Source organism: Triticum aestivum, chromosome 6A, assembly GCF_018294505.1.
Source record: "Triticum aestivum cultivar Chinese Spring chromosome 6A, IWGSC CS RefSeq v2.1, whole genome shotgun sequence".
Taxonomy (NCBI): domain Eukaryota; kingdom Viridiplantae; phylum Streptophyta; class Magnoliopsida; order Poales; family Poaceae; genus Triticum; species Triticum aestivum.
Window position 1 is genome coordinate 616,275,695 of NC_057809.1, and position 141,953 is coordinate 616,417,647.

The 141,953-nt window shown below is 45.8% G+C and overlaps 10 protein-coding genes, 1 long non-coding RNA gene, 1 other non-coding gene and 3 pseudogenes across 17 annotated transcripts; 6 read left to right on the plus strand and 9 right to left on the minus strand.

The window, feature by feature from the left end:
- LOC123129843 (L-type lectin-domain containing receptor kinase SIT2-like) overlaps positions 1-897 on the minus strand; it is a 1,915-nt pseudogene extending 1,018 nt beyond the window's left edge.
- Positions 898-14,608: 13,711 nt separating this feature from the next.
- Positions 14,609-17,328, minus strand: LOC123131427 (uncharacterized). Its single transcript, XR_006464170.1, has 3 exons — positions 16,331-17,328; positions 15,852-15,956; positions 14,609-15,114 (listed from the first exon to the last, which is right to left on the minus strand). It is a non-coding gene; the product is annotated as an uncharacterized lncRNA (long non-coding RNA).
- A 10,703-nt stretch (positions 17,329-28,031) lies between these two features.
- On the minus strand, positions 28,032-30,338 carry LOC123131428 (L-type lectin-domain containing receptor kinase SIT2-like). The gene has a single exon (XM_044551110.1). The coding sequence runs from the start codon at positions 30,205-30,207 to the stop codon at positions 28,189-28,191; it is 2,019 nt and encodes a 672-aa protein (XP_044407045.1). The 5' UTR covers positions 30,208-30,338; the 3' UTR covers positions 28,032-28,188.
- A 455-nt stretch (positions 30,339-30,793) lies between these two features.
- On the plus strand, positions 30,794-33,223 carry LOC123131429 (L-type lectin-domain containing receptor kinase IV.2-like; annotated as a pseudogene).
- Positions 33,224-34,124: 901 nt separating this feature from the next.
- On the minus strand, positions 34,125-36,879 carry LOC123131430 (arcelin-2). The gene is made up of 2 exons (XM_044551111.1): positions 36,455-36,879; positions 34,125-34,529 (listed from the first exon to the last, which is right to left on the minus strand). Exons 1-2 carry the CDS (start codon positions 36,840-36,842, stop codon positions 34,483-34,485), a joined length of 435 nt encoding a protein of 144 aa, XP_044407046.1. The 5' UTR covers positions 36,843-36,879; the 3' UTR covers positions 34,125-34,482.
- A 649-nt stretch (positions 36,880-37,528) lies between these two features.
- On the plus strand, positions 37,529-39,809 carry LOC123131431 (L-type lectin-domain containing receptor kinase SIT2-like). The gene has a single exon (XM_044551112.1). It carries the CDS (start codon positions 37,529-37,531, stop codon positions 39,506-39,508), a length of 1,980 nt encoding a protein of 659 aa, XP_044407047.1. The 3' UTR covers positions 39,509-39,809.
- Positions 39,810-41,245: 1,436 nt separating this feature from the next.
- Positions 41,246-43,588, minus strand: LOC123131432 (L-type lectin-domain containing receptor kinase SIT2-like; annotated as a pseudogene).
- Positions 43,589-44,228: 640 nt separating this feature from the next.
- LOC123129119 (L-type lectin-domain containing receptor kinase SIT2-like) lies at positions 44,229-46,518 on the plus strand. Its single transcript, XM_044549293.1, has one exon. It carries the CDS (start codon positions 44,238-44,240, stop codon positions 46,215-46,217), a length of 1,980 nt encoding a protein of 659 aa, XP_044405228.1. The 5' UTR covers positions 44,229-44,237; the 3' UTR covers positions 46,218-46,518.
- Positions 46,519-47,574: 1,056 nt separating this feature from the next.
- On the minus strand, positions 47,575-54,512 carry LOC123129118 (DEAD-box ATP-dependent RNA helicase 48). 4 transcript variants are annotated; one of them, XM_044549290.1, is made up of 14 exons: positions 54,308-54,512; positions 52,625-53,795; positions 52,114-52,220; positions 51,825-51,880; positions 51,504-51,728; positions 51,209-51,415; positions 50,988-51,074; positions 50,326-50,421; positions 50,013-50,228; positions 49,657-49,839; positions 49,067-49,563; positions 48,618-48,732; positions 48,369-48,503; positions 47,575-47,953 (listed from the first exon to the last, which is right to left on the minus strand). In XM_044549290.1, the coding sequence occupies exons 2-11, from the start codon at positions 53,746-53,748 to the stop codon at positions 49,333-49,335; spliced, it is 2,532 nt and encodes an 843-aa protein (XP_044405225.1). In that variant the 5' UTR covers positions 53,749-53,795; positions 54,308-54,512; the 3' UTR covers positions 47,575-47,953; positions 48,369-48,503; positions 48,618-48,732; positions 49,067-49,332. The 4 variants fall into 4 exon arrangements, with proteins under 4 accessions (XP_044405225.1, XP_044405226.1, XP_044405224.1 ...); XM_044549291.1 differs by having other exon boundaries at positions 48,941-49,563; XM_044549289.1 differs by having other exon boundaries at positions 48,618-49,563.
- On the plus strand, positions 54,319-57,674 carry LOC123129120 (methionine adenosyltransferase 2 subunit beta). Its single transcript, XM_044549294.1, has 6 exons — positions 54,319-54,815; positions 55,756-55,915; positions 56,238-56,425; positions 56,540-56,663; positions 56,878-57,008; positions 57,251-57,674. The coding sequence occupies exons 1-6, from the start codon at positions 54,597-54,599 to the stop codon at positions 57,380-57,382; spliced, it is 954 nt and encodes a 317-aa protein (XP_044405229.1). The 5' UTR covers positions 54,319-54,596; the 3' UTR covers positions 57,383-57,674.
- A 645-nt stretch (positions 57,675-58,319) lies between these two features.
- LOC123129121 (uncharacterized) lies at positions 58,320-65,691 on the plus strand. Of its 2 annotated transcripts, none has more exons than XM_044549295.1 (3): positions 58,320-58,394; positions 64,438-64,968; positions 65,236-65,691. In XM_044549295.1, the coding sequence occupies exons 1-3, from the start codon at positions 58,335-58,337 to the stop codon at positions 65,386-65,388; spliced, it is 744 nt and encodes a 247-aa protein (XP_044405230.1). In that variant the 5' UTR covers positions 58,320-58,334; the 3' UTR covers positions 65,389-65,691. The 2 variants fall into 2 exon arrangements, with proteins under 2 accessions (XP_044405230.1, XP_044405231.1); XM_044549296.1 differs by lacking the exon at positions 58,320-58,394 and adding an exon at positions 63,418-63,679.
- Positions 65,692-68,217: 2,526 nt separating this feature from the next.
- LOC123129122 (uncharacterized) lies at positions 68,218-73,778 on the plus strand. Of its 2 annotated transcripts, none has more exons than XM_044549297.1 (10): positions 68,218-68,501; positions 69,458-69,613; positions 69,716-69,782; positions 69,862-69,928; positions 70,049-70,179; positions 71,641-71,867; positions 71,981-72,014; positions 72,101-72,229; positions 73,041-73,215; positions 73,302-73,778. In XM_044549297.1, the coding sequence occupies exons 2-10, from the start codon at positions 69,584-69,586 to the stop codon at positions 73,357-73,359; spliced, it is 918 nt and encodes a 305-aa protein (XP_044405232.1). In that variant the 5' UTR covers positions 68,218-68,501; positions 69,458-69,583; the 3' UTR covers positions 73,360-73,778. The 2 variants fall into 2 exon arrangements, with proteins under 2 accessions (XP_044405232.1, XP_044405233.1); XM_044549298.1 differs by having other exon boundaries at positions 68,220-68,501; positions 71,984-72,014.
- Positions 73,779-77,376: 3,598 nt separating this feature from the next.
- Positions 77,377-78,091, minus strand: LOC123131433 (uncharacterized). The gene has a single exon (XM_044551113.1). The coding sequence runs from the start codon at positions 77,947-77,949 to the stop codon at positions 77,704-77,706; it is 246 nt and encodes an 81-aa protein (XP_044407048.1). The 5' UTR covers positions 77,950-78,091; the 3' UTR covers positions 77,377-77,703.
- An 833-nt stretch (positions 78,092-78,924) lies between these two features.
- Positions 78,925-82,370, minus strand: LOC123129123 (electron transfer flavoprotein subunit beta, mitochondrial). Its single transcript, XM_044549299.1, has 4 exons — positions 81,765-82,370; positions 81,080-81,160; positions 79,487-79,581; positions 78,925-79,287 (listed from the first exon to the last, which is right to left on the minus strand). The coding sequence occupies exons 1-4, from the start codon at positions 82,128-82,130 to the stop codon at positions 79,062-79,064; spliced, it is 768 nt and encodes a 255-aa protein (XP_044405234.1). The 5' UTR covers positions 82,131-82,370; the 3' UTR covers positions 78,925-79,061.
- A 47,623-nt stretch (positions 82,371-129,993) lies between these two features.
- TRNAW-CCA (transfer RNA tryptophan (anticodon CCA)) lies at positions 129,994-130,067 on the minus strand. The gene has a single exon. It is a non-coding gene; the product is annotated as a tRNA-Trp (tRNA).
- Between the last annotated feature and the right edge of the window lie 11,886 nt (positions 130,068-141,953).

The following is a 141,953-nucleotide window of genomic DNA, read 5'->3' on the forward strand; positions in this document are numbered from 1 at the left end:
TTTCGTGTAAGGGTTTTCTTCAACCATGACTTGACATCGTAGGAAAAAATAAGAACAAGAAGAACCAAGACAGTGGGAAGCAAAGTGACAATGGAAACTATGGGTAGGATGTGCTTTTTCTGATGCCGAGGATTTGGCAGGACTTGAGGGAGATCAAAGGGGTTTAGTGGTGGAGCTTGTCCATTTTTCATGAAACTCCATCCAATAACATATTGGCTGCAATTTGTTTGCCCATTTGCAGCAGAGAACCTAGCATATACATGCTTAGATTTTGGCAACAAAGGTGAGAGATTGATTGTTTACGATAACTGTGGCAGGCTCAGCGGTTTAGATCGTTTGTTCTGACCACCGAATTCTTCTAAGGTGACATTTAGCTTTTGCTCCGTTCCAGTATAGTGTATCCATACTTGCATCGGTTTGTCACTGCTAAGATGGTGCTTTGAAATATGTTGTTGGCCCTGTATGAGCCGGTGGTATGGTTAATGGAGACTATGCTTTTGACATCGATGTCCACATGGTCGTCGTAGATGTAATTGAGCTTGAATGTAAATAAGAATTGTTCACGTGAGTTAGAGCTGTTACCTCCTGCATCATCGAAACCCAGATGGCCCTGAACCAATGGGTTGTTGTGCAAATGTTGCAGCTCCATGGTGGAAGAGAGCATGAAGGCCATGCCTGGACTTCTCGAGTGGCTTTCAGTGTTGTCAGAGTTGATGGCAAACGTGAAGGTTGTCGACAAGGAAGTCCCGCCGCCACTGGGGTTGCTACTGAAATCGAGGGGCCCGTTGTAGCATCCCCTTCGGTCAGGGTGACGCAGCTGGTGAGCCTTATAGCACGGTCTACCATAGACGCTTGGCCACTCAGCTACAGATTTGCCTCGTGGGCGCCAACTGTCATAGTGTTCTCACGGGGGGAGTCGCGTCACGGTAGATGCCACGGGGTGGCTTGAGGTGAGGGCAAGGCTGCAGTGGAGATCCGGGACGGGATTGGGCAACAACACGCGGTGATTTACCCAAGTTCGGGGCCCTCGCATGGAGGTAAAACCCCTACTCCTGCATGTCTGGATATGCAGTGTATATGGATATACAGAGTTGCTCCTAGAGCTGTATTGGGAGGATACAGTAGGAGCTGAGTGCCCCTGACCATATGCCTAGTGTGTGTGTGTGTGTGTGTGTGAGCACGAGAGGGAATGAGAGAGATGAGTGAGCGTGGGTGCTCTTGGCTGTGAGAAAATGCCCCCCCCCCCCCCCCCCCCCCCCCGTCACCTTATAAGGCCTTGCTTGGCAGTAGGGGAAAATCTGGGATTACAAGGGATTATGCCCCGGGGATTTGGCGAAACCCCTGCTGTCACCCAATCCCCCTTTTTCCACCGCAAACCCCTTCCCCTCCCCAAACCCTTTCCCCACCCATCACCATTGGGTGTTTGGTACACATGGACAGATTTAGTTCAACTTTATTTCAACACAGCGCAAAATCTCATTACAAATTTACAAGGGCAAAACAAGTGACACGTAATAACACAATGACGTATAGTAAAACATTATCCCGCAATATCTAATAAAAATCCAGTCTTTACTGCAACAATGAACAAGCATACGGCCGTACATTGTATCAACTGCTACTACAAGCAATAAAAATGTATTTCTCATTGCTCAAAGGTCATGCGGTCCATCAATTACTACTAGAAGAAATAGAGATGCATACATGTATTTTTCGACAATTGAAAAACATACTTCTTGCCAGCAACCAGCATACAAATACATGGCTTGCACAAAACCATAACTTCATCAATTCCTCCCACAAACATATTACAAAGGCATCTTCTGACCTTGAGGGAGAAAAGGTAACATCAGTATACCAAGGATAAATTTAACTGGCGTAAGACATTCTTCATAGCAGTATATGACAAAAACACCCACATTGATATCTAGAACTAAGAATAAATTTACCTAACATAAGTAAGGTTTCAGATGGACCGACAACAACTGGTAAATGAGTGTGAATTCACATGCCCTGCATATGACTGTATCAGCAACATGTATAGCCCCCCCTTCTGGGAGAGACAGAGATCAAATAGCTTCATCTGTACAAATATTGTAACAAAGATGCAGGAAACATGTAGGTTCTTTTAACAACAGAAGTGTACATCCAGTACAAGGTGAAGTTATAATTCTTGAACACTACAACTGGCAAAGGGCACAACATGTACCAATTTATTACTCCCCCCGTCCCACAATATATGATCTTATTGAGTCCAATTTACTCACATATTGGATGTAATAACATCTTATATTATGGGATGGAGGGAGTAGTTAACATCTGAGAACTCCCCATGTTGGGAGTATTAAACCCTGTTGGTTTATTTTGCAGACCAAATAAACCATCCATGGAGCTTCGCAAGAAGTGTTCATCTGATGAAAGGGCAACTAGGCTAAGTAACAATATCATTTTTAGCACTAAGAAACTTGACAATGTCCAAACTAGAGTGTCAGCAAGGCAAGAATAATAATGGCTACCTGCAAACTGCTGAAGACATAGAGATAGCACTATATTATTTTGCCTTGTTAGCCTGCAAGGAATTATATTTCAAAACAACAATCATATGTTACATTCTTTGATGGGCAGGATTAGCAAATTAGGCCTTCAAAATATCATTTTATTCTAGTGAATGTGTAATCTTTTGATTTAATGGCTAACAACCTGGTATCCTTTTTTGGTCAACTCTATTTTTTTGGATTTATTTTCTGATTTTTTGAATTATATTGCAAAGTGGTAGCAGAAGGCTAGCACCTAAGAACCATTCAGTATTGTGTAAAAGAACCATTCACAGTTTCAAACAACACCTAGCATCGAGTTCATTGATTCATCGGCTGCAAGCAGCAAAGCGGTACCAAAAGGCAAGCACCTAAGAACCATAAATCGTAGGTTAAGGTGAGGAAATAATGATATCCATCGCGCGCGTCATCACTCATCGGACTGCACACATCAGTATCACCACGATCGAGATTCAATAAACCATTCACATTGGGTGCATGACCATAGAAGGTAGTATTCATGTAAATAGAATAACCATTATTCTTTGACTTAAATGAATAATCGTATTGCAACAAACGCGATCTAATCATGTTCATGCTCAACGCAGACACCAAACAACTTTTATCTAGGTTCAACACTAATCTCGAAGGTAGAGTGAGCGTGTGATGGTGATCACATCAACCTTGGAAACACTTCCAACACACATCATCACCTCGCCCTTAGCCAGTCTCTGTTTATTCCGCAGCTTTTGTTTCGAGTTACCAATATTAGCAACTAAACCGGCATCTAATACCCAGGTGCTACTAGGAGTACTAGTAAGGTACACATCAATAACATGTATATCAAATATACTTTTATTAAAGTTGCCAGCCTTCTTATCTATTGGGGTAGTTCCGCTACCAGTGACCGTTCCCCTTATAATAGAAGCACTTAGTCTCGGATTTGGGTTCAGCCTTGTGTTTCTTCACAGAAGCGGCAACTGGCTTGCCATTCATGAAGTTTCCCTTCTTACCCTTGCCCTTCTTGAAACCAGTGGTCTTGTTAACCATCAACACTTGATGCTCCTTCTTGACTTCTACTTTCGTGGCCTTAAGCATCGCGAACAGCTCTGGGATCATCTCCATCCCTTGCATGTTATAATTCATCAGGAAGCTCTAGTAGCTTGGTGATAGTAACCATAGAACTCTGTCAATCACTATCTTATCTGGAAGATTAATTCCCACTTGATTCAAGCGATTGTAGCACTCAGACATTCTGAGCACATGCTCACTGGCTGAGCTATTCTCCTCCATCTTGTAGGCAAAGAACTTGTCAGAGATCTCATACCTCTCAACATGGGCATGAGCCTGAAATACTAATTTCAGCTCTTGGAACATCTCATATCTTCCATGGCATTCAAAACGTCTTTGAAGCCCTGATTCTGAGCCGTAAAGCATGGCGTACTAAACTATGAAGTAGTCATCAGAACGTGTCTGCTAGATGTTCACAACATCCACGGACGACGCTAGAGGCGTTGGCACACCTAGAGGTGCATCAAGGACATAAGCCTTCTGTGCAGCAGTGAGGAAAATTCTCAAACTACGGCCCTATTCCGCATAATTGCTCACAATATCTTTCAACTTGGGATTTCTCTAGGAACGTATTAAAACAGGGAGCTACAGTGCGAGCTATTGATCTACAACATAAATTTGCAAAGGTAACTTAGACTATTGTTCATGATAAATGAGTTCAATTAATCATATTACCTAAGAACTCCCACTCAAATCAACATCCCTCCGATTGTCCGAGTGTAACACGATCCAAATTCACCAACCCAAGTCCGATCATCACGTGAGATGAGGTGGTTTCAATGGTGAACATCTCTATGTTGATCATATCTACTATATGACTCGTGTTTAGCCTTTCGGTCTTTCGTGTTCCGAGGTCATGTCTGTACATGATAGGCTCGTCAAGTTTAACCCAAGTGTTCCTCATGTGCAACACTGTCTTGCACCCGTTGTATGTGAACGTAGAGTCTATCACACCCGATCATCACGTGGTGCTTCGAAACGACGAACTTTCACAACGGTGCACACTTGGGGAGAACATAATTTTATCTTGAAATTTTAGTGAGGGATCACCTTATAATGCTACCATCTTCCTAAGCAAAATAAGATGCATAAAAGGATTAACATCACATGATATGGCCATCAAATTGTGCTTTTGATCTCCATCTCCAAAGCACCGGCATGATCTCCATCGTCACCGGCATGACACCATGATCTCCATCATCATGATATGGCCATCAAATTGTGCTTTTGATCTCCATCTCCAAAGCACCGGCATGATCTCCATCGTCACCGGCATGACACCATGATCTCCATCATCGTGTCACCATCGGGGTTGTCACGCCAACCATGCTTCTACTACTATTGCTACCGCTTAGCGATAAAGTAAAGCATTACATAGCGCTTAATGATTGACATGCATGTCATACAACAAATAAAGACAACCCTATGGCTCCTGTCGGTTGCCGTATGCATCGACATGCAGGACGATATAAACTATTACAAACATGATCATCTCATACATCAAATATATTTCATCATGTCTTTGGTCATATCGTATCACAACATACCCTACAAAAATAAGTTAGATGTCCTCTAATTGTTGTTGCATGTTTTACGTGGCTGCTATGGGTATCTAGCAAAAACGATTATTACCTACGCAAAGCCACAACAGTGTTATGCAAGTTGTTATTTAACCTTCTACAAGGACCGCCTTTGTCGAATCCGATTCAACTAAGGTGAGAGAGACAGACACCCGTCGGCCATCTTTATGCAACAAAGTCACATGTCTGTCAATGGAACCGGTCTCATGTACGTGGACATGTAAAGTTGGTCTGGGCCGCTTCATCCCACAATACCGTTGAATCAAGAAAAGACCAAGGAAGGAAGCAATCTGAATATCAACGCCCACAAACTCCTTTGGGTTCTACTCGTGATGTCATCTACGCATAGACCTAACTCATGATGCTGATGATTTGATTAGATATGGATATGTTTACTTAATGAAGCATAAGTTTGAAACGTTTGAAAAGTTCAAGTAATTTCAGAGTGAAGTTGAGAATCGTCGTAACAAGAAGATTAAATTCATGCGATCTGATCGAAGGGGAGAATGTCTGAGTTATGAGTTTGGCAGTCACTTAAGACAATATGGAATCGTTTCACAATTGACGCCACCTAGAACACCACAGCGTAATGGTGTGTCTGAATGTCTTAATCGTACCTTATTGGATATGGTGTGTTCTATGATGTCTCTTGCCGATCTACCATTATCGTTTTGGGGTTATGCGTTAGAGACAACTATATTCACTTTAAATAGGGAACCATCTAAATCCATAGAGACGACACCGTATGAACTGTGGTTTGGCAAGAAACCTAAGTTGTCGTTTCTTAAGGTTTGGGGCTGTGATGCTTATGTCAAAAGGCTTCAAGCCTTCAACCGGAAAAGATCGAACCGAAAGGGGACAAATGCGTCTTCATAGGATACCCAAAGGATATGGTTGGGTATACCTTCTATCTCAGACCTGAGGGAAAAGTGTTTGTCGCTAAGAACGGGTCCTTTCTCGAGAAAGAGTTTCTCTCGAAAGAATTGAGTGGGAGGAAGATAGAACTTCATGAGGTTGTTGAACCTTTACTTCAACCAGTGAGTAGTGCAGCGCGGAAAGATGTTTCTATGACACCTACGTCAGTTGAAGAGGAAGCTAATGATAGTGATCCTGAATTTTCAGATCAAGTTACTATCGAACCTGTAGGTCGACAAGGATACGTACTACTCCTGAGTGGTACGGTAATCCTGTCTTAGAGGTCATGTTGTTGGACAACGGTGAACCTACGAGCTATGGAGAAGCGATGGTGGGCGTGGATTCCAACAAATGGCTAGGAGCCATGAAATCCGAGATAGGATCCATGTATGAGAATTCACAATTCATCGGATCTCGACAAACACACTGCAAAAGAAGATTACATCGGATAGATCTCCAAGAACATCAAGGAGAACGTTGTATTGAGAATCAAAGAGAGAGAAGAAGCCATCTAGCTACTAGCTATGGACCCGTAGGTCTCAGGTAAACTACTCATGCTTCATCGAAAGGGCAATGGTGTTGATGTAGAAGCCCTCCGTGATCGAATCCCCCTCTGGCAGGATGTCGGAAAAGGCCCCGAGATGGGATCTCACAGGAATAGAAGGTTGCGGCAGTGGAGAAGTGTTTTTGTGGGTGCCTCTGGTGGTTCTGGAATATATGTAAATTTATAGGAGGAAGAGCTAGGTCAGGAGAGTCCCGAGAGGCCCACAAGGTAGGGGGGAACCCCCCTAGGGCGCGCCCTCCACCCTTGTCGCCGCCTCGTGGCTCTTCTGACTTGGACTCCAAGACCCCTGGGTGTCTTCTGGTCCAAGAAAAATCATCGTGAAGTTTTATTCCGTTTGGTATTCCTTTTCCGCGAGGCTCAAAAACAAGAAAAAACGGAAACTGACACTGGGCTCTAGGTTAATAGGTTAGTCCCAACAATAATATAAAATAGCATATTAATGCATATAAAACATCCAAACAGATAATATAATAGCATGGGACAATAAAAAAAATTATAGATACGTTGGAGAAGTATCACCTTCTAATTAATAGAGGTAGCAGGAGCCCAGAAATTGTGCAGCCTAAAAATGCTCAAGTTAACAAAAGACTACAAATGGCCGCAGGGACCAAGTGTGTGGTTGGAAACAAGAATCTTGGACTTCTTGTTGCGTCTTCGATGGGGTTGTGAACAGATTTTTCCAATCAATTGACAGTGAAACGCAGACTTCAGGTCGTCGCCTATACCAAGCCATGGGGGTGTGAACAGATATGTGTTCTATGTAGTGGTATGAATTTGCCAAGCACCCAGAGAATCACCTAAACTTACCAACATGACTTAACCACCATCATGTTTACTCTGTAGTACAGATTTTGTACTATATATACCCGACTACTTTAGTGTTTTCTTTACTCACTGCCCTACAGCTCAAGCTAGTTAATTTATCTCGTAGAATATTTCCTATCTCTTGGCGCCCCTACCTCCCTGTTCTCTTCTTCCTCTGTCTTGCCGACCACATCCACACCTCTAGTGTTATCGCTGATACCACTGAACTTGTCTATAATGGCTTTTCAACCGATGTGAAGCTTAATGGCACACCTTTGTGGATAAATAACCTGTTGAGTCTAACCAATGGCTCGGGTGGTACAAGCGGTCATGCTTTCTGCAGCTATCCTTAAGCTTTCAAGATAATCCTGTTGGCACTATCTTCTCCTTCTCAACTACGTTTGTGTTCGTCATGGGCTTTAAGTAGTATAAAGGTAACAGGTTGGCCTTCATGCTTTCATCCACCAGTGACCTACCTGATAATTCGCTAGACTAGTACCTTGGTCTCCCCTATTATAACTCAGATGACCATGTTTTATTTCCCATTGATGACAAGGATTGATGCCAACAACTTAGCCTCAGTTGAATCCCAAACTGCAGGGTTTTGTGATCATTTTGTTGAGTTCTAAACCATTGTACTCATAAGCGGAGTGATTAGTGTCGCGGGGCAAACGATAATAAACTTGATATTTATACTAATTTTTTATACTTATTTTCATTAAATTAAAATCTTAACTAGTAATTATTTTAATAAATTTGATAAGATATAATGAAATTACAATGTTGATAATTTCACTAAAAGTGTTGTGATATATACTTATCTAATGTCTATTGTTGTCATAACAACATGCACTTTTGATATGTCGCCCATTTAAAAGATATTGACACGAAACAACCTTGAATGTGAGAACATAAGAAAAGACAAAAGTCACATGCATTCACGGATTAATTTGTGACATTTGAGTGAACATGGTGTGTATATATGTGTGTATTCTTGTATATATTGGCTGAGATATCTTAAACACATAGTATAAGAAATATCTCTATAGTGGTATCATATGTAATATTGCAAAGTATGTAAGGTGTTTTACAAAGAGCTTTACACTGGATCATTGGCTTACTCACTAGTGCAAAAAAAAAGTCTAGGTATGGTGTCGCAAAAACTGCCTTGCTACCATTGATGACACCCAACGCCACCAAGATGACATCACTGTTAAAAAATAGTGGTGGTGTTAGAGCCCATATCGGCAATATCATGTATATCTATGGCGTTGGACCTGTCTACACGACAACAGTGTCATATGTATAGCTGGTGTTTAACATATTCCGACGCCACTAACAAGATGAAACTTTAGAGGCGTTGTCATCTGCATGCCATTACCTAGTTTGTAAGCAACGGAAAAATGTTGCCGCGACAGCCTTTTTTATTATCAATATATATAGAGGGACGTTTGCATACCACAATTAAGAAACTGGTAACATTAACTAAAAGACGTCGACGACAATTATGTAACGGAATACTTAATTAATATAGCTAGTCAAGTTTTGAAGTACTACGTTAAGACGGAACGATAATATAGCTAATCGAGTAGTTAATTAAGATAGCTAGTCAAGTTTTAAAGTATGTCAAGATGGAACGAGAATATAGCTAATCAAGTACTCTAGAGAACCACAACAGCATAGCTAGCTGCCACTCTCCTTTTACTATATGATCATAAAAAGAATCGTTTACATACTTCTTCATCGGATCCGCAAGAGACATTAGTAGAAAACAGGGATTTCGTTCTAGCCGGATCGGAGCAATAGTCCTGGTTGCGTTACGAACCGAGACTAATATGAGCATTAGAGTATCTCTAGCAGACCCTACATAAATGGTCAAACCCGCAAACTGACCGTTTTTTGCAGTTCCAGTCAAAAAAACAGGCCCGAACAGACCCTTTAAAATTGTCCGACCCTTAAAAAATTTTAAGGGGCCCTGTAAACGTGAAGCCGAAACCCTCGTATCTACAGTTTTGAAGGAAACTTTTGCAAAGTCCTGGATACCGGTCAAAGTTGGCCGTTGAGAAATCTCTGCTCCCGCCAATGCCATGAAGCTCGCCCGGCCCCCCGTTCGCCCGTCCGCCACCCGTCTGCCAAGCTGGCCCGGCCGGCCGTCCGTCCACGCCGGCCGTCCGTCCGCATGGTCCACCCCGGCCGCAGCGCCCGGCGGCGGAGGTGCTAGCTAGCTAGCTCGCTCCTGGATTGATTCGAGCTAGCTCTCGATCGATTCAAGCAGAGCTAATGGATGGATCCTGCGGCTCCATTTTTGACCGCTTCGTGTATTCATCGGTTTTGTGGAAGCAAGCTAGCTGACTATGGACACAGACGAGAGGAAGAAGAAGATCTGAGGAAAGAATATAAGCGAATATTCCGTTTTACAGTTTAAGTTTGAGGGGTTTGTTTTGCCGCAGCAAAAACCGACCCTTAAAACGCGTTTTCCACAAACTGCAAAAGCATTTTGCAGGTCGACGGGATGCGGGGTCTGCTAGAGATGCTCTTAGTCCCGATTCGAGCGGCTAGGACGCCGGACGGGGCTCGGCAGGCATCAGTCTCGGTTCGAATGGGACCTTTAGTCCCGGTTGCAGACACAAACTGGGACTAAAGGGGTTGCGGCAGGTGCGATGTCTCCAACCGGGACTAAAGGTCTTCAGTCCCGGTTTTAGACCCCAACCGGGACTAAAGCCGCAACCCTTACCAACCGGGACTAAAGATAAATTTCAACATGTTTTGCAAAAATGTGTTATGAAAAAGGAAAACGGCTATAATTTTTGCATATGATATCGAACTTTTTTAATATATCAAAATGTTTAGCACAAGAAGCCGGTTCCGGTGGTCGTAGGCCGTTTTGCAAATTTTTAGAACCCTCAAATTCCGAAAGGAAAATAATTATTCTCAAATTTAAGTTTTTCAAATTTTTGGTTAAACTATGGTCAAACTACTTATTCAATAAATATTAGTGTTACTAAATAATTATTTTTTTAGAATAATAGTTTCAAACTCAAATGGTGAAACGTGTGACATCATGCTCAAGTGCAACTCCTAAAATCAAATAACAGCAGTTGATGCAACTGGACAATGATACGTCTCTAACGTATCTATAATTTTTTATTGTTCCATGCTATTATATTATCTGTTTTGGATGTTTATGGGCTTTATTATACACTTTTATATTATTTTTGGGACTAACCTATTAACCCAGAGCCCAGTGCCAGTTTTTGTTTGTTTCCTTGTTTTAGAGTATCGCAGAAAAGGAAAATCAAACGGAGTCCAATTGACCGGAAACTTCACGGAACTTATTTTTGGACCAAAAGAAGCCCACGGAGTATCGGAGATGGACCAGGAGAGTCCCGGGCTGCCCACGAGGGTGAGGGGCGCGCCCCCTACCTCGTGGACAGCCCGGAGATCCACCGATGTACTGAGTTTCTACATATCAACCCCCTGTGGCCTTTTGCGGTAAGATATTAACTTGCTGCAGCTTTGCTTGATGCAGGTTTAAAACAAATGAGTGAAATAGAAGGGGAAGAATGGCGGAAGACAATGATTATTTCTCAGTTTTAATGATAACCCTAAACCCAGAGGTTTGCTGATAACTTTTCTTAACCTTTTCTCAATACATTTATGCATAATTTTATATATTGCATTGTAGCCTTTATGGCATGCATATGTGACTCCTTAATCCTTACTTGTCTTTACTAATAAAATCTGAATTTTATTAGTCGCATATACAAAACTAATGTCATGTGGGGCTTCCACTACCAGCATTGGGCCCCAAGTCATGGAGGGGACGACAGCATCAGAGGCTTCCAATTAAGGAGCAGAGCTCCCAATTTCCACGGGTTCGGTCTGAAATTCAAAACATACTAGATCGTCAATGGCGCGCATTGCCACGCCCGTCTATTTATAATGTTGGATGAAAGAGGTTTGCAATGTTTTGTCAAAACATCTAATTAGTTCTATTTTTTAATAATTACAAAACAGAGGACATAAATTCATGGCTTAGTTCTTTAATTTATTCACAGATTTATCTTCATGTTAGACAAAATGAGAGCACATTATTGAATTGCGATATGCAATTCAACTAGGTTGATAACTGGTTATGTAGGTGCTAGCACCTCATTGTTCTGGTTGAGTTCGTCATCAGACCCAATGTCGCAGTTGGGAACAGTCCTTGGAGGGATGTAATTGGTAGATTGTTCCATCTAAAGAAAAGATGAATATTCTTTGTGAGAAATAAAAGAAGGAATGCAAAATATATGAACAGGGTATGGAGTTAAGGTACGTAGTATGAGTTATTGATTGCATGATTCTCTGTTTGAGACGTTCAACGCTTAGTTATGTGATGTTGTGAACAGCCAAGTTAATGATTATTATATGGTTATTAATGGGTGGCCTACAAAAAGGTGTTTATGGCTTTTCAGTTATTATTCTTGATTACTTATTTGCAACTGATGAGTAAAAATTTCTTGTAAAATCCGCAATGAGCACTTATTTTGTGAAACGGAAAGGAATCGGAAAGTTGTGCGTGTTTAGGAGAATGAAAGAGTAAATTTCAGGTATATGAGGGCTAATATTTCTACTGGTACAGTGAATGGAAGAGCACTGCGCATGAAAACTTCAAGTCTTTCCCCTATAATTTGTTCAGCAACCATAGCAAAGATACAAACTCAACTTCACATGTTGTGACGGCACCAATAACACACACTTTGTATGAAAACTTCAAGTCTTTCCTCTATAATTTGTTCAGCAACCATAGCAAAGATACAAACTCAACTTCACATGTTGTGACGACACCAATAACACACACTTTGTACCTGGGAAAACAAACTGGTTATAGAATAAGAGGTTACAATGCAATTATACAATATAGTATACCTTGGTGTAGCTGCAGCTGTACAGTTGCATCTCTTATTGCTGCAAACAAATGCATTTGATGCCTGAATTGCTTTCTTACGGCATAACTGGCTAGAAAGGAACCACCAGTATTCTGATCCTAGTCTCATTATTGTGACAGTGCTTATCATATTCCTGCCCTATCAGAGATAGCCAAATGAAATTAACATTTGGTGTTTGGGAATGTAGTAGATGTTACGAAGCAAGTAAGATAAGTAAATGAGAAGATAACAAACAAGGAATTCGTTAGGATCAGTGGAATTCAAGAATGCCAGGTTACAGTTTCAGGTTCATTCCTATTATATGTTACACTGTATTGATCATTCTTTCCCTACATGATTCTAAGAGCAGGCATTTGTTCACCTAGACTGTATGTAAACTTACCAAGAATGTACGTATCAGTACAAGTAGATGTATATTTGCTGTTATGTGTACATGGTAGTTCGTTAAAAAGATTTATATCACCGAATTTATATAAACCCTGCACCAGATTTATATCCTTGCAATCTTTCTTATGGCATAGCTGTCAAGAAAGGAACCCTGCACCAGATTAATATCAAGGATGTATGTATCAGTAAAAGAAGTTTACCAGTCACACTGTTCTATCTTTTCCGAGATATCAGGGTTGAATATAAATCTTTGCAGCATTGCTGCAACTTATTGTTGAACGCCCTATATTATTTGAACGGTGTCAGAATTTTGTGTAATGTGAAACAGAGTTGTTTACACATGTTTACAGGTGGAAGCATACCTAGGTAGCTTTTCATGAGAGTACCAACCAAAAAGTATTATGATGGGCTGTCTCTGGCCACGGTCATACAGATCATCAGTCTGAAAGGGAGTTGCATGGTGGCCCCATAGTACAACATCCAAGTGCATGTATCATTGAATTAATAGGTAGGAGAGTGACTCAATATCTGTTGAGCTTACTCTTTTCAGAATCCTGGGCTCGAGCAGGCAGCCGAACCTTCAAGAGATTTGAGATCGCTGAAACTATCCCAATAACATTTGTACAGTAGAAAAACGAGCACTACATGGTCAGTGTAATTGCTTGGTGCAATAATGAATCATATTATACATCAATAGAAATACAGGGAAACCTACCCGACCATGATGCTGAAGCTGTTGTGCTGCTGGAGTATAGAGGATGAGCGAAGAGGGGCAGGGGAGAAAGCATATATAACTGAAGTGTGTAGTAGATGATACGTCGGACCCAGCATGAATGCCTGCTTAAAAACTAAAATATTAAGAACCACAGGCCGGGTGGAGCAGTTTCTAGGAGATAAGGCGCCATCACCACCCGCATCCGGCGCTTTCACGCGATCCCTCGCGAGCTGAGCGCGCGTAGGCTGCCCCGCTTCCGCTGGATCCACACGCGATGGGCGCACATAGGCTTGATCCTACCGCAGGTCGCCCGCGTGGCCCACTTCGCCTGAATCGAGCGGCCGCCACATCCTCTCTCTTCCGACGGCGCGACGCATCCTCTCAAGTCTCGACGACCCTGATTCTTTCCTGTGTTGAGGAACGGGAGCACTTGTATGAGTGGGCCTTCCCTTCCTTGGGCCGAGGCAAATTGGCCCAATTAACCACAGGTGTCCAAAATAGCTATCGGAGTAGCTGCCCATGCGACTTCAGGCTCAGTTCGCGCTAAACTTCATATCGACGGCCAGGGACGTTTAATAAACGAAATCAAACGGCCAGGAATGCCTAATTCGTGAGAGGGCGTTGCTGCGCCCATCAATTTTGACATTATAATATTAGTGATTGATGCAATTATATCTAAATGTACTAATTTAATCATCATATAATCACACATTATATTTAACATGCTCAAAGCTATGAATCATGTTGTTTGACCCGAAATTTAACTGACGGTGTGTGCGTTTGTGCCTGTTTATTTTTTTACGAGCATGTTAGTTATTGGTGGAACAAATATTTTAAGTTGATTATTATGCTCCTAGGAATGTATTAGATGTTAAGAAGGTTGGCAATAGTATGATTTTGTACAAGAATACTCCCTTCTTTTGGGTTTATTGGGCTCTCTTTACTTCATTGACAATATATTTGTATACTTTCAACCATTCCTGCATTAAGCATTTTCTAAAGATCAGACGTTACACTTATACTATTGTACAACACATCAAGATTCAGATCATAACATAATGAACCTACACTGATTTTAATTGAATAGAAAATGAGGAATACGAGCATCCATATTGTGCAAATTACATGTCGCTTAAATTTTAATTTTATCCAAACTGATTCAACTTACTGGAATCCAATAAGACATAGAACAATGGCACTAACATTTCATTTTCTATATAGAAACAATTCAACTTACTGGCACTAACCTTAGTAAAATTAACCGATCCATTCATACAATCAGTTTCCCCACGAAGGCAAAGTAATAATGTGTGCAACCCAAGAGGGGACTTAACACTATTTATCAAACAAAGCTTAGTGGAGTCAAACTCATCTCATAGCTCTAGCAGCATGCGTCATGCACAACCAAACTGCATCTTGCAGTCAAGTAGCTGCAGTAGCTTTTGGTTTCCCTGCTCGGACTTTAGCATCCACGCCAGGAAAATATACTTAACAGGTCAACAATTTTTGGGGTATACATCATGTTCATCCTACGCGGATGCGGTCATAGGTACTGCTCATTTGTTAGACTCAAGTCTGGTCAGCAACTGCCACATGTATTCCATTGTGTTCGCTGCAAAAATAGAAATAGCATGAATTCTTAAATGGCAAAATTGCAAGCTTTGCATTACCTGTAAAGTCGACTATCAAATAGAACAAGGACCAAGTACAAAGACAGAGATAATGTACAGGTTCAGCTTCTCAATCGAATTCACTCCATACAGAGAGATGTGCTCCTGTAGCTAACATTCATTCTACATAAGGCCCCATTTAGTATATCTGATCAAATGGCCAGAGCTAATAAACTCGACACCTACTCAAATTCTGCTCCACCACCTACTCAAATTCCACTCCACCTGCTCCCATTTATTCCTCTCCTCTGTCCATAATTACAATCTTCTCTCTTATGTTCCTGACATGAACAATATACTACATACATATTTGGTGTATCATAAAAATGGACTACATCTGCTTGTAGTCTCACATGTTTCATTTTTTTTTACAATATGCCGATGCAGCCCTACACGATAAATTGCATTCTTGTACTATTTCTCTATCCCCAACTTCTAACTCATCTTTGTTGTGTTCAGATAAATGATTTCATGACGACATCCTAATCTAGAGTACATATTTTGCTGTAATACGTAAAGCTGATAAGAATAGAGATTACCCTGAAACCAATTGATGTTTGACCTAAACTGAAGCAAAATCTTGAAAAAAGAAATCAAGCATCAACAACACAGTAGTAGTTGATCAAGAATTCTATTGACAAATAAAGTGTTCATTGTACCCTTATGTACAAGGTTTTACCTGATTGGTAGGTATTTTAGATGTCCCAATCTGACTGAGGGGTGGATTTCGGTCACTTAAGCTTTGTGCAATATCTCCTCACCAGCGTGAAACAACAGTCACCACCTGCACGGAATAGGAATGGAAAGATATTAACATGGGTGGAAGAAGGGATAGTACAGAAAAGGGGCAAAACAAAGACAGAGGCCGACCTAGCCGAGAACTGTGCTGCCAGGGTAAGACAGTGATTCAGTAGAAAAGGAGTAAGGACGGTCATTGAGAGGGACAAGCGAGGGAGCTTATATTATACTCCCTCCGTTCCTAAGTCTTTGGAGAAATTTCACTATGGGCCATATACGGAGCAAAATGAGTGAATCTATACTCTAAAATGCATCTAGATACATCTGTATGTGGTCTATAGTGAAATCTCTACAAAGACTTATATTTAGGAATGAAGGGAGTACATTACAACACAGGTTGGAAAATAGAAAGACACCCACCTTCACTAATCGCCGTCAACGACGGGCATACATCATCCACCATGAACGACTCTAGAAACTGAAGACTAATTGCCTTTCTTCAAATCCCAAAGGATCACACGCGTCAGATGGACCCCCTCGTAGACAGATCGCGTGCGTCGGTTGTATCCCAGGATCTGCGCGTCGCCTGCATCGCGCTCGGCTGGATCGAGCCAGTCAACCCCGTCGACCTTTCATATGGCAGCGATCGAACGCATTTTCTTCGGGAGGTTACCTGTCCAAAAGCCATTTCAGATGATGAACTGTTGAGAAAAAAACTTGACAGTACGAAGCTCCAGAATCTACTCAAATCAATCGACCAAGATCACCTGTACGACATGAGAGGATATGAGGATATTTTCTTTCAGAGGATATGAGGACAATGTAATTTTTTCATGCAATTTACAGGAAAGATACCTGAGCATGATGCTGAATAAGATGTTGATGCCGAGTGTAGAGGTGAAGCATTATATAGTAGCACTGACCATAGGAAATGATTGTAACATTACCAGGCATGAATAGGCCATGATTGCAAGATTCAAGAGAGAGCAGAGCCATTTCATGCAGACGAGGCATCTGCCATTATCGCCCTCGTCCCCAACTTTCTTTAGCCGCATCGTGTGCCTCGTCGCTTGAGCTCTCAACTGCATCGGCAGGACTCGGACCGCCTCTTCGCTTCAGCTCTGGACTGCAACGTCTGGACCCGGATCCTGCTCCTCCGGTCGATCTCAGCGCACAGATGTACTTGCCTCGGTCCATCACGCACCTCAGGTGGACCGAATCGACGGAAGCGGCGGCTCGTCTGTGCGGCTCAAATCCGGACCGGATGAATTGGATCTTTGAGCGCCTGGAATCCGGACTCGATGGATTCGACCGCGTCTCCATTCGGGACAGGCCGGATGAATTGCCTTTTCTCTGCTCCTACAACCCAGGGTGGATGGATTCGGTGCGGTCGCTCCCACTGCGCTGGAATCGAGACTTTTTTTCACACAACCGAATCGGGAGTGGAGGACGTGCTTGGAAGCCCAGTACTGGAGTTCTTTTGCGCTGGAATGGGCCTGGAAGGCGCAGTGCACCAGAGGACTTCGTTTCGGTCTCTGGAGCAGCAGCCCACAGGACAGCTGGGCCAGATTGAACAGAGTGCGGGTTAGATTGTGTTACCACGAGATCTGACGGCCAGAATCTCTTAGATCGCGAAATTGGACGGCCTAAAACTCAAATCGCTTACCTGAAAACTGCCTTTTGGGACCTGTTTGACATCTGTCAACAACAAGATGCTACTCTGGCCCAAGTGTGGGCTGAGGGTGAACTCAGGTTAACTTTCAGGAGATGTGTGAATGGGGAAACTTTGACCAGATGGGAGGATCTGGTGAATATTATGAAACAAGTGGTGCTGTCCAATATACCAAATCAACCTGTCTGGAGGCTGGACCCTTCTGGTAAATATTCAGTTAGGTCTTTTTATAAGCTAATCAATTTTGGAGGGATCGTTTCTGTGATCAAAGATGACATCTGGAAAATTAAAGTTCCACCTAATATCCATGTATTCCTTTGGCTAATATACTACAATAAGAGTTTAACTAGAGACAATTTGGCCAAACGCAGACATGTTGAAGATAAGACATGTGTTTTTTGTGATGAACTAGAAACTATTCAACACTTGTTTTTTGACTGCATTGTTGCTAGGCAGGTCTGGGCCTTTGTGGCTGAATCCTTTTCAATTGACATTCCTGTTTCTTTTACTGTGTTATCTTCCTTTTGGAAGAAACGAAAACATTGTAAAGCTTTGAATATAGTTACGGTTGCTACCTTGTGGAGCTTATGGCGCTTGCGCAATGACTTTGTTTTCCAGGGCGAAGATGGCGAAATATTCACTGTGTCTTGAATCTGCTGGGAGCTACGGTCAGGCAGTGGAAAATCTTATGCTCAGAAGCTCAGGGTGCTCTACTTCTTCGGTGCTTAAGGTTGCTGGACTACCGAAAGGGGGAGTTGCTTAGAATCGCCTGGAGATGAAGAAGGAATAAAGTAGGAGGGGAACTGGCTCCATAGCTAGGGCGTTTGCTTTTACCAGTTATGCATCTAGTCCCTGGACCTGGTTCTATTAAAACTCCTGATGTAATAGGGTAGATCGGCCTTGTTTGGGTTATGTCTGTGGCAGCTACCTTTTGGCTGTTGCCGAGTGTTGTTGAACAGTCCTGGCGGTTGTTGGTTTTGCCTTGGCTTTCAATAAAAGTTGGGGCGGGGGGAAACCCCTTTCATTTCAAAAAAAAACTCAAATCGCTGTGATGGCTGGGTTTAGGCTCATTTTTACTGTCCTTAATAACAACCTTATTACACAGCAACACACAGCTGCAGCCGGAAGCTTATCCAAACACTGCAGCTCCTACAACTGACAAGATTCTGAACATAGCGACTCAGTGCCACAGACAAAACTAGAGGATGTTATGGTAGCATGTTATTTCGCAGTTTACAGGAAATTGATAACACAACGTGCAGCCCCCCATGGGTTTGGTCTGAAATTCAAAACATACATCGACCTTATTACATTTCAGCAACACATAGCTGCAGCCAGAAACTTTCAGAATACTGCGGCTCCTATAGCTGACGAAGTTCTGAACATAGCAACTCAGCGTCACAAGTACACCACTCCTTATCCGTTTAGTCATCTTTATCTAAGTAGATGATTTACTTCGTAAAATTAAGTTCTGACAGAGTTGTTTCTAGTGAGAAAGTTTATGATCCATCTTCTGGATCATGTTGAGTCGTCCCATATGATTAGGACTAGAGTGTATTTGAAGGAAATATGCCCTAGAGGCAATAATAAAGTTATTATTTATTTCCTTATTTCATGATAAATGTTTATTATTAATGCTAGAATTGTATTAACCGGAAACATAATACATGTGTGAATACATAGACAAACAGAGTGTCACTAGTATGCCTCTACTAGACTAGCTCGTTAATCAAAGATGGTTATGTTTCCTAACCATGAACAAAGAGTTGTTATTTGATTAACGAGGTCACATCATTAGTTGAATGATCTGATTGACATGACCCATTCCATTAGCTTAGCACCCGATCGTTTAGTATGTTGCTATTGCTTTCTTCATGACTTATACATGTTCCTATAACTATAAGATTATGCAACTGCCGTTTACCGGAGGAACACTGTGGTACTACCAAACATCACAACGTAACTGGGTGATTATAAAGGAGTACTACAGGTGTCTCCAATGGTAGATGTTGGGTTGGCGTATTTCGAGATTAGGGTTTGTCACTCCGAGTGTCGGAGAGGTATCTCTGGGCCCTCTCGGTAATACACATCACATAAGCCTTGCAAGCATTATAACTAAGATGTTAGTTGTGAGATGATGTATTACGGAACGAGTAAAGAGACTTGCCAGTAACGAGATTGAACTAGGTATTGGATACCGACGATCGAATCTCGGGCAAGTAACATACCGATGACAAAGGGAACAACGTATGTTGTTATGCGGTCTGACTGATAAAGATCTTTGTAGAATATGTAGGAGCCAATATGGGCATCCAGGTCCCGCTATTGGTTATTGACCAGAGACGTGTCTCGGTCATGTCTACATTGTTCTCGAACCGTAGGGTCCGCACGCTTAACGTTACGATGACAGTTATTATGAGTTTATGCATTTTGATGTACCGAAGGTTGTTCGGAGTTCCGGATGTGATCACGGACATGACGAGGAGTCTCGAAATGGTCGAGACGTAAAGATTGATATATTGGAAGCCTATGTTTGGACATCGGAAGTGTTCCGGGTGAAATCGGGATTTTACCGGATTACCGGGAGGGTTACCGGAACCCCCCGGGAGCCAAATGGGCCAACATGGGCCTTAGTGGAAAGGTGAAAGGGCTGCCCCATGGGCTGCGCGCCTCCCCCCTTCCCCTAGTCCTATTAGGACTAGGGAAGGTGGCCGGCCAACCCCCCTCTCTTTCCCACTTGAGGAAACCTAGTTGGACTAGGATTGGAGGGGGGAGTCCTACTCCCGGTAGGAGTAGGACTCCTCCTGCGCCTCCCACCTTGGCCGGCCAGCCCCTCCCCTTGAAACCTTTATATACGGGGGCAGGGGGCACCTCTAGACACACAAGTTGATCCGTGAGATCGTTCCTTAGCCGTGTGCGGTGCCCCCTGCCACCAAATTCCACCTCGATCATACCGTTGTAGTGCTTAGGCGAAGCCCTGCGTCGGTAGTACATCAAGATCGTCACCACGCCGTCGTGCTGACGGAACTCTTCCTCGACGCTTTGCTGGATCGGAGCCCGAGGATCGTCATCGAGCTGAACGTGTGCTAAGAACTCGGAGGTGCCAGAGTAACGGTGCTTGGATCGGTCGGATCGGGAAGACGTACGACTACTTCCTCTACTTTGTGTGATCGCTTCCGTAGTCGGTCTGCGTTGGTACGTAGACAACACTCTCCCCTCTCGTTGCTATGCATCACCATGATCTTGCGTGTGCGTAGGAAATGTTTTGAAATTACTACGTTCCCCAACAGTGGCATCCGAGCCTAGGTTTTATGGTTTGATGTTATTTGCACGAGTAGAACACAAGTGAGTTGTGGGCGATACAAGTCATACTGCCTACCAGCATGTCATACTTTGGTTCGGCGGTATTGTTGGACGAGACGATCCGGACCAACCTTACGCGTACTCTTACGCGAGACCGGTTCCCTCGACGTGCTTTGCACATAGATGGCTTGCGGAAGACTGTCTCTCCAACTTTAGTTGAACCAAGTATGGCTACGCCCGGTCCTTGAGAAGGTTAAAACGGAGTCTATTTGACAAACTATCGTTGTGGTTTTGATGCGTAGGTGAGATGAGTTCTTGCTTAAGCCCGTAGCAGCCACGTAAAACTTGCAACAACAAAGTAGAGGACGTCTAACTTGTTTTTGTAGGGCATGTTGTGATGTGATATGGTCAAGGCATGATGCTGATTTTATTGTATGAGATGATCATGTTTTGTAACCAAGTTATCGGCAACTGGCAGGAGCCATATGGTTGTCGCTTTATTGTATGCAATGCAATCGCGATGTAATGCTTTACTTTATTACTAAGCGGTAGTGATAGTCGTGGAAGCATAAGATTGGCGAGACGACAACGATGCTACGATGGAGATCAAGGTGTCGCGTCGGTGACGATGGTGATCATGACGGTGCTTCGGAGATGGAGATCACAAGCACAAGATGATGATGGCCATATCATATCACTTATATTGATTGCATGTGATGTTTATCCTTTTATGCATCTTATCTTGCTTTGTTTGACGGTAGCATTATAAGATGATCTCTCACTAAATTATCAAGAAGTGTTCTCCCTGAGTATGCACCGTTGCCAAAGTTCGTTGTGCCCAGACACCACGTGATGATCGGGTGTGATAAGCTCTACGTCCATCTACAACGGGTGCAAGCCAGTTTTGCACACGCAGAATACTCAGGTTAAACTTGATGAGCCTAGCATATGCAGATATGGCCTCGGAACACGGAGACCGAAAGGTCGAGCGTGAATCATATAGTAGATATGATCAACATAACGATGTTCACCATTGAAAACTACTCCATCTCACGTGATGATCGGTTATGGTTTAGTTGATTTGGATCACGTGATCACTTAGAGGATTAGAGGGATATCTATCTAAGTGGGAGTTCTTAAGTAATATGATTAAATTGAACTTAAATTTATCATGAACTTAGTCCTGGTAGTATTTTGCAAATCATGTTGTAGATCAATAGCTCGCGTTGTTGCTTCCCTGCGTTTATTTTGATATGTTCCTAGAGAAAAATTGTGTTGAAAGATGTTAGTAGCAATGATGCGGATTGGATCCGTGATCTGAGGTTTATCCTCATTGCTGCACAGAAAAAATATGTCCTTGATGCATCGCTAGGTGACAGACCTATTGCAGGAGCAGATGCAGACGTTATGAACGTTTGGCTAGCTCAATATGATGACTACTTGATAGTTTAGTGCACCATGCTTAATGGCTTAGAATCGGGAATTCAAAGACATTTTGAACGTCATGGACCATATGAGATGTTCCAGGAGTTGAAGTTAATATTTCAAGCAAATACCCGAGTTGAGAGATATAAAGTCTCCAACAAGTTCTATAGCTAAAAGATGGAGGAGAATTGCTCAACTAGTGAGCATGTGCTCAGATTGTCTGGGTACTACAATCGCTTGAATCAAGTGGGAGTTAATCTTCCAGATAAGATAGTGATTGACAGAATTCTCTAGTCACCATCACCAAGTTAGTAGAACTTCGTGATGAACTATGATATGCAAGGGATAACGGATACAACTCCCAAGCTCTTCGTGATGATGAAATCAACGAAGGTAGAAATCAAGAAAAACATCAAGTGTTGATGGTTGACAAGACCACTAGTTTCAAGAAAAGGGCAAAGGGAAGAAGGGGAACTTCAAGAAGAACGGCAAGCAAGTTGCTGCTCAAGTGAAGAAGCCCAAGTCTGATCCTAAGCCTGAGACTAAGTGCTTATACTGCAAAGGGACTGGTCACTGGAAGCGGAACTACCCCAAGTGATTGGCGGATAAGAAGGATGGCAAAGTGAACATAAGTATATTTGATATACATGTTATTGATGTGTACTTTACTAGTGTTTATAGCAACCCCTCAGTATTTGATGCTAGTTCAGTTGCTAAGAGTAGTAACTCGAAACGGGAGTTGCAGAATGAACAGAGACTAGTTAAGGGTGAAGTGACGATGTGTGTTGGAAGTGGTTCCAAGATTGATATGATCATCATCGCACACTCCCCTATACTTTCAGGATTAGTGTTGAACTTAAATAAGTGTTATTTGGTTTTTGCGTTGAGCATGAATATGATTTGATCATATTTATTGTAATACGGTTATTCATTTAAGTAAGAGAATAAATTGTTGTTCTGTTTACATGAATAAAACCTTATATGGTTACACACCCAATGAAAATAGTTCGTTGGATCTCGATCGTAGTGATACACATATTCATAATATTGAAACCAAAAGATGCAAAGTTAATAATGATAAGTGCAACTTATTTGTGGCACTGCCGTTTTGGTCATATTGGTGTAAAGCGCATGAAGAAACTCCACACTGATGGGCTTTTGGAATCACTTGATTATGAATCAGTTGATGCTTGCGAACCATGCCTCATGGGCAAGATGACTAAAACTCCGTTCTTCGGAACAATGGAGCGAGCAACAGATTTGTTGGAAATCATGCATACTGATGTATGTGGTCCAATAAATATTGAGGCACGCAACAGGTATCATTATTTTCTGATCTTCACAGATGATTTGAGCAGATATGGGTATATCTGCTTGATGAAACATAAGTCTGAAACATTTGAAAAGTTCAAAGAATTTTAGAGTGAAGTGGGAAATCATCGTGACAAGAAAATAAAGTTTCTACGATCTGATCGCGGAGACAAATATTTGAGTTACGAGTTTGGTCTTCAGTTAAAAACAATGTGAAATAGTTTCACTACTCATGCCACCTGGAACACCACAATGTAATGGTGTGTCCGAACGTCATAACCATACTTTATTGGATATAGTGCAATCTATGATGTATCTTACCGATCTACCACTATCGTTTTGGGGTTATGCATTAGAGACAGCTGCATTCACGTTAAAAGGGCACCATCTAAATCCGTTGAGACGACCCATTATGAACTGTGGTTTGGAAAGAAACCAAAGTTGTCGTTTTCTTTAAAGTTTGGGCTTGTGATGCTTATGTGAAAAAGTTTCATCCTGATAAGCTCAAACCCAAATCGTAAAAGTGTGTCTTCATAGGATACCCTAAAGAAAAATGTTGGGTACACCTGCTATCACAGATCCGAAGGCAAGACTTTTGTTGCTAAATTCGGAAACTTTCTGGAGAAGGAGTTTCTCTCGAAAGAAGTGAGTGGGAGGAAAGTAGAAAACTTGATAAGGTAATTGTACCTTCTACCTTATTGGAAAGTAGTTCATCACAAAAATCTGTTCTTGTGACTACTACACCAATTAGTGAGGAAGCTAATGATGATGATCATGTAACTTCAGATCAAGTTACTACCGAATCTCGTAGGTAAACCAGAGTGAGATCCGCACCAGAGTGGTACGGTAATCCTGTTCTGGAGGTCATGTTACTTGACCATGACGAACCTACGAACTATGAGGAAGCGATGATGAGCCCAGATTCCGCGAAATGGTTTGAGGCCATGAAATCTGAGATATGATCCAAGTATGAGAACAAAGTTTGGACTTTGGTTGACTTGCCCGATAATCGGCAAGCAATTGAGAATAAATGGATCTTCAAGAGGAAGACGGACGCTGATAGTAGTGTTACTATCTACAAAGCTAGAATTGTCGAAGAAGGTTTTCGACAAGTTCAAGGTGTTGACTACGATGAGAGCTTCTCACTCGTATCTATGCTTGAGTCTGTCCGAATCATGTTAGTAATTGCCGCATTTTATGAAATCTGGCAAATGGATAAACAAAACTGCATTCCTTAATGGATTTATTAAAGAAGAGTTGTATATGATGCAACAGAAGGTTTTGTCAATCCGAAAGGTGCTAACAAAATGTGCAAGCTCCAGCGATCCATCTGTGGACTGGTGCAAGCATCTCGGAGTTGGAATATACGCTTTGATGAGTTGATCAAAGCATATAGTTTTATACAGACTTGCGGTGAAGCCTGTATTTACAAGAAAGTGAGTGGGAGCATTACAGCATTTCTGATAAGTATATGTGAATGACATATTGTTGATCGGAAATAATGTAGAATTATTCTGTAAAGCATAAAGGAGTGTTTGAAAGGAGTTTTTCAAAGAAAGACTTCGGTAAAGCTGCTTACATATTGAGCTTCAAGATCTATAGAGATAGATCAAGACGCTTGATAAGTTTTTTTTCAATGAGTACATACCTTGACAAGATTTTGAAGTAGTTCAAAATGGAGCAGTCAAAGAAAGAGTTCTTGCCTGTATTACAAGGTGTAAAGTTGAGTAAGACTCAAAGCCCGACCACGGCAGAAGATAGAAAGAGAATGAAAGTCATTCCCTATGCCTTGGCCATAGGTTCTATAAAGTATGTCATGTTGTATACCAGATCTATTATATACCCTGCACTGATTTGGCAAGGGAGTACAATAGTGATCTAGGAGTAGATCACTGGACAGCGGTCAGAATTATCCTTCGTGAAATAAGGATATGTTTCTCGATTATGGACGTGACAAAAAGGTTCGTCGTAAAATGTTACGTCGATGCAAGTTTTGACACTGATCTGGATGACTCTAAGTCTCGATCTAGATACATATTGAAAGTGGGAGCAATTAGCTAGAGTAGCTCCGTGCAGAGCATTGTAGACATAGAAAGTTGCAAAATACATAACGGATCTGAATGTGAAAGACCGTTGACTAAGATTCTCTCACAAGCAAAACATGATCACACCTTAGTACTCTTTGGGTGTTAATCACATAGCGATGTGAACTAGATTACCGAATCTAGTAAACCCTTTGAGTGTTGGTCACATGACGATGTGAACTATGGGTGTTAATCACATGATGATGTGAACTATCGATGTTAATCACATGGTGATGTGATCTAGATTATTGACTCTAGTGCAAGTGGGAGACTGAAGGAAATATGCCCTAGAGGCAATAATAAAGTTATTATTTATTTCCTTATTTCATGATAAATGTTTATTATTCATGCTAGAATTGTATTAACCGGAAACATAATACATGTGTGAATACATAGACAAACAGAGTGTCACTAGTATGCCTCTACTAGACTAGCTCGTTAATCAAAGATGGTTATGTTTCCTAACCATGAACAAAGAGTTGTTATTTGATTAACGAGGTCACATCATTAGTTGAATGATCTGATTGACATGACCCATTCCATTAGCTTAGCACCCGATCGTTTAGTATGTTGCTATTGCTTTCTTCATGACTTATACATGTCCTATAACTATAAGATTATGCAACTCCCGTTTACCGGAGGAACACTTTGGGTACTACCAAACATCACAACGTAACTGGGTGATTATAAAGGAGTACTACAGGTGTCTCCAATGGTAGATGTTGGGTTGGCGTATTTCGAGATTAGGGTTTGTCACTCCGAGTATCGGAGAGGTATCTCTGGGCCCTCTCGGTAATACACATCACATAAGCCTTGCAAGCATTATAACTAAGATGTTAGTTGTGAGATGATGTATTACGGAACGAGTAAAGAGACTTGACAGTAACAAGATTGAACTAGGTATTGGATACCGACGATCGAATCTCGGGCAAGTAACATACCGATGACAAAGGGAACAACGTATGTTGTTATGCGGTCTGACCGATAAAGATCTTCGTAGAATATGTAGGAGCCAATATGGGCATCCAGGTCCTGCTATTGGTTATTGACCAGAGACGTGTCTCGGTCATGTCTACATTGTTCTCGAACCGTAGGGTCCGCACGCTTAACGTTACGATGACAGTTATTATGAGTTTATGCATTTTGATGTACCGAAGGTTGTTCGGAGTCCCGGATGTGATCACGGACATGACGAGGAGTCTCGAAATGGTCGAGACGTAAAGATTGATATATTGGAAGCCTATGTTTGGACATCGGAAGTGTTCCGGGTGAAATCGGGATTTTACCGGATTACCGGGAGGGTTACCGGAACCCCCCGGGAGCCAAATGGGCCAACATGGGCCTTAGTGGAAAGGTGAAAGGGCTGCCCCATGGGCTGCGCGCCTCCCCCCTTCCCCTAGTCCTATTAGGACTAGGGAAGGTGGCCGGCCAACCCCCCTCTCTTTCCCACTTGAGGAAACCTAGTTGGACTAGGATTGGAGGGGGGAGTCCTACTCCCGGTAGGAGTAGGACTCCTCCTGCGCCTCCCACCTTGGCCGGCCAGCCCCTCCCCTTGAAACCTTTATATATGGGGGCAGGGGGCACCTCTAGACACACAAGTTGATCCGTGAGATCGTTCCTTAGCCGTGTGCGGTGCCCCCTGCCACCAAATTCCACCTCGATCATACCGTTGTAGTGCTTAGGCGAAGCCCTGCGTCGGTAGTACATCAAGATTGTCACCACGCCGTCGTGCTGACGGAACTCTTCCTCGACGCTTTGCTGGATCGGAGCCTGAGGATCGTCATCGAGCTGAACGTGTGCTAAGAACTCGGAGGTGCCGGAGTAACGGTGCTTGGATCGGTCGGATCGGGAAGACGTACGACTACTTCCTCTACTTTGTGTGATCGCTTCGGCAGTCGGTCTGCGTTGGTACGTAGACAACACTCTCCCCTCTCGTTGCTATGCATCACCATGATCTTGCGTGTGCGTAGATTTTTTTTTGAAATTATTACGTTCCCCAACAGTATTAGTTTCTGAAGCAATCAGTAAAACAGAAGGGGCTGGTTAACTCCAAATTATGTCATTTGCGAATGCGGCTACAACGGATGGCCGCAAATCACCACGCCCTCACCCACCAGTCACCCACACTTACCCTTTTGGAATTTGTCCTGTAACAGCTCTGTTTATGATTCAACATAAGAGCTTGCGGCATTTTGATACACAATATAGTGAAAGCGAAGAAGCATGCATGAACTAAAATAACATACATAGAACATCTTCCTCTTAGAGAGCATCACAAGCTTGCTCTAGATATGGATTTATGGTACATATTGTCTCTAATTATTACTCCATACATTGAAGCTCATTGTAGAAGTACATTCTGCTGAGTGGTGATATTGAGTCTCATAAATGGCATCCTCCTTTGCCATGAAAATCTTGTTGTGGCACGAAGTTTGATGGAGACACTGAATTCTGATCACCATTCTCACCGGGCACCACCTCTTTCATATTCCTCCAGAAAGTCCTGTGATAAATGTTGCCACCGAGGGAGGGGGCACAACCTGGTCTTCAAATCCTTCATCCTTGCTTGAATTAGCAGTGAAAAAACTTGGTGGGAAATTTGGGAGCGTTGCATTGCTTTCCAGGTACTGCATTACGAGTCGCATACATGGCCTTTCCTTGGGGAGCGAGTGTGAGCATAGAAGTCCAAGTTTTAGCACCAACTCTACCTCTTCAGTGACATGGTCTTGTTCTAACCTTGTGTCCATGGCATTAATGAGTGAACCAGTTTGCCATGTGTTGAGCACCCGGTCTGCTAGCACCAGAGGTTCACCATGGGCATTCGCCTCAAGTGGCCGTCTTCCACATGCAATTTCCATCAGGAATATGCCAAATGCATACACATCTGTTGCCTTGGTTGCCTTCCCGAGCCTAGCCAGCTCAGGAGCAATGTAACCCCAGGTACCTGCCACACGCGTGGTATGGGCGTCGGCTTCATGTCCGTGCAACCTTGCAAGGCCGAAATCACCTAGTCTTCCATTCATTCCATCATCAAGGAGCACATTGCTCACCTTAATATCTCGATGGATAACAACCTGCTCCCAATCCTCATGCAAGTATACAAGGCCAGCCGCAACCCCTTTGATGATGTGAAGCCTTTGATCCCAGCCCAGAGTTGGCTTATCCTTTTTATGCAAATATGTATCAAGGCATCCGTTGGGCATATAGTCATAGACCAAAAGAAGCTCCTGCCTGTGGCGGCAGTAGCCAATCAATTGGACAAGGTTACGGTGGCGAAGGTGACCAAGAATGGCGATTTCAGCCATGAACTCTTTCATCCCCTGCTTTGATTCTGGAGAAACCCTCTTGATTGCAATGGTCTCCTTAGGGACACCCAGCACACCCTTGTAGACCTTCCCAAATCCTCCTTTTCCTAGGAGCGCCTTTTTGTTGAACCCGCTGGTGGCAATAAATAGATCTTTGTACGTGAAAGATTGCAACACCCCACTGTCAATTTCCCATTTTTCGTGTGCAAGTGTTTTCTTCAACCATGACTTGACATCGTAGGAAAAAATAAGCACAAGAAGAACCAAGACAATGGGAAGCAAAGTGACAATGGGAACCATGGGTAGGAGTTGGATTTGCTTTTTGTGATGCTCTTCTACAGGAGGATTTGGCAGGACTCGAGAGAGATCAAAGGGGTTTAGTGGTGAAGCTTGTCCATTTTTCATGAAACTCCATCCAATAACATATTGGCTGCAATTTGTTTTCCCATTTGCAGCAGAGAACCCAGCATATACATGCTTAGAGTTTGACAGCAAAGGTGAGAGATTGACAGGGGACGATAACTGTGGCAGGCTCAGTGGTTTAGACCGTTCGATTTGATCACTGAATTCTTCTAAGGTGACATTTAGCTTTTGCTCAGTGCCATTATAGTGTATCCACACTTGCATCGGGTTGGCACTGCTAAGTTTGGTGCTTTTGAATATATTGTTGGAGGCCCTGTATGAGCTGGTGGTATGGTTAACAGAGACTAAGTTTTTGACATCGATCACCACACGGCCATTGTACATGTACTTGAGCTCGACTATAAATAAGTATTGCTCACGTGAGTTGGTGCTGTTACCTCCTACATCAGCGAAACCCAGCTGGCCCTGAACCAATGAGTTGTTGTGCAGAGGTTGCAACTCCATGGTGGAAGAGAGCACCATGCCAGGAGCTTCAGTGGTGTCAGAGTTGATGGCGAACACGAAAGTTGTTGAGAAGGAGGCCCCACTACCACCGGAGTTGCTACTGAAATCGAGGGGTCTGCTGTAGAAAGCATCCCCTTCTGTCAGGGTGATGCCACCGGTGAGCCTTATAGCACGGCCTACCATAGACGCTTGGCCACTCAGCTTCAGATTTGTTTTGGAGAAGCCATTGAATATGAGTTCGTCACTCCTGGCAGTGTGCATATATGCATGGAAGTTAACAACAACAGTGAGGGTGAGGAGGAGGAGGGGGAGATGGTTACCCATGTCCATAGCTAAGTTACATTAGCACTGAAGTATATGCCTTGCTAATTAATGGAGGTGGCAGTCCAAAAATTGTAGGGTCCAAAAATGCTCAAGATAATAGAAGACAACAACTGGCTGCAGTGACCAAGTGTGGGGTTGCAAACAAGAATCTTGGACTTCTTCCTGTTGCTTCTAGGATGGGGGCCATGAATATATGTTTCCAAGCAAATGACAACTGACAGGTACTTGTGCTAGTGAAACCTGGAGTTCAAGTCGTCGCTTATACTTCGAGTCGTCGGGGCTTGTACTTGTTTATGATGATATTTGTTCTTGTAGGACCGTGACAGTATTAATTTACCACCCACCCGGAAGATCACCTTCACTTTCCAGCATGACTTGACCTCGCTTATACTTAGAGTCGTCGGGGCTTGTACCTCTTTAATGATATTTCTTCATTTAGGACCGTGATCGTATTAATTTGCCACCCACCGAAGATCACCTTCAGTTTCCAGCATGACTTGACCTCTATAATGTTTACTCTATAGCAGAGATTTTGCACTATATATATACCTAACCCCTTTGGTATTTTCTTCACTACTGCCCTGTAGAGCAAGCTAGTTAATGTACCTCTTTGGTAGAATGTTTCATCTCTCTTGGCACCCCTACCTCCTCGTTCTCTTCTTCCTCTGTCTTGCCGACCACCTCAGCACCTCTGACGTTATTGTTGGTACCAATGAGCTGGTCTATAATGGCTTTCCACCCAACATGAAGCTTGGTGGCCAAGCTTTGTGGACAGGTTACCTGTTGAGTCTAACCAGTGGCCCAGGTGGTAAAAGCGGTCATGCTTTCTGCAGCGATCCTCTAAGCTTCCAAAACCAATCTGGTGGCCCTATCTCCTCCTTCTCAACTATATTTGTGTTTATCATGGGCTTTAAGCACTATGAAGGCAACAGTCTGACCTTCATGCTTTGATCTATCAGTGACCTACCTGATAATTCGCCAGGCCAGTGCCTTGGCCTCCCCTGTTCTAACTTAGATGCCCATGTTTTCTTCGCTATCGAGTTCGACACCGTCTTAAATCCTGAGATCGGGGACATCAATGACAACCATGTTGGGATTGACGTCAACAGCTTGGCCTCAGTTGAATACCAAACTGCTGGCTTCTATGACCATTTTGGTGAGTTCCAAACCATTGTACTCATAAGCGGCGAACGAGTACAAGCGTGGGTGGAGTATGATAGCAAATCGCACCAGCTGAATGTTACCTTAGCACCTTGTTGTATCTCTAAACCCCAAATTCCATTGCTATCGACCACTGTCAATCTGTCCTCTTTGTTGTCACTGGGTCCAGTTTATGCTGGGTTCTCTGCATCCAGCAACAAAGTCTCCTCTGACCATTATGTTCTAGGCTGGAGTCTGAAGCTAGATGGGGCGGCTCAACCACTTGACTATTCTGTACTGCCATTTGGCAATGCAGATGAACGTCATCAAGAGTCCAAATCTGGTGTTCTCTTCAGTATGACTGGAGGAGCGCCATTCATTGTACTGTTAGTCTTCCTAATAGTTCTTTTTGTTCTGATATGTCGGCATCTAAGAAAGGCAAAGGAAGATGATGAGTGGGAGATCAAGTGTGGGATGCCGTCTTTCACATACAAGGAACTAGTGACTGCCACCGAAGGCTTCAGTAACATGATGCTTCTCGGGAAGGGAGGCTTTGGAAGGGTGTACAAAGGGGTGCTGCCTACCACCACACAACATGTCGCCATCAAGCGGGTGTCACCGGAATCAAAGCAGGGGAAGAAGGAGTTCATGGCAGAGATCGCCATCCTTGGCCATGTCCGCCACCGAAACCTTGTCCAACTGCTAGGCTCTTGTAGGTACAAGCAGGAGCTGCTCTTGGTCTATGACTACATGCCCAATGGCAGCCTTGATAGGTACTTGTATGACAAGAATACGCCGACCTTGGATTGGGCTCAGAGGCTTCGCATCATCAAAGGCGTAGCTTCCGACCTCTTCTACCTGCACGAGGATTGGGAGCAAGTCATCATCCATCGGGGCGTCAAGGCAAGCAACGTTCTCCTCGACGACGACATGAATGGGAGGCTTGGTGACTTTGGCCTCGCAAGGCTGCATGACCACGGAGTCGATGCCCACACTACACATGTGGCGGGCACCTGGGGATACATTGCCCCTGAGCTGGCCCGGCTTGGCAAGGCGACCAAGGCGACCGACGTATTTGCATTTGGAGTGTTTACCATAGAGGTGGTTTGCGGGAGAAAACCAATCGGCCCGGCCAACACCAGTGGCGGCCTTCTTGCGCTGGCGGATTGGGTACGTGGCACATGGCAGGGTGGCTCGATCGTCGACGCCGTGGACCCTGAGCTGAAAGATTACGACGCGGCGGAGGTTGAGCTTGTGCTGAAGCTTGGGTTGCTATGCTCCCATTCTCTGCCCAGGTCGCGCCCATGTATGCGTCTAGTAATGCTGTACTTAGAAGGAGGTGCAAGACTTGCAGACTTCCAGCCAGCTTCTCATGGACATGAGGATGAAGAGATTGATCAGGCTTTGTGTGCATCTGCAGCTACGACTGTGACCATTCTTTCTGGAAGGTAATACTTCTGTTGCGGTGTTCACAACTTCACATCATCAAGCAAGGTTATCACCAATGCTTATTTTGGATCTCTGCAAGTTAACCTGCTGGGTGCGCGGGCCGGTGTGGTGTGTTGCTGATGATTGTAAACAGGAGTGGCGAATCCAGAGCGCATGGTAGGGTGTCGACTATGGTCACTTGGGTGGCAGAGTCGTCGGCCCGTTGGGGCGCAGCCTCGGGGCTGGCATGTTTGTATGGCTTGTTGTATCGGTCTTCGGACGGTTTTTCTTATTAACCTATCAATTCTTTTCTTCTATATGAAAATGCAGACCTCTTGTCCGTTGCTTGAAAAGAGGACAAATAAATCACCGGGAGCTCTGGTGAACTTGTGTCACAATGTTACTTGTCCAAGGGCCGAAAAGCTCTAGTTGCAATTTGCAACAATTAGAATGAAATTTGTTGGCACAACTCAGAAATAAATTGGACACGAGTAGTACTGATGATAATGTCAGATCCGCAGATCAGATTCATAATTTTAGATAGAAATGGTAGAAAACTGAATTAATCTGAATAGCTTCTTTGCTGAAGGTAACAGGGCATCACAAAACCACCTCTCATACATGCATACTGACTGCTTCACGGAACCTATTTTCTGATGAGTCAGCTGAGACAGTTATTCTGTATTTTCAGTTTTCATTTTCTGTCATGTCAAAAAAAAAGTTTTCATTTTCTGCGAAATGATGAAATTGGGAGCTATGCTCCATAATTCGAAAAAATAAGTTCCATTATCTCTATGATAGTGAAACCTGATCCTATCTGGGATCGTACAGGAGCTGGAGCCAGAAGTGGCACTATCATTGGTCGTCGACGACTCGACTTTGGGCGTTGGGGGAAAAAATGCTTGTTAGTTTCATTGGTTATGTTGTTCGTTTCATTGTGCAGTTGTGCCTTGCTAGTAGCTACCAGATGGAGTTGTTTTCCATCGCCATCCAGAGCAAAACTCCTACCATATACTCAGTAGTATGTGTGATCCCCGTTGAAAGATGAAGCCCGGTCAGAAAACTGAAACGACAATAGGAACCAAGTATATTCATAATAAGATTAGATGCTTTTCCCCCTCAAAAAAAAGATTAGATGCTTTTTCTTAAATAAATATCATAGCTTTTTTTAGTGGAAATAAATATCATAGCTGCATCTTTCTCTGTGTAAGCGGACGAGTTTGACGGGTGTGGGCCAGCATAGACCACCGCAACGAATCCAAGCGTCAGTGCTGGTCCTTAGACCTCGTACATCTCAAGGTGCTTGAAGAAATAAACCAGTATTTCTTTAAACATCGGTGCTTATTTGTAGAAGATTAGAAGCTTAATTAGCCACTCCTCCTATAAAAATAAGCATCAACTTGGGTTATCCGACTAAGCATCATGCATTGTACAAAGGCCTTAGATGCGGGTTTCTAACGACATTGCACAACCCAATGACTCGTGACACAGACAGATCCATCCAATCTGAAATTATATATCTATCTCGCATCAATATGCATATAGTTTCTCTACTTGTTAACTAGTACTAGGACTTGTTCTTTCCCCCGCCAGCTTCTACAGGCGACAAAGCAACAAAACTGTATCCGCCATGAGCTCCTGTGATCAGTGACCAAGCCTAGGCCACACACGCGTGTCGCCAGCAAGAGGCGTTACATGCTCTCCTGATCAGGCTCATCTCACGTGCCACTTGACCAAGTGCCGGTGGGTGAGCGATGTATCTGGAAAAAAAAACACAAGAAGCCCTGGTAAGAGTTCATGAAACACATCGATGCAACAGATGGAAACATATGAGATACCATCTATAACTTCCGAACAACGAGCTTGTGTAGTTAGCATCATAAAAGTTAGCAAGTCAATGGCTCATTTAATTTAGAAAAAACTAGGTGTGCTATGCGTTTGGTTTCGCTTCACTAGGTGCCCAAAGCAGAAAGATTCCACATACAGTTTGCTGCTGTGCCACAGCAGGGCAGCAAAAGGGCCTGAAAATACCGCGATTCTTACTTGACTCAATCAACAGTGTTTGTTTTGCAAGTGTCTTAAGGAGCAACCACTCCAAAGAGTAGCATCATTTTGGGCGTCAAAGGATGCGTTACCCAGCCTACGAAGAACTCCTTTTCAGACCTTGGGCGGGCTCACCTTCTTCTGAATCCAATGGAGGATCCCCATCTTTAGAAAACCTTGAAAGCTCTTCCTCAACTTTCCTCGAGGTGTTCTCTTGAGCTTTCTACAGGCCTTTGGCACGTGCATCCGAGCGCTTACAGGGCCTCCAACAATATATTCACCATGGGCATTAATGAGTGAACCAGTTTGCCATGTGTTGAGCACCCAGTCTGCTAGCACCAGAGGTTCACCATGGGCATTCGCCTCAATTGGTCGTCTTCCACATGCAACTTCCATCAGGAATATGCCAGATGCATACACATCTGTTGCCTTGGTTGCCTTCCCGAGCCTAGCCAGCTCAGGAGCAATGTAACCCCAGGTGCCGGCCACACGCGTGGTATGGGCGTCGGTTTCATGTTCGTGCAACCTTGCAAGGCCGAAATCACCTAGTCTTCCATTCATTCCATCATCAAGGAGCACGTTGCTAACCTTAATATCTCGATGGATAACAACTTGCTCCCAGTCCTCATCCAAGTACACAAGGCCGGCTGTAACCCCTTTAATGATGTGAAGCCTTTGATCCCAGCCCAGAGTTGGCTTATCCTTTTTATGCAAATACGTATCAAGGCATCCATTGGGCATATAGTCATAGACCAAAAGAAGCTCCTGCCTATGGCGGCAGTAGCCAATCAGCTGGACAAGGTTACGGTGGCGCAGGTGACCAAGAATGGCGATTTCAGCCATGAATTCTTTCATCCCCTGCTTTGATTCTGGAGACACCCTCTTGATTGCAATAGTCTGCTTATGGACAACCAACACACCCTTGTAGACCTTCCCAAATCCTCCTTTTCCTAGGAGCGCCTTTTTGTTAAACCCGCTGGTGGCAATAAAAAGATCTTTGTACGTGAAAGATTGCAACACCCCACAGTCAATTTCCCATTTTTCGTGTGCAAGGGTTTTCTTCAACCATGACTTGACATTGTAGGAAAAAATAACCACAAAAGAACCAAGACAATGGGAACCAAAATGACTGTTGTTAGCAGAGTACCCATGGGTAGGATGTATTTTCCATGATGCTCTTCTTCAGGAGGATTTGACATGACTCGATAGAGATCAAAGGTGTTTAGTGGTTGAGCTTGTCCATTTCTCATAAAACTCCATCCAATAACATATTGGCTGCAATTTGTTTGTCCATTTGCAGCAGAGAACCCAGCATATACATGCTCAAAGTTTGACAACAAATGTGAGAGATTGACAGGGGACGGTAACTGTGGCAGGCTCAGCGATTTAGACTATTCTACCTGATCACCAAGTTCTTCTAAGGTTACATTTAGCTTTTGCTCTGTGCCATTGTAGTGTATCCACACTTGCATTGGGTTGGCACTGCTAAGTTTGATGCTTTCGAATATGCTGTTGGCCCTATATGAGCTGGTGGTATGGTTAACGGAGACTAAGTTTTTGACATCAATCACCACACGGCCATTGTAGATGTAGTTGAGCTCGACTATAAATAAGAATTGCTCACATGAGTTAGGGCTGTTACCTCCTACATCAGCGAAACCCAGCTGGCCCTGAACCAATGAGTTGTTGTGCAGATGTTGCAGCTCCATGGTGGAAGAGAGCACGAAGGCTATGCCAGGAGCTTCGGTGGTGTCAGAGTTGATGGCGAACACGAAAGTTGTTGAGAAGGAGGCTCCACCACCACCGGAGTTACTACTGAAATCGAGGGGCCTGCTGTAGAAAGCATCCCCTTCTGTCAGGGTGACGCCACCGATGAGCCTTATAGCACGGCCTACCATAGAAGCTTGACCACTCAGCTTTAGATTTTCCTCGGAGAAGCCGTTGAAGATGAATTCGTCGCTGCTGGCAGTGTGCATAAATGCATGGAGGCTAACAACAACGGTGAGGAGGAGATGGCTACCCATGTCCATAGTTGAGTTACATTAACACTGAAGTATATGCCTACTAATTAATGGAGGTGGCAGTCCAGAAATTGTAGGGTTCAGAAATGCTGAAGATAATAGGAGACAACAGCTGGCAGCAGTGGGGATGCAAACAAGAATCTTGGACTTGTTTCGGGTGCGTCTTTTATGACAGGGCTGACTTGGACTTCAAGTCGTCGACCTCTCTCTGACGATATGTGTTCTCATCTTCACATAGGACCAATGACAGTACGAGTTTGCCACCCACCCGACAGACAACCTCCACTTTTCAGCAAGACTTGACCTCTATCAGCAATGTTTTACCCTCCTTGACAGACAGCCATTATTGTTGACAGCAATGTTTCACTGTGCTTTTTGACAGACAGCCACTTTTGTTGACAGCAATCACACTGCGTGTCTAGGACATGATTTTTCCGCGCAATGACAGACAGGTTGGTACTAGTTTAGGACTTCAGGTCATCGTTTATACTTCAAGTCGTCAGGGCTTGTACCTCTCTCTGATGATATTTGTTCTCATCTTCATGTAGGGCCGTGACAGTATGATTTTGCCACCAACCGGGAAGATCACCTTCACTTTCCAGCAGGGCATGACCTTTATATATATTTAATCCCTTTGGTATTTCATTCACTCACTGCTCTACAAAGCAAGCTAGTTAATTTTCTTGTTAGGCAGAATGCTTCATCTCTCTTGGCGCACCTACCTCCTTGTTCTCTTCTTCCTCTGTCTTGCCGACCACCTCCACACCTCCGACGTTATCGTTGGTAAAAATGAGCTGGTCTATAATGGCTTTTTAGCTGATCTGAAGCTTGACGGCAAAGCTTTGTGGATAGATGACCTATTGAGTCTAACCAATGGCCCAGGTGGTACAAGCGGCCATGCTTTCTGCAGTTATCCCCTAAGCTTTCAAGATAATCCTGGTGGCGTTATCTCCTCCTTCTCAACTACGTTTGTGTTTGTCATGGGTTTCAAGAAGTATAAAGTTAATGGGATGGCCTTCATACTTTCACCCACCAGTGACTTACCAGATGATTCGCCAGGCGAGTACCTTGGCCTCCCGCATTCTAACTTAGATGGCCATGCTTTCTTTGCCGCCGAGTTCGACACCGTCTTGAATGCTGAGATCGGGGACATTGATGACAACCATGTTGGGATTGATGTCAACAGCTTGGCGTCGGTTCAATCCCAAAGTGCAGGCTTCTATTACGGACACACTAGTTATTTCCAAACCATTGTACTCAGAAGCGGCAAACCAGTTCAAGCGTGGGTGGACTATGATAGCAAATCGCACCAGCTGAATATTACCTTAGCACCTTGTTGTATTTCTAAACCCCAACTTCCGTTGCTGTCAACCACTGTCAATGTATCCTCTTTGTTGTCACTGGGTCCAGTTTACACTGGGTTCTCTGCATCCAGCAGAAAAGTCTCCTCCAGCCATTATGTTCTAGGCTGGAGTCTGAAGCTAGATGGGGTGGCTGAACCACTTGACTACTCTGTTCTCCCTTTTGGCACTGAACATGAACTTCAACATCAATCCAAATTCCAACTTTTTATCCCTATGAACATTTTAGGTGCGCCAACGATCGTGCCAGCAGTCATCCTAATAGTTCTTGCTGTGCTGATCTATCGGCAACTGAGCAAGGCCAAGGAAGATGATGAGTGGGAGATCAAGTGTGGGATGCCGTCTTTCACATACAAGGAACTGGTGACTGCCACCGAAGGCTTCAGCAACAAGATGCTCCTCGGGAAAGGAGGCTTTGGAAGAGTGTACAAAGGGGTGCTGCCTACCACCACACAACATGTCGCCATCAAGCGGGTGTCACCGGAATCAAAGCAGGGGAAGAAGGAGTTCATGGCAGAGATCGCCATCCTTGGCCATGTCCGGCACCGAAACCTTGTCCAACTGCTAGGCTATTGCCGGTACAAGCAGGAGCTGCTCTTGGTCTATGACTACATGCCCAATGGCAGTCTTGATAGGTACTTGTATGACAAGACCACACCGACCCTGGATTGGGCTCAGAGGCTTCGCATCATCAAAGGCGTAGCTTCCGGCCTCTTCTACCTGCACGAGGATTGGGAGCAAGTCATCATCCATCGGGACGTCAAGGCAAGCAACGTTCTCCTCGACGACGACATGAATGGGAGGCTTGGTGACTTTGGCCTCGCAAGGCTGCATGACCACGGAGTCGATGCCCACACTACACATGTGGCGGGCACCTGGGGATACATTGCCCCTGAGCTGGCCCGGCTTGGCAAGGCGACCAAGGCGACCGACGTATTTGCATTTGGAGTGTTTACCATAGAGGTGGTTTGCGGGAGAAAACCAATCGGCCCGGCCAACACCAGTGGCGGCCTTCTTGCGCTGGCGGATTGGGTACGTGGCACATGGCAGGGTGGCTCGATCGTCGACGCCGTGGACCCTGAGCTGAAAGATTACGACGCGGCGGAGGTTGAGCTTGTGCTGAAGCTTGGGTTGCTATGCTCCCATTCTCTGCCCAGGTCGCGCCCATGTATGCGTCTAGTAATGCTGTACTTAGAAGGAGGTGCAAGACTTGCAGACTTCCAGCCAGCTTCTCATGGACATGAGGATGAAGAGATTGATCAGGCTTTGTGTGCATCTGCAGCTACGACTGTGACCATTCTTTCTGGAAGGTAATACTTCTGTTGCGGTGTTCACAACTTCACATCATCAAGCAAGGTTATCACCAATGCTTATTTTGGATCTCTGCAAGTTAACCTGCTGGGTGCGCGGGCCGGTGTGGTGTGTTGCTGATGATTGTAAACAGGAGTGGCGAATCCAGAGCGCATGGTAGGGTGTCGACTATGGTCACTTGGGTGGCAGAGTCGTCGGCCCGTTGGGGCGCAGCCTCGGGGCTGGCATGTTTGTATGGCTTGTTGTATCGGTCTTCGGACGGTTTTTCTTATTAACCTATCAATTCTTTTCTTCTATATGAAAATGCAGACCTCTTGTCCGTTGCTTGAAAAGAGGACAAATAAATCACCGGGAGCTCTGGTGAACTTGTGTCACAATGTTACTTGTCCAAGGGCCGAAAAGCTCTAGTTGCAATTTGCAACAATTAGAATGAAATTTGTTGGCACAACTCAGAAATAAATTGGACACGAGTAGTACTGATGATAATGTCAGATCCGCAGATCAGATTCATAATTTTAGATAGAAATGGTAGAAAACTGAATTAATCTGAATAGCTTCTTTGCTGAAGGTAACAGGGCATCACAAAACCACCTCTCATACATGCATACTGACTGCTTCACGGAACCTATTTTCTGATGAGTCAGCTGAGACAGTTATTCTGTATTTTCAGTTTTCATTTTCTGTCATGTCAAAAAAAAGTTTTCATTTCTGCGAAATGATGAAATTGGGAGCTATGCTCCATAATTCGAAAAAATAAGTTCCATTATCTCTATGATAGTGAAACCTGATCCTATCTGGGATCGTACAGGAGCTGGAGCCAGAAGTGGCACTATCATTGGTCGTCGACGACTCGACTTTGGGCGTTGGGGGAAAAAATGCTTGTTAGTTTCATTGGTTATGTTGTTCGTTTCATTGTGCAGTTGTGCCTTGCTAGTAGCTACCAGATGGAGTTGTTTTCCATCGCCATCCAGAGCAAAACTCCTACCATATACTCAGTAGTATGTGTGATCTCCGTTGAAAGATGAAGCCCGGTCAGAAAACTGAAACGACAATAGGAACCAAGTATATTCATAATAAGATTAGATGCTTTTCCCCCTCAAAAAAAAAGATTAGATGCTTTTTCTTAAATAAATATCATAGCTTTTTTAGTGGAAATAAATATCATAGCTGCATCTTTCTCTGTGTAAGCGGACGAGTTTGACGGGTGTGGGCCAGCATAGACCACCGCAACGAATCCAAGCGTCAGTGCTGGTCCTTAGACCTCGTACATCTCAAGGTGCTTGAAGAAATAAACCAGTATTTCTTTAAACATCGGTGCTTATTTGTAGAAGATTAGAAGCTTAATTAGCCCCTCCTCCTATAAAAATAAGCATCAACTTGGGTTATCCGACTAAGCATCATGCATTGTACAAAGGCCTTAGATGCGGGTTTCTAACGACATTGCACAACCCAATGACTCGTGACACAGACAGATCCATCCAATCTGAAATTATATATCTATCTCGCATCAGTATGCATATAGTTTCTCTACTTGTTAACTAGTACTAGGACTTGTTCTTTCCCCCGCCAGCTTCTACAGGCGACAAAGCAACAAAACTGTATCCGCCATGAGCTCCTGTGATCAGTGACCAAGCCTAGGCCACACACGCGTGTCGCTAGCAAGAGGCGTTACATGCTCTCCTGATCAGGCTCATCTCACGTGCCACTTGACCAAGTGCCGGTGAGCGATGTATCTGGAAAAAAAAACACAAGAAGCCCTGGTAAGAGTTCATGAAACACATCGATGCAACAGATGGAAACATATGAGATACCATCTATAACTTCCGAACAACGAGCTTGTGTAGTTAGCATCATAAAAGTTAGCAAGTCAATGGCTCATTTAATTTAGAAAAAACTAGGTGTGCTATGCGTTTGGTTTCGCTTCACTAGGTGCCCAAAGCAGAAAGATTCCACATACAGTTTGCTGCTGTGCCGCAGCAGGGCAGCAAAAGGGCCTGAAAATACCGCGATTCTTACTTGACTCAATCAACAGTGTTTGTTTTGCAAGTGTCTTAAGGAGCAACCACTCCAAAGAGTAGCATCATTTTGGGCGTCAAAGGATGCGTTACCCAGCCTACGAAGAACTCCTTTTCAGACCTTGGGCGGGCTCACCTTCTTCTGAATCCAATGGAGGATCCCCATCTTTAGAAAACCTTGAAAGCTCTTCCTCAACTTTCCTCGAGGTGTTCTCTTGAGCTTTCTACAGGCCTTTGGCACGTGCATCCGAGCGCTTACAGGGCCTCCAACAATATATTCACCATGGGCATTAATGAGTGAACCAGTTTGCCATGTGTTGAGCACCCAGTCTGCTAGCACCAGAGGTTCACCATGGGCATTCGCCTCAATTGGTCGTCTTCCACATGCAACTTCCATCAGGAATATGCCAGATGCATACACATCTGTTGCCTTGGTTGCCTTCCCGAGCCTAGCCAGCTCAGGAGCAATGTAACCCCAGGTGCCGGCCACACGCGTGGTATGGGCGTCGGTTTCATGTTCGTGCAACCTTGCAAGGCCGAAATCACCTAGTCTTCCATTCATTCCATCATCAAGGAGCACGTTGCTAACCTTAATATCTCGATGGATAACAACTTGCTCCCAGTCCTCATCCAAGTACACAAGGCCGGCTGTAACCCCTTTAATGATGTGAAGCCTTTGATCCCAGCCCAGAGTTGGCTTATCCTTTTTATGCAAATACGTATCAAGGCATCCATTGGGCATATAGTCATAGACCAAAAGAAGCTCCTGCCTATGGCGGCAGTAGCCAATCAGCTGGACAAGGTTACGGTGGCGCAGGTGACCAAGAATGGCGATTTCAGCCATGAATTCTTTCATCCCCTGCTTTGATTCTGGAGACACCCTCTTGATTGCAATAGTCTGCTTATGGACAACCAACACACCCTTGTAGACCTTCCCAAATCCTCCTTTTCCTAGGAGCGCCTTTTTGTTAAACCCGCTGGTGGCAATAAAAAGATCTTTGTACGTGAAAGATTGCAACACCCCACAGTCAATTTCCCATTTTTCGTGTGCAAGGGTTTTCTTCAACCATGACTTGACATTGTAGGAAAAAATAACCACAAAAGAACCAAGACAATGGGAACCAAAATGACTGTTGTTAGCAGAGTACCCATGGGTAGGATGTATTTTCCATGATGCTCTTCTTCAGGAGGATTTGACATGACTCGATAGAGATCAAAGGTGTTTAGTGGTTGAGCTTGTCCATTTCTCATAAAACTCCATCCAATAACATATTGGCTGCAATTTGTTTGTCCATTTGCAGCAGAGAACCCAGCATATACATGCTCAAAGTTTGACAACAAATGTGAGAGATTGACAGGGGACGGTAACTGTGGCAGGCTCAGCGATTTAGACTATTCTACCTGATCACCAAGTTCTTCTAAGGTTACATTTAGCTTTTGCTCTGTGCCATTGTAGTGTATCCACACTTGCATTGGGTTGGCACTGCTAAGTTTGATGCTTTCGAATATGCTGTTGGCCCTATATGAGCTGGTGGTATGGTTAACGGAGACTAAGTTTTTGACATCAATCACCACACGGCCATTGTAGATGTAGTTGAGCTCGACTATAAATAAGAATTGCTCACATGAGTTAGGGCTGTTACCTCCTACATCAGCGAAACCCAGCTGGCCCTGAACCAATGAGTTGTTGTGCAGATGTTGCAGCTCCATGGTGGAAGAGAGCACGAAGGCTATGCCAGGAGCTTCGGTGGTGTCAGAGTTGATGGCGAACACGAAAGTTGTTGAGAAGGAGGCTCCACCACCACCGGAGTTACTACTGAAATCGAGGGGCCTGCTGTAGAAAGCATCCCCTTCTGTCAGGGTGACGCCACCGATGAGCCTTATAGCACGGCCTACCATAGAAGCTTGACCACTCAGCTTTAGATTTTCCTCGGAGAAGCCGTTGAAGATGAATTCGTCGCTGCTGGCAGTGTGCATAAATGCATGGAGGCTAACAACAACGGTGAGGAGGAGATGGCTACCCATGTCCATAGTTGAGTTACATTAACACTGAAGTATATGCCTACTAATTAATGGAGGTGGCAGTCCAGAAATTGTAGGGTTCAGAAATGCTGAAGATAATAGGAGACAACAGCTGGCAGCAGTGGGGATGCAAACGAGAATCTTGGACTTGTTTCAGGTGCGTCTTTTATGACAGGGCTGACTTGGACTTCAAGTCGTCGACCTCTCTCTGACGATATGTGTTCTCATCTTCACATAGGACCAATGACAGTACGAGTTTGCCACCCACCCGACAGACAACCTCCACTTTTCAGCAAGACTTGACCTCTATCAGCAATGTTTTACCCTCCTTGACAGACAGCCATTATTGTTGACAGCAATGTTTCACTGTGCTTTTTGACAGACAGCCACTTTTGTTGACAGCAATCACACTGCGTGTCTAGGACATGATTTTTCCGCGCAATGACAGACAGGTTGGTACTAGTTTAGGACTTCAGGTCATCGTTTATACTTCAAGTCGTCAGGGCTTGTACCTCTCTCTGATGATATTTGTTCTCATCTTCATGTAGGGCCGTGACAGTATGATTTTGCCACCAACCGGGAAGATCACCTTCACTTTCCAGCAGGGCATGACCTTTATATATATTTAATCCCTTTGGTATTTCATTCACTCACTGCTCTACAAAGCAAGCTAGTTAATTTTCTTGTTAGGCAGAATGCTTCATCTCTCTTGGCGCACCTACCTCCTTGTTCTCTTCTTCCTCTGTCTTGCCGACCACCTCCACACCTCCGACGTTATCGTTGGTAAAAATGAGCTGGTCTATAATGGCTTTTCAGCTGATCTGAAGCTTGACGGCAAAGCTTTGTGGATAGATGACCTATTGAGTCTAACCAATGGCCCAGGTGGTACAAGCGGCCATGCTTTCTGCAGTTATCCCCTAAGCTTTCAAGATAATCCTGGTGGCGTTATCTCCTCCTTCTCAACTACGTTTGTGTTTGTCATGGGTTTCAAGAAGTATAAAGTTAATGGGATGGCCTTCATACTTTCACCCACCAGTGACTTACCAGATGATTCGCCAGGCGAGTACCTTGGCCTCCCGCATTCTAACTTAGATGGCCATGCTTTCTTTGCCGCCGAGTTCGACACCGTCTTGAATGCTGAGATCGGGGACATTGATGACAACCATGTTGGGATTGATGTCAACAGCTTGGCGTCGGTTCAATCCCAAAGTGCAGGCTTCTATTACGGACACACTAGTTATTTCCAAACCATTGTACTCAGAAGCGGCAAACCAGTTCAAGCGTGGGTGGACTATGATAGCAAATCGCACCAGCTGAATATTACCTTAGCACCTTGTTGTATTTCTAAACCCCAACTTCCGTTGCTGTCAACCACTGTCAATGTATCCTCTTTGTTGTCACTGGGTCCAGTTTACACTGGGTTCTCTGCATCCAGCAGAAAAGTCTCCTCCAGCCATTATGTTCTAGGCTGGAGTCTGAAGCTAGATGGGGTGGCTGAACCACTTGACTACTCTGTTCTCCCTTTTGGCACTGAACATGAACTTCAACATCAATCCAAATTCCAACTTTTTATCCCTATGAACATTTTAGGTGCGCCAACGATCGTGCCAGCAGTCATCCTAATAGTTCTTGCTGTGCTGATCTATCGGCAACTGAGCAAGGCCAAGGAAGATGATGAGTGGGAGATCAAGTGTGGGATGCCGTCTTTCACATACAAGGAACTGGTGACTGCCACCGAAGGCTTCAGCAACAAGATGCTCCTCGGGAAAGGAGGCTTTGGAAGAGTGTACAAAGGGGTGCTGCCTACCACCACACAACATGTCGCCATCAAGCGGGTGTCACCGGAATCAAAGCAGGGGAAGAAGGAGTTCATGGCAGAGATCGCCATCCTTGGCCATGTCCGGCACCGAAACCTTGTCCAACTGCTAGGCTATTGCCGGTACAAGCAGGAGCTGCTCTTGGTCTATGACTACATGCCCAATGGCAGTCTTGATAGGTACTTGTATGACAAGACCACACCGACCCTGGATTGGGCTCAGAGGCTTCGCATCATCAAAGGCGTAGCTTCCGGCCTCTTCTACCTGCACGAGGATTGGGAGCAAGTCATCATCCATCGGGACGTCAAGGCAAGCAACGTTCTCCTCGACGACGACATGAATGGGAGGCTTGGTGACTTTGGCCTCGCAAGGCTGCATGACCACGGAGTCGATGCCCACACTACACATGTGGCGGGCACCTGGGGATACATTGCCCCTGAGCTGGCCCGGCTTGGCAAGGCGACCAAGGCGACCGACGTATTTGCATTTGGAGTGTTTACCATAGAGGTGGTTTGCGGGAGAAAACCAATCGGCCCGGCCAACACCAGTGGCGGCCTTCTTGCGCTGGCGGATTGGGTACGTGGCACATGGCAGGGTGGCTCGATCGTCGACGCCGTGGACCCTGAGCTGAAAGATTACGACGCGGCGGAGGTTGAGCTTGTGCTGAAGCTTGGGTTGCTATGCTCCCATTCTCTGCCCAGGTCGCGCCCATGTATGCGTCTAGTAATGCTGTACTTAGAAGGAGGTGCAAGACTTGCAGACTTCCAGCCAGCTTCTCATGGACATGAGGATGAAGAGATTGATCAGGCTTTGTGTGCATCTGCAGCTACGACTGTGACCATTCTTTCTGGAAGGTAATACTTCTGTTGCGGTGTTCACAACTTCACATCATCAAGCAAGGTTATCACCAATGCTTATTTTGGATCTCTGCAAGTTAACCTGCTGGGTGCGCGGGCCGGTGTGGTGTGTTGCTGATGATTGTAAACAGGAGTGGCGAATCCAGAGCGCATGGTAGGGTGTCGACTATGGTCACTTGGGTGGCAGAGTCGTCGGCCCGTTGGGGCGCAGCCTCGGGGCTGGCATGTTTGTATGGCTTGTTGTATCGGTCTTCGGACGGTTTTTCTTATTAACCTATCAATTCTTTTCTTCTATATGAAAATGCAGACCTCTTGTCCGTTGCTTGAAAAGAGGACAAATAAATCACCGGGAGCTCCGGTGAACTTGTGTCACAATGTTACTTGTCCAAGGGCCGAAAAGCTCTAGTTGCAATTTGCAACAATTAGAATGAAATTTGTTGGCACAACTCAGAAATAAATTGGACACGAGTAGTACTGATGATAATGTCAGATCCGCAGATCAGATTCATAATTTTAGATAGAAATGGTAGAAAACTGAATTAATCTGAATAGCTTCTTTGCTGAAGGTAACAGGGCATCACAAAACCACCTCTCATACATGCATACTGACTGCTTCACGGAACCTATTTTCTGATGAGTCAGCTGAGACAGTTATTCTGTATTTTCAGTTTTCATTTTCTGTCATGTCAAAAAAAAAGTTTTCATTTTCTGCGAAATGATGAAATTGGGAGCTATGCTCCATAATTCGAAAAAATAAGTTCCATTATCTCTATGATAGTGAAACCTGATCCTATCTGGGATCGTACAGGAGCTGGAGCCAGAAGTGGCACTATCATTGGTCGTCGACGACTCGACTTTGGGCGTTGGGGGAAAAAATGCTTGTTAGTTTCATTGGTTATGTTGTTCGTTTCATTGTGCAGTTGTGCCTTGCTAGTAGCTACCAGATGGAGTTGTTTTCCATCGCCATCCAGAGCAAAACTCCTACCATATACTCAGTAGTATGTGTGATCCCCGTTGAAAGATGAAGCCCGGTCAGAAAACTGAAACGACAATAGGAACCAAGTATATTCATAATAAGATTAGATGCTTTTCCCCCTCAAAAAAAAGATTAGATGCTTTTTCTTAAATAAATATCATAGCTTTTTTTAGTGGAAATAAATATCATAGCTGCATCTTTCTCTGTGTAAGCGGACGAGTTTGACGGGTGTGGGCCAGCATAGACCACCGCAACGAATCCAAGCGTCAGTGCTGGTCCTTAGACCTCGTACATCTCAAGGTGCTTGAAGAAATAAACCAGTATTTCTTTAAACATCGGTGCTTATTTGTAGAAGATTAGAAGCTTAATTAGCCACTCCTCCTATAAAAATAAGCATCAACTTGGGTTATCCGACTAAGCATCATGCATTGTACAAAGGCCTTAGATGCGGGTTTCTAACGACATTGCACAACCCAATGACTCGTGACACAGACAGATCCATCCAATCTGAAATTATATATCTATCTCGCATCAGTATGCATATAGTTTCTCTACTTGTTAACTAGTACTAGGACTTGTTCTTTCCCCCGCCAGCTTCTACAGGCGACAAAGCAACAAAACTGTATCCGCCATGAGCTCCTGTGATCAGTGACCAAGCCTAGGCCACACACGCGTGTCGCCAGCAAGAGGCGTTACATGCTCTCCTGATCAGGCTCATCTCACGTGCCACTTGACCAAGTGCCGGTGGGTGAGCGATGTATCTGGAAAAAAAAAACACAAGAAGCCCTGGTAAGAGTTCATGAAACACATCGATGCAACAGATGGAAACATATGAGATACCATCTATAACTTCCGAACAACGAGCTTGTGTAGTTAGCATCATAAAAGTTAGCAAGTCAATGGCTCATTTAATTTAGAAAAAACTAGGTGTGCTATGCGTTTGGTTTCGCTTCACTAGGTGCCCAAAGCAGAAAGATTCCACATACAGTTTGCTGCTGTGCAGCAGCAGGGCAGCAAAAGGGCCTGAAAATACCGCGATTCTTACTTGACTCAATCAACAGTGTTTGTTTTGCAAGTGTCTTAAGGAGCAACCACTCCAAAGAGTAGCATCATTTTGGGCGTCAAAGGATGCGTTACCCAGCCTACGAAGAACTCCTTTTCGGACCTTGGGCTCACCTTCTTCCAAACCCAATGGAGGATCCCCGTCTTTAGAAAACCTTGAAAGCTCTTCCTGAACTTTCCTCGGGGTGTTTTCTCGAGCTTTCTACAGGCCTTTGGTACGTACACCCAAGCGCTGCTTAGTGCATCGATCTGTTTATTCGGTTCAATTCAGGATTAGAGAAAGAAGACCAACCACTTTGCAATGTGATAAGACGTCAGGAGATAGCAGGAGGTTAACTGGTGAGATTGGAGAAAGTAAATAACCTGGGAAATAACAACCGGTTCTCCATGGGCTTTGAGAGGAATAATTAATCTTCAGTCTTCTTTCCACTTACGCCATTGTTTGCAGAATATGTACTACAATCCTCCGGCCTCCTGTCTGTAAGAACAAAAACCAGAAGTCAGCTGAGACAAGTAGCTACAAACAGCTTCCAGTATTTCTTCCATCTTAAATGTTGTAAAGCAGTGGCCTTTGACGTTCGCATTAGAATCGCATTAGTAACCCAACTGCTTCAGGAATTAAAGCAAGATATGGTAGGAACAGAAACAAGATGATAGTCTCATAGTTCATCTGACAACAAACTGACCTTAAGCTCTCACAGATAGGCTTGCCATAAACAGAGAAATAACCTATTTAGCTTTCGTCAAGCTAACTCCTGAAGAGACATTGATTTACAGAGTCCATCTTACATGAGAGACAAGCATGATATTACCTATGTGAACCCTCAAGAGGCACTTGGCTGCAGGCAAGCAGATCCCAAGAGTGAGGCTGGACAATATAGCAATAATGGCAAGGGTAACACATATCTGTCACAGTTGGCCAAAGCTCAATCACATGAGTGTAAGGCCGTAAGAAAAAAGTGAGAGTCGTTCTTCATTTGAGCCAGTCAACAAGACATCGATCAGTTTCAGACTTGATGTACTGTAAATTAGAAATAAGGCGAATTACAGAATGGGAGACAAAATGTAGCTTGGTTATTCATTTTCTTATCCGAATTCCTGGTACACCCTTTAACCCCATCTTCAAGGCGGTTTTCCTAAATAGCGTCGGAGGCTTTTCCATGCCGATAGAGACGCCGAACCTACTTGCCAGGTCAGCAAGCATGACTTTGTCTCTGCTAATATCAGCTATCGAGTTATAGTAACCAAGCCATGCATGGTATGCGGCTTCCTTGATGCTCATGTCAACAATCTTGATCGAATCATCAACCTGCGGTACCAGAAAATTCAGGAAAATAATCAGACGAGAATGTATGCATATAACATCGAAATGCAAAATATGAACAAGTACGCCGAGTCAAACCTTTTGTTTCATCTCCTGGTCAATCTGTGGCACAGGAGCCTTCTGTATTGGAAGATCATGTATCTCCTTCAAGAAATACTCTTCCCATGGCGCAATCAACAGAATTCCTTTCCCGGATTTACCTTCCCTTCCAGTCCTTCCAAGACGATGAATATAATGCTCTCTACCAGGAGGAACACCAGCCTAATACAATCATAATGTGCGGTTAGAGCAGCAATGGTGAAGACAACCATGCAAAGTAATGGCATTAAAGAGATAGCTGCCACTCCTGCAGTTGCTTTAGTCTGGGCAGATAAATGTTCTTGCTCAGAAACTTCCTCAGCTGTATTAACCATCAAAAAGAAAAGAAATTCTACCTGAATCACTAGGGTAACATCTGGATAATTCACTCCACGTGTTGAAACATCTGATGTTACCAGAATCAGGCGATTGGAATCCCGGAACTCTTCAGAAATACGTGTTCTATAAAGCTGGGGCTTTCTTGAATGTATCTCTCTGACGTTTAGCTTCAGATCTCGAAGCATTATATACATAAATTCAGTCACCATGGCAGTTGTGCAGAAAACTATCACCTGCATGCAATGGAAAGACATTAGTGATTTAAGAAATTGCAAATTTACCAGCAAATCATACTGCTTGATCAAGCGATGTGGGCAGAGGAGGCAGGACCTTATAGTCCACTTCCTGATCAATATGCTCTCGAAGAAGGCGATGAACCATATGAAAATGCAGTTCATGTGGTACCACGAGATATTGCTGTTGTACCTAAGCTCAAGAACAGAAGACATTAAGGGATCAATATTCTACCACACAAAATAAACCCATAACAGAAAGGCTATTACAGAATCATACTCCCTCCGATCCATATTAACTAAATCAGCAACAATTGTACTAAATCAGCAACAATTAATATGGATCGGAGGGAGAAATATTTTACTTTTAGATCAAATTCGTTCAGAAGTGCTGCTTGTGTTATCATACAACGTGACATTTGGCATAAATGTTTATGTGAATGTCGACATCTTTTGCATGACAAACTTCCAATGAAAGCTGAACAACGTGTAAAACTCTAAACAGCTAAATGGGGTCCTTTTCTTAAATAGAATGATGCAATAGAATACCATAGCATCAGCACATCAACTGCCTTATCCAAAAATAAAATAAAAACACATCAAACATCTGGTAAGGGGAATGCAAAGTGAGAATGTCAACCGTAACACTCTTTACTTGCAGAAGCCAGAATGAAACAAGTGCTTTGCAGCCACTAATGGAAGATTATTCTGTTTGTCATTGGTGCCAAATATTACTTGAGTAGGAGTAGAAATAGAAACCTTAGTAGGAGTTTCAACAGCCCCCAAGCCCACTGTATCAACAAAAACATGATCCTTGTTTAAAACCATCTGTGAAACCCTTCGAACCTGCCAATAAAGAATGAGAACCATCATTCCCATTTTCAGACCAGTGGGTGTCCATAAAGAAGGTAAACTGCAGATTATATGATACAAGAAAGGCACTCATGCTACAGGCTGTGGCGCTGTGCTGACTACATTACCTCTTTTGGAACAGTAGCTGAAAATAGTAGTGTCTGTCTTTGGCGTGGCAAGCTATCAGCAATCTTCTCTATGTCTTTGCGAAAACCCAAATCAAGCAAGTGGTCAGCTTCATCCAACACAAGCAATTTCAATCCCATCAAGCGGACAGAAAATGAAGATCTGTTTTCAATATGATCCATCAGCCTACCAGGTGTTGCCACTAAAATCTGAAAAGGGAAAACCCAACCATATTAAGTCAACCCAGCAGTTAGGAGTTTAGACTTGATCTTTGGTAGCTCAGTAAATGCTACAAACCTGGCATGGATCAGACTCTAATCGTCTCTGATCAAGCTTGAATCTGGTACCACCAATAAGAGACTGAACACCCACTCCATGATGGTACTTCACCAAAACATTTGCCTCAGCTGTAACCTGGACGGCAAGCTCTCTTGTAGGGCATAGAATAAGGGCAAATATTGGAGACACTCGATGATTTGTATGGCTCTTCATGGCATTCAAGACTGATTCAATTGCAGGAAGCTGTTTATCAATTCATGGCTTTTAATAAATTGGTTGAAGGACAACAAAATCGAAAGGAACAACATCCCAAAGTAACTTCTTGCAAATGAACATTACCAGAAAAGCTACACTTTTGCCGGTTCCAGTTTTGGCCTTGACAAGAACATCTTTACCTGCATTTAGACAGTGAGGAGTGAGGAGCAATTCCCTGATCGTTGCAAGGTTTCAGTGATAGCATCTTCAGATAGTTCATGCACAGCCAAAATGGTACTACTGGAGTCAAGTGCTAAATACAAACTACTGAAGTCAAACAACACGTCCCATGATATTACCGCCAAAAGGTTGTGATTCTTTCCCCGTGATTCAGGAAATTCGTTCACGAGGAAAGTGAAATAAGATATAATACCTTCAAGACAAACTGGAAGAGCTGCTTCCTGGACAACAGTTGTCTGTATATATCCAGCATCAGTGAGTGCTTCGACAGTAAGTGGGGAGATGCCACACTCATCGAATCTGAAGATAAAACAAGAACATGACTTGTGATGCCAACTCATCAAATCTAAGGAAAAAAGAAATATCATAACTTGTCGATAAGATGGGAATAATCACTATTGCAGTGTAGGATGGAGTGTGATTTGAAGAAGTTAATTCACCGATCATTCATTAATCTTGAGTTAGAAGGCATGTAAAAAAGCAGGATGTGCTACAAACATTATGTCTATCATTTGCATTACAGGTGGCCAATTCTTGTTTATAGACCAGTGCCTGACTAACAGAAAGAAACTTCATAAGGCGGCAACTTTGGTGAGTCATCCATGCAGACACTACTTGTTACAAAGTTAGCAGGCCACACAACAAATGAGGCAATTGGTTACGAGGAAAATAAACAACATCAGAGATAACGGCAAGAGTGTAACCTTTTATTGGTAAACACAGATTCACCCCTTGACTCGTAGCGCCTCCTCTCAGCACCCAGCACCTCCCTGTTTCTTATCTCCTCTCGCAGCTCTTGGATTCTACCAGTGATATCATCATCGCTTTCCTCCTCGTAGGACTTGAGCGGTCTCCTATCTCTCTTCATATCACAGTTCCTCAGAGCAGCAGTGCTCCATTTCCTCCTGATGGCGCTCGTCTCCCCCGGTTCATCATCTTCCGACTCGTCTTCCCTCGAAGCCACGAATTTTGCCAACCTCAGACCCCTAGCAGCCGGCATAACCTCCTCATCCTCGTCCGATGAATCCGGCCTCCATTTCTGGCCAAACCGCCGCGTGGCTGCTACAGAGTACAACCTCTCCTGAGTATAAAACAGAGCCAACGGTGTCGCCTTCCTGCCATCTCCAGCCTCGGCGAGCTGTCTAGCAACCAACGGCATCAGCGCAGCACCCGATTCCCGGCACGGCGAGCATGGAGGCATCACCGAGTAGCATCTCTTCGGACCAAAGAAGCCGAAGGACGCCTCCTTCCTCTGCAAAGGCATGCCGGAGCCCGGGCTCCATTGCCACCACCAGGGAGCCGCCGTCCCGTACCCTCTCCTCTGGTTGAACGCGGCGGGCAATCGCGGCTCATTTCCGGCTCCCCTTCCCGCCGTCGGCTCCCCAGAATCCAGCTCCTCCCAGTCCTTCCAGTCCCCTCCTCCCCGGGGCGGCTTCGGCTTCTCCCCTGACTCCACCTGCTTCCAGTCGACCATCCGGGCGCCGGACGGCAGGCTCCTCGCGGGCTGCTGCTGCTGATGCAGGGGGAGCCGTGCGCGGCGGAGCGGGCCGTCGTCGTCGTTCCAGAGGTCCTCGGCGCCAGGGCGGAGGAAGCGGTCGGCGAGGGCGCGGATGTGGGCGCGCGAGGAGGTGGGGCCGGCATGGTCGGCGGGGGAGGCGGGGGCGCCGGGGAGGTGGGAGGCGCGGATCTCGGAGCGGAGGCGGGCGAGGTAGAGCTGCTTCTCGTGGCGGAGCAGGCCCCGCTCCTTCCCCCGCGCCAGCTTCTCGTGCATCCGCTTGTGCTGCCACTTGGACAGCCCGCCCGGGAACGTCCGCGGCCCGCCCCCCATCTCTGGCTCTTGTCTGGCGGCGGCTGTATTTGGTTGAGCTGCAGATTCTGAAAAAGCTTGTGTGAAAATGCTAATTGACTGTAAAGCACCGATGCGTACTACTACATTGCCCGGTAATTCAACGATCATTCCCTTTTTCAAAGGAACATTCAGTTATGAATGAAGCAGTGCAAAGATAATGGCATCATACATACAGCTTCAGTAGAAGAAGATGGACCATACAAAATAGTACTACTGCATAATCTCAACAAATCATCTAATACTGTACATGTCATGCATACAAGCAAGCAATAGACGAGTGCAGTTGGTTCATACAAAGAATTTCACACAGCCACGTACTGACCAATACATCAAACAAGAGTTTGTTAATCCTATTTATTTGTGAAAAAAATAAGGGAGGCCTGCAGCGCGATGCGGCGCGGTGGTTGGAGGAGGGGCAGGTGGAGAAAGTAGGGCCCGGTCGGACCAAGGCCGTGGGTGACAGTGGCACAAGGGGAGGGAGGGAGGGAGGGAGGGAGGGAATGGGGAGGAAGGGTGGAGAGGGAGGTAGGAGGGGTACCTGGGCGGGCGCGGAGGGTCGCCGGAGGGGTCGGGGTCGGCGGCGGCGGTGGCTGGGGCGCCGGGGAACCCTATTCCCTCCACCTACCTATGGCTGGAGGCGTTCGGTCGTGCAGTCTTGGATGGCTTCGGACTCGCTGAGCTGAAGAGGGACGAGCGAGCTGGGCCAGCCCACCAGCGCGGGAGCCCGCGGCCTCTTTTTCCTGATTCTTTTTACTTTTCTGTTTTGTTTATTTATTTATTTTTGCTTCGCTTCGCTCGCTGGAGCGTCGGCAGTTGGCAGATCGGAGATGGAGAGGAGGCGGGTGCTGGTGGTGGGCGGGAGCGGCTACCTCGGCCAGCACCTCCTCGCCGCGCTCGCCGACGGCGGCGGCGTCGACGTGGCCTTCACCCACCGCCGCGGGGCGGCGCCGCGGCCGCTCCTCGACGCGCTCCCCGGCGCCCGCGCCTTTCGCGCCGACCTCCGCTCCGGCGACGGGCTCGAGGCCGTCTCCGCGTCCTTCGGCCAGGTACGCGCAGGCCCCTCCCCATTCCACGAGCGCCCCATTCCGTCCTGGTTAGCGCTCTTGTCTGCACTGTCTGACCGTGAATGGCATTTCGTCCAACACCTTTTTCGCCGGAGCTGCAGCCGGCCGGCACTGCGAATGGTTTCTCGACACGTCGGCCAGTGCGCCTGCAGTCCATCTGTCCATGCCCAGACGGCCCCTCGGCAAATCCGTAGCTAGAGGCAGCGCCTGCTGGCATTCACTGCTGTTGATTTACACTTCTTCACGCCTCAGCAGCCCACTAGCATTCAGTCTGGCACTGTCAGCGTTATCTCGACCGCGGGCGAGCAACGGCTCAAGTTCTCGGCGCCTCTGCTACAGGGTTGCAAACAACGTTGTACAGTACCATGGATGCCACAAGCTGGTCAGTTACCATGAATTCGGTCTTTGCCAAGTCTGTAGAAACGTTGTCTTTAGGTTCCTATAAATAGCTGACTATTTTGTAGCTGGGAGAAACGGTTTGACTGTGATGCAGGATTGTAATTTGTACCACTTCGCCTGAGTTTTCACGGGAGTAAACCGCGCATTCAGAATGCCAAGAATATGGCTTCTTGCAGTGCCAGCTAACGGTGCCACTGTTAATCTTCCACAGTGGATTTCTCTGCCAACAGTGATTCATTCTTACATGCCCGCACCGTTTACTGCTCAACCATCATCAGATCGTAATATCCGGAGATCATTTCTGTGCTCGCATAATTTTCCATTGTTCCTTTCATACTTGAATGCAGTGCATTTTATTGTGAAGTGTTGAAACACTTTGGGCTATCCAGTCTGGCAGAATCCGTAACTGTTTCATCAAAGATGAAACCTTGTGTATTACTCATCTCTTGCTCTTTTCATACTTGAGTTCGTAAACTCCCATTGCTGTCCTCTAACTGGGATAGTTAATGCTTGTCCTGTTCAGCCACATGTGATTGTGAACTGTGCTGCAATCTCGGTTCCTCGGGCGTGCGAAACGGACCCAGCTGCTGCCATGGCTACTAATGTGCCTTCTTCACTTGTCAATTGGTCACTGGGCTTCGGGAATGACAGGACTCTTTTCATTCATCTCTCCACAGATCAAGGTAGAGCACTCTTGTAAATTGATGTGTGATACATTCGTACTGTTATATTTGGCATCCACCGATTGCCCCGAATTTACAAGCAAGCATGCGTCCACTTGCTTTTTTTTAAAGGGCGTCCACTTGCATTTATATTTGTTGGTAATTAGAACTACTACTTGACCTACTTTAGGTTTACTTTATCATCTTGGTGAGCTTAATGCCAAGGGCAAATAAGGAGCTTACCAAAGTTATACCTTGCTGATTGCCTGATCCATAGTATACGTATAACTATATATTTATGTTGTGCCAACTCCAAATCTAATCTAGAACTCATGTGCAACAGTTTATGAGGGAGTGAAATCATTCTACAAAGAGGAGGATGAGACACTGCCGGTGAACATGTATGGCAAATCAAAAGTTGCTGCAGAGAAGTTCATTACTGAGAAATGCTCAAGCTATGCAATCTTGAGAAGCAGTATTATTTATGGGCCACAAACAATCTCTCCTGTGGAAAAGTCGCTCCCTGTCCAGGTAAGATAACCAATCACTCCAAAGCATTGTTGCTAAATTCATAAAACTGTTTGACTGCACAACAGTTGCAGAATGTAGTGTCTAATTAGAAACTGCATGCCTCTTTGGTTGCAGTGGATGAACTCTGTCCTTTCACAAGGCCAACAAGTTGATTTTTTTTATGATGAGTACCGCTGCCCAGTTTATGTAAAAGATATGGTGGATGTAATATTGTCTTTAACAAAAAGTTGGTTATCAGGTATGAAAAAGGTGAATTCAAGGTGATTTTATGGAGTTTAGGCATTAGGAATGCTCCTTTTATACAGTGTGATGGTTAACTATATGAAATCTGCTCTTTCTAAAATGCATTCAGTTTTTCATTTAAAACTTTAGTATTGTTCTCTGCATCTTAAGTGGTTTTATTCTTTATTATTTGTTTATCAATTGCACTGACACTAAAGCACATTTTGCAGATGGCAAAAAAATTCAGGTACTTCTGAATGTTGGTGGACCAGATAGGGTTTCAAGACTGCAGATGGCTGAGGCTGTTGCTGAAGTTCGTGGATATAGCAAGTCGATAATCAAATCTGTCCCTGCATCATCGGTATGAACTCTACCTCTGCTCATGTGAACTGTTTTCAGTGATAGTCGTAGTTCACAATGCACTACAGAACAGTCACGAACTTTACAGGTTGAATAAATTTTGCAGTTGTGCTAGCTTCTTTGCTCTTCCTTTATGTCTTAGGTTTCCAGCCTGTCTGCCTGAAATGAGTTCATTTGAAGCATCATGTAGTCATATGACCCTTTATCAGTGGCTAATGGCCCCATCCATTTATTATTATCCAGGTTAACCGGGGTGTAGCTTCACCGCCAGACATATCCATGGATATCACCAAGCTAACTCAGACACTCGGTATCCAGCCGATTACATTCCTGGATGGAGTCAGAGCTACACTTGATGCAGAAGCCAGTACATGATATTCATAAATTGTTTGTTCAAGTTCCTCCACAAAATATCCAAGTGTGACACAAAGAACCCCCTTTCTTTTACCTGACAAAGAACCCTTACTAGTTTGCCGAAATCGCAGCAGCGGTAGATTTTGTTGGATCTGTATGCGTGAAAGATGTAACTTTGCTACCATCGAACGACTTGCCCTTGGTTTTACTGTCTGTACCATTCTGAATAAAAATGGCATTCCATGTGTGCTCTTCAGAAGTCTGTACTTCTGGTCTGCCATAATATCACCAATGAAGAATCTTTTCACTCTGATGGATGATATTACGTTTGATAATTTTAAGTAGGATATCTTACTGACCAGTTAGGTTGGCCGGAATTTTGTTTCTCTGGAGGATGTCTTACTGACCCTGTTCTGTGTGAGCGGTATTTTATTTTGCAGTCTCGGTGAGTCACTCTGTTTTGCATACATCTAAATTAAACTGAACAGAAGTGCAGGTTCTTGGTGTGCAAGTCTGTCAATCAAACCCAAGCAGACAGTGGATGCAAGATTCACGCGGCCACGAGGGGAGACCGTGAGGCAGTAGCCTTGTGGCAGAAGCAACATGATTTGACTCATGCCCTTGTCTTGCAGAGTGGCCCAGGGACAAAGGTAAGCTAGTACTGCTACTGCTCCAGTGCTAATCAAGCATTGAAAGTCATATAGCTATGAATTTAAGGAATGGCCTGTTACTGAAGGCTGTAGCATGATTGTTATCCCTAATCCCTGTTGCTTTTGACCACACTGCAGGAGAACATAGATGGCATGGGTCCTGCCACGCAGGTAACACTCACATGCTCCTATAAACCCTTTCAAACTGCATGATCATATTATGTCACTCATGCGTATGAAGCGGAGAAAATCACCCCGGTGAATGTCTAGATTCATAATTCCAGATCAGCCTGCCCCTGTGGCAATCTGTGTGAGGCAGCCTCATGGGCGTTCATTCATTGTCAACACCGAGCAGCAAGCACCACTGGATGCCCTCTCCACAGGTAAGCATGCATGCATGCATATTCGTACCAGGTCAGTGTATTGCTCGTACAACCCCATCAATTCTCCAGCTAGGGCGGCATTAACGAGAGGGCAGACGTTGCTCCTCGACAGTAGTCTGGTTGCTTGATTTTGAATCGCTGCCAGACCTGCTTGCAGTGAGCGGGCAGCATTCATGAACCAGGGCACTCACACAGTTAACACTCACTGGCGCCGACACACATCAATTAACAATCGAGTAACGTGTCAATAGCGAAATCTATCAAGTAGTAGTACTACTGTCAGTGAGATTCGTAATCTAGTACAGTAATATCTCCTCAGTAAGTCCTCTCCTTTTCCTTTTTGCAAAAATCTGCCACGCTTTTTTAACTCAAACCCTGTTGGTAATGGACTAATGGTAGTTTAGCCAGGGTGGTTGGTTGGGAGCTTAGAATCTGTCAGACTTGCCAAAAGTGCTAAGCTGGCAAGGAAGACGCGTGTAGACTGAAGATTTCCGCAAGGAAAATGACCACCTTTATTACCTCTTCATTAACGCTGCTGGATGCTTCCTAAACTTGGAGACTGCGCTTTGCATTATTTATTTATTCATCCGAGGGAAGACTGTGCTTTTTACATTGACATTTGTGTCTTGTTCGATCCAGCCTTGCACTATTTAGATTTAGATTACTGGGCACCTACCCTGTTTGTGTCTGGATTCCCACCAGGCGTGGGGTCTACGCTGCTGGGGAATCTACTGCTGCTGCTAATTAAGCTTGAGCTACCACCATGCATGCACTGAAAGTCTAATGTGAGGGGACATTTCCTCTCACCCTATTATATTTATTTATTTTGAAAAGTTCACCCTATTAGATAGATAGATAGATAACTTGTGTCTATGACCAAAGGCATGGGGCTCCTGCTAATTAAGAAATCAAGCTTGAGCCTTGAGCTACTGCCATGCTCTGAAAGTCTAATGGTGGGAGACATCTCCATTCACCCTATAGTTAACTTGTGTCTATAACCAAGGGCATGGGGCTCCTGTTGACAGGGCCATTGGTTTCCTTTGGTTGCTTGCCTGGGCAGGCTAACATGATGGCATGGAGGACTTGCTGCCACAAGCAGCCAAGGTTGTCAATGGCCCCTGCTCAGCCCAGCCCAGCCATTTTTCTAAGCACCATGAGTTTCATGTACATATTTTTACTTTCTATATATATGCATGTAGCCTAAAGTGCACTGCTTTTCCTCAAAGAAACCTTGCTAGCACCTGCTCCCCTTTCTAGATCACCAAGTCCATGGATGGGACACTTGGAAGATACTAAAGAGAGATATCCCATATCTGGTCAGTAGGATTAGCCATGCCCATGCATGCTTTTCCCCTAACCATGGATGGCAGGTGGATCCCATGCCCAGGCTCTGGTCTCCATATCCAAGAAATTCAGGAAACATGGGTTTTCTTTCCTGGGGGGAATCAGTGGGCCCCACATGCCAAACTTTTAGTGAACCAAACACATTACCATACCATGTAGTCAGAGTCACTGGAGTACTACTGCTACTACTATAGGCCATATATAGGATGGAGGATGGAGGATCACTCGGTGTCCATTTCTTGTTACCTGTGTCTCCTCTTATTAGTGGCCTCTCTCCCCCAGCTGCTAAATCCATATTAATACCCTCCTCCTCCCCTGCTCCTCTCTCTCTCTCCCTCTCTCTCATGCCATGAGGAGATCCTCCCAGCAGCACTCCTTGCTCCCCTGCATCATCCTCCTCCTGCTCCTTGTTTCCATGTCATGCTTGCCGAGCTCGAGCCATGGCCTGAGAACGCTGAGGGAGGAAGAAGAAGCGGTCGGTGAGCTCATCAAAGGCCAGCATGAGCTTCCCCCAACCATCTCCCCTACTCAACAAGCAGGCGGCGATGACGTTGCGGCCGCCAACGACATCGGTGCCGGGAAGTTCACCGTCTCGAGGAGAGCGGTTCCTCAGGGGCCCAACCCTCTGCACAACTGACGAGGATCGCCGCCATCGGCGCCGGTGGATCTCTGCATCAGGTTCATGGCGCTCACCATGGCCACCAGATACATATACAGTACTATACCCTTTTTTTGTCCTCCCCCCATTTTTTTAGCTGGCTAGCCTAGAAAGATGATAATACGGTACAGACAGGCCGTACCACCATTGATGTGTGTTCATCAATACCCGTGGCTCCCTCCCTCCCTCCATGGCATGCTTCCTTCCCTGCATGATTAGCTGTATCTCTTGTGTATATATGCAGTGATTGATGTTACAAAGACTTGAAAGTTGTTGGTCGAGCATTTACATGCTGCTCCCTCTGTACACTAATGTAAGACGTTTTTCCCGTTCAAATTGAACCGCAAAAAACGTTTTATATTAGCGTACAAAGGTATAAGAGCGTTTTTCAGACTAGTATAGTGTCAAAAACGTTATTATATTATAGAACGGAGGGAGTAGTACATAGTAGGGGCGCCTTTGTAATCACGGTTGCATGGGATCTGAAATTCTGAAATGGTATTGTTGTTGCTTTTTCGTTGTGTGAAGAAATTAATTAAGCTGTTTTTTGGGGCTGTGATATAATATCTCGTGGTTGTTGGAGAGCTCCCATCTAGTAGTATCTGCTGATCTATAAAGAGGAGCAGTCTGGAGGCGCATGTGAATGCTTGCTTAATCAACCCCGTGATCAGGTGCTGATTAACTAATCACGGGTTGATTAAGGCGCCTCCTCTCCTTTTTCTTGCAAATATTCTGGCCATCTTTTCAGAGACGGACGGACCGACTGAAGCAAAGCAGAGTAAGGGCTCCTTTGATTCAAAGAAATCGCATAGGATTTTTTGGAGGGTTTGAACTCTTAGGAATTTTTTCATGTTATGCTCGTTTGATTCGTAGGATTGGCATCTTTAGGAATTTTTCTATAGGATCCATTTGTACTACATTTTAGAGAAAAATTTCCATTCACTCAAATCTCTTTGTAGAATGCCTTTGTTTTTCCTGCGCTATCAAACATTCTTTCAAGTCCTGTAGGATATTATGGGACATGCCATCCTATTCCTGCATTTTTCCTATTCCTTTATTTCGACAATCCTACGAATCAAAGAGGCCTTAATAAAGAAATAAATAAAATGTCTGCAGCTGGCTGTGCGAATTTATTTTTTTGGGGGTGATTCAGCTGGGCTGGCTGTAGTTGGGTGAGCGTGTCAGCGATGTCCCCGGAGGACAGGACGTAACGCGGCCGGCGATGAGACGTACAGGTGACTAGGTGACGGTGGTCGGTGGACTGGACTCGCAAACACACGCGATTACCGGTGGTGGTCAAAGCTCAGTGAGTCTCCAGGCTGCTGTTGTGACTTGTGAGTTGGGGTGGGGCAGGCGATTTTGCTGGTCAAACTCATCTCGAGATCCGAGCCAGATACTAACCTACAATTGTCAGCCGGTGCAGTGCCTGGCTGACTGTCTCCTCCATTTTGAGGATTTGATCCTGGCCCTTGACTAATCAAGGGTATGTTTGTCTGTGTAAATAGGATAAGTATGCAATGAAGCTAAGAAACTCCGATGACTGATTTCTAGTAGCAGGTTGGAGCGAACGACTTCATCATTAGATTAACTGCACGAACGTTGGAGCTTGCTCAGTTGCCACGTTCGTCGTCAACTTATCTCTTTCCCCACCCGCTCTCTGTCGTCGCGGCCGTCTCCAGCGGTTCCTATTCGTCCACTTCTCTCCACCATCCAGCGGATTCCGGTCAAAATGCGGCGATGCAGCACGCGAATCCCGGCGATTCTCGGCATCTCTCCAGGTGTTCACTGCGGCAGAGGCGGCGATGGGATCGGGGGCGGTGGTGGTGGTGGTTGGGGCTCCGCCATTTGCGAATAGCAGGAGTAGCAGTGATGGTGGTGGCCACAGTGTAGCTCTAGCCGTCACCATCTCGCAGCTCTCGGAGGAGCAGTGGTCATCGGAGCAGCGGTCGTAACCTGCTGTGCCAACGCTGGCGCCAGCGCCACAACCGTTGGCAGTACCGTGATCGTTTCTATGGCCAATTCAGTTCTTCATCGCGAGGACGTCCACTAGCTCTAGTTTTTATTATGTTTTTTTAATTTTAATTAATGTATATATTTTTAATTCAAAAGATGTTCAAATTCTGAAGTACCTCCCAACGCGGTGTTCCTTTCTGTCAAGAATTGGGGCTTCACAATTCCTAACCAATATTTATCAGTTTTCCCTCGCATCTCGGTTACTTTTACGAGCAGAGCTGAATAAAGATGGAGTTCCCCTATAATGAGATTTAGAGTATTTCCAATAGATGATGTATATTTTGGTCCAAATTTGAAGCACCAAAAAGTGTTTTTTACATTTTCGAAAAAGGCTCAACTCCAACAGATGGTCCAGAATGGATATGTAAATAAAAGAGCAACTCCAACAAATGGTCCAAAACGAAAATGCAAAACCGGCCATGGCTGCGATACACTCCCTCCGTTCCGAATTACTTGTCGCAGGTATGGATGTATCTGGATGTATTTTAGTTCTAGATACATCTATTTTTCTGCAACGAGTAATTTGGAACGGAGGGAGTATCATCGAACATGCTGGAGGCGATGGCCGTCGGCGTGAGAACATCTTCCTCCACGGCCGACAGTGGCGGCGGAGGAGGTGGAGGAACGGCTCCTTGGCTGCTCGAGGACGCCGTCTGCCGTGGCTGCGAGTCCGCGGCCCGAGCCACCGCAGCTGCCTTCGAGATTTTGGCCGGCTGAGCCGCACTTTTGGCCGGGTTTCGGCTACGATTCGCCGGGCATTTGCCTCCGCCTCATGCTTTCGTCACTGCAAGCATTAGGACTTGAACCTTGATGGGCTGGGAATACCACAGACTCACCAACCATTCAATCTTAGATTGGTTCATGAGATGATCTTAGTTTCACTTAACCATTCAGCCAGGGATGCAGAGCTTTTTCCGCTACTTTTCTGCCCAATTAATTGACACCTATGGATTAACAGACAAAGCCGGACTCTGTGTCTAAAAAAAGAGCCGGACTTTCAATTCAGGCGAGCCTACCTAGTAAACAGAAACAAGGTCGGCGGGTCGGAAATTGCCCAAAAAGTCCGGACCTTTACCGGAAAAGGATAGAACCGCCGCAATCTCTCGTCTCCAGTCCCTACCGCCGCCGCCGCCACCCCGCCCGACGCCCCTCACTCCCTCTCCCCGCGCCGGCCCCGCATCCCACGCGCGTCGCCGCCGCCGGCCCAGTTCTTCCCCGCCTGGACGCCGCGCTGCCGCCGTCTCCGCCGCGTCCGCCCATTGGGTTCGAGGTACGAGGTTTCTCCATCTTCATCCGGCGGTTAGGCTCAATACAAATCCCGCTGAACCCCACGGCTTCTGGGCGCACGCCGTCTAGATCCGCCCTGGCAGCAGCCGCTGTGACGACCTGGGAACGGCTTGCTAGCTAGATTGCGAAGGCAAGATTTTATTTTTGCCTGTTTGATTGATCTGAGTGATGTGCCCAGCAATGTTCATGAACTTTTGCATGGCTTTGTTAGACTTTCCCTCTCGATGCTTGAGTAGTTGCAGCTGGCCTGGTGGCTGCTTGCTCTGTTTGAGGTGGTGGTACAATTCTAGGTTCCTATTAATGGAGATTGGGGCAACTGCCCTTTCATCAAAAGGGAAATCCTTAAAACTGAACCCGCATGCCGGCCCCTGTTTCTGTTTCTGGACGAAGCCTTGAAATTCTGGGAGCCATATCCCCACCCTTACACCCAGGAGATAGATGGATGAACAACCCTCCACTGCTGATAGTTGTCTTTTATGTTTGATAGTTTTGTAAGTGTAAAACCTGTAAATGCTTTGGCTACACAATGCTTGTTCTTATTGAGATGATGCCCTTGCCATGTTGTTTTTCATGTTTGCCAGCTCTGTTTATAAATCTTTGATGTTTGCCAGCTCTTGTTTATAAATGCCATCGATGTTTGCCAGCCCTGTTTATAAATGTAAAACCTGTATATGTGTCTTGCACAGTGCTTATTCTTAATTATTAAGAGTGACTGTTGCTTGGCGTTGTTATTTCCTGCAGAAGGAAGCTCCTATGGCGACACCCGACGAACAGGATCAGAAGGACCAACAGGATATGAAGGACGAACAACAGGCTCAAAAGGACGATGACGAACAGGCTGCGAAGGAGTACGCTGATTTCGAGGCGAGGGTCAAGAGGACGATATACATCGATCACCTCTCCCCCCTGGTCACCGCCCAGGTCATCAAGGCGTCTCTCGCCCAGTGCGCCAACGTCGTCAGCACCGAGTTCATCCAGAACTACACGATCCAGTACGAGATCCCCGCCGCTGCGCTGGTGGAGGTGGACAACGTGTCGCAGGCCCAGGCTGCTGTGGACCTGATGAACAACTTCCCTTTCATGCTCGGCGGGATGCCCAGGCCTGTGAGGGCTGTCTTTGCAAAGCCCGACATGTTTCCGGACCGCCCTAGGAAGCCTGGCTTGAAGATTGAGTTCAGCTGGGTAAAGCAAGGAGATCCAGGGTATGATGGGATGAATAAGCTCAAGGGCCTCGCCAGGAGGCAAGAAGCAGAAAATATGGCACTTATCAAGGTGAAGTGGTTGTTTCTTTACTTCTTTACTCTTCTTATTATGTACTTGTATGCCCACTACTAAGAAAAGCTGCAAATCTTTCTTCTTTCCTTTACTTGTCTAATAAAATGAGAAAAACACTTGCTCAGGGAACAGGAAATGTCAGACATATTTTGAGAATTTTGATGATGATGCTGTTCTTTAAAATGTGATACAGTTGCTTTAAACCTCGTTTGTTTTGTATCCGAGCCATAATTTCATTAAACTTTGTTCTCCTTTTTGTTTCAGAATCAATTGGAAGAGGAGAAGGAGCTGGCGGCGCAGCAGCAGGAAACCCTGGAAGCAAGCAATAGCAAGTACGACATGCTCGAGAAACTCATGACCGGTGGGGACATTACTAAACTCGCTCAGCATTATAAGGTCAAGCTGGGAGACGACTGATGAGTTCTCGACGTACAAGCACCTCCCTCGGAGACTACGGTCACCAGTGCAAGCAGATTCTTGTTCTGCCCAGGGCATCCCGCTTGTAGATGTAATGGTGTGATAGTAATCACCCATTGGCTAAGCATCGATTTGTTTGGTGCAGCCGCGCTCTAGTTGTAGCCAGCTGCAAAGCAGCAGTTCCTTAGTGTAACAACTGTTACGGTCCGATCCGTTGATGGTACGCTTGGTGTAATAACAATCTTTGTATGACCTCCAAGCTTATCATGTCGCCAAGATGATCCAACGATGTCTGATACTGTCTGTCTCCTGTATTGCATGAAATTTGCATATACTGTGGTTCTGTGGCTAGCTTGAGATGTTTTATGTTGGTCCTGAAGGTGTGTTGTTGCTTGGAGCAGGAGGGAATCATGTCTCTGCCTTGTGTTCCTTCCCAGGAATGGACACATTGTCTTAGAACACAGGAATAGAGGGTTCTGCCTGGCTGGAGAATCTGAGGAAGAAATGCCATGGCAAGAGGAACACCAGAGCTTTTTCACTGTTGCTGCTGCACCTGAATCTGCAATGGGCCAAGGAGGGGGAGTGCCCTGCTTCTGCCTCTGCTTCTTCTCAGGTGCTCTTCACACGGAAATTTCTTCACCTCCTCTCACTTTCTGCTGTTGCTAGGAGTAATAATGTGTCAGGTTTTCTGACTGCTAGCATAGAATGATATGCTTTGGAATCATCACCAGACAAGTTGGTCTCCATCTATGCTTGTCCCACATCCATCTTCTCAGATTTTCTTACACTCTGTTTCAAATGCAGTGTAAACCTTGTTTCAAATACTGTCAGGTCAAGTCAAACTGAACCTCAATGGGAAGTCCTACCATACACTGCCCAATGCCATAAATTGTTTGTCTGAAGTTGTCGATTCTTCAGTTTACTTGTGCTGTCCATGAAGATGCAAACATGCTCTGGACGCCGCAGTTTATATTAACAGAACAGAAGGAAAAAAAACATTCTTTTTATCGCTGTGACAGTGGATACGAGGCGCGCCTAGGGCTACAAGAAAAGCTCGAGGCTCGTGAGCCAATTGAGATCGAGTCGTCTCTTTGGCTCGACTTGAAAAGTAATGAGCTGAGTATGAGCCCTAGGCGCGCGGAGTCGGCCCGGGAGTTCATGCTCATCAACCAGTGCAAGACAGACGTGCGGCTGGCGGTGACACCGGGCGAGAGCTTCGGGCTTCGAGGCCCCCCGAGACCAAGCGGCCCGTTGCCCGGGTATGCGTCAGTACCATCCTTATCACAAATCCCAGCCATTGAGAAGGCGTCACTATCCTGTCCTGGTAAAAATTCAAGGTGAAATTACGAAGGATATTCCAATTATCTTCTAAACATGGCAGCCCCCTCTACAAACTACGATCATCCGTCGGAAATGGTTCAGTTCTAAAGAGAGCACATGTCAATCTTTTTAAACCATCTCAATTTTTTACCATGACATCATGAGGTCATATCATGACACCATGCCTAGTATCAGCTTTTCAGACTTCATTCTCATTTTCAAGAATTAGGGGAACGATAAACCCCGTGTTTGCGGTTGACCGTTCCCAAAATGTTATTTGAACAATTCCCTCTATTCCTTGCATATGGCATGTACATGTGCACAAGACCTTGGGTATGAATTTTCAAGCCACTTGTCTTCACTAGTTCGTGTGCCGGCAGTACAAAATTGAATTATTTTAGTTAAATGCCATATAAATGCACTAAATGACTTAATTATAGCAAATGGGGCTTGAAAAATGCCAAATTTGAACATGAAGGATTATATTGTGTATGAAGAGTGTAGAAAAATTTCAAGTTGATACGACGAATTATTGCAACTATCAAACTTGACAAACCCCCTCTTCAAACCACGATACCTCGTATGAGATGGTTTAGTGTCTAAAGAGAGTGCATGGCAATCTTTTCCAGACCATCTCAAAATTTTACCATGGCATTATCAGGTCATATCATGACACCATGACAAGTATTAGGGTTTTCAGACTTGCATAACACATGCATATGTAATTCATGAAAAATAATACCGAGTTTTATGAAACAAGAACGGGGCGGAATAAACTCACAAAGCCAATCAAGCTAGTAACTCATAAAGCCTCCGGTGCTGCGTGCCGGGCGGGAGGGCCCAACAACATTGCCCGCACTATGACGACATGCGAAGGTGGGCGCACGTCGCTTTTGCAAGCTTCCGTCGCCCCTGATCTAGATGCAAGTATACTTGGTCATTCGTCGGGCTAGGCCGGGCCTAACCAAGTCCGAGACAAAAAACCTCGGCCCAACCCGGCCATCGAGCCTAGTTTTTAGGCCCAAGCCCGGCCCATCAGAGAAAAATCCCACTAAGCCTCATGCCTCGGGCACGGCCCCTTTCCTAAAACGCAAAATACCCAAACTCCGGCTCGGCCCGACATGTGCTTCGGGCTCAAAACTCAGGCCCAGGCCTGGCCCGCAGGCAAGCCCGGGCCGGCCCAGGTATCCCGTGGCCAGGTTAGATGCAACCGGCCTAATGCAATGCGGAGAGCAACTGCATTCACATCGCTCTCGTCGCCGCCAGAGGCAGAGCTGTTGCGGTCATCCGCCATGGATCAGATATGGAGAGAAAGCGGTGGATTGGGAAGTGGAGTGGACGGAGAGAATGGAGTGACTGAGTGAGCTAAGCTGCGGTCTAGGGTTCATCAGAGGGGATATTTGCGGAGTCGGTGGTGGGCCAGGCTGACGTGACGGATGTGCGCGGGCCACCTCATCCATGGGGCCGGATCACCTACCCTGTCTCTGTGGAAAAATTAGCTCCACTCTGTTTCGGCTCACCCGAACGACGCCCTCTCTTCCAATTCGAAATTCAGGCGAGCCAACTGAGAGGGGTGAGCGCCGCCTCCTTCCCGAGCCCACCACCGGAGCCCTTCACGAGCGCGAGACCTAGGGTTCAAGCCGCCGCCGCCGCCGCCGCTGCCGGCCCTCCGCCGCGGCTCGCCGAGCCGGCCGAACCCTCCGCGGCCCCGCCTCCGGCACCGCAGCGCCTCCCTCCCCGTCCCCGGAGCAGCCGCCCCCGCCCAGCAACGCCGCCGCCCGGTCCATAGGCAGGTAGCCACCACCCCTCCTTCCCTCCCTCCTTCCTATTGCATCCTCTGTCCGCTCAAAATCCCCCCCCCCCCCCCCCCCCCCCCCCCCCCCCCCCCCTGATTCCTGCATCGGATGAGCACCTGCCGTAGATCTGACACATGTTGCGAGAACATAATGATGATGGTTATCTCCTGATGAGTACTCGCCGCATGAGTTTTCCCGTGCGTGCGCAAGTCCACTACATGTGAACGGATTTTTGCTCGACAGGTGTTTGTGGTAATGCTTGCAAGGGGTAGATGCTTACGAATTGTATGTAGTTTGAATCTTCTTCAGATGCGCAGATGTTTTCGTTTCAACATGTTAGCAGTAGTGAAACATGTAACGACTGACGGTGATATATATGAAAGGGGAAAACATCAACTTCTTTTTTATCTGCACAGCCTTTGACCTGAAACCAAAGCTTAGTAGCAGTAAACATGCAATTTGAGAGAGCAGGGGCTTTGCCTTGGTTATACTGGCCGAAATTGATTGGTTAACACTTAGGGCCCGTTCGGGAACACTCCGGCTCCCAACTCCGCGGAGCTGAAGTGGTGGAGCGGAGCGGCGCGCAGTTCATTTTTGCGGAGCTGCCATTCTGTTGCTCCAGCGGAGCGGAGTAGCTGGAGCGGTCCGTTGCCGAACAGGCACTTAACACATCACTACTAACTAGTGGTATTGTTGGCATGATGGGTGCCCCATATCTTCTTTATAATTGGGAATATAGTGGTACTTTTGCGCTGTGTTGTTAATTTTAACAGCCAGACCTAAAATATCAGTATTGTTTAAAGTGATTGCTTCTCCTTTTGCATGTTTGCTGGTTGATCTTCAGGTTCCACCTTTCGTGTTACGCCATGATAGATGTACAGCTAGCCAATGATTTGATTTGCTGCTCCATATTCGTTTGTACACTTGCTAAAAGTCTAATTCTGTCCCTCTAGAACTTGGGAGTTGGAACAGGGCATCAGCATTGTCGGTTGGAGAGGCTTGGAGCTGCTTCGGCACCCACAGCAGAGCAAGCAAGAAGGCATCAGTTCTAGAAGCTTGCAGAACCCTCGCCCGTGCAGATGGAGAACCGAAAGAATACCGGCCTCAGGGTACTGCCGCCGAACCCCTTCCCCATTGCTGTACCCTGCCCTTCTCTTCACTGTTTTCGTCTCATTTTTTCCCCTTTTGCGCCACCGCGTCGTTGCACACAGAAGAGGAAGCTTCCGAACGATGGGACGGTGCAGGAGCAGGAGCCTACTATCAAGGAGATGTGCCAAGGTAAAGCTGAGCGAATTCTGCCTTCTCGGCCGGAGATGGGTGTTTTTTCTTTGAACGTTTTGTGATTTGGATGATGCAGCCCTGAAGGAGATGGAAAGTGAGCTCCAGAACCTCCGGGACGACAACAACCAGCTCCGCGACGAGCTGTAAGATCAAATGCTTTTGTTGTGCTTGCTGATTTGGGCTCACTTTTATTTTGGGGATGACGGCTGAGACACTGATGCATCTTCTTTTTCTTGTTGTTGCTGTTGATTCTTTTATGCCAGCCTTGGCAAAGACCGGCAGCTTGCGGAGACACGGACAGTTCTAGTTGACAGGGAGCACAAGCTTTCGAACACCCAGGCACTTCTAGTTGACAGGGAGCAGCAGCTTGCGGCCCAGACACTTGTTGTTGACAGTGAGTTTCCTTGTCTAAATTTTGTGTTCTTCTCCCTTCATCATTTGGTCCAAGTTGATGCCTGGAATTTTAGAGAATGGAGATCGGTGGTGTGTAAGCATAAAACATATCTAAGTGATCTGATTTTCAGGCAACTCACATATCTAAGTGATTTTCAGGCAACTCACATATCTAAGCAACTACTTCTCCAGGCTGTGACATTTCTATAGATCGGGCTTAATTACTTGAGTAGTTTTTTTAATCTTAATTTGCTGATTGCCACAATTCTTTGATGTTTAGTTTGTGATCACCTGAGTTGATTCCCCTTTATATGATATACTTATGCTCAAGAGAGTTGGAAAAATTAGCAACAAACAAGGCATATCACATGATATTAGACAACAAACTGAACAGTTAGTGTGATACTTCTCACTATTGTAGTAATCTATTCTAATTGGGTTATTGTTATATCGAATTGCAACACGCATATAATCGATTATATGAGTGTGTCAACATGTGGTTGCACCCTATTGAAGAAGTACACTTTATGCAGAAAAAAAAGGTCAAAATATCATAGATGAGCAACATGCTAGTGCATTTGCAGAAAGGCATGCAAAAACATGACCATTTGCGAACTGTTCTCTTGAGTAAGACAAAAACGTTGTGCGCATATATAGTTGCTGCATTGGTCCTTCATCTCTCTGTCTTTTTTTGGTACAATACACAACTTTAGATAATTTTGAACAACTTTTAGCAGGTGCACATGTTATAGCATATTACAATCGTGATTTTCCCCCCACATTTATTGGAAAATTATGGGTTCTTGTTCTAGAAGTGAGGTGTGGGTGCAGCGAGTTGTGGAAAATTCAGAATTCACATTCGATGTTTGTCAACTGCCAACTGAACTGGGTTGTGATACTAGCCATGTTTAGCTTGAATCAGTCACTCAATTTTGCAATTATGTCTCAGAAAATGTAGGATTTGATGATATGGTTTTTGTATGCTTATATGCAAGTGAACAGTTGGCAATAAAACCTACGTGCATCATGTTATTTTCTACTTCTATAATCTGATGTTTGGAGAGCTGACGGTGTTGCATTTATCTGCATGTCTCTATCGTGGTCCAAAATATGCTTCACATTCTGTTTAGTTCTAATGATCATTAACTGCTTACCCACCATTTTTACATTTCCAGTCCTTTATTACTAGTATCCTGCAAACATACAACAGCCTTAACAGGGTAATGTAATTCATGGTTGTTTTATACCTGGTTAATAATCAGGTTCAGGTATGCCAGAGTGTAATAACATCCAACTTGTTTCTCGAAAAAAGAACACACCTTATGAGGCACAGCAGTCCTTCGTAAATTCACCTATACCTTGTAGATTGCCAACAAATCTATTTCTATCTTTCATTCTTTTTGGTGATAACCAGGTGATTTAGCTGCAATTTTATTTACTCTGCTCTGCTTTTCTTATGCAGCAAAGGAGTTTGAAACTGAAATTTTGAGGCTTAAGCGTCTCTTGGCTGAGAAGAGTGACACAAATGATCATACAGCTCTAGTGTCTCCTGAGACAATAAATGAAGTCATACAGAAGCAAACTCCAGTTTCATCTGCAAGGACACCAGCGTCAAACAGAACGAATACAGTCCAGTCCAGTGTGAAAGCCATTGCCCACCATGGTAGCTTTCAGGATGAAGCTAGCGAGGCAAGTTGTTGAAACTACTTTGCTGGTAGTGTAGAAGTATGCAAGGATAAATGATTATCTTGAGCTTTATATTGCTTGCTAAGCCTTTTTTCATGGCTTGCGTTGTTCTGTAGCAGGACTGCTGTAGAAGGGGTGTTTGCAGCTCAGGTTAGTGATAGTGTACAAGTGGATTGCAGTTTGTATTTCTTCTCATGCCTGTAAATTGGTTTGACTTGTAAGTCTCTTGCTTTCAGGGAGTGGGACAGATGAAAGTTCCCGTTCTTGTGTGTATCATATGCTGGTTGAATCTTTAGTTGGCATGAAGTTTTCACTGAAGGATGAAACAGAAGGACTCTCACTTTCAATCCATCATGAAGCTACTGGTACATGCAAACACCAGTGCTCGCGTTGTTTAATTTGCTACAGCACATTAGTAGAATGTGACACTGGGGTTATTTATGGTTTGCATTTTACATTTTGGCCTTGATATTTTACTTACATTCATGCATGTTATTTTATATGTAACCGGGCAAGCTGGATATCTGGAGAGCAGTTGTGTTTAGAGTAGCTGCCTCTGTAACTTGAAAAGTGTGGACTTCTTCTGTAGCTGCCTCTGCAAAATGTGGTACCTAAATACACATTCAGTGACAGCTTGCCTTGTAGTGAGAATTGTGTACCTCTTTTGTATCATAGTCCCTCTTTGATCCAGCCTTGCATTTTAAACAGTTTATACTTGTGTGGACTTTATTAGATGCAGGGCCATGCGCACAATATTGTCACAGTGACAGACAATGGCGAGTACCTGATGTTAGAATGGACTCAGAATAGAGTTTATTTTGACCTTTAGTTGTTGTTACCAGCACATGTCGTAATTACGGCTCTGAAATTTTGATGTTGATTGAGGCTATGTTCCTGTCAGTGATAGATAGTCGTATGTTGAAGTGGCATGTTACCTCTTATATTGCTATCACCAACATGTGGCAAATATGTTTTTACATTTATATTCTGGCGATAAACATGTGCCTTTGTTTGTCAACAGGGAAGCAAGTACCTAGATATGATGATTTTTCATCAGTGGATGTTTCATTTTGCGCCACCAATAGAACTCTGAGCATAAAATAAAAATAGCATATTATCATGTATAATAAGGTGGTAATGCAATCTTAACTGAGATGTTCAAGTCATTTATTGCAGGTTATGATTTCAGCCTTACATGGTTGGAGCAAGCGGATGGTGGTGAATGGGCCTACAAATACTCCTCGCTGGGCACCCTGGAGGAGATGGCTTTGAAGTGGATGAAAGTGCAGGACATACGGTTCAGCATGGACATGTTCCCTATGTTCTTCGAGCGGATATCGAGCCTCCTCAGGCAAGGCCGATGAATGATCGCCGTGACTTGATGCTGTAGAGCTCTAGGTAGATGTGACATGACTGAAACTGATCTACTGTTGGCAGAAGGAAGTGTCCTTGGTATTTCAGGATGGCCGAAGATGGTTTCGGTCTGTTCCTTTAGCTGCTGAATCTTGGGACTCGTACTGCATAGTTAATGAGCAAGGCAAGACTGGCTGATATCTGGGATGGCCAACGGGTTATGTGCGCTGTTAGGAGGAGCCGTAACGATGAGTTGATGCAACGGTGGCATGAGTTTGAAGGTATTGCTCGGATCATTGTGTTTACTGGTGATGAGGACCGGATTGTTTGTCAATATGTGGCTAGTGGCTGCTTTCTCTTCTAGTAGTTGTCCTTATAAGATTATTATCAGTTTTAGGGGGTCATCCCAGTTCATTTACCTGTTGTTTGGAAGATTAAGGCCCCTCCCGAGATCCATATATTTTTGTATGTCTTCTTGGCGTTTTGCTCAGAATAAAATCATGCGCAGGGATGACCTTCGCAAGAGAAACATGAAAAGAAAAAAAAAGCTTTTGTAGAGTATGTTTTGCTGGGATCTGGTTAGTTAGCCTTATGTTTGAGTGTGTGGTTTCTGAACCTTGTATCAACTTTGTGGTTTCCTTGTTACGCAATGGAACGGTGGAGAGACCCCATGAGAAAGAAGAAGTTGTTGCCTGTTGCATCTGACGCCATCTAAAATCCTCCCAGGAAACCTCTGCGGCGGCGGCGTGCTCTCCTGGAGATCAGTGGGCGATAGATCCTGCCTTCTTCCTCCTCTTTACCCCGGGTTGCAGAGCTTCTCCGTCATCTTCGTCGACTCTGCACACACAAGAATGATAACGGAGCGTGCAGATTCAGACCCAAGCGGTCAGTCACCACGGGACGCCGTTACTAGCTAGCTAGCGAGGGGTGCAGACATGCATTCTTTGGCTCGGAGGGGGTATTTTTACTTATGTATTCATCTCTCCTATTTCCAGAAAGCATCTGGCACTGGACCTGGCAGGCAGTGCCTTCAATCCAACAGCAAAAACATCCAACACGGAAGAAGGAAAAAAAATTAAAAACAGAAAAAACGAAAAACAAAAAACAGAAATAGGAAAGAAAAGATGGTAAGTAAAGAAAGTGATGGAACATATTGCATCAAGGTCCTGTGGCAGGTTGGTTACCACTGCGGGCCGAGCCCAGCTAAAACGCCTGCAGGCGCCGGTTTGTAGAAAACCGAAGAAGCCGGCGCCTGCAGCGCTAAATAGGTTTTGTCCTCGAAATGGTTGTATCTAGACTTATTTTAGTTATAGATACATTAATTTTATGCATTTTTAGAACAAGTATTTTCGGATGAAGTATTAAACTAGACCAGTTTGATCCGCAACGCATAACTTTACAATATCCTTCAAGCCTTAACCACACTACCGTTCTAGGGCCAATTGCGTCCCATTTTCGTCGGCTCATGGCTAACTACATTCTGCTCATGCCTGATAGCTACGACCTTGAACATCCTCCCACTAGCATGTTCTGCACCTCTTGTGCTATGGTAGCCACAAGAGACCTATTTACTTACGGCTACACAATCATAGTTGCAACAACAGAACTATCGGTTTCCAGAATGAAGGGTAGTGTGATTCCCTCTAGCATGCTTCCATTTCGGCTTCCAAGGCAGTCACGCAGGTGAGCAGATGGAGGCAAGACAAGAGCTCGTCGTGCTATCCCTAAGCACCATGCTCGCACCACCATTGCCCTGAGACTCAAAGTAAGTGCCGTCCACATTCAGTTTAAACCTGCCTTCAGATGGTGGCTTCCATTGTTCCATAGGGGCAACCTTGTGATACGATCTTCTGTGGGTTCCTGTGTGATGACTATGGTAGCAGTAACAGCAATCTTTTCAATGCGCCAAACCGAACAACAAACAAAAATTATGGAATCCCAACAACACCAACGATACAGCAAAGCACGGTCAACCCTTATAGTAATCAACGATTTAGCCGTGATAAGCTTGATTAGAACATTCTAGTTTAGTTGGAGCAGGTGGCTACGAAGATTTTTACCCAACATGGATGACAACATAATCTCTGGGTCGGTCCACCACCCCTCTCGACATAGGTATAGTGTCGGTCTATAGTTCTCTACTGTTGTCAATGTGTCGGTTGTTTCCTTTTCTTTTTGTCAAACTTTTGGTGTTTGATTGTGTGCATCTTCGTTATGCAGAGGCTGGATATTACTAATAATGTGGTGGTTTTCGGTAAATAACTCCTAGAAAATCATAGCTGCAACAACAGAACTATCGGTTTCCAGAATGAAGGTGAACAACTGGAGGCAAGATGAGAGCGCGATATGCCTCGTGCTATCCCTAAGCACCATGCTCGCACCACCATTGCCTTCAGACTCAGAGTAAGCGCCGTCCACATTTAGTTTAAACCTGCCTTCAGACGGTAGCTTCCATTTTTCCATAGGGTTGACCTTGTGATACGATCTTCTGTGGGTTACTGTGTGATGGCCATGGTAGCAGTAACAGCAAGAGCACATATGAGAGCACACTAATATGTCGATTGCAGAAAGCACACAACCATATCGTGCAGTTGAACCACAATGGTAACAGAGATGATCTTTGCTTTATATTTAAAGCGGGGCGAAAGCTTTTTTCGGCAATGGTAACAGAGAGCCGGACAAATCATTTGCAGCAGTACTGAACAGCTATTTAGTTAGTACTCCCTCCGTCCGGAAATACTTGTCGGAGGAATAGATGTATCTAGATGTATTTTAGTTTTAGATACATCCACTTTTATCTATTTCTCCGACGAGTAATTCCGGACGGAGGGAGTACTATCTTCATCACCGATCTAGAACAAATCCAAACAATTCCTTACAAGGACCCAAATATGTGATCTTGAAAAATTAGGACTAAATTGACAGTTGATGCCCCTCGTATAGTTATAGGAGCACTGATGTCATGGTAGTGCTTCTGAATTTCTTCCTGGTTACAATACCACTGTCCACTAAAAAGAGTTAGGATGCCGCTCCTCTTATACGTATTTCAGACACCATGGAAATGATTTGGTTGTACTCGGCACGGCTTATTAGGCATAATAGCACCCTAACAACAACGGCAGGTAGATATCTGAGCCTGTGATGTGCATGCAGATCTAGCCAACTTCAAAGGAAATCAAAATTGCACCAGTACCGGCACACATTGTCTTCCTGGCGTGTAATCACCAGAGCGTACAAGAGCAAGCAGATAATGTCATGAGATTTACTCCGCAGATAGTGACCGGGGTAATCAATTACGAAATCTCGCCGTCTACCTCTTGGGAGTACAAGATTGCGCCATTTTAGCAAATACTTGTACTCATACTTAAGGCGGCTTCATGCACAACTTAGCAGGAACGTGTTTTTTCCAACTACAGGAGGCACAGGTGTCTAATTTCCAACAATGGTAGTGTGATTACAAACACTACAAATCCGAGTGAAAACATGTTTAGAGTCCCCACAATTGCAGTTCGATTGCTGCGAAATATGCTAGCATTAGGGTTAGTGGCAACCAGCAACCAACCCTTGATTCCTCCTAAGAGCCGCACAATGTCATCAGGAACACATAGCAGGTAGACAAAGCCACGCTGCACCCCAATCTGATCACTCTGATCACTGCACGACGTAGAATCACAGGACATCAATTAACAAACGGCAATTTCACACGACATATAGCAATCCGCTACAAGTTACAGGACAAGCATAATATCCACATAAACACATGAGGCAAGCACGGTCGAACGGATCTTTGGCATCTTCATCAGCAGTCTAAGAGCAAAACCCTACCAATTGCTCATATGAACAAGCTTAGCCCAATCACGAAAGCCATCAGGTCCATCTCGACAGTCACACAGCCACAGAACTGATGGCATACAACAATACACTAACTGACACAATCCATCCATTTAACATACCACAATCCAAGACGAGGCATCAAGACTTGTGAGAAAAATATCAAAGAAACCATTTGCAAGCATTGCATCGGCCATTTCCACTCGTCAGGGATCTATTATATGCTGTGGCAAGCAACAACTCATTACATGAACAGGTCGACATGCCGTATGCCGCAAATCGATCCGTTCATCGCGGAGCGTAGAACCATTCATTCACAGGGCAGCAATTCAACAACAGATATATAGAGATTGATCCATGATCCATCTGACACATCGATCCGCTACGGAAGAAATTACCACACGACGGCATGATGATATTCACATGAACACAACAACAGGAATCCATGGCATGGCATACACACACACACACACACACAGATAGGCATACTACTAATTCAATTAATTTAAACATGGCAGGCCAGCAACAAAATCGGCGAGATTTATTAGTCGGCCACGAGCGACGAGCAGCAGTTCATCATCAGATCTAGAGCAGAGGACGCGGACGGGGGGAGGAGTAAGCCGTACGCAAGCGATGGATGGGAGGAGGGAGCGGGTCACACGGGCGGGAGGGGAGGCCCCTGCTCCTGCTCCTCCTCCTTGCCGGCGGCGACGGCGGGGGCGGGGGCGGCGTCGAGCTGGGGCTGGTCGGAGGGGGCGGCGAGCATGAGGGGGCGGTCGTTGGCCTCTTCCTCGTCGTCGTCGTCGTCGGTGGAGAGGTTGATGCAGGAGCAGCGCTCGAGCGAGGCGAAGAAGGCGGAGGTGACGCCGGCGCCGAACCAGCTCGCCCAGCCCTGATCCATCGGCGATCTGCTCGCTAGGGTTGGGTGAGAGGGGTGGGGAGGGAGACGGGGAGGCGACTAGGCGAGAGCAGAGAGGACTCACTGGAGGAGAGGGGAGGGGAGGGGAATGGGGACTTGGCGAGATCCACGGGATACTTCTCCCCAACCCCAACCCAAATACACTTGTGCTCCTCTTTTTCAGAGGTTCTTTTCTCACATTAACTGCATACCAAATACACATCCATGAAGACCATACTAACCATGACACACATTTTTTTGCGCAAAATTATATGTAAATCACCGGAGGGTGTGTGGTTCGGCACACGGCTTTAATGTGCGAGGCACACATTAGAGCGCGCGTGAAGTGAAGGACAGTTGTGCCTTACCCTTTAGGAGCAAAAACCTCGCACCTTGTGTGTCGGCTTGTCGCTCTCGGTCACGCCTCCTCCTCCATCGCCGCATGGCCTCGCCTTGTTGGCTCACTGCACATGCCCGCTTCATAATTCACCCCGTGTGTTTGGTGGTGGTTCTTCGCACGGTTGAAGAGAAAGTTTCGATTGCGATCTACTAAGTCTTCGGCGGCGACCTAGCGACAAGCGCCGGAGACCATCTTTCCACGCGGCAGTTGGGCGTGGGGGTTTTGCAAGGTACATTTACGAATAGCTTTCGAGATGGCTCCAAATGTTTGGTGTATGGGGATGTCTAAATTTTTTAGGGGGGCATAGGGGCATTATCTGATTTCCGAGTACTCCAGTAAGTTAAACTTTTCTTTTTATAAGAAACAGTCCATAAGTTAAGCTTTTTTTAGACAATAGTCCATAAAGTTAAGCTGGTTGAATTTGCGGCAATTCAGGCATGTTGGTCGCATGACGGCCCATCTACAAGCCCGTTTGCGGCCCAGCTAAACACAAGCACAGATCTGGTTAAGGCCCAGCAACACATAACCAGTTCAGTTTCCACCCAAATTTGTCTCAAAAAAAGAAGTTTCCACCCAAATTCAGAAACACTCCATAAGTCATGCATTTTATTAAAAACAACCGCTGGACACAATGGATTAGCATCTCCTTATTTTCATCTGCAAATGGTAGGAGCATCTGGGGTCGCGATTTATTTGAATGTACATGTGTGAACAGTTACAGGACGCGGGCTTCGTTTTTCAGTTTGTCAAGGAGCTCGTCGACCGACGAGAGGATCACCCCGGCTTTCCTCTTTGGCGGCTCGTCCACCCGGAGCACCTCCATGTCTGACCTGACATCGACGTTCAGGTCTGCGGGGGTGACTTTCTTGATCACCTTCGACTTTGCCTTCATTATGTTGGGCAGCGTCGCGTACCGGGGCTGGTTCAGTCTCAGATCAGTCCTGCAAGACAGAAACCATGGCATGTATAGCTCAGATGAAGTCACAGAAATGGGAGCCAAACCATAGCTTGCCAGCGCTAGTTATGAGCATAAGAACTGAACATTTCAGCTATGAAAAAAAGATTTGAGTACTACTGTGCTTCTATGACCAATGAGCAGTCTACTGAAAATAAGAAACACGGACGTGTTACAGAGCATACGTGATCACTGCTGGTAAATCCAAGCAGATTGTCTCAGTTCCACCATCGACCTCTCGCTCAACAGTAGCTTTTTGCTTATCCTTGTCAATTATCACCTGAAAGAAAAAAACACCATTGACTACAATTTTCTGTTAAGCAGAACCTTGAGAACCATTGGCGTAGAAATCTGACAACAAATATATAAGCACAGCACAGTAAAAGAGATGTTCAAGAATCAATTTTCTTTTTGGCTATTTTGAGGAACAATTTCCTTATGTTTGCATCCTTTGTTGCTTCACTTTATTTGGCCCACAAAGATGAAACAAAATGTTGGCCCACGAAATGAAATTAAATGCTTCTAGGGAAGTGGGGTCAAATAAGAATTTGAAAAACTGTGAGTCTGTGACAACAGCAAGTTCTTTCCTCACTGAAAATAGTTACTTCTAGTGCTCAACTTGTGAGTGATAGAAGCCTTTGGAACCTGGTCCAAAATTTTGCCTGGAGATTAACTACAAATACTTTGGCTGTGTAACAGAACCGAAGCAGAAGACCTAGAAATGTGCTTCCAACTTATACAAGAGTTGCTTCCATGCAGTGATGACATAAACAAAGGCTCCTACTCTCAGGTTTGAGCTTCCACCAGAAGAGCAGCTGTGTACTCACGCCATGAATGGTTCCTTGTGCTGTTGGACAGCGTCCCAGGTGATATGCGAGTGAATCTCTTCCTTTGGCAGCATGCTTGGCCCCTGCAAAATGATGTTTTTCGCTAAAGGGGATGCACTAGCAGTTGCCTCGACTAACTTCCTCATGAGCTACACAGGCACACCAAGATATAAAGGAGGGGAGAAGAACCTACTGAGTACCATACTCAGAAGGAGTCTTGCAAACTTCTGGCTGACAATTAAATCCCTGAAAACGTCCAGACGAGGGCTAGCTAAAACTGAATGTTGATGCCAGTTCCCTTGGCAATACAAAACAAACAGCATGGGGTGTGGTGCTGCAGGAAATGAATGGGTATGTCATTGTCGTGGCATGGGAAACTCTGTTCTAGCGCAGAGGAAGCCAAAGCTCTGGAATGCCTAGAATGGGCTCATAAGGCAGTGATATATAATGCCACAGTGGTCTTGGAGAGTGACTGCAGCTTAGTAGTTGAAGCCTTGAAGTGCAAGGCGAGAGATCTTTCAGCAATCAGAACCATTAGTCGAAGAAACGAAGTTCCTTCCTCCAGGAAATATCTCGCTTCAAGGTGGAGAAAATCCATTGCAAAGTAAACAGGGTAGGGCACGGGCTGTGACAGTTTGGTCGTAACGTGTCATGTGGTGGTCTTTTGCAGGGTTCAGTCCCAACATGTGTGTTGGCTGAGATTCTGCGTGAGCATAATCAAACATATGTTTCAAATTAGTACAACACCAGTTACAAAAATAGTTATTTCCAGAATCTAAATGCAATTAAGATCCATACTAGTACCCATCAGTTATTCAGATTGCAATAAAAGATGCATCAGTCTCAGTGGTTATTCGAACGACCAAAATGATCTAGTGGAACTCAAATAGCCGTGTGCAATGATAAAAACCTGACATTACTGACATCTAACAAGAACAAACAAAAACAAACCTTTGAGGCAAAGGTTCCCTGCGGCCAGTTGAGCAATGCAGCTAGCATTTGTCCTGTTTGGTTGCAATCATCATCAATTGCCTGTAATTACAGATGGAAGTAGAAGTTATGATTATGAAAAGACATACTCCAAATCTAAACTTTCTTCACACATTTCTTGCCGTCTCCCCTTTGTTCTCATTCTTCATGACAAAACTTAGCAGTGAAGCTTCTGTAATTATTTCTTAGTGACGAGTTATTACAAAAGAGAACTTGCAAACAGTCTAAGCAAACACAACTATGTTAAGCAAAGTGAGCAACTAAGTCAGCAGGAAGAAAACAAACGCAGACACCCATGCTCTTCAGGCCATCACCAAAACAAAGTAAGCAACTAATTCAGCAGGAAGAGCACTTTCATCCTATATTTTACAGCTACACTACCTGAGTAGATCAACAAGAAGCTGGTAATTGAGCTGGTTTCTGTTCAGCTCTGTTTTCGACGAAATTATCGGTTGACTTCAAGCAGTGAAACTAAGGATTCAGGTGTTACATAAGCAGTGGATGTGATGATGTTGGGCATGTGCTGTCCATAAGATTTGGTCTCAGTTCTGAACTTTGTTCCAGCTAACAGTTCAGAGTTCAGGGGCATGAAAGCGCAGGCAAAACTGACTGAATCAAGGTGAAATCGAGGACGGGGACTAGGGACCTGCTTGCCGAGGATGAGGAGGCCGGGGGTCTCCTGGAGCGCGAGGGCGCGGAGGATCTTGGCGACGGCGAGCGGGAGGAGCGGGCGGGCGGGGTCGGGGTCGTGGAGGACGTGGACGGCGCGGTCGGCGCCCATGGCGAGCGCGGTGCGGAGCGTGTCGGCGGCCTGCGCGGGGCCGACGGTGGCGGCGACGACCTCGGAGGCGGCGCCGGCCTCGCGGAGCCGCAGCGCCTCCTCCACGGCGATCTCGCAGAAGGGGTTCATGGACATCTTGACGCTGGCCGTGTCGACGCCCGTCCGGTCCGGCCGGACCCGCACCTTCACCGCGTAGTCTACCACCCGCTTCACCGCCACCAGGATCTTCATCCCGTCGCCGCCGGCAATGGCGATGGCGATGCGCTCTGCTCGGTGTCAATCAGTACCGGCACTTGTCCCAGTTTCCAATCCCAGTCCCTTAGGCCCGAGCAGAGGAGATCGGCAGTCCGTCTTGGAGTCGGAGGCCACGGCGAGCTGTCGCGGCGGCGGACCGGCGGTGGAGGGGAGGGGAGGGGAGGAGAGTTGGGGAGAGCGCTGAGGCAGAGCAGAGCATCCAAGCAAGCAGTTGCGAGTTGTATCGTCTCACTCCTACTACTACTGCTGAGTCATCAGTGCTCACCCACAAATCTCAACACTTTTCACTTTTTCAGACTCTTAATCTAATTTCTGATCAATTTAATTTCTGAGCAAAGGCTTTGGATACAACTGAAAGCATATGTGGATGGATGGTTAGAAGGACAATAAAATCCCCAGTCAACCAGGGTTTAAATCTTAGACTTGACATTGGTGCTTGCATTATTTTTAGATTTATTTGAGGTTTCCGATGATATTCGGCCAGTGGGAGGAAGCATTCCGTCGACTGCAAGCCCCGGTGATGACTTTGTAAAATCCCAAAATATTATGCCGGCTCAGTCTTTTAGAGATGCTCATAAGGACAGGGTATATATGCATACGTTCATAGAGGTGAGTGTACGTTCATGTATGTATATGAGTCACTTCGATTTTCGATTGTACTATATATGAAAAAACAGCGATGCATCACTCATTATCAGTCTGCGAAAATATGCAAAACAAATTCTTCAATCCATGATGGCGGTTGTTCTTTATTTTCCTCTCTTATTTTTTGATAGCCCAACAATAGCCGGGTTAGATGTAAGGTCTTCGTTTCTCCGGTTATTACCAAGTCCATATTCAGTTATTAGCTTTAACTAGCAAATGGGCCCGTGCGTTGTAATACTTTTTTCTTTATATTTTTTAATGACCATGACCACATTTTACTGCATCACCGATATACACTATCACTCTCTTTCACAATGCATGTGCGGCCCAGGTGAGGGATTTCCAAACGTATTTTCCACCCGCTACCGTCTGGGCCGGCCCAAGTTGGGGGATTCCCCTAAAACATATTTTTCTAGCCGCTATTGCGTGGGGGTTTCTTATTTGGCGCGTAGCGACTACCCCTCCTACTTTCGATCCTGGCCGGCGCATTTTTAGATTTCTTCCTCACCGGTTTTGGTAAAGGCTTTAGAACCTTCCCTGAACCGGTTTTCCTTTTTTTCTTCTGTTTCTCTGTTTTCTTTTCTTTTCTTTTTCGTCTTTCTTTTATGTACTATTTACTTTTTCATTCCTTTTTTTGCGAACATATTTTCAAATTTGGGAATATTTTCATGAAATCGTGAACAATTTAAAAAAATCATGAATATTTTTTAAACTCACGTATTTAAAATCATGACCAATTTTACAAATTTCTGAACGTTTTTAAATCATGAATATTTTTGAATTCATGAAAATTTTATACTCTTTACAAATATTTTTATAAAATTGTGATTTTATTTACACTACGTTTGGATGTCCCAATTGAGATGCCTGAAATGGAATTGGTATTCTCCAAATTGCAATTCAGCTGTTTGGATGCCGTCTGAATTGTCGCTTGGAAACGAGACCAAATTCAGCGTTGTATTCCCTCCCACCAAACCGTCGTTCCATGATACGGAGCCTTGGTGCTCCGATTTGGTCCGAATTGGCCTTTCCTGTAAAACATACCCCCTCGCTGCCTTATCCCCTCCCTCCTCAGGCAAAAAGAAACGAAGGGGAGGAACAGCGGCGACCACCAGGGAGCTCGGCCGCCACCACCAGGGAGCTCGGCGGCGAGTCCCACGGATCTCCGCGGCCGCACCGAGGTCCAATTCGGCCCCACTCCCTCCTCCTCTTCCCATCTCCTTCCCCGCTCCTTCATCTCGTTCCCATCCCCGTCCGCATCTTGGGGGCCACCACGAGGACCTCGGCGACGGCCACAGCAGGACCGCGGCGGCGGAGGCGGCGGTTCTCCAGTCCACCTCTTTCTGGTTCCCTCCTCCCGTTATGCACGTCCCCAACCACCAGCACCACAGCGGGCACAACAGAACCACGACAGCCAGCACTAGGGCTTCGGTCACGGAGGCGCAGGTCTCCTCTGGCCAATCCGCCTGGTGCTCTTCCTTCTCCCTCTCGCCAGTCAGCCTCGTGCTCTACCTTCTCCCTCTGGACACAGTCACTCAGGCAGCAGCAGGATTTACTTTGTCCAGTCTTGTACATGTAACTTGGTTCATTCCCTTTCTCTTCTCTGTTTTAACTAATTTTTTTGTTTATATATTGTGCAGATCTGTGAAGTGTGCGTCAATCTGCAGGCCAAGTGAAGGTATATGGTAGAAATCCCCTATGTTTTCTATGCATTTGTGCATGTGATGTCTTGCTGCAATGTTTTACAACCTAGATAATCAAATTGTACAGCTCAATGTCGGATCAATTGGAATTGGTTGAGTGGATAAATGAAGAAAATAAAAGACGGAAGCGGAAAAGAATTGTTCTGACTAAATTGTTTGTTGAAACATGTGCTCTTGCTTTAGCCTTTGTTACTACACAACGGAATAGGTGACCAAGGGACCTAGGAACTTTTAATGATGATGAGGACAAGATTAGGAATAGGAAATATTTGCTTAAATGCATGTATGATGGATCTGCAGTGGCATGCTATGATCAATTGCGCCTAACTAAACGAAACTTTCATGACCTTTGCACCATGTTACGGGAGAGATGTGGCCTTCGTGATAGTGTATATGTGACCGTGGAAGAGAAAGTTGCAATGTTTTTGCTTGTAGTTGGTCATAGTATTAAGATGAGGATGTTGCATGGCACCTACAAGCGTTCTTTATGGACCATCAGCACACACTTCTCTGCTGTCCTAAACGCCCTACTCTCTCTACATGGGGAGTTCATTAAGCTACCTTCCTCTACCGCTCAAGCTCCCGATGATTACAAATGGAAGTGGTTTGGTAATGCACTTGGAGCACTAGATGGTTGTCATATTGACGTGCTTGTTGATGTGGCTGACCAAGGAAGGTATAGGAACAGAAAGCAAGCCATTAGCACTAACATGCTAGGTGTTGTTGATTGGAACATGAAGTTTTTTTATGTGTTACTGTTGGAAATATGCCCTAGAGGCAATAATAAATTGATTATTATTATATTTCCTTGTTCATGATAATCGTTTATTATCCATGCTAGAATTGTATTGATAGGAAACTCAGATACATGTGTGGATACATAGACAACACCATGTCCCTAGTAAGCCTCTAGTTGACTAGCTCGTTGATCAATAGATGGTTACGGTTTCCTGACCATGGACATTGGATGTCGTTGATAACGGGATCACATCATTAGGAGAATGATGTGATGGACAAGACCCAATCCTAAGCATAGCACTAGATCATGTAGTTCGTATGCTAAAGCTTTTCTAATGTCAAGTATCATTTCCTTAGACCATGAGATTGTGCAGCTCCCGGATACCGTAGGAGTGCTTTGGGTGTGCCAAACGTCACAACGTAACTGGGTGGCTATAAAGGTACACTACAGGCATCTCCGAAAGTGTCTGTTGGGTTGGCACGAATCGAGACTGGGATTTGTCACTCCGTGTGACGGAGAGGTATCTCTGGGCCCACTCGGTAGGACATCATCATAATGTGCACAATGTGATCAAGGAGTTGATCACGGGATGATGTGTTACGGAACGAGTAAAGAGACTTGCCGGTAACGAGATTGAACAAGGTATCGGGATACCGACGATCGAATCTCGGGCAAGTATCGTACCGATAGACAAAGGGAATTGCATACGGGATTGATTAAGTCCTTGACATCGTGGTTCATCCGATGAGATCATCGTGGAACATGTGGGAGCCAACATGGGTATCCAGATCCTGCTATTGGTTATTGACCGGAGAACGTCTCGGTCATGTCTGCATGTCTCCCGAACCCGTAGGGTCTACACACTTAAGGTTCGATGACGCTAGGGTTATAAAGGAATCTTGTATGTGGTTACCGAATGTTGTTCGGAGTCCCGGATGAGATCCCGGACGTCACGAGGAGTTCCGGAATGGTCCGGAGGTAAAGATTTATATATAGGAAGTCCTGTTTCGGCCATCGGGACAAGTTTCGGGGTCATCGGTATTGTACCGGGACCACCGGAAGGGTCTCGGGGGCCCACCGGGTGGGGCCACCTGCCCCGGGGGGCCACATGGGCTGTAGGGGGTGCGCCTTGGCCTACATGGGCCAAGGGCACCAGCCCCAAGAGGCCCATGCGCCTGGGGAAACCCTAAAGGAAGAGTCCCAGAAGGGGAAGGCACCTCCTAGGTGCCTTGGGGGGGAAGGACTCCTCCCTTGGCCGCCGCCCCCTAGGAGATTGGATCTCCTAGGGCTGGCGCACCCCCCCTTTGGGATCCCTATATATAGTGGGGAGGGAGGGCCTCTCAAGACACACCTTTTGCCTTTGGTGCAGCCCCTCCCTCTCTCCCAAGTTCTTCTCCTCTCCCGTGGTGCTTGGCGAAGCCCTGCAGGATTGCCACGCTCCTCCATCACCACCACGCCGTTGTGCTGCTGCCGGATGGAGTCTTCCTCAATCTCTCCCTCTCTCCTTGCTGGATCAAGGCGTGGGAGACGTCACCGGGCTGTACGTGTGTTGAACGCGGAGGTGCCGTCCGTTCGGCACTAGGATCATCGGTGATTTGAATCACGATGAGTACGACTCCATCAACCCCGTTCACTTGAACGCTTCCGCTTAGCGATCTACAAGGGTATGTAGATGCACTCTCCTTCCCCTCGTTGCTGGTTTCTCCATAGATAGATCTTGGTGACACGTAGGAAAATGTTGAATTTCTGCTACGTTCCCCAACAGTTACCTGGCTGGGAGGGTTCAGTTTCAGATTCGAGAGTTTTGCGTGATGCAATGAGGGCGAACCGCCAAGATGCTTTTGTTGTGCCTAAGGGTACGACTCTTACTCTTGGTATGTAGTTTCTTTGACTTGATTGTTAGCTAACTAACTTATTGATATAGGGAAATATTATTTAGTTGATGCTGGTTATACCAATGGAGAAGGATTTCTAGCTCCATTCAGGTCCACTCGGTATCATCTAAAAGAATGGGCTGCAAGTGCACAACAGCCTCAAACAGCTAAAGAGTTATATAACTTGCGCCATTCTCGTGCTAGGAATGTAGTGGAGCGAACATTTGGCTTGTTCAAGAAAAAATGGGCTATCTTGCGTTCCCAAACCTTCTTTGACATAAAGGATCAGGTACAAAAAGAAAATATGTTGTTAAATAACATCAGTATGTGAGATGACAATTGCTTACTATGAACTAAAATATCATTGCAGATTCGAATTATTAGTGCTTGCTGTGTGTTGCACAACTTTGCAAGGGATAGGCAGCATGTCATGGATGATTTGTTATTGCCTGAAGTGGATAATGAATTAGCAAATGCGCCAATTGATGATCCAGATGATGACAACTTTATTAGAAGTGTGCAAGTCACTACTGAATGGTCTAACTTTAGGCAACAACTAGCGGATGATATGTTTGCCGAGTACCTTGTGGCGCAAGGAGAACAAGAGATGGAATAGGATGAGAGTATGATATGTAGCTGCGGCGGTGGTCTTCTTTTGTATAGCTAGTTGCGGCGGTCTTCTTTTGTATAGCTAGCTGCAGTGCTCTTCTTTTGTATAGCTAGCTGCGGTGGTATTCTTTTGTATAGCTAGTTGCGGCTAATGTGATGAAGCATGTGGTATTTTGTATATGCATCATCTTCAGGCAACTAATGAATGACATTATGTTTCATGTTGTTTCTCAAACTTAATATTGTATTTGTTTTTTCTATTATGCACAATTTTTATTTCCTTGTAGAACCATGGCCGAAGAAGTAACTATAAGGAGGAGGAATTATTGCACATGGGATGATGAGATGGATGATGCATTGCTTGAAGTCTTAGTTGAGCATCACAACAAGGGTGACCATGCCCAAAATGGATGGAAACCACATGTGTACACGCATGCCATAAGGAATGTGAAGGACAAGTGCAATAAGGATATCACAAAGGATAACATAAGTGGAAGGATGAGGACTTTGGATCATCACTATGAGGTCGTTAGCAAGATCCTTTCTCAAAGTGGTTTCGGCTGGGATTGGACCAATAATAGGCTATCAATGGATAGTGATGATGTTTGGGATAAATATGTGGAGGTAACCATGCATCATGAGTACACATTCTGTATATAGTTTGCATATGTAGAATAACAAGGCAGTAGCTTTACTAGTTTGTGTTTATTGTGCAGGCTAACAAGGAAAGCAAGGAGATAAAGTCTTACAAGACCAAAGTAATCAAGAACTGGGAGTCCATATGTATCATATATTCAAAAGATCATGCTAATGGCGAGGGTGCGAAGACATGTGCTGAGATTGCTGCAGAGCCATTAGAAGAACCGATTGAAGTCTCTCCAGAAGTAGCGCCAAAGAGGCAGCGAACAGGTGATGCTATTCTTTGCATGCTTGGAGATATGAAGAAGGACTTAGTTGATGCTTTCAAGACAACTGAGCCCATTCCACTACCAAAGGTTACCACACCCGCTGAAATACTTGATGCACTTAGGTTGATACCTGATTTAGCTGAGGAAGATATGCTTCGATGTTACGGGAAGTTGGTACTCAATGATCGCTTGTTTCAAGCTCTGAAGGAGCTGCCCATTACCATGAGGAAGACATGGCTGCTAATGTTGCCTTGAAAATCGATGCTTTTATGTGCTGTTGAACTACGAACCATCTATTTTATGTCATGTTGAACTTGGAACTATGTATGTACTGCCTTGTTGAACTTGGAACTATGTATGTACTGTCACACACTGTTTATGTCAAGCATTTGGACCTATCTTCTAAATTGTTGTGATTTATGTCATGTACAAGACCATATTTGAGAGTACGTGCTATTAGTCATTGTTTCAAATTTTGTGTTATGTTATCGTTAAAAAATATTATTGTCGTTGTATCACCATTTGTGTTTCCTGATGCATTTCTAGAATATTTAATTATTTTATTGCTATATTCATTCATAGTCAGATTTCATTTTTTAGTGATGTAGAAAAAGATATAACCTGTTAATGTAGCTATGCAATTCCAAAGTTTGTCATCCAAACCAGATTCTGTATTGAAATCTCAGAGACATTTCAAGGGCCAATTCGCTGGACAACCAAACAGGTGAATTCGTATTCGTCCCATTTCAGTTTCTTCACTGATTTGGAATTCAGACCAATTCAATACGGAGCTCTCCAATGGAGACATCCAAACGAAGCGTTAGAACAATTAAAGACTGTGGCCATGACATGTAAATGCCTATGTTTTGGCGACGATAGTTTACTATGCACTCGTATAAACCAGAACAAGTAGTGCTCAAAGATTATTTATTTATTTATTTATTTCATTCAGCATCGAGACATATATGTTTCCGCCATGTGTGTTCCGATCTATGTAGTCAGGATGACTATGTCAAAAACAGAAACAGATGAAAAACTAACTTCAAGAAGAAAATAAACCAAATCGGTCAATCATGTGCATGTAAACTAACCATAAATAAAACTTCATCAAGAAGAAGAAAAAAAAGTAGAACCAAACCCGTCAATTATGTGCATGCAATGGCGAGAATCAAGCGATTTAATCCGTGCTGAATTAATTCTTCTTTCCTCATTCATGTTGTTTACACGACGAGAATCAAGCGATTCCAGCCCGCTTGGGCACCAGCCGTCTCGCGCGCACGCGACGCGTGTCGTCTGGCCCTAGCACCGTTGTTCCCTTCGACCTTATCTTTTCAGAGCATCTCTAACAGATGCTGCAACCAACTAACCCGCAAAATTTGTTTACAGACTCCCGTAAACGAAATTTATGGGACAATAGATGGGGAGACAGAACAGATTCCACATACATCACCAGAATTCGACTCTGATTTTAAAACTAGTAGTTCGTGTCATAACATCACTGGAGTTTCACACATAGTTCATACAAGCTTAACTAAATATAGTTCAAACGGAAATTAAACTAGTTCATACTACACGGGGTTCTACTTCTAATAATTCATACTTGTTAGACGATTCATACTTGTTCTACGCGTCGTCGCCCTGGTCATCAGAGCCGTGCTCGCGTGGTGGGGGTTCGTTGTTGTGGAGGGTGTGGTAGATCAGGGTGCTAGAGAGCATCCACTTGAGTTGGTACTCCTCCTGGAGCTCCGACAAGCACGCGGTCGCAGCTGCATCTCTGGTGGCAGCGGCCTCTCTCGCCTGCCACCACCCAGTCTCTGCCAGCCGGAGCCGCTGGAGGGATGAGTCGAAGAACCTCCCGAGGAGCCAGAAAGTCGCCCACGCCCGCAAGCCGGAGTTGCGGGACTTCGTGCCACGGGTGCACGCCGCCTCCCTTTGCCTGTTCGACATAGGAGGGCGGAGGGAGTAGTTGCCGGCCTCGTCATCGTTGTGACTCTGGCGGCCGACGACCCCCCCCCCCCCCCCGCCGCCACACCCCGCACCCGCTGACGCCATCGCCACCAAGATCCGGTGGCTGGAGGCGCCAAAAATTGGTGTCGGAGGGGAGGAGATTTTCGCCGAAGGGGTGGATTTTGCGGCGGACATGGATGCGGGGAATGCCGGATAGAAACCCTAAAATCACCCCGCGCCCGCATATATACCGGAAAGCCGGTCGGTTTATGGGCCGCCTATAGAAAAATTACGGGTCGGGCCTCGTTTGCAGGATCTGCGCAGGCCCTTTTTTGGGCCATCTCGCATAACGTCTGAGAAAATGCAGTTCGCCGGAGTTATACATGATCTGTTAGAGATGCTCTGAGGCCGCCCTCATCTTTCTCCACGTCATCCGATTCCCTTCCTCTCTTCTTAGCACCCGATCCACCTCCGCGTCCTCGTGCACGCTGCCCTACATCGGAGCTCCAGTGCCTCCCCGCAGCGCACCCCTCCTCCTCTCTCCTTTCACTTTCTCCCCCGCCTCTTAGTTCTTTTTTTCCCTGGCCATGAGTAGTAGTACGCAAGGAGCCTCGCCGCTGCTGGCACCACCACCACGGACGTCGTCGCGCCGCCTCCGCCTCCGAGTTCGCCGGCGGCCGCTCAGATCCGCAGGATACGTGTCCCCAAGCCACCGGCGTCCGTCCTCCGGCCCGTATCTAGATTTTCCACGCGCCTTTGGCCTCCCATGCGACCGGCGCCACCACCCTCCACTCTGCCTCATCTACATGCATGAGGACAACGACGACAGGGACCCCATCGACCATCTAGGCCGTCCCTCGGACTCGCTCGTGTGGGCCGCCGCGCGGGCAAGGCAGTCCTCGTCGGCGGGAATGATGGCGACCGGGACTACTCTTTGTGTTTGCTCTTTATCATCAAAATGGACTCTATTGTTGTTGTTAAACTTATTTGGACGAAGGAAGTGGATAGATCGGTTTACTCCACTCTTATTAGGGAAATTAGACACCTTATGAGTCTTTGTGATTCTTGTATTACTCATGTATCTCGCTCTCAGAATAAGGTTAGCAATAGTCTAGCTAAATTTGCTCGCACTGAAGAAAGAACCATGACTTGGCTAGGTTCTGGTCTTGATGTTTCTTTACAGCTAGCTATTGATGATTGTAAGGAGAGTATGAGTTGAGTAATACAAGTTTTTCACCCGCAAAAAAAAGATGCATTGTACGCACGCATTTACTAGTTTAGAAAAAATAATTCTAGTCGCGACCCGAAATTTGGCTCCTAAAAAATAACGCGTGGGCCATCTCTTGATCTGTCGGTTCTGTCTAATCCAAATCTGATAATTTAGAAAGCAATCGAGTCTGTGATATATATGGTCCCTGTCCAACACGTACACACGAAATCACGCATTGTATGCCCAACAAGGAAACATGCACTAAAAAAAGGAAACATGCATCCACGGTAGGAAATTTTGATCGACTGGAGGTCGGTCCCGGTTGCACGCGCGTCCTCTCCCTCCCGACACGTCTATATATCTACCTTTTCCACAAATACAAACCCCAAACCCAAGCAACTAAAGCAACTCACCCGAGATGGATCCACAAGCAGCTAGGGGCGCCATGATGGGCGTGAGTCCGGACCAGCGCTCCGATCAGCCGGTGGAAGCGCTGAGCCGGCCAATGTTGCTCTGCCGCTTTTTCTGGGCTGTGATATTGCCGATCCTGCTCCTCGCAGGTGTCATTGCTTTCTGTGCCTACCAAGACGGCCAGCCGCCTTATTACTATGCCGCAATCGACTGCGGCTCCGGCCTCAACCTCACCACCGACCTCACACGCCGCCCTGCGCTGCTCTACCCGGAGTTCAACCTCACCATCCGTGTCGCCCCACACACGCTATGGTTCAAGAAGTGCCTCGACCCTGGTGCATATGTCGGGGTGGCCTACCGCGGAGTCTGGTTTTCCACCAGTGTGCCCACAACGCAGCGGATCCGTGTCAGGCCAGGAAAGGCGGTGGATCGGCCCTTTGTCACGAGGGGCCGCGACGTGGTCATGCCAGTGTCCTTGCAGGATAGCCTTGTGGGGGACTTGCGTGCTGGATTGCCAGATTTCGACGTCGTGCTCCTTGTCATGGGCCGGTGCTGGGCGTTGTCTTGCGGGACTCGGCGGGTCGGTGATGCCGGTGTCTTGCGGACGCGGTGCTCCCAGACTTATTCGACGTGCACCAGATATACATACTACTAGCCATCGTGGGCGGATGTAGAGCATAGACGGTACCTGGCAGCTTATTGTTGGTCATGCAGATGTCCGGACTCCTGCAAAACTTCCCTACCTTAATTTGTCTCTGTTTTAGAGAGAAAATACATCCGGACCGCGCTGCGGACCGATACATGCCCATGTGGGAGGACTTCCGTGGTCCAGACAACACGGTCCGGACGGTTGCGGAAGGTTTGTGGGTCCACCTAGGACATGCCGTTAATTAGGACACTATGGTAAAACAAAAAAAAACATAGAAATGTAAGACACACATAAAGTGGGGAGAAGCGTTGCATGCACGTCATCTTGATGCAGAGTGCCAAAAATAATCAAAGTCTTGTAAGAGACCAAGAAATAATACTTTAGATATGCAAAGAACATGAGAATAACTGATTTTAACTCATCGTATAGTCTCAGTCATTGTTAACAACATCTTGGCGTTCCTATACTACGAGGAAGAACACACCGCTTGGAGGTTCTCGTGCTCATGTCAAACACCCACTGCGCGCATTGCACACAATCTATCCAATAGACACAATTGGGCCTTACTCCCAGTGCGGCCTCAGCCTGCACCACTGTCGTGTTCTTGTGGCCGATGAACACGGAGTAACCACCAAGATCCTTCACCGCACCCCAGCATGGCCATCGCTCTGGGTAATACCTAAGAACGAGTATCTCGTTCCCGGACATTGTGAATACACCGCCAGCCAGTAACCGAAAACACATGGTCACCCCGGTGTTCTGCCACACCTGGTATAGAGTGCCCTCGCAGAAGATTAGCTAGGGCGGCGGCGGCGGCTTAGGAGCAAGCGGTCGGGCGACAACGCTAGATTAGGTCGAGGTAGGCTGATACCATGTAGAGATTATGTTGTAACGATATATCATCGGATGCATATGCACGTACAAATATAGATACAACGGGTGGCCATGTCCTCAACTATACATGAAAGGAGGAGGGCTTGTTGTACAAGTAATAGACATGCAATATACATCTCAACAGTCGTGTCTGTTGCTTTGAGCAGGATTTGCCAAGCTAACTCAAACAGCTTGGTATCATCCAATTTAGCCAGAGGGTTGGTTAAGAAACATAAACACATAGCAACTTAATTAGGACGTTACAATTTAGCCAGAAGATTGTTTAAGAAACATAAATCCATAGCAACTTAACCAGGACATTATAATTAAATAAAATAACTTAGAAATGTACAATATGCATAAAGTGGGGAGAAGGGATGCATGCACATCATCTTGATGCAGAGGGCTGAAAATAACCGAAGTCTTGTAAGAGATCAAGAAATAATACTTTAGACATGCAAATAACATGAGAATAGCTGATTTTAAGTCTTCGTGATTCATATCGTTGCTCAGTGTTTCTGTTGTGTTGCTGTAGTCTCAGTCATTGTTAAAGTACCAACATCTTGGCCATCCTACGCTAGGAGGAAGAACGCACCGCTTAGAGGTTCTCGTGCTCATCTCAAACACCCAGGGCGTGCATAGCATGCAATCTATCCAATAGACACAGTTGGGCCTTACTCCCGACACGGCCTCAGCCTGCACCAATGCGGTGTTGTTACGGCCGATGAACACAGAGTAGCCTCCTAGATCCTTCACTACATCCCAATATGGCCATTGCTCTGGGTAGTACCTTAGGACGAGTATCTCGTCCGTGGACATTGTGAATACACCGCCAGCCGGTAACCGAAACCGCATGGTCACCCCGGTGTTCTGCCACGCCTGGTATAGAGCGCCCTCGCAAAAGAAGAGGCGCATGAAAGATATTTTGCTGGACACGGCTTGGTAAGGTGGGGCGAAGGTAGGACCGACACGGTCAGCCAGCAAGGGCGTGACGGTGTGTTCCTGCTGCATTCGGCCGCATCGGGGGATGTGGAGAACTTGCACGTCCCCATGTTCATCGAGGCAATATACACGGGAGCGTTCGGCATTGTAGATCAGATCGACCAGCTTCGCTCCATTCACGCCAACTCTGGCGATCGTCCACTCCGCGTCCCCGCTGGTCACGTAGGCGACCTCGGCGGCGTACTCATGGTAGAAGATGGCCACGGCGGTGTAGCAACCAGGCCTTGGGTTCGGCCCAAGCACGACTCTGCGCGGGTAGGGGTAGTGCTTGTACGGCAGAGGAAGGAGCTGGATCTGTTCGCCGGTGACGGGGTTCAGTAACAAGACCCCAGGACGACGCCGGTCGACGGCACTGGCGATGGTGAGGTAGCCTCTGCTGGAGCCGATGACGCTGCTGCTGTGCCACCGGAGCATGGGTAGGTGGAACGTGCGCTGCATGGGGATGGATAGGGCATATGCACGGGTGTTGTAAAGAGGGAAGCCAAGGTGCTGCACCGGTTTTGAAACGGGAGGCTGCAAGTCGTCGAGGACGAGGAGGCACGGCGACGCCGAAGGTAGCGCGGACCGCCATGCCGCGCAGACGCCGCGGACAGAGACGTAGTCCCTCAGCGATCGCAAGTGGTCGACGATGGCGGTGAAGAGATCGACGTGGAGATCGGCCCAAGGCCTTAACGGCGACGCCATGGAGATGGAGGTCACGGTTCGAGGCTAACCTCCATTAATCGGAGAAGACGGGATTACGTATGGGTTAGTTTTAACATACCCGAAGCACACGGGATTTATTTTGGCTTGCCGTGCATTACCCTAGAAGTTTTTTCTAGAAAACCCTAGAAGTTGTTTTCTGGGATACCAGGGGCCACGCCAGGTTTTGGGCCAGCCTTAACAATGCCCTGTCTAAAATGCCTAGCCCGGCCCAAAACGGATGGCCAATGATTTTTCTATTAAATTTAATTATTTGTTTAGTTTTTAAATACATCATCATACTTTCAGGTTGGGATTCAGTTTTTTTGTTGTTGGAAAAAGCTAAGCTTATTCATTAAAGTCCACAGAATGTGGGATACAGTTTAGGTCGGGATTCAGCTAAAAAAACCCTTAGCTGTCCAACCCGGATGTTGGGCTTTTGAGCCTGGACCATCACTTTCCATTTTTTCAATAAAAGAACTTGATGTTTTTTGAGAGAAGGCTATCATGGCTAGCTATATTGATTACTAGATCATTGATGGCGCACGTTGCTGCGCCCGTCTGTTTTGGCTCTTAGTTCTTAGAGATATAACACACTTTGTATATACATTTCCTTGCATTGTTTTGAAATATTATGATTTCCTATAGTTTGTACTTTTCTTTATTTGTTCAACATATCGGTAGTATGTAATTAGTTATTCAAAGAGTAGTCGAGTAAACACCTAGCAGTGTAAATATGGCCATTTCAACTGCTTCACTATGTAATGTCCCCACCAATTTTCCGATTTTAAATGACTCTAGACTTAAATGTATAACCCAACTACTTGATTTGTAATGTTTCGATTGTTAAATAATCTCCTTTTAGGGTTCCATGATTACCTTCAAGGTTATACGTATCTTGTTATTTAAAATATGATTCAAAGCAACAAATTTAAATCTACAAGAAAATTTCCTTAAATCAGCAAGCTTTCATGTACATATAGGAATTGATCTCTCACTAAGACTATGGACGCACAGCTAGCAAAATGTAACGCCATCGATGCGGTTATATCTCCCACGTGTCGAAGCACGACTTAGAGGCATAACCGCATTGAAAGCAATGTCGCAAGTGAGGTAATCTTCACACAACCCATGTAATACATAAGGGAAAGAGATACATAGTTGGCTTACAATCGCCACTTCACACAATTACATGAATAAAGCATTACATCAATCAGATACAATCAAGGTCCGACTGTGGAACCAAAATAAAAGAAGACTACCCCAAATGCTACACAGATCCCCGATCGACCCCAACTGGGCTCCACTACTGATCAACTAAAACGAAACAACACAAAGGACAAGATCTTCATCGAGCTCCTCCTTGAGCTTGGTTGCGTCACCTGCTCGGTAACATCGGCACCTGCAAACTGATTTTGGAAGTATCTGTGAGTCACGGGGACTCAGCAATCTCACACCCTCGCGATCAAGACTATTTAAGCTTATAGATAGGGAAAAGGTATGAGGTGGAGCTGCAGCAAGCGACTAGCATTTATGGTGGCTAACATACGCAAATGAGAGCGAAAAGAGAAGGCAAAAGCACGGTCGAACAACTATGATCAAGAAGTGATCCTAGAACAACCTACATCGAACATAACTGCAACACCGTGTTCACTTCCCGGACCCCGCCGAGAAGAGACCATCACGGTTACACACGCGGTTGATGTATTTTAATTAAGATAAACATCAGGTTTTCTACAACCGGACATTAACAAATTCCCATCTGCCCATAACCGCGGGCACGACTTTCGAAAGTTCAAATCCCTGCAGGGGTGTCCCAACTTAGCCCATGACAAGCTCTTACGGTCAACGAAGGATATTCCTTCTAGCGGGAAGACCCGATCAGACTCGGAATCCCGGTTACAAGACATTTCGACAAGGTAAAACTAAACCAGCAACACCGCCTGAATGTGCCGACAAATCTCGATAGGAGCTGCACATATCTCTTTCTCAGGGCACACTCAGATTGTCTTAGGTACGGGTAGGCCAGCCCAGAATTGCCCCTGGTGGCCACCGGCAGCTGACAGGTTGGACCAACACTCAGAGGAGCACTGGCCCGGGGGGGGGGGGGGGTTAAAATAATGATGACCCTTGAGTCTGCAGAACCCAAGGGAAAGAAAAGGCTAGGTGGCAAATGGTAAAACCAAGGTTGGGCATTGCTGGAGGAGTTTTATTCAAGGCGAACTGTCAAGGGGTTTCCATTATTACCCAACCGCGTAAGGAACGCAAAATTCGGGAACATAACACTAATATGACGGAAACTAGGGCGGCAAGAGTGGAACAAAACACCAGGCATAAGGCCGAGCCTTCCACCCTTAACCAAGTATATAGATGCAGTAATTAAATAAGAGATATTGTGATATCCCAACAAGTAAACATGTTCCACCAAGGAACAACATCTCCATGTTCCAACAAGGAACAAACTTCAATCTTCACCTGCAACTAACAACGCTATAAGAGGGGCTGAGCAAAGCGGTAACATAGCCAAACAAGGTTTGCTAGGACAAGATGGGTTAGAGGCTTGGTTCAACAATATAGGAGGCATGATAAGCAAGTGGTAGGTATCGCAGCATAGGCATAGCAAAAGAGCGAGCATCTAGCAAGCAAAGATAGAAATGATTTCGAGGGTATGGTCATCTTGCCTGAGATCCCGCAAGGAAGAAGAACGAGTCCATGAAGAAGACAAACGGACGTAGTCGAATGGGTCCTCACAAACGCGACGTTATCGGAACTAACCCGAAGAAGCAACACCGGAAAAGAAGTAAACAACATAGTAAACAACGAACATATAAGCATGGCACGATGCACAATCGAGTATGATGCATGTCCGATTTAATGAAGCATGGCATGGCAAAGTGCACAAGCAATTCTACAAATTAAGTGGAGCTCACTATGCAACAAGTTGCATATTGACGAAACACCACGTGACTTATTTAGTTCTCTCTCATTTATGTACCCAACAAGATTAAATGTTTTTAGCATGGCAAGAGGTGAAACATGATGAAACTATCTAATCTAGGCAAGTTTAAATGAGGCCAGAACAACAAAACAACAAGTCCGGAAACTCCTCATATGCATATATTAGGTTTGGTACTGTTCTACCCTAAACATAATTTTAGAGTTATTAAACATGCGAAGTAAGGCCACCATGTTAAACTGGGAAAAATTCTACCCCATTTACATATAAAATTTATTAAATTCGGAGTTACGGTTATTTAGTTATGAAATAAAGCATTTTAGCATGGCATAGGAGCAAATTATATGCAAACAACATTTTAAACATTTTAAACATGGGTGAAAGTGACATATTATGAAACTAGACATAATTTTAAGCATTTTTCATATATAAGTTATTTACATGTGATGCACGGTTTGAGAGTTACAGTATGCATGGAGCTTAGGGGTTATTCTATAAAACAGGTAAACTCAGGAAAAAGGAAAAATCGTAGATCTGGAAAAAAACATGAATGGGCCAGATCAGAGGCCCGCCCAACAGTGGAAGGAAAAAAGGGAGGGTCGCTGGATCTGCTGCCCACCATGGGCTTCGGCCCAGCTGGAAGCAGAGGAGGCCGGCGATAGCATTGCTGGGACCCGGGCCGTGAGCTGGGATGGATGAAGCTGGGGCGGTGCTGGGCCTTGCACAGTGTTGGACCTCCCAGGCCGGTCCACCATGCTAGCGATGCAGGGTGTTGAGGCACTCGTCCTCCTCGTGTCAGGCACAGGCGCAGGGGCATGAGACAGGGACGGCGGCGCCCGAAGTCAACGACAGGGCGGCAGCGACTCCGGTAGGCGAGGGCGGCGAGGAGGACCGGAGAGGAACGGATCCGGGCAGATCCCGCTGCGGAGGCTCCATTCCCGGCGACGGCGAAGCAGATCGGTAGGGTACAGTTGGAGCCATGGCTACCTGTGGGACAGAGAAGAACGAGAAGATTGAGAGACCGGGAGAGAGCAGGGAAAGGAAGGAGGCGAGGCAGGGGCTGTGCGACCTGGCCGGAGGCGGCCTGGTGAAGGTGCTCGCCGGCGGGGGAGGCAGCTCCGGCGAGGCGAGGCAGTGACGAGGTGGAGGCGAGGGGAGCTCGAGGCGGCTCGGGGCCTGGTGCAGCTCGGGTACAAAGGAGCTCCATGCGGCTGGGGCTCGAGGTAGCGCTCGATCCACGAGCGCTCAAGCTGACTGCAGTGGTTGATCGGGCAGGCGATGAGTGGTTGGTGCGATCTGGAAAACGAGGAGGAAAACGATGGCTTCGGTTGGTGCTTTGGATAGGGAGGGGATTGGGTGGATCGGGATGGATCCCGAGGAGGATTTGGAAAACGGCGGCGGACGACGAGACAGAAGTATTAGATTTTAGGGTTGGCTAGTTTAGGTAGGGTTTCATCTGCTATAAATAGCAGGTAGGAATTGGGCAGGGGCTAATTCGTCCCTTCGATCGTAATCGGACGGTCGGGAAAAATAGGGTAGGGAGCCCAAAAAAGAAAACGGAGACGTTTTGTTGACGTTTGGGGATGATCCGGACACAAAGGTGGCGACAGTCCGGGTCGGGTTCGGGACAACTTTCGGACGCGCGCGAGGGGGGCTGCGGGCTGACGAGAGAGTTTAGGTTGGACCTGACGGTAGGTAGTGGGCTGTGTAGACGATCTAGAGAGGAAAGAGAGGGAAAGCCCGGCAACAGTTTTCGGAGACCGAAAACGTCCGACGTTAGACCGGCTATACTGCCGCTATAGTTATCCGTTGGGGCGTCAAACGGACTCCGAACGCGATGAAACTTGACAGGCGGTCTATCTATACTATAATAAAACCGCACACCAACTTTCAACCCATTCTGAGAATATTTTCCGGCCACTTATAAAATAATATTTCGGACATGCCGCGGGCGCGTGCAAGTGTGTCTGGGCTCAGAATGGACAACGAAAAGAACTGGGGGAAACCCGGACGGATGCAGGTTTTGAAAACATGATGATGCAATGCACATGATGACATGACAAGATGCAACACGCAAGCAAATGACATGGCAACAGCAGCGAATAACTCGAAGACACCTGGCACATCGGTCTCGGGGAGTTACACAAAAGGTGCAAACCTTGCATTGTACTCCCTCCATAAAGAAATATAAGAGCATATGGGAGTACAATTTTCTTGATTTGCATCGCTCACCAATCCTAGGCACTGAACTGAAGTCCGCTAATTGTCCCTTCTTGGAACACTCAGAATCTATTACCAGATGTGTAAAGTAATGAATGAAACACATAGAATCCATTAGGGACTACTTATTCTTCCATAGATTAGTAGCACAAATAAGAAGTACTAACTGAATGGCAATGAATTGGGATTTTTTAATAGGAAAATGTCATTACTAAGTAGATATAACCGTACATCTTCAGCTATAAGAGGTACAATGCAAGGTGGGAGATCCTCCATCCAGTCATAGGCATATGTTCATGTCACCAATTCACTGCATTATCTTCACGGGGACAGTGGTTGAGATACACCGCCGCCGCCACCGCCGAGCCATGTTTCCGACCACCCTCTTCCATAAACATAACTACCTCCAAGTCAGATTCAACAGCAAGGTGGTTACATCTCAGCGGGAGTGCTTGCAGTGGGCCATGTCTTAGATCATGAGCTTTCGCCATATGAGCATCCCGGACACAATCTGGTTTCATACTGGAAGCACCTATAGAAAAACCTTTACTGCCTTGGACGATGATTCCTCCAGCAGAACCACATCAATGATCTTCATCAAAAGAGGCATCTATATTGAGCTAGATGTTTGCGCCCTCCACCAAATTCTTGTCTGTTTTGTTGTGCGCACTTAAGAAAAATCAGACACCGAAGCATTAATGGGCATCATTGTCCGAGAAGGAATTGCAACACAATTAGCTACAAATGTAACTCCTCGGTCGATAGCTGATATGCAATGCAACCCCTGGCCTATAGCTCTTTCGCTCTCTCTGTTTTATTTTTCTTGTACATATTCATTCAGAAAATGGTTAGGACAAATCCCTAGTGTTCCGCATACAAAATGGTTGAAAAACACCACATTTTTTGTACAGTTGTACATGCCATTAGGCATCTGATTTACCTCCAGGGCGTGTGGTAAAAATAGTGATTGAAGATCATGTTGATGGCACAACGAAAGTTTAGAGGGAAGGGAGCCCCTGTTGGAACAACAATACATGATTAGAACAATATCTCGAACCAAATCAGTGCTTCTTAATCAAGTACTCTTATAATTGAAGAAAAATTAATTATCAAGCGTTGGAGAGAATATCTGTTCGTGGTAAGGCTGTGCATTGATCTAATCCATCAGGTACTTGGCTTAATTTGGTATTGCTACCTCACATATGCCTCTTGACAGTGATTCCATAAACTCACATGTACATGGAGAGGCCTTAAGGTTTCTACAAATTCAGTAAGCAATGCTGAAATCACTGCACATATCATAAAAATGAAAGGGATACCATCGGCATGCCAATTCGTTGTTCAACATGATAAACATAAGTGGCTCCATATGCCATCATAATTATATGAAGCTATGATTTATGTTTTGTTCGTTGATCTGGGAAGCACAAATTTTTCATTTGACCCCTCAGCGTCTTGTATGACATTTGCCTTTCTTTTGCGCATTTTTCACTTGCTAAATAACCTGCTACATAGGGCAGGAACAGTAGGCGGTACTTTTGATTATTTCAAACAATCATAGAAAGTGAAATCATATCACACGAATAAAGGGTATGTACTACAATACACAGTTTGTGAGATGAGGCATAATTAAAGAGGAAATTGTTACTAACATGTCCGATAGCCATAGGATACCGGCAGATTCAGCTGGAAGAACGAAAGAAACCAAGCATTACATATATCAAATTCCTACTTGGAAAGAAGCTGCAATCATTTCAAATTATAAATTAGGCAGAGAACACATCAGTATATGTAGACAACTATTGAGATTTGGAACCTGCGCATCAGCTTCTAACCAAGCACAGTAGGCTAGAATCTGTAACACGTCGAACCTGCGTTTTTTAAAAGAAAGAACAGTAAGAATTTGGTGAAAAGGAGATGTAGCAAAGAGGGAGATTTGGAACGGCTGGAGACCTAACCATCACCTATTGCTTATGTGCTAGAGAGTAGTTTGCGAAAATGAGCAGAGTGGAAAGGAGCAGAGGCAAGGTTGGGGTTTATAGGCCCGCGTGAATATACGGAGACACGATTAACCTCTCAATCAATCAATTGGCATGAATATGAATATGCAATGAAACTGACCTACCCGGAGCATGGATTGGCATTGAGGGCTGATTAATCTCTCAACTAATCATCCTTCACGATTGAACTTCACGGCTCTTCCTCGCCACACCCAATCCCGTCACGCAGCTCGCGTCTGTGCAACCTAACGGACCGGGTCCGTAGCATCGGTGCAAACCCAATGCAATCGTTGTTGCAATCCGAGACGCCACATCAGTCGGCACCAATGGCGGAGCTTAGTTGGGGCTAGCAGCGGCCATGGCCCCCCAGCCTCACTAGAAAAGTTGAAGAAATTTTTTGGGGGGCTGCTTAGATTATAATTTTTTTAGCTTTTGACCCCCCCCCCCCCAAACAACAATGTTTGCTACCTCGCCCCCCCCCCCTCTGAACATCCTGCCTAGCTCCGCCACTGGTCGGCACCACGTCGGTCAATCATAGTAGCGCCGCCAAGCGAGGCTGCGAGCGAAAGAGAGGGTCGTGAGCGTCCGGTGTTTTTAGGGTTTCTCCACTTTTGCATTGGACGGGATCCTAGTATCGGCCCAATAGGCTAGTAGGCCCAATTCAATCTTAGATGGCCGAAAAAACCACTGGAGCAGCGGCCCGACAAGGTTAGCGCTCGCCACAAAGCCTGTATGCGCGAGTTAGGTGCGATTAAGAGCAATCAGACGGCCAAGGAGGGCTAAAAGTGATGATCCAACGGATATAAATGCTAATAGCCTGAGAGGGCAGGAAAAGTGCTCGGTTATAATGTATTTAAAAGTGTTGTTGATCACCTCCGTACAACATTGTTATTTTGCTTTCCAGCCTCATTTTGACTGGCCTGGTGTGGAACAATTTGTTGTCGCTTCTCATACAACATTTTATGTTTTTTATTGTTAATGACACCTGGCTTTTATTAGTCTATCTATAATAATTCAGGATTCATATGTGCACTGAGGCCTCCTTTGGTTTGGAGGAATTTCATAGGAATTCTAAAGGATAGGATTTTTATATGATTTTTTCCTTTAGAGCCCTTTGGTTCATAGGAATGGATTCCTATTTCTACATAGGATTGGTTCCTATCCTCCATATTTCATAGGAAAATAAAAATGAGCCTAGACTCAATGAAAAAATTCCTTTGGTGTCAACCAAATGACATCTCGTTTCTTATTCCTACTCATAGAATTTGAGATACATATCATGTCATTTCCTACAAAATTCCTATTCCTACGATCAAGGTTGTCAGAATCGCGATTCTGTTATACGATTCTACGACTTTACGATCCAAACTAACCCCTATGATTCTACGATTTTAGTTCATAGAATCTACGTTTCTACGATCCTGATAGTGAAGATTCTACGATTTGCGATCTTACCATCGGAGGTCCGATCCGATTCAAAATCGCGATTCTAACAACCTTGCCTACGATAACTCTAACCTATGAACCATAAGAGACCTGACTATTTGGTGGTTGCTCCGCTTCAAACAAGAAGATGGATATTTATGCCACACCACGCTCAATTTCCTCCGTACCTCAACCATGCATTCCTTCCAATGCTTTTCCACTTCTTCCCATGGTCCGTGGAACTCTTCTTCCGAACAAAAGCACAACAAATTTCGACCCACTTAACATCTTTTTATTGAAAACAGCTTCAATTGTGAACTAACAGCTTTTGAGAAAGTTAAGATTTCCACTATACCATTCCAAAAGTCTCTTATAGATTCAACGGCATGTTCATCAAGTCATATGATAGAAAACGATCATCTCGGGTCTCCGCTCCTCGGCTTCGGCGTTAGCTCCACCACCACCACCACCCCTCCAGAGCCGGATTAGATTTTATTTTCTCCTTGTTTGGGGCTTGTTTTGTTGTGCCCCCAGCGACTATTTGAGACATGCTTGTACTTTAACCTGATTTGTTGGATGCTTGGTGCTGTAACCCTTTTTCGTATATGATACAAAATGTCCTACAAAAAGCTATGATTATGATTAAGATTATGTTTTCAACGGCATGTCCTAAAACGTAAACGGCAATAAACCTACAGTGAAGGACCGAAGGAAGGATTTTGTTTTCCCAAACGTACCTGCGTCTGTGTGAGATGAGACGGAAGGGAATCCTTTGATTTTCAGATCCTTTGGAAAGTCGAACGTTTTATCCTGCCGTGGAATCCCGTTGGTATGGTCCAAGCAGCAGCCGTCAACGGTCGGCTAGCTCCTCAAGTAAATTTAAGCAACATGCATGGTCACTAGAGGATGACGCGCGCTTTGCCACGCCGTCCTTCTGTGATGAGGCATGCCTCTTTTTTTCCTTAGACAGGTTATTATTTTCAGTTGGTTCGCTGCTTGTTTCATTTAAGCTATGGTGCCTGATTTTGCTGTTTGTGTGATAAAATTCTGTTTTTGAGACTCCTGTATGAGCGAAGTTTCATACATTGCACATCCAAAAAAAAGTCCACACAATGTGTGTGCTATTCAGTTCACTAATTAACATTTTGGTAAGTATGGGGACATTCATACATGGCAATACGTTAGTATTAGGTACATGTACAAAAATAACAAAATGCTAATTATCCATCATCTTTCAACTGATTTGTGCCGCATGTGCTCTTAGTCAGTCCCAAAATTTAAATCAAAACAACAAAATTTTGGACCAATCTTGTTCGCACCATGCTACATGATGTATTGCACATGTATATCGGCATAGATCTCACAGGAGTTTGGCTTGTTACAGATGTCAAGAAGCCACTTCGTATGACTCAATACTGTTCACCGGAGGGTACATATCATAGCTGTTGCCTGCACAAAGTTTTGCATTTTCGTCTCTACAATGTCCCTCTTTAGGTCCGCACATCCAAGTATCCCTCCAGTAACCAGTTAATTATAAACTCTAGTAACTGGCTAAAACATGGCTACATCCTCTATAATGATTGAGGCGAGGACAGAGATTGGGTCAATGGAACATACTTTTTGCTTAATGTACGAGAAACAAATTGTGACAAAATGGCTACTTATAATGCCATGACCATAGTAGAGAGTGTGCGCACCAGAATACCTTACTCAAAGGACCAAAGGGCAGTTAGGCTCAATCCTCCTCGAAAGATCCCACATGAGACATCTCTCATGTGCTTTTCGTTCACCATAAACAAAGGTACCCCTCCGCAAACGGCCATAGGGATCACCACGAATATGGACATCAATATACATCGGTCCATTTTGAACTTGCTTTTTGCCACATCCTTATAGGGGAGGACAAAAGAACTGGTTCAGACATAAGAATGATGCGGTCGAGTTCCGGCAAAGAAGAATGGCCGTTGAATGACCTTGGGACAGTACGGCTTGGAGACAAGCAGGACATCGTGACTTAGATGTACCTAGTGTGGAGCCCTTCTACGACATGGCAGACTCTGCAAAACAAGAGGATGGGTGGGATGATTTTCTTCTTGCATTCTTTCCTTGCCATATAGCTTGATTTAATTAGTTAATCTTTTAGAGATCTAATAATTCCACAGTATATCCCAAAATCAATCAACTAAACTAAAATATGTAGTCATCTATTCATGCCCTCTAGTCGACATCTTTCGTCCTTCACCAATCTTCATGTCCTTCACTCCATCTACCAAGGACGTATCGAGGTCAAGTAGATCCACATGATTCTATACATTTGTGGCTCACTGTGCCACCAGGATATCGTCTCATGACATCTCATTCCTCTTGCATGTCCCCGATGACAGCTGCCTTTAGGAGACTTTTGGGTCCACCCATCCTTACATTGTCTTCCGCCCCTTAGCAACCTCTCTCCATGAAGTCCATCATCGGCGGCACTGCCTCCTCCACCGGTGACCGCAGAAACCCCGCCAATGACGACACAAGTGCAAGAACCAACACGCCGCCACTTAGTCCACAGCCAGGTCGGGTCGGGTTTTTGTCTGGGTCCGGGTCCACCGAGTCAGCATTCCATGAGTAAAAGGCTGATTTTGCCACCCATTGACTTACAGGTGGGCCCAAGGTGTGGGAAATGCTATCAAACGTTCTAAAATGAGATATTTTTATTTGATGATATATAAAACTTACACTCAAAGTTGTGCTTAACTGAAAAATTCCCTTCGGTTATGATTCCTCGAAACCACAACTCTAAAGGCCCTGGCTGTGATACTTGATCAATGTTGTTGGGTGGTGTTTTGTGTGTGTTTTATTATATTTTTCGCTTCTGCTAATGCGGCATGGAACCCGTTCTCTTTTTTTTTGCGGGGAGGCATGGAACCCGTTCATGGTAAAAAAGATTTCTTCTAAGCTGGACTAGACTATGCTTCGTCTATTGAGAAAATCTTTAACCCTAAAAAAAGAAAATAAAATCTTTAGGCTAGGAATATAGGCGCATGCGTGATATACACACTCACCAATGAGATAAATCTGAGTCCTATTTTCTTTTCCGGCAAAATCTGAGTCCTAGTTAGTAGTTGAGAGAAGTTCAGAGGGTTAAGTTAAATATAAATCACTTCTTCTTCGATACAACCCCCCTAAACACATCAACGGTGGAGATCTTTGCATACCCCTTCATAATAAAGGGTAGGATAGTCTTTCTTAAGAATACGTCACCCACCATGTCGGTCCTAGCCATTACAAACAATTTTCAACAAGCAAACTCAAGAAACAGCGAACCGAGAGAGCAAAAATGGATAAAGCCCAACCCAAAGTTTGTCAAACTAAATGTTTGTTAAACAATTTTCAACAAGCAAACTCAAGAAACAGCGAACCGAGAGAGCAAAAATGGATAAAGCCCAACCCAAAGTTTGTCAAACTAAATGTTGATGCTTCCTTTTTTATAGATGAAGGGTCTGGGGCCTTGGCGGCCGTAATCAGGGATGAAAAAGGTAATTTTCTGGCAGCCCAATGCAAATATATCCCGAATGCGCTTGATGTTGTCTCTTCGAAAGCTTTGGCAATGAGGGATGGCCTCATATTTGCTAACTCACTTGGATTCAATCGGGTTGAAGCCGAATCAGATTCATCTATTGTGATTGAGTATTGTTTGGGACAAACAATTTGGAGGGATGCTGCAACAGCAATCTTCGCACAATGCGTGGATGTGTCTTTTTTGATTGGGAAGGTTATCTTTAAATACTGTGTTCGCTCCGTGAACCAAGTAGCACATGTGCTAGCTAATTATGCTTTTTGTAATAAATCTTGTAACACTTGGACTGACGAACCTCCGTCTTGGCTCGTTTCCAAGATATTGGACGATGTAATTCCTATTTGCGTTTAATAAAGCTAGCCATGATGACCTTCCTTAAAAAAAAAAAGAATAAGTCACCTACCGACACGAAAGAAGCTATCGCCTACAGTAATGGGCCATGGGCCGGCCCATTTGGACGCGCAGAATTTTAAGGAAAAAGGAAGAACAGATGGGGGAGTGCGAAGGATCGAACCCAGATCTTTAAAATACCGGGCGACAACGCTAGGCAGTCGGACTCGCATCACGTTTGCGATAAATTGCAGGGCGCAACCTAGTTGAGGCTTTTCCGTTTTTCTTGTTTTTTTAAAAGGGTTATGTTATTTTTTATTACTATTTGTTTCTCTTTTCTTTTTATTTTTTCCTTTTCGTTATTTTTATTTTTTACTTTTTATCATATGCGTGAAATTTTTAAAATAAAAACAAAACAAATTCGTGATTTGTTTTCTGAAATTTCTCAACCTTTTTCAACGTCTCAAACTTTTTTGCAACTTTTTTAGGTAATTTGTTTTACAAAATCAACAAAAAATTAAAAATTGATGATTTTATTTTTCAAATCTGCGAATGCTGGGGCAGGCCCAAAAGGTGCCGGACTGGAGCGATGTCATCATACTTGGGCCAAGATCTAAGCGTTTTTTCTTATTTTCTAATTTTTCATTATTCTTTGATATTTTGGTTAATTCATTTTTCTCTGTTTTGAAATTTATTATTCTTTCTGAAATTTCTTCAAAAACTTGAAATATTGTTTGGAATACCACAAAATGCTCTTGTTTTCAAATATTATTTACAGTTTTAGAAAATATTCTAGAATTCTAAAACATGTTCCCGTTTTTGAATTTATATTCACAAATTTAAGAAATGTTTTCGTTTCATAAAAAGTTGATTTTTTTTAAGTAGGTGGTTTCAATTTGTGTTCAAACCATTTCATCTATTGTTGGGAATTTTTTAACAATTTTTAAAAAAGTGATCAAGTTTGTAAAATTTCATACACAATTTTAAATTCAAAATTGTTGATAAATTTCAAGAAGTGGTTAGGACATAACAAAGTGTTCATTTGTAGTGACAGAAATTGCAAATAACAGAAGCATTCAAATTAGGGAAAACATTCGAATTGGTCATACAAGGCCATCAAAAAAATTGGGGACATTTAAGGGATGTCGAGAAACGAGGTACTCCCAAACAACCCTTCTGGTCTACCCGAACACTCTATGTTGAACATAGTATTTTTTTTGGAAATCTCAAGACTGACCCCAACTTTTGCAAGCATGTGGTCATGCCCATGTTAGGCATCCATGCCTAATTTGAACGACTTTTGACACCATACACGCGTTGCAACACGTTCGGCCATGTATTTGCCTTTTTTCACCAGAAAAACTCTAGAAAATGCAAAACATGTCAAAAATCCAAACAACTTGGTATGGTGCCTTGAGTTAGTCATACAAGCTAGTGGAAAAAAAATTGGGGCCATTTGACAGATTTTCAAACAATATACTTTCAAACTGACCCTTCTGGCCTACCCGAACACTCTCTATTGAACATGGTGTATTTCAAGACATCCTTCAAATGACCCCTAACCCTTGCAAGCAGGTGGTCATGCCCATGATAGGCATCCACACTAGATTTGAACCACTTCAGGCACCGTATGCACGTTGCAATACGTCTAGCCATTTATCGGCCTTTTTTAATCGAGAAAACTTTAGAAAATGCAAAACTTATCGAAAATCCAAACAACTTGGCATGGTTTTTCATTTCGAAGGATGTTAAAAAACAACGTGCTCTTAGACAGAGCATTCTATCCACTCGGACATCGTCCATTAAATATGGTCTATTTCTTGACATTCTTGAAATGAAGCCATTTTTTGCACGCAAGTGGACATGCAAAATACCAAGAACGTTTGGTTTAGTTTGAAAAATGTTTGGGAATTTAAAAAATATCCTTGTTTTCAAAGTTTGTACAAAAATTTAAAAAACGCGTAATTGAAAATTTATTCAAAAATTTCATAAAAAATCAGAGAATTTTTATAAATCCCGTTTTAGAAAAAAATCACAAATTAAAAAATTGTGCATGTTTTTAAATTTTTCCATATTGGAAAATGATCTAGTTTTCAAATTTTGTTCCTGCTATAAAATCTTGGAACTTTCCAATAATGTTCAGGTTTTTCAAAAAATGTATAAAAATTTCAAATTTTATTCAGATTTGTTTTTCAAAAACCTGGTCATGTTTTCCAAAATGCTTGTAAATAATTCAAAATTCTGTATGGTGCAGGAAGGAATTCTGAGACATTGAATGTGCGGTTGGTGTTAATTCATAAACTATTTGCGGCAATAATAGTCATTAGCAGCCGTTGACTCTATTGTCTAGCAGTACTCGGTTATGACATGCAGGTCTCGCGTTCGATTCGTGCCACTGTCGCTCCTTTTAGATATTTTTGTCGCGCTAACACAGCTAACTTCGGTGCCGTTGAGTGGGCCGGCCCAGTCGATGTCACCTCTCTACGTATATGTTCCGGCGACCCAGTATAATTTGCGAAAAGTCCATCTTACCCTTTATACGTTTTGTAGGGGGTTGTACCGAAGGGGAACTCTAATATAAATCTGAATAAACCCAACGCAAACCACCAAACGACGTACCACCGATCGTTCTCGGGATGACGGCGGACGGGCTGCCGGAATTCCACCAACAAGAGCTAGGCAACCATGGGCGCCTGCGCCCAAGATCAGCGCTCCGCTTTGGCTGAAGGATGCGCTGCGACGGTGCAACCCCTGCTGGCTGTGGTACGTCCTGGTGGTGTTCCTCCTCATCACAGTTGCCGCGTGCTTCTACATAGACGAAACAGACGATGAGGTACGGCGCCTTTACTCCGTCGCCATCGACTCCTTCTCCGGCCTCGACCCGACGATGGATCTCGGCCAACGACCCATGCTTGACCCGGAGTTCAACTTCACTTTCCGCGTTACATCGAGGTCACTCTGGGTCAGTGAATGCGTCCAGCCCGGCATCTATGTGGAGGTGTCCTACCGCGGCGTCTCGTTGGCATCCAGCGGAACCATGACGGAGCGGATCTGCGCCAGGCCGAGGAACGTGACTGACCATGCCGACATAGCAAGGGGCGCCGGGGTGGTCGTGCCAGGGTCTGTGTTGGACGGCCTCGCTACCGATTTGCGCCGTGGGGAGCAGATTTTTGACGTCATGCTCCATGGTCGAACGAAGTGACGACAGGTGGTCGTGCGGGTCCATATGGGTCGGTGACCGCGGTTCCTTGCGAAGGGAGTGCAGGTCCTAGCTGCAGTCCATACCATTTTCGTGGTGCCACATTATTTATTATGGAAAGATATTGTAATAAAAGGATATATTATACATTTAATTATTATCTTTTGTTCGTACTGATATAATTATGGCCACTGATACGCAATATGGCTGTCGATGCTATTGTCGTGGCGCCATCTTATTTATTATGCAAAGAGATTGTTATAAAAGGATATATTATATATTTAATTATTATCTCTTGTTCGTACTGATATAATTATTGTGTGGTGACTAAATTTGTTAAGTTAGAAGTGAAAATGGGTGTCATCTCAATGCACAACTATACTTTTCTTTAAGAAGCCACATATTCATTAAACAAACTTGGTACACAAAGTACATATGTGGACACCCTTAGAGACAAACAGAAAAACATGTGATCTGAAGATTTGCATGCACAATCCCACAGCAAGAAATTTTACAGCGCAATCCTTGGAGATCAACTTGCCTTATCTAAACGTCGTGCCCAAATAGACTCCGTCGCCGCCATGGCTTCGTCGGAGAGAAATGAGAACTACCACCTCGCCTAGATCAAGAAGATCATCATCGCAGACAAATCTGCTTTTTGAGCCGAGTCTTTGTGGCGCGTCAGCCGGGGATCATCCCCATGCCCGCCTAATCCTAACATCGTTGACTTCCACAATTGCAATCGGATAAGATGGACGTCGCTGCACCCTGCCCTTTGCACATCCTGCTTCAGAACCTTCGGACACTCTGTCATGGCCTCAGCCGCTGCCACCTGGGACGTCGCTGCACCCTGGCCTCAGCCGCTGCCCTATGCAACAAATTAACCCCAATTCCAGCCAACTAAAAGCGGCGGCATACAAACACAATCGATCCATCTCGCTCGGCGGCGGAAGGGCTGCGAGAGGAGATCTGACCGACGACGATGGGCTCCACCCAGGATCACCACCCCTCCGTCGTTCCACAGCCGGCGGTGGAAGCCGGAAGGCGGTACTCAGGCTGTGAATGCTGCCGGCTTATGGTGCGTGGGGCTGGCGGCCATGGCTGCCGTGTGCTTCTTCCTGGACCAGACCCAGGGGATGACGCCCTACTTCTCCATCGCCATCAACTCTCTCTCAGGGCTCGACCCCGCAACGCACCTCGGTCGCCGGTCCATGGTAGATCCGGAGTTCAACCTCACTTTGCGTGTCGCCTCGCACAAACTCTGGACCACCGAGTGCGCCAAGCCCGACATGTACGTCGACGTGTTCTACCGCGGCATCTTCCTAGCTGCCAGCGTGACCACGGCGGAAGAGATCTGCGCCAGGCCGAAGAAAGCAGTGGATCGCCCTATCATCGCGAGGGGCATCGGGGTGGTCGTCCCCGGACCCATGCTGGGTAGCCTCGCCGGGGACATGAGTGGCAGAGTTCAAGTGTTCGACGTCATGCTCCATGGCAGCAACGCCAAGCACTCGCACTGGTCGTGGTATTGCGGGGCAAGGCGTGTCGGCGATGCCCGTGCCTTACGAGCAGAGTGCGTCTCCGACTAGACAGACTCCAAGGACCTTAGAGAAGGTGGCGGGCGGCGGATGTTCATGATCCTGATCACCGCATGATATGGTTATTTTGCTTTCCATCTTTTAACACAACACATGGTGAAATAAATTCATCGAATTACTGTGATTGCCCATGCAATCTTTTTATGTTTTTTCTTTGTTAGCGATGAACATTTCTTCTGGCCTAAAACAATATATTTACACAATCAGGTGTACATTGGCTCTAAGCCACGCCTGATTTCAAGTTTTTGGCCCACGCTTAGTCTTGTATTTTCAGTTTATTGTGATCACAATGCTTTCTCCCCTGTTTTTCTGTTCCACCGTTGTTTAAGCTCTACCATAGTACCATATCCAGAATCACCAATTGAAAATACGAAGCTATTTGGAATCATCGTTTATTCTGCTACTGGCTGCACACATCACAATGCTTTCGACACATAACACAATGCTTACGATTGTTCTGTGCTAGGAGCATGCGACAGGTTGTCTGTGTGGTCACGGTGTTTCGTGCTTCCTGAGTAGCCTGTTTCGGGTTATTTGTATCGGTTTTCGCCCGGTTTTCCGAAAATTAACTGGGCAGTTCTCTTCTTTTTAATTAATCGATGAGGCAAATATTTTGCCTCCGTTTCGAAAAAAAAACAATGCTTTCGACACATAACAAAAGACACATCTGCTAAAAATGACAACATTTTTTTAATAAAGCAATGTCACAAGGTTCATAATTAGGTTGTTCGTTTGAAATTTCACTAGTAATAATGTACGTGCAATGCACGTTTATCTCTACTCTTAATGGACGACTTGGTGAATAGTCTGCGCGGTTTTTTTCGCTGGTTTTTTTCGTCATCCTCCCACCTCCGTTTTATTTTCGTCATCCTCCCACCACTTTCGTCTGGTTTTTTTCGTCCCTTCTCCCACCATCCCATCGGTTTATTTTTTCACTATTTCCTTCTAAACAAACACTTTCCTACCGTACAAAAAGACACAGATCTAACTTTACTAAATTATTCAAATCAAACGATCCATCTCATCAATGCAATTTGCTTTAGGAAACATATAATGGATGTGAAGAAAACAAATAATAGACTATCCAAATCAATCGATCCATCCCATCAATGCAATTTGATTTAGGAAACATATAATAAATTTTAAGGAAACAAATAACAAACTTTAAAGAAAAATCCAATTAACTAATCTCTACTCTTAAAGGCCCATCGATTGATTTTTGTCCCTCGCTTCCTTTCCCAGCACTGATACAATGGAAGGAATTATAATCAAACGACCCATCTCATCTATGCAATTTGCTTTAGGAAACATATAATGGATGTGAAGGAAACAAATAATAGACTATCCAAATCAATCGATCCATCCCATCAATGCAATTTGATTTAGGAAATCTCTACTCCTAATGGACGACTTGGTGAATAGTCTGCGCAGTTTTTTTTCGCTGGTTTTTTTCGTCATCCTCCCATTTCTGTTTTATTTTTGTCATCCTCCCACCACTTTCATCTGGGTTTTTTCGTCCCTCTCCCACCACCCCATCGGTTTATTTTTTCACTATTTCCTTCTAAACAAACACTTTCCTACCGTACAAAAAGACACAGATCTAACTTTACTAAATTACTCAAATCAAACGATCCATCTCATCAATGCAATTTGCTTTAGGAAACATATAATGGATGTGAAGGAAACAAATAATAGACTATCCAAATCAATCGATCCATCCCATCAATGCAATTTGATTTAGGAAACATATAATAAATTTTAAGGAAACAAATAACAGACTTTAAAGAAAAATCGAATTAACTAATCTCTACTCTTAAAGGCCCCTCGATTGATTTTTGTCCCTCGCTTCCTTTCCCAGCACTGATACAATGGAAGGAATTATAATCAAACGATCCATCTCATCAATGCAATTTGCTTTAGGAAACATATAATGGATGTGAAGGAAACAAATAATAGACTATCCAAATCAATCGATCCATCCCATCAATGCAATTTGATTTAGGAAACATATAATAAATTTTAAGAAAACAAATAACAGACTTTAAAGAAAAATCCAATTAACTAATCTCTACTCTTAAAGACCCCTCGATTGATTTTTGTCCCTCGCTTCCTTTCCCAGCACTGATACAATGGAAGGAATTATAATCCACCTATTTGTTCTCCTATATATCCGTGCAGGCAACACAACATAAACCGGTGAAAAAAAACACTCACCTCGCACGTCCCCCTGCCTGCAATCCCGAGACGCCGCCATCGCTCCAGGCTCCAGCCTCCGCCGTCCTACATCTTGCCCTCTCCAACCTCAGAGACCTCCGCCACCGCCGCCATCTCGGAACCCCAGTTCAGGGCAGGACTCAAGGGAGGGTGTGGCTGTGGACGACGCTGCCGCCTTCGCAGAACCCTAGGGCAGGGCGTGGTCGCGTTGCGGGCAGCGCGAGCGGCCGCGCGTCTCCCCCGTCAGGCTGTCCTCGGCAGGAACTCGGGACCTCCTCCTGACAGAGCCAAGGCCCTCCGAGGTCCAAGTCGCTGTGCGGCGTGCACAGTAATCTCCCCGGCCTACTCTCTCTTCACGTCAATGCTCCTGTGCTCCGACCCTCCCTGACCCCTCCCAGCAAGCAGCAGAGTCTCTCGGGTTCGAGCTCCACCGGGCCGCCGGCGGCGGCGTCCATGTTCGTTGGGCGGTAATGCAACGGGGCAACACACGTCCATGTTTGTTCCTATCCAAATATTACACGGTCGCATAATTCTTCCCTAACTTGCAGATGCTATCCAGGCCATATTATCCTTCCCTGACATGCAGATGCTATCTAAGCATTTGTGTTCTAACAGAAATAAATAACTTTTTTCATTAAATCAATAAGAGCAGCACAAAGTCTAGGTCCCTGTCTCGGTGGCAGACAGAAGAAGGAGAAGGATTGATATGTATGAGAATATTAATATTGAACTCTTAAAGTTAATGTGGCCCCGTTGCAACACACGGGCGTTCTTCTAGTATTAGATAGGATATTAGTTGGACGTTATATTAGGTAAGATATATCCGTTGCACGTTGGTATTTGGTAAAATATCAATTACTTTTTCACGAGAATGGTAGGATATTAATTACATGGCAGATTTCAAGGGATAGCGTTGAGTCAAAACATGTTTATAACCAATGGCAGTGATGGGAACACTACAGGAATCAGTCAGTTTGCCGTCAGGCAAGTACAGACGGCAAAGGCTGAAATACAGACGGCAAAGACTTTGCCGTCAGCTGGCTGACGGCAAAGTGTGACGGCAAAGGCAAAGTCGGCAAAGAGTACTTTGCCGTCAGTTTTTTATCGGGCAGACGGCAAAGTCTATGCCGTCAGGCAAACTCTGACTTTGCCATCAGCCAAAAGACTAACAGACAGCAAAAACCATGTCTTTGCTGTCAGCCAAAATGTGATCTTTGCCATCAACCGGACTAATGTACAGACGGCAAAGAAATTTTTTATATTAAAAAAAAAGCTTCACACACAACATGACTGCAACATCTGTCAACGGTACACTTTGCACGCATTAGCTAAAAAAACTAATTGCATCTTGACGTCGGACCAGAGCATCTCGCCCAGAAGATGTCGATCCAAATCGGACCAAGGCCGAGCTCGCCGGAGCAGAGCTACTCGCTGCCCGCGCCAAGAGGGATCGATGGTCGCAGAGCTGCACACGCGCGAGGGCCACGGCGCCGGCCGAACGAGTTCGCGGATCTTCACGCAACGACGATGGCAGGTTCGCGGATCTTCATGCGACGACGATGGCAGGTTCGCGGATCTTCGCGCGGCGACGATGGCAGAGCTGCACGCAGGCGAGGGCCATGGCGCCGGCCGGACGTACAAGGGGTGCGGAGTCCGGCAGCTCTGGAACGGGCGGTTGCGGCGCCGGACGGACGGCGAGGGTCGCGGAGTCCGGCCGCTTGGGGGCGCTGGATGAGCGTGCGGCGGCTCGAGGGCGCCGGACGGGCGAGCGGGCGTGTGCAGGCCAGCGACGCGCGGCTGCTCGAGGGCGCCGGGCAGGCGACGGCTGGTCAGCGGCGCGTGGCAGATCGGGCTCGCCGGACGGACGGGCGGCCAGGCGGCGCGCGGCTGCTCAAGGGCGACGGGCGCGTGGGCGTTGGCCAGCGGCGGACTGGCGGCCGTGCACTGGCCGGCGGCGGTCGGCTGCTCGGGGAGGAGAGAGGAGTTTGCTGCCCGCCGGTGAGCTTCTGATCGGGAGAAGGAGAGAGAGGATTGAGGGAGTTCGGGGGAGAGATGGAGAGGAGACAGGCGCGTGGGGGTGTGGGCGGGTCGTGGGGGCGCGTGCGTGGGTGGGGTGTGTTCGTGGGTGGGTGGGGGCATGTGTGTGTTTGACGGTTGCGGTGGGGGATGTGCGTTTTAGATTTTGCCACGTCAGCGATCCGCGTGATCAATCCGCGTGGTGTGTTTTCTCTTTGCCGTCTACTAAATAAAATACAGACGGCAAATAGCCTATTTTGCCGTCTGCCTTTTTTCTGCAGACAGCAAAGCCTATTTTGCCGTCTGTCTTTTTTCTGTAGACGGCAAAGCCTATTTTGCCGTCAGTATATTTTTAGCAGACGGCAAAATTAGCTGTTTGCCATGTGTATTTTGTTTGGCAGACGGCAAAGTCCATTTTGCCGTTAGTATTTCTTTGCCGTCTGCAGTTGACGGCAAAATTGGTCTTTGCCGTCATGCCCGACGAAAAAATGACGGCAAAGACAGCCACAGACGGCAAATTAGCTGATTCCTGTAGTGGAAATTAAAGCGTTAAACGTGTTTGGTGCTCAACATTGGAGCGATTTAAACCGCTAGATAACATGATTTGACGGTCAAGATGGTTTGAATCTGCCCATTTGGATTTTTTTATATTAGTATGGATTATGTTTCATATATTCGGAAACAAAAAGAACGTTGCACCCTCGGCATGTCCAGAAACCATTAGAGTCCGATGGCAGCAGCTGGAAGTACACTCTAGAGTCTGATGCATCACATGTCATGTGGAGGGAGCTTTGAGGAGGATACCCTCTTTTTTAGCATTTAGCTTATGTACCATCACAATTTCTTGTGCCGACGACGGCGACCTGTTCCAGCATGCTGGGGGTAGCGCGGGGACACGGGCGGTCAGCAAGCGCAGGTGGCGTGCGCGGCCGGTCTCTCTCCCCTTCTTTTTTTCTCTGCTATTTTTGCTGCGAGGTGGACGAAGGAATCATAGTAGGGTTTAAAAAAGGCAGATCGTGTGGTGGCGCGGCGACCAGCGACCGGCGCACAGCCTTGGCCATACTGGATCGATCAATCAAGTGGTTCTTCAGAACAATCCATGTCAAGTTTCAGAAAAAAAAAGGTGCATGTCCATGTCCTCCAACACGGGATCATGAACTCATCAAGTCCAAGTCTAACACGTGCCCCGTCGGAGCAAACAAGGAAACCAATTACCGTCCATAATCCTTCCTTGTATATAACAACCCTCAGACGTGAGATCGAATCCAGCTTCCTGCCGGAGATCCACCGGCAAGTAAACCCAACTACATATATACAAATCGGGACGGCTGCCGGAGATCGACCCACCGGCTAGACGACGATGGGCGCTACCCACCACTACTCCGCCATTGAGCCGGAAAGAAAAGAATCATCGGACGCCTGCTTCGTAGAACCCACGCTGGTAGCTATCCTCGTCGGCTTCACCCTCATTGTTGCCAAACTATTCTGCCTGGTCCAGACCTTCGGCATATCGCCCTCCTACTCTGTCACCATTGATTCTGTCTCCGGCCTCGACCCAGCGACTGACCTAGGGCACAAGGCCGCACTGCGTCCACAGTTCAACCTCACCCTCGGCGTCGCCTCGTGGGGATACTGGGCCCATGCGTGTGCTGATCTTGGCATGTACGTCGAGGTGTCCTACCGCGACGTCTTGCTCGCCACCAGCTCCACGTTGATGCAACAGATCTGTGCCGGGCCGATGGACACGGTCAAGCACCCCTTCGTCGCGAGGGGCGCCGGGGTGGTCATACCAGGGCACCTGCTAGATAGCCTCGCAATGGACATGCTTAGTGGGGCGCCCGAGTTTGATGTCAAGCTCCATGGACCCAGCCCAAGAAAGTTCGTGTGGCCATGCGGGCCTAGGATGGCCGGGGACGCCGACGCCCTAAGAGCAGAGTGCGGAATGTAATCACTAGTCCTAGCTCGGTCTCATGTTTATTTCTACTAGGTAGTAATATTATCTATATGAATATGGTGTGAGTGTTAATTAGCAGTATGCTTTATTAGTCCTAGTTCGGCCTGATGTCTCACTTTGCTGCACATTGGTGTGTATCATTATTGTTGAACCATACGAAGTCTTCTTTATGTATGTTTTGAACTTCTTCTTTTTTTGACAAATTATACGTGTTTTGAAGTTGAAGCTGTGTGCATCTAGCTATGCGGATGCTGAGTTTGCTCTCATAATAGATGTAACGTCTAGATGTGGTCTTTCCTGTTTCTAGTCAATAAAAAAATCTTATATTGAACGAGCATTTCTATGTTTTCCTTAATATTGTTTGAATTAGTTTAAGGGAAATGATTCAAATCACCCAACTGACAACGACGCGCGCGTCTGCCGGCTCTATGGTCGTCAGGTCTGATTTTAATCAGATGGATTGGGAGCAAGGTATTTACCTAGACTATTTTTTTGCAATTGAACCGTTGTTGTAATCTACCCCACTGCAACAAGTGACATGTTGCGGGATCTGGATCTAGATCCCCTCATGAGCAGTCGCATCCCGAGCTCTTCCGAGCTCCCTGTTGAGCCGACGCTTCCATGCGCTGGTCCGACCACCACCACCGTTGCTCGATGTGACACCGCAGGCAACAACCTGACGAGACCATCAGAAAGCACGCCGATGAAGTTTCCTCTTTGTGTGTCCCCGTGTCCGCTTGTGACCAACGGCCATAGTTGCTCGAGCGCGCACTGCAGAGCTCCACCACAGCCGCCGCCGCCCAGCTATGCCGCTCTGGCCCTATGTTGCATCGCCTCCACCACCACCATCATCGCATACAAAACACCACTCCTCCCTTCCCCAACTAGACCGAGCTATCGAGGCCATGACTACAAGCAGTGTAACACGGTGACTTTCCACAACAAGACATCGACTGCAAAAAAATTGCAACAAGAGCTCTCTTGCAAAAAAAAAAATCGGCAACCAGACCTCTGTTGCAAAAAAATATTCTTTAGCAGAAGTTTTTTTTTTGCAATGAGACATGTGTTGCAAAAGGGTTCTGGTAACACGACTTCTCTTGCAAAAGTGACGATGACGGTTGACTGGGAGATTGCGTCAGATCAGACAACGTGTAGACCGGCCAATGCGTGGTATGGCCCTTGTTTAATTAATTTTAACATAGTTTAAGTAATTTATAGTTTGTACCCCCTAAATGTTTACTCTGGTTATAAAAACAAATTAAAGCATGTGTCCATTTAAAACATCAATGACACATATGTTCTCTGTTCAATATTTATACCAAACTAATTGGATGCTCCAGCGATGTAACACTGATGTGGCGCGAAACTTAGACTTTGCCTATGCCTTCAGTAGAAGCATGAAACTGAAGAACATCGTGAATCTCATCTATCGAAAGCATGAATCCATACATCAACACAAGATCCAATGCAAGTTGCGTTGTTTAGAGAACCAAAGCTGGTCCTATTCCACATTGTTATGAACCTTTGCAACTGCCAACCACTAGGTAACTTCCATTGGCGGCGATTCCTCTTCCTCAACGACTACAGCATCAAGATCTTCATTCTTCAATCCCATCTTGTTCAACAATTCCTCAAGCACATGATCTTGTCCTTGCCAGATCCAGATGTCTCTGCCATAAAACCTCATGCATAGTTAACATATAGGAAATGTTATTGAAGATAGTTGAATCGTAGATATTTTTCTTTGCTAGAATTTGAACCGTATATTAAGTCTTAACCGCATAAATTAATATTACTTGCAACGAATAAGTGTGTCACGTAATTGTGGGGTGAAACTCAAATGGTAGAATGCTTTTGTTCGCTCATGAGAGGCAGGGCTATCGATACCTCCCATCTCTGCAATGTATAAACATGTTCACCAACATAATGTAAACTAAATGATATCCCACGTGTTGCAACGGTCATCGGTTGCAATATGATATTAGATTATTTGGATGAATAATATGAGAACTAAAACTAAAAATACATATGATTTATTGTTTTTAATTATTGAGGTGCGGTTTCTTCATGCATGTTTGGATGATGTGGTGGCATGTTTTGAATGTTGAGAAAAAATATGTTAGCGGGGGCTAAAAATTTCGGTATAGAAGGTATGTCTACATCGATCGGGGTATATAGCACGTTCAAGTGTAGTAGGACATTTTCTCTCTCTGAAAAGTAGTACTACCACGTGTACATAATTACTCAGAGAAAATAGGTTTTGGTTGGACTAGACTCTGTCCCCTGCTAATTGGTCGAGTTAAACACATGTATAGGCATTGAAACAGATAAACACATGTGGGGTATGTTGCATGAGAACGTGGTCCAATGCAAATCTGATCTCTTATAAAGAACTTAAGTGTACAACACGAAATCAACTGACCACGAGTCCAAGCCTCACACGTCCTTCTCCGTCGGTCCATGAAACAAACCAATATCCATATATGTCCGTCCATATATATAAACCGCCGACGAGTCAGGTTCCAAACTAGCAGCAGATCGGCCGGAGATCGACCCACCGGCAAGACGTACGTACGACGATGGGCGCCACGCACCGGTACTCCTCCCTCCAGCCGGACGAGGAAGAGATGCAGCAGGAGCCATCGCTGGCAGAAAAAATCTGCATCTGCATCGTGGCGTGCATCGTGGTCTCCACGGTGGCAATCTTGGTAGTCGCCTGTCTCGTTGGCTTGGCCTTCCTCATGGTTCAGGCCTGGGGCCAGTCGCCCCACTACTACGCCTCCATCGACTCCGTCACCGGCCTCGACCCGGCCACGGACATCGGGCACAAGCCCGTGCTGCACCCACAGTTCAATCTCACCGTCCGCGTAGCCTCCTTGGGATATTGGGACGAGGAGTGCTTCAAGCCTGGCATGTACGTCGTTGTGTCCTACCGCGGCATCCCGCTCGCCTCCACCGCCACGCTCATGGAGCGGCAGATCTGTGCCGAGCCGGGAAAGGCGGTTGATTATCGACTTGTCACGGGTGGCACCGGGGTGGTCGTGCCGGGGTCCGTACTGGACGGCCTGGCCATGGACATGCGCGGTGGGACGCTGATGCTCGATGTCGAGCTTCGTGGTTGGGGACGGCGGTCATGCGGGGAGAGAGCTGTCGGTGATACGGCTGCCATCCAAACTGAGTGCTAGATGTACCATTATTCGTGCTGGCTAGACCAATTAATGGATCATGCTTAATTTCATTCTACAGTTTATCCATGGGTATGCAATTAATCAGCGGTACTGTTTATTATCCTTTTGATGGTTGGAAAGCTAACCATTACCTTGTATGATTCAATCCTTGATGTCTTTTAATTAATTAGTTCAATTATCGTAATAGCTTCATATATTGAGTAATTCATTTATAATCTGTATATCCAAAATATGGCTCTAACATGTCCTCATGTGGCCATGTTGTCCACTCTCGCACATATTTCTGCATTATTTTCACACATACAAGACGTACAATTGATATATACATAGGCAGGGGCGGAGCCGGGGGGACGAGCAGGGGCCTGGCCCCCCCAATGATCGACAATTTTAGTAGCAGCGATGAGCAATTAACAACGAAATTAGATCAATATATGTACTCCCCCCCCCCCCCCCCCCCCCCCCCCCCCCCCCCCCCCCTATACTCGAATCCTGGCTCCGCCACTTAACATAGGGGATGCCATCGTCTAGATCTTTGCGGAAGGCGTCCCTACAACACTAATTTCCCAGTGTCACCGCCGAGTTGGCAGTCCTGCAACGCACCACAAAGCCAGGGTGAGCCGGTTCTTATTCGTTGCTTCGTCTCTCCTTATCGTTCTCCACTCCCATAGCCGCGGCTATGGTTAATTACGACGGTTGGCACTCAAACTCTCAGTCCTAATATCTAGTTTCACTGGTCCTACGTTACAAACATAAAATTAATCATGAACCCTACGATAAAGAATACTAGATAATGCCACACATTGCAGCAGCATATTATAAAAATATTTAGTGGATTTTTGTGTCGTCTTGAGGTTAAAGCACAAAGTAACATCTTGTTTGGGGCAACATCATCAAACAAAAGCAACAAATTATAGTCTGCCATTCAGTCATAAGCACATAAAAATGTGAAATGTCATAAGAAATCCCAAGATGAATTCTTGTAGAAGCAGATCAACCACTTGGAACCATGTTGAAATGTGCACGATAAGATTCATATTTCATAGTCATATTTAGACAACTTGCAAGTAAAAATACCAAGTGTTCCCTATCCAATTTTTGTTGTACTACTAATGTTCAAAAAAAGAATCGAAATTTATAGCATTTCAACCAACATACACACCTTCAATGTACGCTAAGAAGACAACTCCAGTTTCAACTATACTAATATATAGCGAATAACGACTCGATCAAAACAAGATCAAATCACAATCTTGTGGATCATGCCCGACTAGCCTGCACAACACACATGGAAACATGCCCGTGCCCACCAATTGGGAGGTGGAGCTTAACGTTGCACCCCATGTCGCATGTCCTCGGCGAGGTTGTCCAGCAAGGTCCCTGGCAAACACACCCCCGCCCCTCTTGCGAGGATAGGCAGCCGCAGCTCCGCCGCCTTCCTTGGACCAACACAAAGCTGTCCCATCATGATCGTGGTGGTGGCGAGCACAATGTCGTTGTAGGACACTTCCGCGTACATGCCAGGTTTTGATGCATACGCCCTGAAAGAAATTTTTCGACGCAACCCGAAATGTGAGGCTGAGCTCTGGGACGAGGAGACCGGACCGCTGACCGAGGTCCGTCACGAGGTCGTGGCCGGCGACAGAGTCTATGGAGACAGAGTAGTGTGGGAGGTCATCGGAGGTTGCGGCTAGAGACGTGTGGCAGGCGACGCGGAGCGCCCACTACTGCCGTTGAGCGGGTAGTGGGGTCGACTATTATTACCCGCCAGTGCAAGCATGCCAAAATAGTTGTGGCGGGTGCTACGACTCGCCCGCGCTCATTAGTGTTCACTTATAAGCCATTTCCCAGTAGTGCTGGGGTTTCACCACCCTCCCCCCTTTCCCGAGTTGCTCATAGAGGACAACAGGGGGGGGGGGGGGGGGGCTCTACCTAATTGATCTGCGATGTAAAAATTCACACGCCACTACTAGTATGGACATTTATAGCATGGTAGAAAGATCCACGCCACTGCTTACTTGCATCGGGCCAAGTTGTCGGATCTCAAATATGAGTGACATGGATTTTAAATGGCACACCACTAGAAACGTTTTATTGATGGCGTATCAAATATGACCACGCGAACACTATTTGAAGAATATAATGGGGGTGTGAATTAAAATTTCCACGCCACAAATTGAAATTGTGGGCAAGCATTTCTCCACTAGTGGTTGATCATCGGAACATCGTCGTCGTTAATGTGATGGCACTACGGCCCACGGCGGCCATTGAAGTTGGTCTTGCTAGATCGATTGATTGATGGATCCATGCGCTTGATTGATTGATGGTGTCCTTATTGGAAGGAAAAAGCTATCGCTCAACCGGCGGATGTTTGTGCGCATGTCGATCTCTTCCGTGGCCATCGGATTTGATTTGGATAGATCGACTCAGAAGCAATCTCTATTCCTAGTATTCTTACAATTCACCCCTTGTTTCAGTTGGCTTGACCGAAATAAATGGTCTGTTGCGGACCGAGCACTCGCGTCCAGGAGCCAAGCCGAGCGCCCATGCCTGTAGGGCATTGCCACCGGGTGCCGCCTCCTGTAGGTCGTCCTCGTCAATCGTCACCGACTACCGCCGCCTGTACGCCCCACGGCCCGTAGGTCGTCGTTGCCGACTGCCGCCTATAGGCGCCACTGCCCGTGGGTCGTAGTCGCCGAGCGCCGCAGCCTGTAGGCGCCGCCGCTTGTAGGTCGTCGTCGCTGAGCGCCACCGCTTATAGGTCGCCGCCGTGAGCACATCAATGCCGGATCTCCGCCGCCAAACGCCTCCCGGTGGCCGGGGTCGACGGATCCGGCGAGATCCACGTGGAGCACCTTCAAGCTCGCTGTCATCCTGGCACCACCAGCGCTAGCAACTGCCATGTCGTACATCCATGTCTACTCCAAGTTTATGCACCAACAACGTTGTTGCGGAACGGCGGTAGTGAAAGATGGCTGTGATTTACCTGATGGGTCGTTTGAAGGGGTATTGTCAACGTACACGTGGCCGGGTACCAGTTGCGGAACGGTACCAGTTGGTGCAATGTGCATTGCAACGAGATATAAATATTCTAGGACGGTAGCTTATGATTTGCCTGCCCATATTAATGTGATTTTGTAAAGAAATGTTTATCAAATTTTGCCCATGATTTAACTTATAGTTTGATGACAATTTTGGTAAGTAAATTAAAGTAAAATTGGTTCAGAAGATAAGTTAATTATAAGGTGATTAACTATCATACGAGAAAGTTTGGACGAGGGGCTGATGGGAAGAAAGTGAAACATGAAACTTTACATCTTTTTTAAATAATATAGGTTGTAGACAAGTACTAGATATTTGATTGTGCACGGATGACAATCTTTTATACTATTGAACAACCTATAAATTTCAGCTGGTTGCGATTATGGACTATTATACACATGTAGATGCGAGATAAGGACCATATGGAACGGACGCTGAATTATATGCTGCCGTTTATATGGCAATCTCGCAGTAGGTTTGATATACTCACTCTGTGTCGGAACATAGACGTTTTTTGACATTGTCATAGTGTCAGAAAATGCCTTATATTTTTATACAGAGGAAGTATTAATTACTCACTATGTTTCAAATTATAAGAAGTTTTAACTTTCTTCTGAACTTAATGTATATATAGACGCATTTTAGTATGTTGTTCACAGTCCATATGTTGTTTATATTGAAATATTTAAAAGGTTTTATAATTCAGAACAATGGTGATACTTTACATTTCATCTAATCGTCGCTAGACAATAGAAGGAAAATTGTTGCATCAGGCAATGCACACAACCAATATTCTTTGAGACGGATAATGCATAGAAGAGGCAAAAAAACGCAGTAATTAATCCAGCAAAAAAAATAAGTACCACGATGTGAGCTAGATTTTGTGCTGATCTAAATTAACTTAGATTTTGGTTGAAGGTGACGTAGTTGATTGAAAACTCAAAATTAACTAACGAGAAATGTACAGATCGATAGAAGGTTTAGTACCACGTACGTACGGTCTAAGCAGACACACGTGCTTATATAAACTAACCTCGGAGACTAGCACGCCACCAAATCCAAAACCTAAACCGATAATTACTCCATCCGTAAACTAATATAAAGCGTTTAGAACAATTAATATTGTTCTAAACGCTTTTATATTAGTTTACGGAGGGAGTAATCACTACCAGAATCGCCCCCTATGCCGACGGCCATAGCCTTGAATCCCGCCGGGACAGACCTATGCCGACGGCCAGCGTCGGCATGGGGCCGTCAGCAACATATACGTCGGCATAGCCCGGGAGGCCGTCGGCATAGTAGCTTTCCCGACGGGGGGCCGTACATCTATGCCGACGGCCCTGGCCGTCGGCAACGTTCACGCCTAATGGCGGCCGCCGTCAAGTGTGCCCAACGCCTGGTCGCCACGTGGCACACCTATGACGACGGCCTAGCCGTTGGCTTAGTTTCAAACTACGCCGACGGCCTAGCCGTCGGCTTAGGTGTGACACGTGGCAACCAGACGCTGCTCCTGGGACAGGGGTATGCCGACGGCCTAGCCGTCGGCTTAGTTTCAAACTATGCCGACGGCTAGGTCATCGACACATTCCTTCCTCCAGAGCTCCCAGTAGCTGACACGTGGCATCTATGCCGACGGCCTAGCCGTCGCTTTAGTTTAAAAACTGTGCCGACGGCTAGGCCGTCGGCATAGACGCCACGTGTCAGCTACTGGGAGCTCACGCCAGCCCTATGCCGACGGCCTAGTTTGCATTTGATTTTTTTTCTTTTTTCTGTTTGTTTTCAGATCAATTCAATTCAAATATACAGCACATATCAGCAGATATATATGATGGAAATAGACATATAGAACATAACGGGATATCATCCGGCACCATCACAACAATATATGCATAAGCATCATCACAATCAATATAAACATAAGCGTAAGCATATAGAGAAGCACACAAATCATCTAAAGGATCATCACCACACACAAGTCATCTCAAGGATCATCACCACACACAAGGCTTAAGCGCCAGGACGTCGAGCACCGCGGAGGTCGACACCACCAAGACCGCCGAAGCTCAGGTCGTCACTGCTAGCGGCAGAGCTACCGCCAAGACCTCCTCCACCTCCGCCTCTGCCTCCGTGGATCGGAGTGGTCGGGCTCCGTGTCTCGGGAGTGCTGCGAAGACCACCGCCAACGGTAGATCCACCTGTTCCCTGGATGTTGAAAAGACATATTACCGGGATATATGACTATGTTGAAAGGCATGACATGCTTTGGGTGAATAGATTGGGGATGAACTAACCGGCGAGGGGCCAGCGTTCTGTGCCACAAACTCCTCAAAGGTCAGCAGCACTGGTTGTGCTGGAGGACATTGTGCTGGCTGCAACTGAGAACACCTGCCGGCCGCCATTTCCTGAAAAGCCTGCTGCATCTGGCGATCCCTCTGCACTTGGTGTTCATAAAGCCTCTCATGCCACGCCATGGTCTCCTGGCATGTGTACTCCAGGTAGGCCTACGGTATGACATGATGGAACTCATAAAACTACTAAATGCGGAAAATAAAGTGAGCAATGAAGATAAGAGGGAAAATACTTACAGATTGTTGCTCCTGAAAGAGGGACTGTGCACTGGTCACTGGCTAGTTCGTGCGCTGGCTCAGGCTCGGGTCGATCCGACGGAGCTGTGTGTAGGAGATAGTAGGAGTGATCACAGCATCGAGAACCGCCTCCCGACCATGCTCCTTGGGCCCCATGCTCACCACCGCCCTCTCGTCCAGATCCGCCGCAATGGGGTCAGGTGTGTCAGGATGTAACTTCAGATACACTGCGGAGTAGGCCTTCTTCCTCCCCGCGGTCTTCTTGCCATAGTACTTGGGCTCGCCAGGCTTGGGGTTCTTCCGCGTATGGGCGATCTCCCATGCCTGCATGTGTGGGAGCGGCCGCTTCAGTTTCTCCTCCTGCACCACCAAACAGAGGTTAGTCATACATAAGAAAGTGATGGTAAATAGAAGAAGAAGAATGTTTAATGGGGTTAGTCATACATTAACTGCCTTGTGGAGATAGTGGTTTCGGTTTCCCTGAGCATGTACTCCCTCCTTCCCTCGGTTAGCCTTGTTTTTATTCTCATAGCCGCCCAGGCTCCAGCCTCATCACACCAAAGATCCACCAATGCCGCCCAGGACTCGTCTTTTCCATAACACCAATTTGGACACACCTACATAATAAAAGCATAATGGCATGTCAACACGAAACGGTGAAATGTACAACAAGGTAATGAAAGCATAATGAAAAATCTTTTATACTTACCGCCAAGAACTCGTCCCTCTCCAAGGTAATGCCCATCCTCCGCGCTTCTTCCTTGGTCATCTTCACACCAAGAACGTCGTGGTAGTATGTCGAGATGGCCACATAGCGCACCTCATACTGCATCTGGCGTGCCTTCTTCTTGCATTGGCGCAGCACGATCTGGTCCGCTCTGGTCCTGTGCCCCGGAAGAACTCGATAGAATTTCTACAATCATGCATGAAACAAAAATGGAGGAGATGGACTTGTAGCTCACCCTTGGCTGTAGAGGAAGTAGTCGAACAAAAGAGGGATGCTCAGGGGGACCAACGCGTCGTACAACGGTCACTCCGATGAAATGCGACACCACAAAGCCTGCAAAATCCATCACGACAAAAAATTAGAACATCACAATCATCATCATCTCAAAAATTCATCGAAGCATCAAAAATATCATCATCTATCATCCACATCATCATCTAACAATCATCTATCATCGGTCATCATCATCATCTCAAAATCATTGAAGCATAAAAAATCATCATTATCTCTCCTCATCTAACAATCATCATCATCTAAAAGAAATCCATACGAACAAGTTATGAACATCACCATTTTTCTCAAATAAGTATTCTTTAGCAAGACCATTAAGTGTCAATAAATATTTCATCATTGATTTGTAGCAACACCATCAAGATCAAAATACCACCGTGCAAAAAGTATATAATCACACATCACATAACAACATTCACACTTCAACTTAAAAAAACTCATATTGCTAATAACATCCACTGATCAATATTTTGCAAACTAACTACATCTAACAAATATGACATACATTCCATCATCTATGCATTCATCCACCTAAAAAGAGTACCAAAACACTAAAAAGGAAGAAAAAAACTCACGTAGAGGGCCGGCTGGTCGGGTCGGAGGAGAGGGGCGGTAGTGGTTGAGGGGTGGTGATGAGCTGCAGCACAGGGAGGGCCGGTTGCTCCAACCGGCCGGGAAGGGGATGCCAGACCTGCGGCCGGAGTCGAGCCCTTGCGGGCCAGTGCTTGCGCGGACCGCGGTGACACAGGGCGGGTGCGGACGTTGCGGCGTGGGGCGGGGAGGCGCGGGGCGGGGAGGACGTCGGGGCGGGCGCGAACAGGGAGGCGCGGGGCGGGGAGGACGTCTGGGCGGCACGGGGGCCGGGAGGACGGCGGGGAGGCGCGGGGCGGGGAGGACGTCGGGGTAGCATGGGGGGGGAGTACGGCGGGGAGGCGCGGGGCGGGCAGGACGGCGGCGCGGCGTGGGTCAGGGCGGGACGACGGCGGCGCGGCACGGGGAGAGGTTGGCGGCGTCGGTTGGGGGAGAGAAACGAGTGGAGGAGAGGAGACGTGCAGCGAGTGGAGGACTCTTTGATGAAAAGATGAAAAAACCAAAAAAAAGCTCTGCCCTTCCATCTCTTGGATAGATAGAGAGGGAGGGCAGAGGCCTTTGGTGTCCCTTTCAGTCAAGAATTGGGGCTTCACAATTACTAGCCAATATTTATCTCATGCCTAATTGAAATTGGAGTTACAATTCAATTTTGTTAAGTTATTTTACTCTGCTTCGACATAAAATAGATGGAATCACGCTCTGTAGGATTTGAACCTACGACATCGGGTTTTGGAGACCCGCGTTCTACCGAACTGAACTAAGAGCGCTTTCATTCATTCAAAAAGAAAATCTTTTTCTATTCCTAATGTATCTCACGTACGTATAGTCTCCACAAATTCAAGTTATACCCACTTTACTTTAATTGATCTCGTCGCTACTGCCTATAAAGAAGAAAGAAGTAATAGGTAGAAACCACATGCTCCACCGCTTGTGCGGGCCCCCGTCAATTCCTTTGAGTTTCATTCTTGCGAACGTACTCCCCAGGCGGGATACTTAACGCGTTAGCTACAGCACTGCACGGGTCGAGTCGCACAGCACCTAGTATCCATCGTTTACGGCTAGGACTACTGGGGTCTCTAATCCCATTTGCTCCCCTAGCTTTCGTCTCTCAGTGTCAGTGTCGGCCCAGCAGAGTGCTTTCGCCGTTGGTAGGCGTGCAGCGACTGGATAAGGTTGGACCTAAGCCGACGACCTAGCCGTCGGCATAGGCTTGGTCCCACCTACCAGCGACAGAGTCGAGTGGATAAGGTATGAGATATGCCGACGGCCTAGCCGTCGGCATAGGTACTTTGCAATTTTTATTTTTTTATTACGACATTTTTTAATATTTTTACGGCATATTTGTTTTTTATAAAGTCAATTATTACTATTTTTCAGTTTGTCGTGTGTAACCTGTGGTGGCCGTTTCCCCCCTCCGAGAGATGACGGCAGCAACGCCGGTGAGGGTGGCACACCCCGGAGCCGCGGGGAGGGTGGCGGCGGCTAAGTCTGGAACCCCCTCACAAGTCTTGCGTAGGCGGCCTCTCACAAGTCTGGAAGTGTTGTGGCGGGTGCAAACGCCCGGCACACGCGTCTCCGGGGTGTGCCCCCTCACGGACGGCGCCCCCGCAGGCACCTGGAGGGGGGAAACGGACGCGTCCGGTCTACATGGAGGGGATCTTGCCGTGGGTTTGGCCCGGATGTTGCTTCAAAGTGTTCCTATGGGCTGACCTAACACAATCGGGTGGATACGTCGACTGCTCAAAGCCCGTCCGTGCAAAGTCAAAGGGGTAGATCCCGTGGTCAAACGCTACAGGGTTAGGCGGGACGGGGGCCCTGGGGGTAGCAATGCCACCCGAGCGTCGCACCGGGCCCTCATACATGCGGGGTGGTGTGGTGGCATGTCCGAAGAGGCGGCACGCGTCTCCGGGGTGTGCTTCGCCTCACGGACGGCGATGACACAGTAGTAGACATTCTGTGGTAACGATGCGGCGTGAATATTATTAAATACTCGGAGCGCGATAAAATCATGAGTTTTTTACACGACGTGGGCACATGTGCTATAGGACTGACGTGGGCACATGCGTCTCCGGGGTTTGGCCCCCTCCAAGTGATGGCGGCACTGCCTTGCGTGTAGGGGGGCACACCGCGGAGCCCCAAGACGGGCGTCTACGCATGCCTGAACACTTTCACATATCCATCGGGACCCGTGCGATGTTTCGGTGACATAGCTACACCCGAATCCCCACACCAACCGGAATTCCCTCCGTGTCAGCCGTTTCCCCCCTCCGTGTCGGTGGGAACGACACCTATGGGATCACAAGAATCCCTACTACGGTTGCGGGGCGTGGGGTCATGAGAAGAGCGGATCAAACAGATAGCACATGGTTCATTTATCCAGGTTCAGGCCGCGAGGATGCGTAAAACCCTACTCCTGCTTTGGTGGATTGTATATTTGTGTTCTTGAGCTAGCTATGGGGCATGAGGAGCTCCAAAAAGCCGAATCCTCCTCCTGGTCGCCTCGGGCCTCCTTTTATAGGAAAGGGGTTGCCACAGTGGCACACAGGAGGTGGAAAGGGTACAGTGATGCGAGGTTATCCCTCGCATTGCATGACAAGGCGCATTTAATGCATCTTGCCCAGGTGTCCTTGCTTTATCGGGGACGGGGGAGAGCCCTGTCTCGTCCGTCGCCGCTCTCTCTTGTGTCGACACACGCCCTGGCCAGCGGCGCCCGCGGCGCCATCCAGGCAGGCAGGCAGCTGAGGTGGCGCAGTGGTGGGTCTCCACGAAGATCCACATGCCGCCATGCAGGTGCCTGCCCAGCTGGTTGGGTCGGCAGCTACATGCGAACGGCGGTGGAGGTTTGACTGGCGTGGGCCTGATGGTGACCCTACGGGTGTTCTTGGCAAAGGCCTTGCCGGGGCCCCGGCAAGGGCCTTGCCGTGGCGCCTGCTGTCATCCCCGGCAAGGCTCTTGCCGGGGGCCTTGTGGTCCTCCTTGGCTGGGATCCCGCCAAGGATCATCATCTTCTAAAGGGTGTATCTGATCTTGAATGTCTTCACAAAGATCTGCATGCCACCATGGGGATGTCTCCCGAATCCTTGCCCCATGGGGGCAGTGGACTCAAGGGTGACTCACTCCGTAGGTGTGGGGCGAGCTGCCACGGCAAGGGTCTTGCCGGGTTTGCTAAAACCGCCTCCCGGCAAGGATCTTGCCGGGGGGGTCCGCTTCGTTCCCTTCGCCCTTTGTGGTCTCGGTCTTGGCGTCGTTCTGCTTCTCCTGAGCTTCGGCCTTACCTTGGCTCACCTCCCTTGCCTTTCTCAGTGTGGTGGTACCCGTGGCTCAGACTGCCCGTGCACAGTTATAGGGGTACAAAAAACGTACCCCTCTTTTTGTACACCGACAGGAGCCCCCGGGCCTGGGCCACACGTAAGCGCAATCGCGTCGTTGGGCTGGGCCCAAAATCGGTGCGCGGGTGTAGGATCGAAAGTATGTCTAGAGGGGGGGGTGATTAGACTACTTGACCAATTAAAAACTTAGCCTTTTCCCAATTTTAGTTCTTGGAAGATTTTAGTTATCTTAGAACAAGTCAAGCAATCATTACACAATTCAAGTGCATACAAAGAGTTTATTGGCAGCAGAAAGTAAAGCATGCAACTTGCAAGAATGTAAAGGTAAGGGTTTGGAGGATTCAAACGCAATTGGAGACACGGATGTTTTCCCGTGGTTCGGATAGGTGGTGCTATCCTACATCCATGTTGATGGAGACTTCAACCCACGGAGGGTAACGGTTGCGCGAGTCCACGGAGGGCTCCACCCACGAAGGGTCCACGAAGAAGCAACCTTGTCTATTCCAGCATGGCCATCGCCCACGAAGGACTTGCCTCACTAGCGGTAGATCTTCACGAAGTAGGCGATCTCCTTGCCCTTACAAACTCCTTGGTTCAACTCCACAATCTTGTCGGAGGCTCCCAAGTGACACCTAGCCAATCTAGGAGACACCACTCTCCAAGAAGTAACAAATGGTGTGTTGATGATGAACTCCTTGCTCTTGTGCTTCAAATGATAGTCTCCCCAACACTCAACTCTCTCTCATAGGATTTGGATCTGGTGGAAAGAAGATTTGAGTGGAAAGCAACTTGGGGAAGGCTAGAGATCAAGATTCATATGGTAGGAATGGAATATCTTGGTCTCAACACATGAGTAGGTGGTTCTTTCTCAGAACATATGAGTAGGAATGATGTTTGTGTTCTGATGGCTCTCTCTTCGAATGAAGAGGTGGTGGAGGGGTATATATAGCCTCCACACAAAATCCAACCGTTACACATAGTTTTCCAATCTCGGTGGGACCGAATCATCAAACTCGGTCTGACCGAAATGGTAAACCTAGTGACCGTTAGGAATCTCGGTGGGACTGAGATGCAACTCGGTAGGACCGATTCGGTTAGGGTTTGGGCATAACGTAATCTCGGTGAGACCAATCGCACAAACTCGGTGAGACCGAGTTCGGCAATTAGCTAACCAGAGAGTTGGTCAGGCAAACTCGGTGGGACCGACTTGCTCTTTCGGTGAGACCGAAAAGTTACAAGAAGGAAACATAGAGTTTACCTTGCATTCTCGGTGGGACCGATTCGCTCTTTTCGGTGAGACCGAGAAGTTACGAAAGGGAAACAGAGAGTTTGCAAGCCCATCTCGGTGAGACCGAGAACCTTATCGGTAGGACCGAATTGCTAGGGTTTGGCAGTGGCAAATGACAAGTGAAACTCGGTGGCGCCGGATTGACAGAATCGGTATGACCGAGTTTGGCTTAGGGTTTAGGTCATTTGTGGATATGGGAAAGTAGCTGAGGATTTTGGAGCATATCACTAAGCACATAAAGCAAGAGGCTCATTAAGCAACACCTCATCCCTCCTTGATAGTATTGGCTTTTCCTAAAGACTCAATGTGATCTTGGATCACTAAAATATAAAATGAAGAGTCTTGAACTTTTGAGCTTGAGCCAATTCTTGTCCTTAGCATTTTGAGGGTTCCACTTTCACATCCATGCCATGCCAATCATTGAGCTTTCCTGAAATAATCATCTTGAAATAGCATTAGCTCAATGAGCTATATGTTGTTATGAATTACCAAAACCACCTAGGGATAGTTGCACTTTCAATCTCCCCCTTTTTGGTAATTGATGACAACATATAGATCAAAGCTTCGACAAATGATAATAAGCATGAAATATATCGTCACTTTGAGTAGTATGTGACAAAAAAGAGCTCCCCCTAAATTTGTGCATATTTAAAATTTGCTTTGGACTGCAAATGCACATGGAGTTAGAATCATGGGTTACTCTTCCATGTCACATACATCTTGGTGGAGCGCTCAAAAATGATAAGATTGAAATGCATGCACTCATCACCAAGAATAGTGAATGATCACAGACAATAGATAGAATGATAATATATAAGCAAGCATTAGGCAAACATTAAGTGTAGCTTATGATCAAACACATGATCATCGATGTCTCACGAGCATAAGGACGTAGTATCTCACACACAAGCAAACAAAGTTCGAAAACCACCAAATAAAATAAGAGAGAAAAGGCAACACTCTCTCTCTCTCTCTCTCTCAGCCTATGATCTATACATCTTCTCCCCCTTTGGCAACAAGTTACCAAAAAGTTCCTAGAAAATGCATAGTGCTAAGTCGACGCTCAGGCTTGATCTTCAGGTGGTGGTGGAGTCCAGAGCACGCCAAGGACGAAGCCTTCAGTAGAAGTGGTCGGAGTCGAGGCTGAAGTGGATGCTGGAGCTGGTGGAACGGAGGCTGTAGCTGGTGCAGACGTTGTAGCTCTAGTGGCAGCAACTGGCAGTGCAGACGACCTCGGACCTCGTGGCACCCTTGCAAACGCATCAGTTGTGGTCCTGCCTCTCCTCTCATTCATGTCCTCCTGAAGCTGCTCCACGGCGGTCTGTATTTCTGTTACCTTGATGTCCATGTCATAGAACCTCTGTTCCATGATCCTCTCTAGGCTTGCCTGGTTCTAAGTCAGGGTGGCAAGTCCTTGCTCAATACGCAGGGTGGACGCTATCAGGTAACCGCGCTGCTCTTGCTTCGTCTTCAAGAAGTAATCAGATGCCTCTGCTTGAGTAGGCATCCTGGCAGCTTTTTCCTTCCTCGCCTTCTCCTTCTGAGCTTGTGCATGTGCAGATGAGGGTTCATTTTCAGTCATAACCACTTGGTTATACTCGAAATCTGGACGGATGGGCAGGTGTTCCTTATCCAATAAATACACGCCCGTTCCCATCTTGGAGTTGATGAGCTCCTGAATCTGTGGGGCATACCCACAACTCCTCTTCTGATCTGCAGCTGTCCTCTTGATTGTTTCCACAATGAGACTCATGACCTTGAATTTCTGAGGCACGTCAAATACATGAAGCAAGTTGATCGCGTGACCTCTGATCATCTTGTGATCTCCTGATTTGGGTAGAAGGGTGTGCCTAAGGATCCAGTTGATCGTAGGCAATCCTGAGAGCAGATAGTGCACGGAGCCAAACTTGAACGTGTCAAGCGCTTCATTCGGGATCTCCTTGTACATGTTGGACATGTAGTTGTGATCCATCTTTTTCTTGGCATAGATGTCCAAGTCATCAGCTTGCTCCTCTGGGGCATTGATAGACTTCGCCCATTCTGCCACAGTGGATTGGTACCTCGTACCCTCAGACATCCATGTGATCTTGCCATCCGGATAAAAGTGTGCTGTGGAGTAGAATTGCATGATCAGCTCCTCGTTCCACTTTGTGAGCTTTTGCCCAACAAAGTCTGCAACTCCACACGCACTAAAGCTGTCAAAAACACCGGGGTAGTGCTCTTCATTGTCCTTGATGTAGGTCCAGTCGACCCATCTCATGTCACAAACGATCGGCTTCTTATCAAGCAAAACAGTCTCATAGAAATCTTGTTGCTCCTTGGTGTGAAATCTGTAATCCACGACAGTCCTTCTCCTAGAAGCATACGGATCTGCTTCTCTCCATTTCCTCAGCCCTGAATCCCTCCTGAGCTTCATATCCTCAGCCACAGGATGAGCATCGTTGTGGTCTGGGATGTTGGGCTTGAGCTTCCTGAGAACACTTTCTTCCTCTTCTTTGATTGCTTCAGGCATTGGGGCCTTGTTCTTTTCTGCAGCTGGGATGCTTCGTGTGTTTCTCTTGGGTGCACTCTTAGGCTTAGATGCAGCCTTAGGTGCTTCCTTGGGCTTGGATGCAGCTGTTCTTGACCTTATAGCATCTCCCATGAGTTTGGCTGCCTTGGGTGCTGGTGCAGCAACCTCTTCTTCTTCTTCTTCTTCCTCCTCATCTACCATGATGGAGGCCTTCCCAAGCACTCTGGCTACAGTCTTTTTCACCCTCTCTTTCCTTTTCTTGCCCTCAGCAGCAATGGGCTCAGTGGGAGCAGGCTTCACAGTTGAAGCTCTAGCCTTTGACATGGGCTGCCTGCCTGCTGGCCTTTTGATCTTTAGCCCTGGCTTGGTACCTGCTGCTGGCTCAGCTCTCTTTGATGTGGCCTCTTCCTCTGCCACATAGTCTTCATCCTCAGAATCAGACGTTCTCTTCTTCCTTTGACGTGTGGCAGCCTTGGGCAGATTGCTGGGGTGCTCCTGTTGGGGAACGCAGTAATTTCGAAAATTTTCCTACGCACACGCAAGATCATGGTGATGCACAGCAATGAGAGGGGAGAGTGTTGTCTACGTACCAACACAGACCGATTGCGGAAGCGATCACACAATGTAGAGGAAGTAGTCGTACGTCTTCTTCCCGATCCGACCGATCCAAGCACCGTTACTCCGGCACCTCCGAGTTCTTAGCACACGTACAGCTCGATGACGTTCCTCGGGCTCCGATCTAGCAAAGCGTCGAGGAAGAGTTCCGTCAGCACGACGGCGTGATGACGATCTTGATGTACTACCGACGCAGGGCTTCGCCTAAGCACTACAACGGTACGATCGAGGTGGAATTTGGTGGCAGGGGGCACCGCACACGGCTAAGGAACGATCTCAAGGATCAAGTTGTGTGTCTTGGGGTGCCCCCTGCCCCCGTATATAAAGGTTGGGGAAGGGGGAGCCGGCCGGCCAAGGGAGAGGAGGCGCAGGGGAGTCCTACTCCCACCGGGAGTAGGACTCCTCCCCCCAATCCTAATCCTATTAGGACTCCCGGGGGGAAAAAGAGAGAGAAGGGGGGCCGGCCCCTATCCTAGTCCTACTAGGACTTGGGCAAGGGGGGCGCCGGCCAGCTTGTGGGTTTTTCCCTTTTTCTCTTTTTCCACTAAGGCCCAATAGGCCCATTAGTCTCCCGGGGGGTTCCGGTAACCCTCCCGGTATTCCGGTAAAATCCCGATTTCACCCGGAACACTTCCTATGTCCAAACATAGGCTTCCAATATATCAATCTTTACGTCTCGACCATTTCGAGACTCCTCGTCATGTCCGTGATCTCATCTGGGACTCCTAACAACCTTCGATACATCAAAATGCATAAACTCATAATAACTGTCATCGTAACGTTAAGCGTGCGGACCCTATGGTTCGAGAACAATGTAGACATGACCGAGACACGTCTCCGGTCAATAACCAATAGCGGGACCTGGATGCCCATATTGGCCCCCACATATTCTACGAAGATCTTTATCGGTCAGACCGCATAACAACATACGTTGTTCCCTTTGTCATCGGTATGTTACTTGCCCGAGATTCGATCGTCGGTATCCAATACCTAGTTCAATCTCGTTACCGGCAAGTCTCTTTACTCGTTCCGTAATACATCATCTCACAACTAACATATTAGTTGCAGTGCTTGCAAGGCTTATGTGATGTGCATTACCGAGAGGGCCCAGAGATTCGATCGTCGGTATCCAATACCTAGTTCAATCTCGTTACCGGCAAGTCTCTTTACTCGTTCCGTAATACATCATCTCACAACTAACATATTAGTTGCAGTGCTTGCAAGGCTTATGTGATGTGCATTACCGAGAGGGCCCAGAGATACCTCTCCGACAATCGGAGTGACAAACCCTAATCTTGAAATACGCCAACCCAACATCTACCATTGGAGACACCTGTAGTACTCCTTTATAATCACCCAGTTACGTTGTGACGTTTGGTAGTACCCAAAGTGTTCCTCCGGTAAACGGGAGTTGCATAATCTCATAGTTATAGGAACATGTATAAGTCATGAAGAAAGCAATAGCAACATACTAAATGATCGGATGCTAAGCTAATGGAATGGGTCATGTCAATCAGATCATTCTACTAATGATGTGACCTCGTTAATCAAATAACAACTCTTTGTTCATGGTTAGGAAACATAACCATCTTTGATTAACGAGCTAGTCAAGTAGAGGCATACTAGTGACACTCTGTTGGTCTATGTATTCACACATGTATTATGTTTCCGGTTAATACAATTCTAGCATGAATAATAAACATTTATCATGACATAAGGAAATAAATAATAACTTTATTATTGCCTCTAGGGCATATTTCCTTCAGTCTCCCACTTGCACTAGAGTCAGTAATCTAGATTACACAGTAATTATTCTAACACCCATGGAGCCTTGGTGCTGATCATGTTTTGCTCGTGGAAGAGGCTTAGTCAACGGGTCTGCAACATTCAGATCCGTATGTATCTTGCAAATCTCTATGTCTCCCACCTGGACTAAATCCCGGATGGAGTTGAAGCGTCTCTTGATGTGTTTGGTCCTCTTGTGAAATCTGGATTCCTTTGCCAAGGCAATTGCACCAGTATTGTCACAGAAGATTTTCATTAGACCCGATGCACTAGGTATGACACCTAGATCGGATATGAACTCCTTCATCCAGACTCCTTCGTTTGCTGCTTCCGAAGCAGCTATGTACTCCGCTTCACATGTAGATCCCGCTACGACGCTTTGTTTAGAACTGCACCAACTGACAGCTCCACCGTTTAAAGTAAACACGTATCCGGTTTGCGATTTAGAATCGTCCGGATCAGTGTCAAAGCTTGCATCAACGTAACCTCTTACGGTGAGCTCTTTGTCACCTCCATATACGAGAAACATATCCTTAGTCCTTTTCAGGTATTTCAGGATGTTCTTGACCGCTGTCCAGTGATCCATTCCTAGATTACTTTGGTACCTCCCTGCTAAACTTATAGCAAGGCACACATCAGGTCTGGTACACAGCATTGCATACATGATAGAGCCTATGGCTGAAGCATAGGGAACATCTTTCATTTTCTCTCTATCTTCTGCAGTGGTCGGGCATTGAGTCTTACTCAATTTCATACCTTGTAACACAGGCAAGAACCCTTTCTTTGCTTGATCCATTTTGAATTTCTTCAAAATCTTGTCAAGGTATGTGCTTTGTGAAAGTCCAATTAAGCGTCTTGATCTATCTCTATAGATCTTTATGCCTAATATGTAAGCAGCTTCCCCGAGGTCTTTCATCGAAAAACTTTTATTCAAGTATCCCTTTATGCTATCCAGAAATTCTATATCATTTCCAATTAGCAATATGTCATCCACATATAATATCAGAAATGCTACAGAGCTCCCACTCACTTTCTTGTAAATACAGGCTTCTCCAAAAGTCTGTATAAAGCCAAATGCTTTGATCACACTATCAAAGCGTTTATTCCAACTCCGAGATGCTTGCACCACTCCATAAATGGATCGCTGGAGTTTGCATACTTTGTTAGCTCCCTTTGGATCGACAAAACCTTCTGGTTGCATCATATACAACTCTTCTTCCAGAAATCCATTCAGGAATGCAGTTTTGACATCCATCTGCCAAATTTCATAATCATAAAATGCGGCAATTGCTAACATTATTCTGACGGACTTAAGCATCGCTACGGGTGAGAAGGTCTCATCGTAGTCAACTCCTTGAACTTGTCGAAAACCTTTCGCGACAAGTCGAGCTTTATAGACAGTAATATTACCGTCAGCGTCAGTCTTTTTCTTGAAGATCCATTTATTCTCAATTGCTTGCCGATCATCGGGCAAGTCAACCAAAGTCCATACTTTGTTTTCATACATGGATCCCATCTCAGATTTCATGGCCTCAAGCCACTTTGCGGAATCTGGGCTCACCATCGCTTCTTCATAGTTCGTAGGTTCATCATGCTCTAGCATCATGACTTCCAGAACTGGATTACCGTACCACTCTGGTGCGGATCTCACTCTGGTTGATCTACGTGGTTCAGTAGTGTCTTGTTCTGAAGCTTCATGATTATCATCATTGGCTTCCTCACTGATTGGTATAGGTGTCGCAGAAACAATTTTCTGTGATGTACTATTTTCCAATAAGGGCGCAGGTACAGTTACCTCGTCAAGTTCTACTTTCCTCCCACTCACTTCTTTCGAGAGAAACTCCTTCTCTAGAAAGTTTCTGAACTTAGCAACAAAAGTCTTGCCTTCGGATCTGTGATAGAAGGTGTATCCAATAGTTTCCTTTGGATATCCTATGAAGACACACTTCTCCGATTTGGGTTCGAGCTTATCAGGTTGAATCTTTTTCACATAAGCATCGCAGCCCCAAACTTTAAGAAACGACAACTTTGGTTTCTTGCCAAACCATAGTTCATAAGGTGTCGTCTCAACGGATTTTGATGGTGCCATGTTTAACGTGAATGCGGCCGTCTCTAAAGCATAACCCCAAAACGATAGCGGTAAATCAGTAAGAGACATCATAGATCGCACCATATCTAGTAAAGTACGATTATGACGTTCGGACACACCATTACGTTGTGGTGTTCCGGGTGGCGTGAGTTGCGAAACTATTCCACAATTTTTCAAATGTACACCAAACTCGTAACTCAAATACTCTCCTCCACGATCAGATCGTAGAAACTTTATTTTCTTGTTATGATGATTTTCAACTTCACTCTGAAATTCTTTGAACCTTTCAAATGTTTCAGACTTATGTTTCATTAAGTAGATATACCCATATCTGCTTAAATCATCTGTGAAGGTGAGAAAATAACGATATCCGCCACGAGCCTCAATATTCATCGGACCACATACATCGGTATGTATGATTTCCAATAAATCTGTTGCTCTCTCCATAGTACCGGAGAACGGTGTTTTAGTCATCTTGCCTATGAGGCACGGTTCGCAAGTACCAAGTGATTCATAATCAAGTGGTTCCAAAAGCCCATCAGTATGGAGTTTCTTCATGCGCTTTACACCGATATGACCTAAACGGCAGTGCCACAAGTAAGTTGCACTATCATTATTAACTTTGCATCTTTTGGCCTCTACATTATGAATATGTGTATCACTATCTTCGAGATTCAACAAGAACAGACCACTCTTCAAGGGTGCATGACCATAAAAGATATTATTCATATAAATAGAACAACCATTATTCTTTGATTTAAATGAATAACCGTCTCGCATTAAACAAGATCCAGATATAATGTTCATGCTCAACGCTGGCACCAAATAACAATTATTTAGGTCTAATATTAATCCCGAAGGTAGATGTAGAGGTAGCGTGCCGACCGCGATCACATCGACTTTGGAACCGTTTCCCACGCGCATCGTCACCTCGTCCTTTGCTAGCGTCCGCTTATTCTGTAGTCCCTGTTTCGAGTTGCAAATATTAGCAACAGAACCAGTATCAAATACCCAGGTGCTACTGCGAGCTCTAGT

What these genes read in the sequence shown, in the direction of transcription:
- LOC123131428 (XM_044551110.1), bottom strand. Translation starts at nt 30,207, where the DNA reads ATGGACATGGGTAACCATCTCCCCCTCCTCCTCCTCACCCTCACTGTT.
- LOC123131430 (XM_044551111.1), bottom strand. Translation starts at nt 36,842, where the DNA reads ATGGACATGGGTAGCCATCTCCTCCTCACCGTTGTTGTTAGCCTCCAT. An exon ending in GGGTTTCGCTGATGTAGGAG is followed by an intron (nt 34,530 to 36,454) that starts GTAACAGCCCTA and finishes TTTTTTTTCCAG; the next exon opens with ATACATCGCTCACCCACCGG.
- LOC123131431 (XM_044551112.1), top strand. Translation starts at nt 37,529, where the DNA reads ATGCTTCATCTCTCTTGGCGCACCTACCTCCTTGTTCTCTTCTTCCTC.
- LOC123129119 (XM_044549293.1), top strand. Translation starts at nt 44,238, where the DNA reads ATGCTTCATCTCTCTTGGCGCACCTACCTCCTTGTTCTCTTCTTCCTC.
- LOC123129118 (XM_044549290.1), bottom strand. Translation starts at nt 53,748, where the DNA reads ATGGGGGGCGGGCCGCGGACGTTCCCGGGCGGGCTGTCCAAGTGGCAG. An exon ending in ATCAGGAAGTGGACTATAAG is followed by an intron (nt 50,229 to 50,325) that starts GTCCTGCCTCCT and finishes CATTGCATGCAG; the next exon opens with GTGATAGTTTTCTGCACAAC. An exon ending in ACCAGGAGATGAAACAAAAG is followed by an intron (nt 49,564 to 49,656) that starts GTTTGACTCGGC and finishes CTGGTACCGCAG; the next exon opens with GTTGATGATTCGATCAAGAT.
- LOC123129120 (XM_044549294.1), top strand. Translation starts at nt 54,597, where the DNA reads ATGGAGAGGAGGCGGGTGCTGGTGGTGGGCGGGAGCGGCTACCTCGGC. An exon ending in TCATCTCTCCACAGATCAAG is followed by an intron (nt 55,916 to 56,237) that starts GTAGAGCACTCT and finishes CATGTGCAACAG; the next exon opens with TTTATGAGGGAGTGAAATCA. An exon ending in AATCTGTCCCTGCATCATCG is followed by an intron (nt 57,009 to 57,250) that starts GTATGAACTCTA and finishes ATTATTATCCAG; the next exon opens with GTTAACCGGGGTGTAGCTTC.
- LOC123129121 (XM_044549295.1), top strand. Translation starts at nt 58,335, where the DNA reads ATGGGCGTTCATTCATTGTCAACACCGAGCAGCAAGCACCACTGGATG. An exon ending in ACTGGATGCCCTCTCCACAG is followed by an intron (nt 58,395 to 64,437) that starts GTAAGCATGCAT and finishes TATTTCCTGCAG; the next exon opens with AAGGAAGCTCCTATGGCGAC. An exon ending in AAAATATGGCACTTATCAAG is followed by an intron (nt 64,969 to 65,235) that starts GTGAAGTGGTTG and finishes TTTTTGTTTCAG; the next exon opens with AATCAATTGGAAGAGGAGAA.
- LOC123129122 (XM_044549297.1), top strand. Translation starts at nt 69,584, where the DNA reads ATGGAGAACCGAAAGAATACCGGCCTCAGG. An exon ending in CCAGACACTTGTTGTTGACA is followed by an intron (nt 70,180 to 71,640) that starts GTGAGTTTCCTT and finishes TTTCTTATGCAG; the next exon opens with CAAAGGAGTTTGAAACTGAA. An exon ending in AAGGGGTGTTTGCAGCTCAG is followed by an intron (nt 72,015 to 72,100) that starts GTTAGTGATAGT and finishes TCTTGCTTTCAG; the next exon opens with GGAGTGGGACAGATGAAAGT.
- LOC123131433 (XM_044551113.1), bottom strand. Translation starts at nt 77,949, where the DNA reads ATGGATCAGGGCTGGGCGAGCTGGTTCGGCGCCGGCGTCACCTCCGCC.
- LOC123129123 (XM_044549299.1), bottom strand. Translation starts at nt 82,130, where the DNA reads ATGAAGATCCTGGTGGCGGTGAAGCGGGTGGTAGACTACGCGGTGAAG. An exon ending in TCCTCATCCTCGGCAAGCAG is followed by an intron (nt 81,161 to 81,764) that starts GTCCCTAGTCCC and finishes CTGTAATTACAG; the next exon opens with GCAATTGATGATGATTGCAA. An exon ending in AGGGAACCTTTGCCTCAAAG is followed by an intron (nt 79,582 to 81,079) that starts GTTTGTTTTTGT and finishes TTTTTCTTTCAG; the next exon opens with GTGATAATTGACAAGGATAA.